The sequence below is a fragment of the Gallinula chloropus genome (assembly GCF_964237585.1).
Source record: "Gallinula chloropus genome assembly, chromosome: 4".
Lineage (NCBI taxonomy): Eukaryota > Metazoa > Chordata > Aves > Gruiformes > Rallidae > Gallinula > Gallinula chloropus.
Genome location: NC_140088.1, coordinates 71080650 through 71195954, shown reverse-complemented (window position 1 = coordinate 71195954; position 115305 = coordinate 71080650). Strand labels below are relative to the sequence as shown.

Sequence of the window (115305 nt, the reverse complement as noted above, 5' to 3'; positions counted from 1 at the left end):
CCTTCATGATACTCAAAGTAGCAATTGGATTGTGTATGTTCTAAAAGTTCCTTTGCCCTTCCTCTTGTATTTCATAGGGAACACTGCTCACGGGTGCTGTCCCAAATCTGCTGGAAGATCTTGTACTTGCATTTACTAGCAACTGTTGCAGAACTTCTAACTGGATGTTGGCACTTGGTATTTCAAGGCTTGTATGTAGGTGGGTTTGAGCCAGGAGAGAAGGGTTGGATTCCCAGATGCAGTTTGAAGAGAAAGACCAGGAAATGGAGTAGTTCCTTAGTGGATTTCCAGGTGTCTCAGTTAAAATACATCAAATATATTTGTAATAGGATGAATTTTTAAATAGAAAGGGTTGCTTAGAGACCTGAATATGTTCCTTTAGCTCTTCATGAAAATGAGGGTTTGTATCTTGCTTTCATAAAGAATAATGAAAAAAATTGGGGTTTTTAACCCTGCATAGGAAAAGCTTTTTTGTTATGCTGAGCGATGTGTATTCAACACAACTTTTATGGGAACTGTCATATGTCTGTTTCTGTATCTGTGTCACAGTGCTACTTAGTGTCTCAGTTCCAGGAGCAAGTGAGGTAAATGCTGCAGGATTGTTGTGAGAGAGAAGCTGCCTGGGCAGAGTCGCATCCAGACACCAGAAGTGTGCAAGGTGACTTGTATCCTAGGGGCACCTTGGGTCCCCTGCCAAACTGCTCATAATACTCTCAACTTGAATTGGGGATGGGGAGGGAGAAAGGAATCCATTTCTGCACGTGAGTGTTGTTCAAGCTGAACACATTAAATTCCCACTTCCAGGGCCTTGGGTGGGATCAGGATTTGTCCCTCTTCATTTTGCAGAACATACGCCTCACCCCGAGCGCCAGCATGCTCATATGTTCAGCCCATCTGCTGCTCCAAAGGAGGTTCCCAGGCACTGTGACTGCCTCTTGGGAGCTTCCTGCAGAGGCATTTCTGGCACTTCCCTCACCAGACCTAGCTCTCACACCCACAAGCCTCCCTTCAGTCATTTCTGTGCATCCTGATGGATTGTTACACTCCTTCCAACTTGTCCCAGCCAGCGGCAGATTATGCTTTACCCACCACAACTAAGACAGGTAGTTGAGAAAGCATTCCAGCTCTCTGCTTGTACTCCTGAGATACTCTTTTCACAGCCTGTGCTCCTTTTTTCATCCCAGATGCTCCAGGTTTGGTTCGGCTCTCAAGAACAGGCTCAAGCTGAGCACTGGAAAAGGATCTTGAGTCTTGCTGTCTGTGACCAGCGCTCAGTAATCCTTCTGTGATGAGAGAAGCATCTCTAAACATGAAAACATCTCAGACTTTCACAGGTAGGAGAAAGCTACAGCTTTTCTTAGCAATCCTGTGCATTAAATACATGTAAATGTGATTCATCCAGCTGTTCTCCATACCGTTTTTTCCATTCTCTACAATTAAGATTTAGTCTAAGATGCCTTATATATCCAATGTAATTGGGATTGCCTTACCTATCTGGAGAGTTTGCAGATTTTTTCAACTATTATTTTCTATGGATAAAAAAAAAAAGGAAGGTTTTATCTTTGTAGTGCCTGCATCTTCTGGGGCAATTCAAAAATAATGGCATGAGGAGGAGGAATAATCCAGAATTCTTACTGTGTTTTGATCAGCCCATCCTTCTTCCTCTCTATTACAGGAGATTTTTAATGGTGGCATACTCGGGAAAGACACTGAAGCAGTTTCCATTTGCAAGTGGAAGGCATATTTTCTTCCTAAGTGCTAATCAGAAAAATGTTGCCTATGCTATGGCATGTTAAGATAGATTCTTTTAATGCCTGGTGTTTTCCTTCATAAAATGTTCTCTCTAGCAGCAAAACTGACTCCCACAGGAAGGTTCAAGATACTAGCTGCCTCTGTCTGAATATGCATGCAGTTTTGCTTGCAAGAGTTCAGGAGTTTACTTGTGAGCTGTGCAGTTTACATTAGGTACCATGTATGAGGTGAACAAAGGCAGATAAAACTGGTCTTTCCTTTTAACTTATATTAGCTAACCCTACTAATGCAGTAGCTGAGACCTGATTCAGGTGTATCACAGTGTTTTTACATCTGCAACTCTGGCATGGGCTGACTGCTATCTCCTATTTATTGAGAATAAAATGACTTGTGCTGTACCTTTTATGCATGCTGTCTTTTCCTCCTAATAAGGCAAGTCTAGCTGGACTTCCTGGTATCACTGTATTAGCAGAATCTGCAATAGAGCTGCAATTCATATTGGCAAAAGGCTTTCTTCCACTGCAACTTTCCCAGCTTCCTAAATGAAATATAAAGTCTCCTTCTGTTGGTATAAAAATGTCAGTTAGGATTGTGCTTCTTTGAAGTATTATATCAGGAAGGATTTATAGCATAGACCTGGTCTTTTAAATTGAGTATTTAGCTTGAATATATAAGATAGGCACTGCTGAAAAGTAGAGTAGATTGAAGGGAACAGTTGCTTTCTGCTTTGAAGTTATAGTTAGGATGGAATTAACAACTGTATTTTCAGGAACGGAGGCTGTTCTACAGGATTGTTTAACTGAATTTGCACATCAGATTGATGAATCTAGTGTAGGGCAGAAAGAAGAAAAGCCCTTCTGAATTTTCAGAAACACTCCTCATATTTAGAAAAAATAACTGGAAAATAATCCTGTGATATTTCTACCCCCAAACCAAATTGCTCTGTGATTTACTAGAAAAGTAGTTACTTATCTTTCCTTATAAATTTTATAGTGTATGGTAATATTTTACTTCCACTTATATAGCTTTAAAATTTTTCATAGATGTCCAAATCCTGATACTCCTAGTAATGTGAAGCAGTAGGTCACTCTGGTTCCATGAGTGCTGCTTCTGGCCAGGCTAGGGCATGCTGGTGACATCTGGTCTAAGAGGAATGATCTAACACAAAGGTCTGTAAGGAAGGATATCGTGGATAGCGTATAAAGCTCTTTGCTGCCAGAAGAAGTATTGGGTTGTGGGTTTTTTTTTAAAAAAACAAAACAAAACCAAAAGGAAACATGTTTAAAAAAATAGATTTTTATTATTAGAATAATTTATAAGATTTTTTTTCACAATTTCTGAACAAACGATTTTGCAAGAGGAATTCTCAGTAATAGATCTACAGGCACAAGGATTGTCATGGCTGCATTTCCTATTGCAGGTGCCAGGTCCGCTTCACTTACCTGCATTTTTACAAGCCATCTTAAAATGATAGCAGAAGTATACTTTAGTATTTGAAGGAAGTAATTATTCAGTGAAGCTTCCTGAGATGAAAAGTCAGAATGAATAATTCTTCAATCTGCATTTGCACTGAAAAGGTGAATCCTTACTGAAGGTTCACTAGCACCATCCAAGCAGAGGGAAGATGGTGAAGCACACGGGTGCTAGAGGTCAGAGCCAGAGACTCTGAGCTGTTCGTTGGCTTGGACGTTTTTCTGGGTTCCAGGTTATCAATGGCAACACTTAAAATGGAGAAACACTTCAATTTGAATTGGCCTGGTCTTGGAACTACTTGTCTGTGCTTACCTGTCATAGCAGCTCCAGTAAAACACACATTTGAATAAATGCAAGATTGGTCCCTTAAACTGCAGCCTGTCCCTGCTTCAATCAAAATAAATCAGTGTTGTCATTAATCAGAGTAAGAAAATTCTCAGAATACTGTAACCTTCTCTACATTAAAAAATTAACTGCAGAAACATTGCATATTCTTAGGAATTTCTGGAACCCTAATATAGCTCAGGTTTTAGTATTTAACACGCTACCTTAACAAAAATATGTCCAAGCAAGTCTAATATGAATTGCTGTAAATCTTAATGTAGGAAGGCTTTATATTAATTTTCTGCAACTGTAATTTGCATTTGTCTTGTTTTAAATAAAAATAAAAGCTTGCAATATATCTGTAGAACCAACTGGCAACAGTTAAAACTTTTGATTTCTGAAACTAAGTAAACCAATCCACCTCAGTACCTAATAAAATACTTTCCTGGATCCCAACTTAAGAGACTATAATAAGGTCATATAAATTATCCCAAAATATAAAAAAATATTTTGGGTCCTAACCATGCACTGGGGTTTCATATGGCTTACTAGGAGTTCAGTCCCACAGAAGTTCAGTGGCCAGCTCCAGTATATTTCATCCTTCATTCTTTGTTACTTAGGTTACCAAGTGAACATTTCAGAGAGCAGCATTTGAGTACACTTTGAGACACCTTCACAGAGCCTGATTTTTCATTGGGAATATACCTACTACTAACACTCAAAATCAGAGCTCTCCCTATGACTCAAGCTGAGTTCTCTGGGGTAAAACTTCAGGAAATTTCACTATCTAAAATTCAAAACTTTAGCATTATGCTTACATGACTGCATTAAGCCTATTAAGTACAATTCAGTCATTTCTGAAACTCTTTCAACTATTGCAAAATACAGATCATCTCCAAATAAAAAATTCTAAATTGTAAAACATACTGAAAAGCTTCTTGTGTGCATCTTCCCCATAATCTTAAAATACAAAAGCCAAAGCAGCACAGGCTTTGTAGAGGAGAGTCTTTCAGTTCATTCTTCCAACCTTCCTCTCCAAAGCCTTATTTTCTTCATTTAACTAAAGACAAAGTTTTCTGTAAAAACAGCTACATCTCAATAAAATTAATGAGAACCTTTTTTGCTTGCTATGAAAACAGCAAGATTTAAGTGCACCAGGTGTTGTACAGTTAGGCAAAATAATGTATTGCTGCTCATCGGATTGCAGTAGTTCACAGAGTTTCACATACCAGTTTCTGGATATTCATCTCAGAGAACTCCAAGAGTTTCTCTATCATATGATTTAATCCAGCACAAATTTCAGGTTCTCATCTCTTTGATCCCACTGCATTCGTCTTCTGAGCAAGACTGAGAACTTTATTTACCTTTTTAGGAAAATAATATGAAAATTTGGGACACTAAATAAAATGAAAATAGGTTGATTAGTTTAGCAAAACCTAATGTTTGTATCGACTGCCCTAACTGTCTCATCCTTTCTTTGCTGATAGGTTATTTCCCATTATATCTCAATGAGGGTGTTGAATCGTTTCATCTTCATACCCCACACATCAACTACAGGAAGTAGAAACTTATACAAACATTGTTCTAAAGCTTTTGTATACCCTTGGTCAGCAACCTGCACACCCCTTTAATTTTAATAGGGGTGTCATGTTAATGGTCAGTCAGTAAAAACACCTGACAGGAGTTTTCCTTCACTGTTTCCTTTTTGCCATGCTTAGCATAAGCAGGTCATCATTTCAATACAACTTATTTGCACTGAAATAAATTGCAATCAGTGCTCAGATATCAACAGTAATAGCAATGAGATGTTGTTATAATGCCATTCAGCCTAGCTCAAGTGTACAGCAGTAGCCTGACCTAAGCATTGCTGTAGTCTATGTGAACTTCAAATCCTTCCTTGGGATACTTAGTTTTCTGTGCTCCCTGGGAATGCAATGTGAACTGTATTAACTTGTTAAAATAGTCTCTACTATTTTGGAGATACTTCAGTAAAATGCAGGGCTCTTGACTTGGAATTCTTCAAACAGCAAATCAACTCACTGACACATTCTTCACTGGTCAGTCTAGCATCAGACACTTTGATTTTTTGGTTTGGTTTGGTTTTTGTTTTCCTGGTAGAGAAATTTTGATGCCTCTTAAGTCCTAGCTTATTCACTAGACATTATGATCCCTGTATCTGCCATAGGGAATCAGATAAGGTAAATAGTCAAGCAATGCCTTCAATGAACTTTTTCTTCTTTCTTATTTTTTTTTAAATCTTAATAACTGTCCCAAGTCTATTAATACAGGTTTTGTTTCACTACACAAATCTTGCACTGTAAAGCAGTTAGAGTGGAGATGTATGTGGACCTGCAGCACTTTCACATTGCTACAATTTCCTAACATATGAAGTAGTTCTGTAATTCTCCTGAAAATGATAACTCTCTCTTTCACAGCATCTTTTTCTAGTGCCTCTTTCCCTCTTCCCATTTCCGTATTTAAATAAATACACCTTTTTCCTTGGGACCAGCTACTAGTATCACCATTTGGTATTTGCCCTGCAAAAATGAAACCCTTTTTCTTTTCCCACTCCAATAATCTCTACTGGTAAAAAGGTTCACTACAACAGTTGCTGAGGATAAAAGACAACCAAAAAGCTAGACATTTAAGATGTGCCTATGTTCTCTGAGATAGTTCAGGCTAAATTGTTCCTAAACGCCTATGGCATCTCTGAAGACTGAATTTGTCCTTTTTCAAGGGTCTCTTAATTTTCAATATTATTTCCTAAAAATCATTAAAGAAAAACACAATTTTATCTGTGATTTGTACTCATAAGTTGCCTTTTGACGTAGCACAGTTTTGACAAAATGAGCAAATGATGAGGTGCTAGAAAAGCAAGCTCCTTGGGAGGGTAACCAGAATCAGTCTTCCTGTTAGCTGTTTCCTCCCTCAGGCCTTGAGGAGCTGATGGCTTTTGGAGGCTAAAAGTTCTCAGTATCATCTGTGCTCTGTACCAGGTACCATGTCTTGTGTCAATCAGTTCTGAACTTGCCTTGCTTGTTGTAAACTGTAACAGGTGATTATTCAGTCTGCTTCAGAGAAACTGGCTCAGCGGGCCTTCCTGTTCCTAGGCGTATGTCATCTTCCCGAGGTAGTTAGATGGTACATATCCTCTCTGACCTTTGGCTTCTGCTAGCCACCACTCTTTATTGCCACTCAGGTCAGAGAACCGAAGTATCCTAACCTTCTGGTACTCCTGAAGGCTGAGCTCCTGATTGCTCCTTGCTTGAAATGCATAAACAGCGTAGAAGGTCTGAAAAAGGAAAGCCACAAAACCCAAAAGTCTGACTTCAGAAACGTTGCCACATCTTACCCAGTCACTGTGTGTTAGTATGAATTCTGTATACAGAAACTGAGTAACAACCTATGCAAACCAGCATGCAATCCTGTAGTCTGCAATTGCTGGACAGCCTACAATGAACAGGGACAAAATAAAAAGAAAGATTAAAGGACCCAGGGAATTTGGCACGTGGAAGGACAAACCAAGCTCCGAGACCTCATCACCTTAATATAAAGTGCCTGTTTCTGTCACACCAAGCAGCCTTGGGTTGGCACAGAAAATTTTCCAGGAAGATTTATTCAGGGAGAATCACCTTTCCTAAAGCTCCTGTACTCAAATGTGACACGTCTCTGCCTTGCTGATCAGCATTGACACAGCTTTCTTGTCAACAGTAAGCAGAAAAATCCCCCAAACTGAACTATTTTGCAGGTTCATGCTCCACAGGAGAACCTTGAGGCATTTCATGTGGGGTGAGGTAATTCAACGGTGTGTTTTCTGAGAGACAGGACTGCAATTCACAGTTTAATTGATTTTCTTTTCCTACCTCATAGCTATTTAAAGAAAGGCAAAGAACAGAGAACAACAAATTCCCATACTGACAGATTAGTGCCAGTCTCTTCCGGTGTAAAAGGAAACCATTTAAATTATAAGCACTGTAATTCTAGATTTGAAATAGGAAAAGCAAGGTGACAGGCACAGTGTGTGTCGTACATACATGCTGATCATCCGTATCCTGAAAAGCACCAGTCCCTGTGCCGTTCACTGTGGCATTTTCACAGCAGTGAGGAGATGAGCTGCTGTCACTCTTCTTGTGACCCAGACTTCTCATCCTGCTGTCATTGGAGGCCCGTGAAGAGACAAAGAGGCTGATATTATCAAAATCATCATCAACGAAGCTGTTTTCTGCTACGTCCTTCTGTGCTTTAGCTGGATTGTAAGGCCTCAGGAAGGAGGAATACACATACCCTTGAAGGACTAGAGGCCAGAATAAAAAGAGAGAAAACAAACAGCAAAATACTGCTAAAACCGTTTCAAACCCAACCGTCCTATGCAGCTGTCAGTATGACAGAGGCAAACAGATGGGGCCCGAATCAAAAGAAATCAATATCCCAAAGGGAAGCTGTTATTGGGATGTTTGTGTGGAGAACTTACTTCCTGTGTCAACAAGCCATCTGCTCGTGCTTCCGAAGGGGTCCTTTTGCTCCACAACAGCCACCAGTTCTCCTTCATGTAGATCGATATCGAATTCCTGCGTGGCATTGCACTTGCGCTTAGCTTGGAACAGCAGCTCCGAGCTGTACCTGGACAGCAGCCTGGACCTGTGGCCTTCGGTTTGACGTGGGGATTCGAGCTGAAAAGCAAAGGAAGTTACTCTCTGAGAATAATGCCAAGGACATTTCTAGAGCAACACAGATGTGTGAAAAACCTCTATGTTGCACGTGGCAGCTGACACTCATTTTTACACACAGCTCAAGGCACGAGTTACACAGCTGTATGTAACCAAACCTCCTTTGCATGTGCAGCAAGGACCTGTCCAACTGTGATATTAACAGGGGAGCAATAAAGGGCAAATTTTAAAGACGTGTAGGAATTTCACTAATTAAAGACCTCTTAGTCTGTCCTTTGCTCTCAAAGAGCTGGTGTTCTGTAGGTGAACTGTCCCTTGCTGAATTGTTTCTCTGTAGCAATGATCTTTGAATTCATATGTAGTATGGGGAGGGATGTGCTGCACAGCGACAGTCTTCATATACAATGGAAGCAAGAGCACGTGTCTTACTGATGCTAAAAGGAATCCTACTCTTTGCCTCAGCTGCCTCTATAAATCTGCACTTGGGTTTTTACTTTACTGTAAACAAGACTTCTGGGTGTGTCTGATAAGGTTGGGAACTGGGGGGGTGGTGGTGAATTTTCTGAATCTTCTGCTGTGGGAGTGTATGTGTATGTATGTAAGCACCAATACATGTAGCCACAACTGAGGATGAGAGGGAAAAAATGTTCTGAATTAGAAGATTAAGATACACTGCAAGAGTATTTAATGAAAGAAGTAATCAACGTTTGCAGATACAGCCTTAGATTTAATATGTACTTAAAGACCTAAGGGTAATTAGAGATAATTTCAAGTGGATTTTCAAGGTAATAACATGAAAACAGTGAAAAATCTTCAGAAGTCACTGGTCAATGGAACAGCTTCATTCCAACAACCTGATTCAGAGTCCCACTGAAGAGACCAAGCCCAAACCTCTAGATGGCACAAAAATGGATTTGTTTCCAAAGTGGTCAAAAGAAATGATGCTTCATACACCATTTGGATGTATGGTACTCACTGGAGCAGGGACAGGTTTCTTCTTTTCCAAGCTCAATTTTCTCTCAATAAAGGCTGCACTGCTGTTTTCTTTCACAAAACTCAGCTTGTGAACCTCCTCCATCAACTGATTCTGCACTTCACAGATGCTTGAGGAAGACAGCTGCAACCACAAAGGTGGTTAGATCTCATGAGTAAAATGGTAAGGAGATTTGAAAGAGCAGATTTGGTTTAATGGTGTTTTGGTTTGTCCCCAGCCAGCAGCTAAGTACTACACAGCTGCTCCCTCAGTCCTCCCTGCTGGGTGGGATAGGGAGGAGAATTGAAAGAAAATGGTAACACTCATGGTTTGGGATAGGGACAGTTTGCTAGGGCAGCAAAGGGAGAAGGAAATAAGAACATACAAAATTAGGAACATACAAAGCAGGTGATAATGCAATTTGCTCACTGCGCAGAACCTGATGTCCAGTCTGTCCCCAAGCAGCACCGCCTCCTTTCCAGCCAGCTCCCCAAGTATATCCTGAGCATGACATCATAGGGTAGGGAATATCCCTTTGGCTATTTGGCTGGGCTGTTCTGGCTGTATTCCCTCTGAGCTTCATGTGAAAATTAACTCTATCCCAGCCAAAACCCAGGAAAATGGGCTGACTGCTCGGACTCAGTACATCTGACAAGTTACTGCTATTTTCTGCAGAGCCCATAGCTTGCTGGGTACAAGGTGGAAAGAAAAGAAAGGTCCTTGCCTAAAGAAAGTTTCTAATGATTGCTATTAGATTTAAAAGCCATACTAATTTAAGTTAAATAATTTTAAAATATTCTAAACTGATGAAAATGAACAGCCCAGCATTTATGCTACTGAGCCACCTGCTTTCAGATGCAAATGTGCATCTCAGCAGCTTTCAGAGCAGCCAATGTGATGTAGGGCTTGGAGTAATTTACCCCATAGCTGTGTGTTTGGGCAACTGGGTGCTGCCTCTAGGTTAAAACTGGTTGGGTAAACTGAAGCTCTGTCTGTGTCATTGGATAAGTGCTTTTGGTCTGTGTTTAACCCCAAATGTATTTGCTGATGTAAACAGAAAAAAAAGAAAAAGAAGGTAATTTTGTAGGCTGAGCCTCACAGAAAACAATGCTCAGTACAACAGCTTTCAAACCATGAAATGGTCAAATTACAGGGATGCAATTTCTTCACGTGGGAAAAGCCTTCATTTTCCCATGAAACAGAACAGCTCTGTGTTTTGATCCTGACCTTGCTTGCTTAATTTTTCAGCTGCCCCTAGCTGTAAAGTGCTGTGTTCAAGCCTTGCTGGAAAGGAATACTCCAGAATTGCCTCACTGTGGTGTGTTTCCTATCTCGAGCCTTGCTGCAGTTCAGGTGAGTTTATTTGGGTGTGCGGAAGGCACAGCCGTGTTTGTTTCTTGGGGGTGGTGGTTCAAGTCCTCTCTACAACAAAAGTGAAACACTGTAGGATTTTCACACAAATTAAGAATAACTTCTCAACTTCAATCTTCGGGTAATGATCATAATGCCCAGAAAGATCATAGTGGGCTAGAGAAAATAATGTCTTTCTGCATAGCTCAGGCAGGCATCTCTGGTACTTTTGGCTACATAAATGATGTGATACAGGTAGGGATCTCCTGGAGAGAGTCCAGCAAAGGGCTACGAAGATGATTAAAGAAGTGGAGCATCTACCCTATGAGGAAAGGCTGAAAGAATTGGGGCTGTTCGGCCTTGAGAAAAAAAGACTGAGGGGGACCTTATTAATGTTTATAAATATATCAAGTGTGGGACACAGGGGGAAATCTTTTCAATGGGCTGTGGGGATAGGACAAGGGGCAATGGCTGCAAGTTGGGGCACAGGAAGTTCCGCACCAACATGCGGAAGAACTTTTTCACAGTGAGGGTGGCAGAGCCCTGGGACAGGCTGCCCAGGGAGGTGGTGGAGTCTCCATCTCTGGAGATATTCAAGGCCTGTCTGGATGCCTACCTGTGTGACCTGTCCTGGGGAACCTGCTCTGGCAGGGGGGTTGGACCCGATGATCTCTTGAGGTCCCTTTCAAATCACAGAATTGTAGGGGTTGGACTCTTTAAAAATACCAACACAGACAAAGCTGTTCCTTACTCCCTAGAGATGTCTGCAGGAGCTTCTGCAGTGTATTTGGGTTTAAAAGTAACTTTTTATAGAGATTATTTCATTAACTCTCCTAACCTTTTTCTTTTCTGCAGTCACCTGTGACTCTGCAGGTCCAGCAGCAACAGGGGCATTCATGTACTTCCTGGGAATTTCTCTTCCTCTGTTTTCTGGACTCCTCAGGGCAGACACTAAGAAACAAAGACTAAAATGCTAGCAGGTGCCTCCTTTCTGCCTTACTGTAACATTCTTGCCATTACTATCTCTCTAGCAGCTGGGATAGCTGCCTTAAGATTATTCTCAATGAAAAATCCAGCCCTAACAAAGCTTCAGCTCAGAACCTAACCTTTGCTGAGCTTGCAAGGAAGAGAAGAAAAAACCCAACCCAAACCTGACCTGCTGCACTGAGCAAACAAAATCAGTGCAGCGGCACAGCGTGTAGGTATGTGTCCTAGGTGGCTCTAGCCAAATCACACAGAAAGGAAAAAGACAAATAAAGGCAAAGCTACACCCATTTCTAATGTACTTACTGGAACGGGCACCACCACAGCAGAATTGGATTGAAGTGCTGCAGACATAATATTCCTGAAGAAGGTGATGAAGCAATGTAGGCAGTTCAACACAATCTTTTTGGCTGCTCTGTTGAACACCTGAAGTTCTTCCACTAGCTGTGCATTTAGAGCCTCATAGTCTTTCTTTGCCAGGTCCAGCTCTTCTCCTGTTGACCTCTGAAGGTAGCTGTTGTAGTCCAACAGCTTGTCATAGCGCTTCTGGATGAGCTTCTGTGGGCCTGAAAACAAGGCTTGTAGTGCTGAGAGAGGAGTCAGAACAAGCTTGTCCAGCTGAGCCATCTGCAAAGGTATAAACCAGACCTAATTAATACTTTATTCCTGCAGTTCTTCAGACACCATACCAGGGTAAGATTGATAGCAGTCTATCAAGCAATCTGTTAATTACTCTTCAACAATTGCTGTCAGAGGCAGCTTCAAGCAGGGTCTAGCATAAGTTAGACTCTCCTTCAGAGCATTGCAGAGGCTTTTCAGCCTGAAGTGTCTGGCGACGGTGCCGTGGAGCACGCGGCCCGCCGTACTGCCCGCAGCGTGCTACCGCTGAGGGAAAACTAGGCAAGGGTCATTGAAGTGGCCCAATAAAACTGTGATTGCCTTAATTGGAAGGCCTAATGCCAATGAACAGCCTAGAGGCAGTGAGGTCTTGCTGAATGGTAGGCTTGCAGTCTTGAATGCTATTGAAGCCCTTTTTTTTTTCCCCTGGAAACAGCTGTAACTCAATTCCTGTTTAAGCAAACACAAACAATCACTTGATTTGATTAAATTATGTTATGCTTGTTGGTTTTATCACTAGTAATCAACAAAATTAGACACCTGGTAAAAAAGCAGCCTTTCTCAGACTTTTCCATTAGTCTTTAATTGTCTCAAGGGATTAATACTGCATGAAATATTTTTTTTTTCTAAGTCACTTGTTCAAATACAGCAGAGGCTTGTAATGAGTGAAACTCACCACATTAAAGTTCTTGGACATTCTATGTGAATTAAGTTGTTGTGTGGAATGTGAGAATAAAAAAGCAGCTGTCCCTCCACCCTCCATGACAAACCACAGTTAACAACAGATACATTTTAGCACCAGAATTGTTCTCCCAGGGCCCAGATGATGTGCACTGGCTATATGGTTCCTACTTTATTTCCACCTGAAAAATGGGTCTGAATTTAGCAAATGAATTTTTGGTAGATTAAGAAAACAATTTTTCCAAACTTTTGGATCAGTTTTCTGGAGGAGAAGAGGTGATTGTGGATTTCTGCCCTAAAATATAATAAAGAAGTTATTCATTATTGACAAATGTGAGGGAGGAAAATAAAAAATTAACTTGAGCCAACTGCTGGGATGTCCAGTGATAATGGAGCCTTTCAGGATAATGTGAAGAAAACTGTGGGTTGTTCAGTGAGAACATCTACTCATTGTGCAATGTCAGGATGAAAGTGTTGGGGTTATATTTTTTAAAAGCTTATACATAAGGTAGAGAATCTTTGTAATCCTGTAAATCCAAGACACGGAAATAAATAGAAATTAACATGGTTAATGACAACGTCCATGGTTAAAACAAAGATGGGTTCTCTTTTTGGTTTGTTTTTTAAACTAAATGGACATTCAGAGTAGCTGGGTCATGAGCCAATGGGAGTCACACAATTTTTTTCTGAAAATAAGTTTTCTGTTTCATCTAATTTGGAATTGATTCAGCTTCTCTTTGATGTTTCTGAATGTGGGGGCATGTTGCATAGTGGACATCCTCACCACTGCGATGAGAGAAGGGTAATTTTTTTGTGCTTTAGGCACTGTATTCATTGTAAAGACATTGCAAATATCTTCCTGATTATTGAGATTAATTTTCAAGGTTCTTTTCCAATCTGGTGGAACTTCAAGCGAAAGGAAACACACCACCTTACACAACCTTACTCTGCCTGTTATTACTGGGAGGATGTGGTCTGTAAAAGATCCTTCTGTTTCTTGGCACACTCTGTGTTTCAGTGCTCTGGAAATGACTGATTGGCTAAATTTTAGTCAGCACAAGCCTAGGAAAGAATAGGAAAATCTCCACCTCTGAATTTTTCCAGCTTTAGCAGCTGCTTGAAGAAGCAACCTGTACATTTTACAGAGACATTTTAGTCTGTCATCCTAGAGCCAGGCATTAGTGTCCATTTGAATCCTAAAAGCAAGAGACCAGTGGAAAAATTATCACCTTCCTTTTAATTTGTTTATAATTCCTATGGGCTGTTCAGATTTGTCATGATTTCTCTATATGAAGGATAGTAACTTACTGGAAAAGGTAATAAAGCTGAGATTTTCACCCATCTGTGTTTCCAGGATGATAGTTCTAATAGTTCATGAGCACAGCAATGATCACAAAAGTCACTGTAAAACTGCAAGTGTTGGTAACAAAAGTAGCAAAGCAAAGATTCACTGCTGTTGTCTGAAGCTCAGGTGAAGTGTGTAAATTTAGCACAAAGATTCTAGTTTGGACCCGGGAATTAATCTTGAGAAGTTTTCTTTAGCTTTTCTAGGGAAAACACAGTGCACTTAAACTGAATTTTACCTTGGCTCTTACAGAAACCCAGCAAAAAACCCACTCATCTTCCCCAATGGATTCCTAAGGCTCTTGCCTCCCTTCTGTCCCAGTCTCTCTTTCATACACCTCTTTTGTCATGCATACAGGCAGCTGTGTAACACTGGACATTGCATAAACTTACAAGGTTTTTACAGAGATTTGCAGCGTTGTTCTGTTTCTCCAAACAATCGTGGAACTCATTGTCTTTGTCTTGCAAGATTTCCTGAAGCCCAATTATATTTTGTGCAGCCAGATGTATAGAATCCTAAATAAGAAGATGGTGAGAAGATGAAGCTGTATTACACTCTGTTCTAATAAATGGCACTTCCTCATGCAGATACTGCAATAACACCGATGGAATCTGAAATATTTTCCGTCTCTGACACCTGTGTGGTTTCTCTGCAGTTTCCAGTCATCATGGGGTTGTTTACTGTGGTAATATTTTCCTGGGTCTGGTCTATTTTCAATACAAACTATTTAAAAATCAGGTTGTTAATGTTCAACTGGAAAGAAAATATGCCCCAACCTAATGAATATTCCATTGGAAGTTAGCTACTGCTCAAGGAGCCAGCTCAAGATGCACGCACCCTCAGACACCTCTTTTGGAGGACTAAGTAGGAATACAGTGGTGTGATTCACTTACTCTGAATTTTAATATTAATGAAGTGTGCATCCATTTGGATAAGGAACCATCAGCACCTTTCCAGGCAACAACCCTTGTCTGCTGAGTTCACTGGCCTGCTGCTGTTTGCTAAACAAGGTGCATTTGTGGTAAGCTCTGGCCAGCTGGTTACCGATCTTACCTACTTCTCAGTCAACCTTCGCACCCAGTTCAGGCCCAGTTACACTCTGAAGGGCCTCGTGCCATCTAGAATTGGTAAGCTGTGCATGAGAGGGAAGAGTTGGTAAGTTACAAGCCAACCCACATCTTTGGAGAGGAGGATTAAAGCACAGATATTTACAGCCCTCGAGAACTCTGTACAGATAGTGCTAGCCCTCAATGCAACCTAGCAACAGGATAAAGGAAAGAAAGAGTCCTTGCATCCAAAATGCATATTTTAGGACATCTCCATTAATGTGGCTGCAACTCAGTTGTTCCATTTTTAACTCCACATGCAGATGTGCATGACCCATAGGATGGCTTCACATGGTGGTTGAAAGTCATTACTGTGCCACCAGATAGTAACTTCTTTTCTGCATTGTACCCATGGGTCTCCACAGAGCCTGCTTGTGTAAGGGTTAAAATGCAGAAATGTGGGCATCAAAACATTTTGGCCATGGGCTCAGTAATTCAGCAGCAGAGCTCATTTATTTAATACCGTGATGTGGACAGGCCTGCTAATAAATAATTTGGCAGTGGCAGAAATGCATGTTAACTGGTTATAAACATGGATTGTGCCCACAGGTTTCAAAAAGGCCTGTACCCACCTGGAGGTGCTGTGAGGAGAGCGAAATGTTCTTCACACACAACTTCACGGTCTTCTCTAAACTTCGAAACAACTTTTCCTCCTTATTAAAAGTTTGATCTTTCACCTAAAATAGAAGTTTTCACTGTTATTTTGGCAGCCCAAATGAGCCTGGCTAATGAAGGAAATGCCCAGACCACTGCTGGAAAATTCCCAAACCTTCCCTTTGAAAATAGAACAGGTTGGACCCCAATTGCCCCAAGCTCCTTTTTTAATCCAAGAAAAGTCAAAGACATAGGGCAACACACAGAGAATTTAACTTTTAACCCTTGTGGAAGTAGAGAATTGATTTATAACCTGTGTGTGCCAATAACACTCACACTTGTTGGTCTGCTTGAGGAAGCAACAGGCACTACTTCCCTGGATGCTTCTTTGTGGGTGATGGGGAGATGTCCCCCAGGCAGGCTGTAGATGGAGCTGTTACCTCTAGAGCAACGCCAGCTCTTCAGCTAGAAACCTCAGCAGCTGGGAATAGCCTTGTACTACTTTGTTATGCGAGCTCAAAAAAACCCCCTGAAGATACGTTTGGGTTTGCCTCTCTTTTACTTGAGGAATTCGGGAAACCTCGAGTCTCGTTTTCAGTGGTCTTGCTGTAAGGGTCACAGAGTGTTTCAGAGATGTAAATTGGGAACGTTCTTAGTCTAAATAAGCAGGGGGAGGGCTGAATCTTTTTAACAGATGCATCCTGATTCTGAAATGATTCTTAACTGTTTTCAGCTTAATTAAAAGAGACAAAACCAAAAAATATATGTGAAAATCTTCTAAAGAAAAACTCACGTCTCTTACTCAAATTCAATTCCCTCCTTTTTTTCTGATGATATAGCCTTGCTAGTGTCCCATTCTGAATACAAAAATTTCCACTGTACAAATAAATGAACAGAAGAAATAAATGTGGGTAATTTGCATCAGAGAAAGTGGGAAACCACTGATAAAAAACAAACCAGGAAAAAAACGGCATGTATCTTGTAAAGTCACATCTAGAAAGGCAAGTGACCTTGTATAATCGGCCATCTCGTGCAGTAAAGTGCACTGGATATAATTTTCAAGGTCAGTTGTAATTGATTTTCTTTGAGATTTAGCTTAAGCTTTCCTGAAAATGTTTATCCTGCTAAATTTTGAACTGCAACCCCAAAATTATGAAGGCGTGTTTTATTTTTGGCCACACAACACCCATCAGACTTATCACAGGGTTCTTTGCCTCTGGTAGGTTTGGCAGTTCCAGGTCCTTATGTAGAGGCAAACCCCGTGGCCTTTTCTAATCAGAAGCACTGCTTGTCTTCCTTGGTGGGTTCAGAACATGAATGTTATGATGCAGAGCAAGACATCCTCATCACCTACAGTAACTATTGCCAGTCTCCCTGCAAAGTGCGGAGTTTCACAAAATCACCAGTCACTTCCTCTCTGCTGAAGATCAGAAGTTTGAGAAACTCTTAAATAAAGAGGGAAAAGGTGGAGAACACATTACGTTATTTTCTATTTCAATCACAAAGATCTTTCCTGTCTTCTGTGACAGTCAGAAAATTACTTTATAAATGATGCAGAAAAAAAGCAACACCGCAAACTCCATTTGCCAGCATGTCTTAAAAAATGTCCAGTGCAAATGCAGAACTGAAGCTGTCAATGCAAATCTGCAGTTGGATGATAAGTACCTGAGGTTCTCCCCCCGTCAGTATTTTCAGATGGCTGGTGACCCTCTTGGATTTCTTGCTAATGGAGTGGATATTCAATCGGGAAAACTTTTCTTTAAGGGTTTCATCCTCATCGTTCCTCTTGTACTTCAGCACTGCAGACAGAGAATTTCATGACACTAATAATCTGTATTTGCGGGACTTCTCACAGGGATGGGCACACAAATATGAAACCATTTGAGAGCAGACACTTTGATGTCCCTTGCTGTAATCTTGTGTGAAAACGCCTGTGATGATGAAAACCCTGTTATCAATCAACAGTAGCCTTGGGAAGAGTGAAGTTAGGGCTTCAGTGTGGCGAGTCTATAAGCAATACTGCTATAGCTGCATCTTAATTATTATCAGTGTTTGCAACTGCATTACGGACAATGAGCTTGTATATAGCATGAATTCTTTCACATTTTCATATTTCTGGAGCCACCAGTCAGGTAACATATCTGGCTTAAGACAAGTGGCATTAAGGCATGTGTTACCTTTTGGAAACCCAGTGCATGACACAAGTTGGGTAGCCTCAGCCAAAACTGGTGTAGGGATACAGCTAGAGTTAAAACCTCTCTTGTAATTGTCAGCCCAAACTTACAAAGACAGAAGAACTCACTGTGCCTTTTTCTTACCTAAATCTTTCCTTCTTTTAAGTTCATTGATGTTCATGTTAATGTTTTTCATAGCCAGAAGGGCATCTTGTAGCACTTGGTGGTCAGGGTGACAAGCAGGAGTTGAATTCAAGAGCTCAGACAGTAACAAGGGGTATTTCATCACCCGTTGCACTGGTTTGATCATCAGGGATCCCATGTCCATTAGATTTGGCTTTCCCCTATAATTTATACCCAAAAAAATAAATGTCACATAAGGAGAACTCCTTTAAGACAAAAACTTCTTATTCCTGTCTAGTCATTGAAGCTGCTGCCTTTTATATCCTTCACTTTAGCTTTCAACTGCAGAAACTATCAAAACTAGAGCAGTGCTTTGGACTGACTCATAGAAGTGCAATTACCACGCAAGTCAAAAAATAAGACACATCTGTCAGGGAACAGGGGCTGTTGCAAGCAAAACCCTCCTCTCACCCCCTCAGTGAGAGCTGCACACTGGGCCCGAGATTGCTCTATTCTCAGCGACCTGCCAGACTGTTGCTTTAGACGTTACCTCTGAAACTGGCCCACTCTGTCTGAAGGTGTGCAGGGTACAACTCACACACCACAACAGCCAGGAAGGGAGATGTAGGTGGAAGAACAAGTAACAGGAAGTTTGAGGAACGCGTGTGAGCGGGGCTATTACATCCTGCTCTGGCCCCTCCGGCTTAAAGTTGCAACATCTTCCTACTGCCAGTAACAGTGATGCCTGTTCAGGGCAGCATCCCTTCTCACAGCATCTCACAACTCACCACAGCCACCTGTAAGCTTTACTGGCTTTTTCCTTGTGGTTTTTCTTTGCTGGGTGCTAGTAGGTTATTTCTAACAATGCCTGAGCTTCTGAAGGGTACCAGATCTGATCCGGGATAACACTGACCATACAGGACGTTCATCCAGGCTTGATCCAACCTACTGGATGTCCCCTTAACAAAGGCAAAGCGGGCAGCAGCCTAGGGTGGCAGAAGGATGAGGGTAAGGAAAGTCACAGCTTCCAGCGCAGGCACAGAGAGACACTGCGGCTCCATGATCGATGCCACTGGCTTAGCAGGGGCAGGGAGCAGCTTCCACAGGCACCCAAGTGGCTCAAGCCATCAAAGCCACATGAGCTCTCTGGCCCCCTGTGCAAGGAAGTTATGGACAGCTGAATTTGTGCTCCAGCCCTGCTCTTGCTCACACTTTCTGGGCTTGAAAAGGGAAGGTTGTGCAGTTTGCAGGACATCACAACAGCCTGGATGAAAACGTGAGGGCAGGACTGAGCCACACACGCCGCCTTTACCTTCCACGTAGCTGGTAGAAACATGGGGTCTCCCCAAAGTAGGGAACACCAGGTGGCCAAGCCCTAGGGCCAGGGCCAGCCAGCCAACCTCTACTGAGGCACCAGCAGCACGACACGTGTCCATTGTCTCTCCTCATCGCAGCACACTCCTGAGCAAGTCAGGCAACGCTCTAGCACCAGTGCTGGCATGAACTACTGTGACTTCCAGACCTGCCCCTTGAAACTTGAGTGTGAGCTGCTGGTAACAGTGTGAAAGCAGGTGAAGCAGGGCAGGCTTTGCATTTGTGTGCCTGAAAATGCTGCTTGAGAGGGGAAAAGGTTGTTTCACTAACTGTGCAAGAGTTAATAGTAGGTGAAGAAGAATTTCTGCATAGGGAAAGATGGAATAATACAATGTAGAAGGAAAGTACAAAAACCAGAGAACAGCAGCTTGGTTTTGCTGGCTGACATCTATTGTTTTGTGCAGCAGGAAGAGTAAAAGCAGGGGGGAGGGGGGCTTTCATTCCCACTTTTATATGTATAAAAAGTACAAGAGCCAATCCTTACTGCTGACTAATTAACAATTTGAATGCCTTTGAGAAGAGACATCTGCATATTTAAACCATCTCTCTTGCACAGGCGGTATCTGTAAAAAAGTTCTGCATGAAAAAAATTAACAGTAGATGCCTTTTAAGGCTTCTTGATGTCCCCAAACCTTCTCATCATTTCAATCCCCCTCATTTCCCCTGTATCCTACATTAAATATAGAGAGCTATTTTCCCTTCTTTCAGCTTCTGGCAGCAATAATGAAAAAAAAAAAAAATCTGAAATTGTTATTGTTTTCTCTGAAAAGCCCCATGAATGCAAATCTATAAAAGCTGCTTCATGAATGGAAAAATCTTCAAGTGTCTTCTCTCTATACAGTTGCACTTTGGACAGCTGCCCAAGTGATAAACAGCCCTCTGTTCGCATATCTGCATGACACAGTCTTGCAATATGGTTCGAGAGATAGTAGGTTTGTTATAAGATAATGACTCCCTGGGGCACTAAGTGCCACAAAGTTCAACTCATCTAATTCTCCCCAGCAAGATTAGTTGACGATAGCCACTCTCCCCAGACGAGCCCCGTTTGCAGTGCGCCCTGTTAGGAGGCACCCGGCCGCCAGGCAGGACACGGCCTTGCCACACGACTGAAACAGGCGAGGAACGGCTTGTGACATCTACTGTGCAGAAAATTAAGTTGATAATTCATTCGTGATGCTGCTTCAGCCTTTCACTCCACGTTGCTGTGAATTTAGCAAGCATTCTAGGTCATATGTAGCTGTACCAATCTCAGCGCAAATTGTTACCGTAGCTCTGCAGTAAATGCAGCTGAACTGCAGTGAGCTTCACTGCGTACCCTTCCTCCCTCCGCCCCACAAAAGAGAGTCACAAATGCAGAAAGAGTCCCACCCATTTAAGAAACACATGGTGGTGAGCTGTGCAAAGGCAGGCAATCTGGCATTTAGTTTGAATTGCCAGCAGCAAGGCCCAGCAGCAAGCACGAGAGCCAGGGTGGTACAGCAGAGCTGAGCCCTGTGTGGTGTTCAGCGTGGCAGGTTTGAAATGGTGTGTGTGCATCATGGGCTGCAGCACGACTTAAAGTCTCGGGCTTCATGGTTTAGGCTTCATGGTTTGCTGTGTGTGAGTGCGTTTTAGTACAAGACATGCAGGGCAAATAATTCACTGCACCTTAAGACTCCCATGCAAACCCAGGGAATTCACTGAGGCTGCACAGTCGTTTAAGCCGAGCAGAATTTAACCTATCGAGCTGCTAGCAAAGGGCAGCACTGTCTGGTATTTATGTAATTGTTTTCTTGATCATGCTTGAATGAAAAGCAATCTGAGAGCAGCAACATCACAGACCATTCGGGTGAGTTATGCTGTATTTTGCAGTTCAACGTTAACCATATTTTTGGGCACAGTCCTGCCCAAGGGCTGCCAAGACTCTGGAACCTCTACACTGAGTTGCAGGCAATGGCACTTCTGAGTACCATGCTGGTCAGCAGGGAAGGCAAATGCCACCACAACGTGCAAGGTAGCCAAGCTAAGGGATGGTCCTGCAGCTAAACCTGGCTCATCACACTCTGCTCAGCTTTGTACGAGCCAGTTTAAGCTCAGAGTATGAGTTATATCCCACACACCAATGGAAACTGTTTGAGGGAGAAACTTAGGCATTCATTTCTGATAGGGTTACAGTTACACAAGGCAGAGCAGCCAGGCCTGTACTATCTCTAGATGTGCTGCTGTCTCACCCGATCTTATTGTAACTCTCTGGATATTTTGTTCCTCTTGGAACCCTGCTCTGGGGATACAGGAGTACACAAGCATGCCCCTTAGCAGAACAAAATGCAGAAAAACTATTTCCTAGCATAGACTAAAGCCTGAAAAACTTCAACTGTAGAATTTCAACATGCAAATCTTTCAAAGTGCAATTTACACTGATCGTATTCATGATGTGCAATTGACTGTCTGATTAACAAATTCTCTGGCTTTGCAGGTGTTCCTCTCCTGCCAACGCAGAGCAGGCTTGCTCTTCTTTTCTCTGTTAACATTTCTGCTTGGGGTTGCAATCATTTTTTTCAGTTCAGCTAACCCCTCCTCTGACCTCTTCCTGCAGGTGACTTCAGGAGATGCTGCATTTCAATGATCCCAACCTGCTGGATGTCCAGAGACTGCAGCTGTGATAAACTCTTCTTTGCAGCTTTCTGAAGATGTCACATTTGGCACAGAAGTCCACAGGTTATTGGTGGCCAGCTGAGTATTGTGGCAAAGTGCCACAGTGACCTTGTTCTTTCCTAATGGTCTTCCAGACACTGTCAGAGGGAAGATCCTAAGGAAGACTTTTCATATAGGGCTACCAGGGCGGTTGTCACCTTAAAAATAGCTTTACTTGTGAACCTGTCCTGTATTGTAGCAGGTCTACAGAAGCCTATGCACAGTGCTTTCAGAGCACCTTAATTTCAAAGACTGGCACTATGCTGCTCCTGAGGACCTCAGAGCTCTCTTAAGCGAATCTGTAGGACATCAGGGGGATAAAGGGCTCCAAATGAATCAGCAACCAAATTAAGTAGCTTCATAAACCACAAGTTTTGAAAGGTATTGGAAAGGTAGTGCAGTGGTAATTAGAAAACTAGACAGGCTTAGGTAAATTAAAGCTGAGAGTCTTTATCACATATGTCTTGGAGAAATCTATGGGTTACACTGACACAAATGGTTTGTGTTCTTAAAATTTCCACAAGTAGTTTTAAGCATTCTGAAGAAAAATTAAAGGTATTTTAAATATTCTTTTACATGTAAGAAAGGTATAGTACTTACTCTTCCTCATATATCTTTCTGCAAAAGAGAAGAAAACAAAACATATATTAGATTCCTCCTAAAAGGATTTATACAGATCAGGGGCCAAATTCTCAGATATACTTCAGTGACACAGCGCAGCCATAACTGGCAGCTTATCTTAGGTTTATGGCTGCTGTGTGCCAGCAGGACTGCACAAAACAGCCAGAGGGTACTGGTGAATCTAGCCCTATATCATTTTGAAAGGACAGCCCCAAATGAGAAAGGATTGTCAGAAACCTGGCTTTGGCTATAAGACCCAGTCTGGTCCTAACACTGTTAGAGAAGGAAGTTTGGGTCACTGTACTAACAATGAATACCAATCCTTAACACAAAAAGTCAAATTAAGGATGTTATATTTACACTTTACATACATTCCCATCTACTCCGTTTAAATGCATTTCTAAATGAGAAAGAATATATTTCAGCCTTTTAGGATGTAGAATCAATGAAGCTGTTGTGGGTTTTGTAGGCTACACTTCAACTTCAGAGTAAGATGGTCTTGATACATGTGCTGCAAGCAGCCAGTACCTACAGTTGTGGTTTGGAAACATGCAAACATGAGCATAGCACATTTTTGTTAGGGTATGAATTCACTCAAATGCAAGGGAACCAAAACGTAGCTCCAACTCTGTGTTAGGTATTCCTGACAACCCCACCATCAGCCAGCACTTCCTGACTGCCTGCACTCATCTCCTTGCCCACCGGTGCCTAACTGAGCATCTGGAAGCTGGTGCTTTCATTGCTTCTGCCCTGTCAGCACTTTGCATGCTCATGCCAACCCTCTGTCCCTGTAACAGTTGACCAAGCTACTTCAGGCTGAAAGCAGAGCAGGTAGCTGCCAGCATCCTTTCAGTTTTGCCAGCTGCATTCCTTTGGCTAAGCTAGCACACAACAGCCCCAGTTTGCATAAGTGCTGATGAGACACAGGACTCTCAAAACATTTGGATTTGCACATCTCCAAGGCACACACCTACATTTTGGGGTGGAATTTCCCCTTGTCAGTCAACAGGAGTAATAGGAATCTCAGCATGGCTAATTAAATCTGATTTGTCTGTACAGATGTGCAGAGTGCCTCTCTCAGATTGCTCCTGATATCGAAGTTGTTTCTCACATGGCAGATATTTCTCAGCTGAGGAACTGAAGCCCCTAGTAATGTTTGCCCACTTTATTTTTTTATAAATGAAACAGCATTCTTTCCAAGGCAAAACCCAATTTTTTAAGAAGTAAACATTTTTCAAGAATAATTCTCATCTGCCCCTGTGTTTGTTACATCTCACAGTGGTCACAGCCTATAACTCATTTTGTGAAAATGCTGAATAATTTTCTTCCTAGGGCAAGTATTCTCCAGTCAGTAGTGACAGGTTCAGGTGACCACAGCTCTGCATTTGAGTCTGCACGTTCAGGTTTTATATTTGAATTGGCTGCAATCCTTAGGCAATGGGAAAAACCACACCGTAGTATGCATGAACCAGTGCTTTCCTTCACTGGTTCCTGTTCAAAGGCTAATCAGGGGAAGAACAGACAAAACAAAGCTTTGTTGTGAGGAAGGCTTTGTCTGTTACTTCCTGCTAGCAAAGGCTACAATGGCTCAGCACAAGGTATCTTTTCTCTTCACAAATCCCAGCTGTGATGTTGGACCAGGAGCTCCTCTTGCTGGCTCTGGAATTCAGGTGGTGGCATCCACCCTAGCATGTACGTGGACACTACCTTTTGTCTTTATTTCCTTCCATGTCCCTTTGCCTCAGCAGCAGGGACGAGTGAATGACAGTAGCGGCTTCTCTTGATTAGCCGGAAAAGAATATTGTAGGCATCAGCAAGAAAAACACCCCCTTAAGGGAGGTACTTGGCCATCCATTTGACTGAAAGCCTGAGATGATATGAAAATCTATTTCTGTCAACTTTCAGGGTAGCTAAAGCTACCCTGCACATACACTTAGTTACATATTTAATAACTGGACATGTTGCACAAAATAAGCCTTATTTTCAACATAACCTGTCTTCAAAGGGAACATTTCTCTTTTACTGTTGTTAATATTTTGTTCTACCACTCTTTCCAGATTTCACTTGGACACACTTCCCATTTCCTAAGTCTTAACACACCTCTGTGGACCGCTCATTAACTGGGGTGTGGTTGAAATATCTGTTGGTGCTGTACACTCCGTTATTTGTGACAGCCTTACATGTCTCCTACGCAGCATGAACCTTTCCCAGAGCTGGAGGTAGGCCTCTGATCTGGAAGACCATGGTCTGTTCCCTCCTTACAGCTCTGTGTGACCTTTCAGGAAAGGGAGGGGTCAAGAGGACTTATGAGTGGGAAGAGAAGGACTCTCCATGGAGTGGATAAGCTCATTCCTGCAACTGGCTGCTGGAGGAAGCCACGCTGGAGGAAAGATGTATCCATTATTCTACTGTATCCCCCAGTTTATGACATGTTTCCCTGAGGGGCTGGCACTGGAGGTGATGACACAAAGCACTTTCCACTGGTGAGACCTGACAGCTCACTCCAAGGCTGATAACTCTCAGACACCCCCATCATGGTGGGCCCAGCACCGCCCAGGTGCTGCAGATCTCTGAGGCTTTGCAAAAGGGGCCCAGTATGTGTGAATAATGCCATTACAGGCTATTTTAATTCAAGCAACAGAATTGCTGAAGAAGGGGGCAACATGTTTCCCAGGGCAAGGTGTTCCCAATAGCCCATGACATGATGCAGCATTTTTTTGCCAGTATGGGGCACTGAAGCTAAGGGAAGAGCAACCTTTCTTGCGCTATTTTTGGCCATCTTAGAGAGAAAGAAATCTAATCATGGCCCCTGGCTTGTCATCTTTTCATGAAAGCAGCATAAGCCAGAGCTCCCAGCAAGCCTCATAAAACTCCAGATTTACAGGGGACCTTTCATCTACATCCATTTAAAATGCTCCCTGCCAGGCAACTGACTATGGACGGAAATCATCATTTGAAAAGATCTTACTTTAAGGACTGTACACAGTGTCTTAAATGCTGCTTCAGTTCTTCATCCTTTTCATAGGATTCCAGCATGGTGTGTGCATCATCGTGGCGATAGCAGTAGATTTTATATGTGTCTTCTAGTGGGCCTTTAATCTGCAAGAACACTTCCCCTGTTAAGGAGAAAAACAAAGCATGTCAAGCCAGACAACGGCATCTCAGAAGGAGTTTTATTATTCCACCACATTAGCCGTGAGCTAAAAAGGCTGGCTTCTACTTTACTTCCCTCAGAAATGATCTTGCGTGTTTATGTGCATTATTTATTACATGTATTTCTCAGCTGCTCATCTTTGTCATACCCAGGCACCATTATATCAGTGTTAATGCACAAAAATTCCCTCAGGAAAAGGCATGAAATCTCTATGCCTCGCGCCCCTTCATGCACAATCCCCCTAATTCACTGCCCTAGCTTAATGCCCCTTCAGTGGAAACCTCACAGGAGAGCTTAACTGTTAAGGGGAGACCATTTTTGTGTCGTGGACTGGCAGGAGAGATGAATGTAAGCCTGTTAATTTTCCTTTTGCCCTTTTTTTTTTTTCCAACTGAATATGAACTTAAATGGGTTATAACAGGAATAACGACTCTATTTCCCATTAGCCATTTCACTTTTATCTGTTTTGCAAAATCCTGAAATGGCAATTGTTATGGCCTAGAATAGAGATTTTTCTTCGCATGACAGAAAAACAACCTCCACCCCTCCCCTAATTAAATAAAACCACTGTGTATTACAGCCATTTTTATATAGCATCTAGGTTTATCTACAACTGAAGGGGGAAAACACTTTGATTTCCAGTACTCCACACCACCATTTCCCCCACAAAGAACAGTTGGGAATTTTAGAGGCACTAATGTAGTCCTGCACCCATTTCCCAATTCATACTGCTGCCTAATTCTCTCAGCCTAAAACTCCTGTGTCAGTTTCTGTGTATGTAGGAAATACTATCTGAGTGGGGAAGGCACGCTTCATCTTTTCTGCCGAGATATTAATTGGGTTCTTACACCCCTTTGCAGCAGTGCCCTGATCAACCCCCTTGGAAGCGCACATAATAAACAACAGCAGCGGTGAAAACTCCTGTCTCAGGCATTTACTGAAAATTACCTCTATGTGGCAATCAGTCCAATGTTTTACAAACATTCCTGTTCAGTTACAGCAATGATTATTAAAGTTAAAAGCCAAACACCCCATTAATTGGGAGCTCTCTGTTCATTCACAGAGCGAGCGCCAAGCTGTCAGGCATCCGGCGTGTTTCATCCTGACCGGAGCGGGCTGTTTCATAATACATCGCATTGAACCGCTCCGTCTTAAAGTGAAAAACGATTCAGTTACCACAGTAACACAGCTCTGGGTTTTTTCCCCTAGCAGCGAAGGTTAACTGGGCTGTCTAATGCGGGTTGGTTTCAAGGTGCGAACAAGGGAATAGCAATGACGGAGCTAAGACCACGCGAGTTCATTTCAGTTACTGCGAGGCCACCGTCGGAAAGGCACCAGCATCCTGTGCTTAAATGCTCTTTAGCTGTCTGCCTGCTCTCTCTTGTGCTTAAAGCTAATGCTGATGGCAACCAACGCACACTGCATCCGGGCTTACCCATGAACTCTCTGTACAGGCCTTTATTAGCCAGCGGGGTAAGGGGAAAGCTTAACAAGCTTTCTTGTGATCCTGCTCCCTTGGCCCCTGATTCTCAGAGATGCTGAGCTCTCACAGTTTCCACTAAGTTTAAGCAGAGTTCCAGGTGCTTAGCATGGCCTGTACTATGCTAAGCCCTCAAATGAGGTGACGTTTTCAGTAGCAAAAATGCAAGCTGTAGACTGACAGCTCGTTTCAGTATCTACTAGAGGCTGGAAATTACCATTCCCTTCTCCAGAATGAAAAAGATGAGCAAGATTCGTTCACTGATGTATTGTGCCACAATGACAGATACTTCCGTTGATGCTCAATGATGAGAAAAATTATGTGCTGATTTCACGGGTAGGGCCTTTTAAAAGCAGACTGATTTCTTAAATCTAAAGCCCTTCTTGGTTCTGAGCCATATGGAATGAATCAGATGAGCTTCAGGCACATCACTGCAGGAGCTTGCTTTATGGACCAAAACCACATTGTATTTGGGCACAGCTTTAAAAATATGGAGTCTTTTGCACACTCTGTTAGAAGCAAATCTACCTGATATGTCTTAAGTGTGGTGGTGGTCAGTCTCTAAGAGCAAATCCTAGGAAGAAGGCTTGAGTGACAGAATTAGTTTCCCTGTGTGGCTGTTAGTGCTGCTTCCTGTGTGGACAGCAGTAAGAGAGAGAGGAAGGAAGGGGTCTAATAGCTAAAGCCAGGCTAAGGGTACTAAGTCTTCATATTCCTCCATACACAGTATCCAGAACAGAGAGGAGAAAAAATAAAGGAGAGAACTAGAAAGGTTATTTAACCTCAGTGGCATGTAGCATCAGATCAAGCACCACAAAAGGTCCTTCTACATGAGCATTTTAACTCAGGTTAGTTAGGAGAAGGGCTTTTGAAGCCAATCTCTCAGTAGTCCTCATCTCCCATTCCTTGCCTGTGTGGTGGAGCTGTCACAACACACAAACTGGATCTCTCTGCGGACGGTAATTACCGGAAGACACACTTCAAGGACACATCTTCTGCACTCCAGCTATAAAGGGCATCTCTCAGCGTACAGGAACAGGCTACAGTCAATCTGAAGTAAGACCTCTTGACAGGTAGTCTGGATCCCAGGTCTATAGCACCAACTGTTTCACTCTACAGGTTTGCTACAACTGGACATTAATACTTGTCAGTGGGAACATAGCATAAGGTATGGAGAACACAAGAAAAAACTAGAAGTGAATTCGAGCAACCACTTTGTTTTGGTTTCAAAACAAAGAATTAGCAGTTCTCCTCAACCTCACCATGACCGGGCTGCCTTCCCAAGTAAGATAATTCAATGAAAAACTATTAAATATCATAGACATGATAGAATGTGATCGGTGTGTCAAACGGATTCTCAGCTTGCTTTTTCTGTAGACTGGCTTTAACAACTTTTATACTGATTATGAAGTTCCTGAAGACAAAATTATCCCGTTGCTGTACTTTTAAAGGATGACAAGCTTACTAACTTTCTGCTTATAGTGATGCAATTATTCTCCTCTTGTCTCAGCCTTTGGAAGAACATCTCATACCTTACTTGCCAACTTATTCTCCAAAATGATTTAGTCAACTTTGTGATCCACCATCCCATACATTTTCATGGTTCTTTGTCTGATTCTGGAGAAATACACCCTAATAGATGGATGGAATTGTTTGTCTTTACTTCTGGATGTGGCAGGGAACTAAAAGGATGATTCTCTTGGCTGTGAGAAAGGCACTTCCTGCTAGAATAGAACATTGCTTATTAAGGGCATGACTCATCATGATGCACTTTTACTGAAACACTGCCAAACAACACAGTTGCATCAAACTACGTTAAGCTGTTGCCTTGGCAAACCAGATTAAGACGTGCTAGGATTAATACTTTTCCCAAGCCTCATATGCTTTAGTGTCATGTTTCTCAGTCAAATGGCACCTGGTAAGTTTTTACCCTGTTATTTGCAAGAAGAGGGATCCTTTCTATAACATGTCACCTGTGGAGTGGTCAGTTTAGGGAAGAAGGAATCTCTCTGACCTCTAAATCATGGCTGGAAGTTTTTTTAAACTAAGGTGGCTGACTTTGCACTGAAGCAAATGAAGAATTCTCACCTGATCCCTTAAGGGGAACTGAAGAAGCAGTTACAGGAGAGCAGATGAGTAGTAACTTGTTAAATCTCTATCTGTGCCAGAATGTCAGGTGAGCAGATCACAGTCTTAGCGTTCATGACCTGACCTGCAGAACGTGTGGCTGTTGTGACATACGTGGGGGCAATTCATTTGCTGAGAACAGCCACGATCCCTGCAGGCATTGCTGCACACAGTCCCACAAACAGCTTCTCAGGTACAGCTCTCTTGCCATTACACCCCACGTCCCTGTTAGGCCTCAGCCACCTCAGATTAATTGCATTGTCAGTAGAGATGTTTACAATGTTGGAGGGGGTAGGGGTGTTGGGCTGTTATTATTTCAGTAACTTTTAATGCTTTTTTTGAATGGTACAATTATGAGCATGCAAAATAAGAATCGGTGTAAGCCTGAGCAGTTAGGTAGGCAATGTCAAATAAGATGAAAAGGTTATTATAAGTATATGGCATAGCTCAGCACTGCAGTTTTTACTTATGTTAAACCTTCTTTTCCTCTCCTCTCTTCCCTCTCCTCTCTTCTCTCTCCTCTCCTCTTCTCTCCTTTTTTCCTTTCATTCCCTTCCTCCCTTCTTTCCCTTCCTTCCCTCCCCTTAACATCCACATAGATGGAAAAAGAGCATCATGATCATATAAGTACATCAGAGCAACTGGACAGTTTTCCCATGTTGTTCGTCCGGTGTCATTACAGACAGCTCATAGCACATTAGCCTCTGGGAGTGGTACCAGTTAAGTCTGATGGGGGTAGAGGACAGGAGAATGTTATGTTTATTCTTTCTTGTAGCTTTGCAGAACTCAAGAGGACAGTAAACATACCGATTATTTGCATGGGTGGTTCCACATCTGTCGTGGCTTCTTCCAACAATGACAGCAGTTTGGCCGATACTTGATGGACCAATTCAATGTTGCTAAACAAGCCATCCACGTCAAAGCGAGCAATCTAATGGAATACAAATATTAAGTGGCTACTGATGAAGGATAAAGAAGGACATTGTGTATTACAGACCTTCTCTTGCTATGGCCTGACTATTCAACACTCCAGGAAGCACCACTTTTGCAAAAGCTCATGTAAACATCCTCCTTGTGACTTCAAGGACGTATATACAGTTTTTAGGTTAGTATAATATGGTCAGTGCAGTTAACAAAGGGCTTGTTATCAAATGCTTTTAACCTTATTTTGAACTATTCCTAATCTGAAGGTGTTTACCTAAGAAGGAAATAAATATTATCATCTGAATAAAGAAAAGATCCTTAGCTGGCTTTAAAATGTTTGTTTACTTTCCCCCTGAGGAAAAGCGTAGTTGACAGTGGGTCTGATTCCCCCATTGCTAACAGAGGCTGCTACATAATCTGAGACCTTGGCGCTTTGGTTTCAGCATCCAGGTACAAAGACTTCCAGATGGTGGTACCATTGTAAATTAGTTGCTCTATAAATCAAAAAACCCCAATAAAGATCATATAATTTCCACTAAAACAAACACATTTACAATTCTGGGTATTACTATGACATAAGAGCTTCCTACAGAGCCTGGGTGCACAACATGGACTTCAGTGAACTGCATCAATTAACACCAACAGAAGATTTGGTTTTGTGTCCCTATTTATGTTAGAGCAAGGGAAAAATTTCTCAGACACTTTTCATGCAGCAGCTACTTATTTCCTTGCACAGCTGGGCAATAGTTAATATTCTGGGACAATTGGAGATAGCCAGTGGTAATGTGCTAATACTAAGAACAAAAGCAAGAATGATTTTGACATCCATATAGATGCCCTCTGAACATATCTCTCCATTAGAAGCAGAATTGCTGACTTACATAGCAGCTTACCAGATGCCAGAAGGATCAAACTGCATGCTATTGTAACAGAGTCAGGAATATATTTTAAGTACTAATGCAGTTAATTTCTTTGTAAGTGTTATAAGGGCTAAAACATGCTTTATCCTTTCGGAAATATGAACCAGATTCACTGCTAGGTCAGTTTTCAATACAGTAGTTTATCCAAGAACTAGCCTTAAAACCATATCACATTCTTGAAAGCCTTTCAAAAACGCAGAGGTTATTAAGACAGTTATAATATCTAAATTACTTTTCCTGTGTACTTCTAGCACAGGACTTTTGACCTAGGCTTCAGCACAATGCCTACATAGTGTTTGGAACTACGCTGTGCCTGGACACTTGCACACATTAATACAGTGACAAAGGGCAGAATCAAAATGTATGTTTTCATTTGGCTGGAAAAGAGCAGAGAAACACAGCACACTTGTCAAAAAATCTCAGCAAGCTCAGCCAGGGAATACTCTTGCTCAGTGCTGGCCAGGCTGAGGAGGAAGCCAAGTGGAGACTATTTCTAAGTGGATGTCAGTGAGAAGGAGGAGGAAGTCAAGAACTCCTTAAAGTTATGCCAGGAGATGCCAGCTTTTCGAAAACAGGTTGGAACAAACTCTGACAGAGTTTAAGAAAGAAAAAAGGTCTTGAGGGGCTGCAACAGCACAGGCTTCAGCTGGCCACAGAATTTCCCAAAGAGGCGGTGCCAATGTCATCTAACAACACTTTGACCCTTGCACCTGTATTTTGCCACCAGTTTCATAAGGAGCCCTACATACCAAATGCTGAGTTCAAGGTCTGTTTAAAATTAGGCTTTTTCCTGCATTAGCAGCAGATGTCATTTGTGCAGCATCTGTGAACGCTGTGTTGCAGGCCCCACAAATACGAATCTTTCTCTGGACAACCTCTTCTATTCTCAGCTTGTGGCTGCATAATTTTTCTACAAATTGAAATACTGTTAAGGAAATGGTGCTCTTTGAAGTCTCAGCTGAAAAAGAAAATGGGTATCATTGGCCTAATAAGATCTTTTGCCTGCAAGATGGTTTATGAGACTTCCTTCTTAAATTTACCTTTTCTGTATAGAATGCAAATTTCTGAAGTGCTCACTGGGCTGTCAGGCATGGTATTTCTCCACCACAGGTATATCTCTCCTGTCTAAATGGCTGGATTAAGTTATCTTTATGACAGAATTTAACCTTGATGTGGAAGTTTATGCCATTCCAGGTTGTTATCATGGAAAATACTTAGGTTTATTGGGTTTTATTGGCTTTTGGAGGCGCCAGTAAAGGTCTGTAGGGGCAAGTACCAGGGGTTATGATTACCAAGCAGTATGGAGAGGCGGGAGCTGCTGTTGCAGCCCACAAACAGGGATATAGCATCCCAATTTCCCTCTGGGCAAGTAGCTTGATGCAGGCTTTGTGCAAGTGCAGGAGCCTTTCTGACTTCACGCTCTGCTCACTAGAAACCTGGCATGGCCCTTTCAGGAAACCTGGCTCCAAACCCACTCCTGGCACCTCGACACTTCTGCTCATGTTATCTGCAAGGAGAAAGTGAGTTGAGACCTTGACTGTCACCGCTTGTCCTCTGCCCCCGGCGCTCACCTGCTTGTTTCTCAGGGGCTGAATCACTTCCTTGATGCAGAGATCCAGGTCGCTGATATAGTCTTTCTCTGTCTGCATGAGTTCCGTGATGATTTTCACCCTCTTGGCCATCATGCGCCTGCTGACTTGTTCTTCGTCCTCCTGTGGTGAAGCGGCAGGGGTTGAGGACCCCGCCTGTGGGGCCATTTTTTCTGTTTAAAAGAGGGAGAATTTTGAGGAGCATCGTGATCCCATGTGCTCACCCAGCTTGCCCTGCGTGATTGTGGGTGAACATTACCAGCAGTTGCTGGAAACTCCAAAATCACCTTGGGGAAGAGGAAAAGAAGCATAAGAAATGGCAATCCCAAATCAGACAGTGTGTCATCCCACCTCCCTCCTCCAAAAGTAGATGCAGGTTTGGCGAAGGAAACCATCTGTTTGGTAATAATGGAATAAACCATCACCACCTCCCCCAGCTTCGATGTGATGTATGTGGGCAGAAATTTTCCATGGAGCACAGGAGAGTCTGATCCTTGTCACACTGGAATTCAAGGGTAGCCGATGCCCTTCTACTCCTCTGAAAACACAGTCTCAGTCTGACATCTATTATGATTTGGAGTAAGGGAAAAAACATGTCGCTGGGGAAGACAAAGGCTGTGTTTACCATAAATAAGCTTCACCAGAATAACCTTTGCTCTGTACGATGATGTAATGTTGAGTTTGTTCAAGGGAGACTGAGAGCTGTAGGTACTAGAAGACAGACTCTCAAATGAAGGCAATATTACTAGTAATGACAATGAAATCTGTAATTCTGATTTAAAAGATTTCTCTGAAAGAGGCAAAGGAATTACAGGAGAACACAGGAAAGCCTTTAAGGATCAATAACAAATATTTCTTGCAACAAGAGAACACTGGGATCAAGGCCATCTTTAACATTTTCCTATACTTAAGACCTGAATATCTGTTTTGTTCCACATACATGGAAATACAAGCGAGTCTTCCACACACAGGAAATTTATGTATGTAACAGGGCTTGCACACAACCTACTTATCCTTAATGATGGTTTTCCCTTTCGCTGGTTCATAAGCCAGCCTCCAGACATCCATATCAGCTATACAAAGGGCACTACATTTTACCTGTGTACATTGACAACCTGTATTTTTTGTTAGGAAACACACACACACACAAAACTGTTTCAGAGGCTAGTCTGGTGTTTTTCTGCTAGCCACAAGATGGTGCAGAGCACCAACAAAGACGGACATGTCATTGCCGTACTCATCTCTGCATTACCCAGGTCGAGCTTTGACAGCACGAGCTGTTATTGCTCAGTGGCAAAGGACAGGGATCTCTGCTGAGGATCAGACCGCTGCGCCTCCGTGTCAGCTTCTTGTAGCGAGCGTGCTGTATAATGAGGCAAGAGCAAGCACTATCTGATGCTTTGCTCGCTGATAACCAATTTGGATCTGTTGCAGCTGTTTGAAGAGATTGTCAAGGGGGAAGTTGTGGGCACTCCAGTGGGCGTCGAGCAGCGTGCAGCTCACCCGTACAACAGCAGACAAGGCTGTAGATGATAACCTGGAGCTGGACTTGTGGGAGGACCAAGCAGCTTCCAGGAGAGAGGGCTCTGAGCCATCTTCTGCTAAGGGCTGTAAAATGTTGTAAATCCAATGTATCATCATCCCCAACCCCTTCTACAATTATGCTGACCACTGGTATTCAGAAAGGACAGTTTTGTTATTAATCCTTCTCCCCTCAGGTTTCCTAGTGACACTGATGTGACCGCAGTTATTGTTTTAAATAGCTGCTTGTGGGACTGCACCTCTGCCTCAGTGTCTCCTCTCCACAATACTTGGTCTATCCAAAGAACTTAAAGCTGAATCTTGCCCTAGTGGGTCCCTGCCAGTGTGAGAGCAGGGACTGCAGAGGGGCTCACACTGCTGCTGAGCCAGTCTGCCAATGGTGCTGTGTGCTGGACAAAACAGATTTTGCCCTTACTTCAGTGAGGAGGAGAGTTAAATTGGTACCAGTATCACTCCATGGCTCCCTCTGAGCAATCATGCTAGGGTTGCAGACTGAGGCTGCCTCGTGTGCTGTTTATGTGCTAAAACAGCAGGTACTGTTTGGTCTAAAAACTTAAGAGTATGTAACCACACTTAAATAGTCACACAGAGGCACATGAAAATTCCATTTCCGTTGCAGTTCTGTATAGAAATCAGCATTTTTCTTCAGACTGGGTGTGAAAATGTTTGCGTGCGTGTGACTATGTGAGAGTTCAGGGTGACTCCTGAGACAGCGAAGAGAGGACCAGACATCCTGGAAGATCTCAGAAGCATTGTTTTGTCTCAGATGCAGCACCCTTATGATACTAGGTGGAGCCTGAAAGTAAACAAAAGATGCTGTGGAAAAGAACTTTCTAATCTCTTATACTGGTGGCAGGGGGAGGGCATTACGTGAGCAAAGTAAAGCCACTGTATCCCACTTCAGGCTGGGAGCCACAATCCCTCGAGAGGCTGTTCTTTCAGCTTATGTCATTACATCGCCCTGATCAAATTTGATTCTTGAATTATGTCAGGGCTCATCTATTATCCTTATTGCATGATAGATAATAACGCCAGAACAGAACAACTATTCTCAACAGAAAGAAATAACCGTGAGAAATATCAGGTAGATGCTGTTTCCTTACAGAAAACATGTTTTTTAATAAATGTATCCTTTTGTTAAAAATAATATAATTTTTCATTTTCACTCAACACATTCACTTTTTCATTTCAGGCATGTCTGTCTCTATAGAATGCAACGGCAAGATCCTGAAGTGATGATTATAGCCAGAACCTGTGATTTCATGTTCAGCTGATTGCTTTTGACCAGTTTGAGAACAGTAGTAGCTTGCTGAAATCCTTGTGGAGTAAGTGAAAGTTTAAAGAATGCACAAACAACAAGTGCATATCTGAAATATAAGCAGACTCATTTCTACCTGGTAATGTGTACCAGCCCCAGAAGGGTGAGAGAGTATTAGCAAGAAGAGACATTGCTGAGGATTAGCCTTTAGAGTAAAGGATTTGGCTTGGAGTTGCCAGGTTTGGAAAAAAGAAGGAACTGTCTGTTGAATTGTTTATTATGGACAGTTGCATCTTAAGACCAGTTTACAAAAAAGTACTTTTAGAAGGAATACAAATGTAAAGGAGAAGGTAATGTTTGCAGTTGTTTCTTTGGGATGCCAGTTATCTGTAGGAAGACTTTGCTTTGGAGAGGAAGGTGATGACTTTGTTTTCCCAGATGTGCACTGAAGTACACAGCTCTAGTTGCACATAGGGTCACTATGGGATGACAGGGACAAAGTCTTACACAAAGTTTCTTGCAAGCCTGAAGCCTAACAATATCCCTCAGGTGGAGACATCCAGCAATGCAACAAGAGCACAGAGGAACAGAGCATGCAACATGCAAATGCAGCAGCTGTCCTCTAGGCCCAGGAGAGGTAGGTGCTGGGGGATCCACAGCAAGCCACCAAGGGGCAGCCATAGCAGGCTTGCAAGATCTCTGTGTGCAGATTTCCCTAGCTTGCCCACCTAGAGAGTGAGCAGCTCCAAGAGGTCTGCTACGTCCACCCTTACTCCCAGGCAAGATGCTCAGATTGGATATTGGGGGTGGAACCTTGGGGACAGGACCCAGGTTTCTGCCCATCTAACATTTTCCATCTGGAAATGAAGGCACAGAATACAGCAACAAGTACAGTTATGTCAGTGCACAGAGTGAGTAACAGGCAGCATTTGGGGAACACCAAAGGAACGCCAAGATCTGCGCTCACGCTGTGCACATAGGAGGATTTTGCCTGGCACAAGGGAGCAGCAAAGGCATAAGTTATCAAAGTATAACAAACAAATCACAGCATTACTGTGTTTTCAATTGTGAAACCTGAGCCTCATACCACCCTGGATAAAATTACTACTCTGTGAAAGCAAGTCCTCAGATAGCCTGTACCCTCAGATAACCTAGCTGTTACACACGGGAATGTACACGGCTTTTATCAGCTGGATTTGGGAACGAAACGCAGGCGGCCAAGTTCAGACACTGCTGCTGTGGCAGCTTTCCTCTTGCCCCTCACATCTCCCCTGGGACCGCGGCCTCAGCCCTGCCCGTTATGCTCCTGTTTCCACTGGGATCCTTGGGAGTGAGGGAGCCTGAAATGGGAAAGGATGGAGTGTCCCACTGTGTGCAGGAGAAGCACATCACACTTGAACTTACAAGGAGTTTTAGTCCTGATCCCCTTGAGAGGGAACACCTCACAGGGGTGTCTCTACAGTTTTGCACCAGAGTTATTGCAGTGCCACAATACAGTGCAACCATGGCAAGAGTCAGACCTGCTGACCTCTGCTTTGGGCATGAGACTACAAAAGGATTGGGAGAGGGTTGTGAAAAACACCTTTTTTTCTTTGACTGGCAGGGGCACGTAACAGCAGCATTGTTCAGGAGCGGGTTTCTCGCTTACAGCTCCAAGTCAGACAGGCAAAAAGCCTCTTTTGTGAGCACAGGAGAACACCACCGGCCAGAATGACCTTGCACCAGCCTTCCTGGGCAACAGGTTCGCTCATACGATCTCCATCAGGGACTTCCTTGCAATTAGGTCATTCAATCTTTGATCATTTTTCTGTTCCATAAAGTACAGAAAATATTTACATTCAACACGCAGGTTCTTTCTTCCATTCCTTGACAGCAGACTGCTTTAATTATACGTGTGCTGACAGGACTACAGAGAGATCCCATGTGACCACAGTGGAAAGGAAGAAAGCTTATCATCAGGTGACAGAAGAATGCCCTTATTGTTAGCGCCAATACTTACAAATAAACCTTTCAGTGTGTCATATACCGGTATAAATATACCACTCCAGTGGCACTGAGCTAATACGTTAATAAAGTAACCACGGAGGAAGGGTCGTATCTGAATCGCTTCCCCTGGGACACACGTGCCACAAGGTTGTCATGGATTAGCTGTACGAACTGTGAGCTGTGACCCACACCACCAGGTATCCCCATAATACGCTCAGAGAAGGATCCGTAAACCTCCTCGGGTCCTAGGCTTCCTTGGTTGCTTCGGCTGCCATTACTAGTCATGCAGCAGTGACTCCTGAGAGTCCTAAGCCACGCAGCAGGACTTGACTGTGCTAAGTGCTGTGCAAACATGGTGGCACAAAATGGATTCTGCTCCAAACAGATGAGCTCACTTGTCCCAACCTGGCTGCCACTGAATTAAGTCCCGGGAATTACTCCAGCATTATCACAGTGCAAGTTAACAGAATTAGATCCTGTGAACTTAAATTTGCACAGGAGAGAATAGGAGTATTTGTTAGGTTGTGATTTCTTGGTACAGAGCACGGGGCAGGTATTTCCACCAAGCCATCTCCTGCACTCCAGGAAATAAATGCGGACTTTTGCTCCTTACTGCACTTCAGCAAACCAGCCACTCCAAAGATCAATACATTTTGCAGTGAAATAGGATATTACCTGCATTGTAATCCATGGAAAGTTAATGAGTAAGTGCAGCGCAAAGCAAATAAGGAACTGGGGAGAGGCGCGGGGGATCTTTGCTCCTGGCGGGAGGTGCAGAGACGCTGTGTGCATGGGCAGCCCGGGCAGGCAGAGGCCGGGTGCTCTGTGGGCAGGGAAGAGGATGGGATGGAGGAAGGCACCCTGATTGTCACGGAGCGAAGGGGGATGAGTTGCCTCTGACTGGGCTTTTGTATAGGAAAGGATAGCAACTTTTCAGGAAGCTGTGTCATTTCGTAGGTTTCTGCATCAATTCTGGTGTTGGTTGTTTCTCATAACTACAGCAGACACAGAAAAAACGTGCAATTGGGGGTTCAGAGACGAGCTCTGAGGCAATAACTTTGCGGCTGCGGTGTGATCAGTCTCACTGTGTATTACAGGTATGACACCCCTGCATTTTAAACTGAAGCACAAGCAAATCATTTAACCACGCAACTGACCCATTCACAACCAACGTTACAAGGGAGATAATATGTAAGAGATTGGTATGACAAGGAGTGTTTTCAAAGCATGTGTTGTCTCGCTGAACGATGCAAATGCTATTTCTGATTCCTCCTTGAACCCCACCATTTTCTGCAGCTCATTTTTCACACCAAACACAAGTTTGGTGTATGATTATTATAAAAAAGAAAGCCAACAATCTGTCCAAAACCTGACAGTGAACTGTATTTTAATTTCCTCTCCGGGTCTGACCTTTCTGGTTGATAGCATCTATCCCCATGAAACATCGTATCTTAATCTGCCCTGATTTTGCAAACATCAAGCAAACTTTTCTCCTCAAAATACATAAGGCACCCGCAGAATGGAAGCTTTAGGTTAATTCAGAGGCTGATCCCGACACTAATGCAATACGTGGATATTAATACATTTACTTTTACAGGTGCAACTGACAGATTTTCACTGCAGAAGGGAGACCCAACTCCTACCAGCTAGACAGCTACAGATGATACGCTTGAAAATAGAGCTGCTAAATACCACCTTGTGCCTTTGCTTAATGATAGTAGGCAGTTCATTATTCCTCTTGGAAGGACATACGTGCACAATCTAATGAACATTGAGCAGAGCACTGTATAGAAATATCACTGGAGCCATGTTTTTGCTCTTACAGTGACCCCAATAGTATTTCTGCATCCACAAGTGCAAGTGAATGTATATTCCTTAAACCCATTCTTCCCTCTTTAGAAAAGCGATGCTTCTATCCAGATGATGGAGAAGTATGGAAAAAATATATATGGCTGGATTAAGGTATTTCTGAGCTGAGTTCTGGATGAATGCATGCTTGTACCATGAGCCTGACGTTTGATAGCAATCGCTTTATTTTCCCCTCCTGAAAAGGGGCTGCAGGCACTTGGTTATCTCCCAAGATGAGCTGAAATAGATGCACTAGTGCTTGCCAAGCTCTTTGAGAATATAATGGTTACTTTGCATCTTGTTTCCTTTCTTAAAAAGAGCAAAGCCAGGAGGTGTTACGTGGCCATTCACACCAGATAAGGTATTGAATAGATGTATCTCCTATAATAATTAACAATGAAAATGCTTTCTTGTGCTTTTAATGAATCCTTAATTTTAAAGTGAAAAACACTTGCAGAGGTTTGCACCCTTGACAATGCTATTGTGTTCATGTTTGTAGACTTACAGAGCAAACCACCTTGATTACCCTGGAGATCTGGGTGGCAGACTCCCTTTCTCACTCTTTATGGAAAATATTTTGGATTCTGTATAAAACAGCAAAACTTAAGAGAAATCCAAGGGCAGAAACTGAATTCTCAGGAGTTTTTATGCTTTTATGCCTGACTGCTTGCTGGCTTGTTTTGGGGTTCTGTTTGTTTATAGGCTTTTACTCCGGGAGTGATACTTCTAGCACACGCAGCTGTGCTTTCAGTGTATACTTCAGAGGTACTGGAAATGGCGGGGGAGGGGAGGGAGAGGAGTGGAAACTGCCTGGTATCTGCTCAGAGAACTATATAAAGTGCACAGAGGACTGGAAGGGCCCTCAAGAGATGTCTCACCCGTGCCTCCCCTTGCGCAAATGAGCTAGCACACTGAGGTAGGCACTGGTGTAAAGACATCTTGGTCCCTGTGCTTGCCTCGATTGCCTGCTGCTAGCAGTGATAGGGGTCCTGCAGCCTCTGACTCGGCTTCCCAGCCCCGCTCATGTCGGGGGGGTCCCTTCTGCAGGGTTTGTTCCTGTCCTACATGTCTTTCTCTGTGCTAATACCAACCACAGTTCTGCTGGCTGTCTGTTCGAAAACATTTTAGCAGGGTACTACAGAAAGGAGGGGCAACAAAACATAGAGCCTTTCTTATAATTCACATCGGAAGCAAGTGCAAATTATGACCGTTTGCCTGACCTGGTGATACATGACAGACCGTTTAGGTCACCAACAGATCTGGGTTTTCTTACCAAGAATGAAGAACTCAAAAGTTCTGTGCCAACAAAACCAGTTCCCTCACCCTGGAGTAAGCTGCTTCACATCCAAGCACCAGTGAGAGAAATGAAGGACATAAAAGCATACAATCATCGCACATCAGCAGCACATTAGGTCTGGGATCTGTATGTCATTATCCAGGCATATCTAGCTCACCAAAATTTGATCCAGATCAGGCCTTGGCACACAGAATCACAGAATGATAACCAACCATTTCTTTATCTTCAGACTGTAAATGCGCCACATAAGAATTTCTACTGATTTTGTATTTTCAGTGTGAGGACAGGCAATTTCTAATCCAACATAAAGCCTACAGGTACCTTGTACACCCTGGGGAGCAGGGAGCATGGGTGCTCACTCTAGCTGTCAGTACATGGGAGCAGAGGACTCCCATTCCCTTCTGTACCTCGAGGCTGCAGCCTGGAGGGTGTCAAGGTACCACCCTGTCCCAGAGCATCCCTGGCAGCGGAACACCAAGCAAGCTTTCCCGGTACCTTGTAACTTCTGGCTGTACTCTGTCCTGTCCGACTGACTCCTCCGCAAGGTGCTGTGGTCCCCGGCGGCAGTGGTGCTGTCCACCACAGGCTCTGTCCTCCTCCTCTCCCCCATGTACAGCTTGTTCCTCAGCAGAGCCAAATTCCTCCTCCTGCCTCCCACGCCTTCCTTCCCCGGACAGTCCGTGCTGGCCATGGCCAGTCTTGCTTGGTGGTGCTGGCCGCAGCAAGGGCAATAGCTTAATTTTTAGGGAGGTGAACTCGCTGTCCTGGTGAAGGCCGGTTGCTTTGGGCTTGGTTTTGGAGCAGTGCTCCCCAGGGCCTCGGGCTCAGTCACCTGTGCCGGAGCGGCTCCACCCCCGGGAAGCTGACGCCCCAGGCAGTGTTTGCATTCACCTGCCTTATGTGCAAGCACGCCTGGCTGGGCGGTTTCAGAGCCAGCCCCAGAGCGCAGCCATTCACGGCTCCTTTCCCTTCTCCAGGGTAGGATCCTCACCCCGCCGCGGGGTCGTGTATGTGGTACCCCGAAGCGGAGTCTCATCCTTCCAGCTTTGCTTGGGTCGTCCCTGCCCTGCGCTAGCAGAGAGATGCCTGAGTGCAGCAAGGCATGGACACACTTTCATCAGCCACCTTCCTCTCTGCACACCTTCCTCTCCGTACTGCCGGGGCAGTGGGAAGCAGAGAGCAAAGCAAACGGGAAGGGAAAGCCAGCCACCACCTTGATTCTTTCTCCTTTCCCAGGACTAGTGCCCAACCTGCAGCCTGCTCAGGACACCAGCTCCTAATGTATTGAATTGCATCTGCCAGGCTCCTCACCCCACCAAGAGGTGTAGCCTTCAGGCTGGAAACTCCTGATCTACAGGTTTGAAGGCAGCTGCATCCCCCAACACAGGAAAACGAGCTGGGAGGGAGATGGGAACCCCTCCAGGAGGTGGTAAGCAGCTTGGAGCTGATGTTTGTCTCAAACGAGTCCTGCTTTACACTACACACAAGAGAGGTGACACAAAAGCCTGCCAAGGACCCTCAGAGCCTTCCGTAACAAATCACACTGTGCTCTGATGCCTGATGAAGCAGACAGCAAAACTCGGCTCATCATACCTCTGGATTGGCCCCTGAAAGGGATCTTATTATCCTGTCTGTCAGCAATGGCCTCTGGCACACAGGCACTGTCTAGTGATCCTCCGTAGCGCCAGTCTAATCAAACTCATGTTAAAACAGCAGGAGCTGCTGGCATCTAAGCTTGGACCGGACTTATCCTGGGAAGAGCCCCAACATCCATCAGCAGCAATCACTGCCGCCGCTGTCATGCCCACCCCTGCAGCCCTGGCTGCCCTAGGAAACGCCTGGTGGGAGCCCCGTGGCGCAGCCTAATCGGTGTCGGCCTCACGCACGCTTACTGCCACAGCATCTGCCAGGGACACGACTAACGCTCCTCTGACACACGCTGGCGGAGTGTATTGCATTAGCACTGCCACGCTGCGTCCCCCAAGGACCACGTAGTCAAAAACAACAAGCAGGGATGCAATGGAATAGCGTAACCTCATTTCCAACTTTTTCTTTAAGAAGCTGGTCCTGTGACACAACCTCCTGATCAAAGCCCCTTGTATCGACCCAGCCGTGAAAGGAAAAGGTTATGAAACTGTTAAGCAATTTATTACGTCAAGTTGCAGCACCATGCCAGTGCTGCACAAAGTGTCCAGCCCAAACACAGCCTGGCAGAGGAATTAAGCAGTGAGGGGGATACTGGGAAGACTGTGCTCGCACACAGAAGCCATGTATTACGAAGGCAGTTCACGTTACGTCCCTCCTCCTCTTTGATAATCCCTAAGAAACTCTTTGTTTTGCAAGTTCAACCACAAAAGTTCCTTGAAAAGCAGCACAGTGGTGACATCGGGAGACAGACGGGTGACACCCTTGTGACAAGCATCAAACCCCAGCAACACGTAAACAGATTAAGGTGGGAGTTGAGGGAAATCAGTCACCCCATTTCCTTACACTGGGGACTTCCTGAGGGGTATTTTTTGAAGCAATGGCTTGGCACTCAGAGAGGGTGGTAAAACTGGTTTAAACAGTCACCACCCTGACTGCCCCCCTCCCCTGGATAATTCTGTTCCCACTGTTGCCGCAGGGTGTAAACATCCGCATTTGAAATGAGATGGAGGAACTGATCTGGCTGAAAACTCCCTCCCGCTCCCTTTCCCCTGGGCAATTTTCCACCTGGATCTGTGCTCCCGTTTAGTTCATCACCCAGCTACTCAAGCAGTGGTGGCAGCACGAGGCAGGGGATGATGCAGGAGCACATGGGAGCAGCTGAGGGTAGAGCTGACAGTCGCTTAAGCCAGGATTGCCCAGAGAAGGTATTTCCCCTGGCTAGGATATTACAGCATCATGCTTTTCAGAAGGCACAGGTCCCATCATTTATATGAGATTTCATTATATATATTCAAATTAAGATGGTTTGGGGGAGAATTAGGGAATATATTTTAGCTGGGTGGAGATGGAAGAACAAACTTTATAAAATTCTTGGCTTTGCGGGCTCTCTGCCACATATGCAGAGTTGCAGCCAAGGTAGGATATAGTAAAGTTTGCTCAGGTGTTTATTACGACAGCAATCTACCCACATGCAAAAGTTGTCTTCCTCTTCCTCCTTAACTCAGTTGCAGTGTGTGAAAAGGTATGTGTTCGTTCAGCAAGGGAAGGGTCGCAGGGAAAGCCTTTGTGCTTGCAATGGTTTATCTGTTTTCAGCTGGCAGTGCTGTTTCTGAGGCAGCCAGGAGCCCAGAGCTAACACACATCGCAGTTTGGAAATGTAGATGAGTTTTTTCCGCATCCTCTAAATATCTCTTCTGTGCCACTCAGCATGGAAAGGGCTGAAAATAGCATGTCTTCTGTAATGCTCCAAGTGAGGAGGGCACGTTCAGGACCTGTGGTTTCCCTTTCCCCTCTGGGGGATCCTGGTTTATTCATTGTCACATTAAATCCGATGATTGTTTTACACTAGTGGGCTGTGACAGTGCAGTAGGAGGAACACATAAAAACAATCAATGTGTATCTGAGTGAGAAACCCCTACAAAGTCTTCTTCCTGCTTACAGTACTCTACCTGGACTATAGCGAAATGCCACAGACAATGTGGCCAGAACCACACGTGAGGTACTCGACTTCAGCTGCCACTCACAATAGTGTGAGCAATCCTCTGAGTTTCCAAATTACTCCTGCACCCTTCTGGCCTCGGTAACAACTGATGGCCAGGCAGTAGCAAAGCCACTAATCTGTAAGACAAGAGGGAATATTTGGCTTCTATGCAGACAAAACGCTCTTTTTACAATTAACGTGAAAATCTCTTTAACCACTGTACATTGTGCTCATTTAATTCTCCTAAGCAAACTGGAATCCAGTTGATGTGAGCACTCACATAGTAGTTATTTACACGGAAGCCACCCTGCTTAAGAGACAGAACAGGTGCTGCTGTCAACATGGAAAATATTGGCATTGTGTTCCCGAGCAACTGTATTAGACACATAGAAGGGCTTCTTGTTGCATGGTCAATGAGAGCCTTTATCTCGGTCCTGAGCTATAAATGAACTGGGAACGCCATCAAAACCAATGGCCATTAGGTAAGCAAACAGTTATTTGTTTTCTTGTAATGCCTCCCAGCTGTTACAGAAGGTTTCTTTTCAACTTAGTATCCCAGAGCATAAATGAAAAATGCTGGTGTGGGTTTGACTACGGTGCCTGTTCCCCTCGAATGGAGGTGCAGGCCACTGCAGGAGCCCGGCCACAGTGGCATTGGACTGACATTTTCAAGTTTGTTTGTTGCAATGGCCAGCACAGCCACCAAGAGAGGAGCCTCAGTGCACATTTGCAGAGTGACCTCACCAGCCAGCACAACTTTTGCTCCTGGAAAGCGATTGCACGTGACAGGCAGCAGAGAAGCAGAAAGGTAGGATGGTACTGCTGCAGAAACATGTCCCACCCTCCTCACAGGTGGAGCAGGACAGCAAAGAGCGCTGACATCACCATAGCTCCATAGAAGGATGCCTAGGTGTACAAGCAAGCCGTTATCTCTTGTCACTCTGCCCGTATGTGCGAGTCATAGTAAAGATGTCTTCTGAGGGACGGGAAGTTGAGGCTTTGATGAGAAACAGCGCATGTAAGGCCCACTGAGGACTTGAAGTGCAGGGAAGTTGCTAGTACACACATCCTACCTGTTTGCAGCTATACTGGCAAGACAAGAATGGAGTGACAGGTGAGGATAAAAGCAATAAAACGGGAAGGCTTAAGGACAGGGAAAACTGGAGTCTGCACATTGATTTTTCACCATGAATGAATCAAAATTACTTTGAAATATACATAGAAAAAACCACTTCAAACACCTTTCAATAGTACAAAAAGAGAAAAAAGCCTGTCTTGTAGGTGAAAAGTTATTTAGTGTGGCAGTGTCACCTTCACTCCTGCTGTTGATCTTGCCAGACTGGTGATTCCTGTAGAGAAGCAGGTCTTTAGAAGTAGGTGCACAGCGGTAATTTCTTTCAGCCCTGTCTACAGTGTTTCTTGTCTAAATATTTGTAGGATAAATTAAGTAAGAATATGCCTGCCAGGCCTCTGGCTAAGCTGTGGATGTTTTTGAGAAGGGATGGCTCAACCTATCAGGCTGTGCAATCCATCTCCAACTGTTGTGATGCTTTCTTACCCTGGTACGTTTACACATACAGAAGGATAATGCGTTTTCTGCATCTGGACCCAGCTCTCCAACAAAATACCTGCCAGAGGGGGCGGGGCAGGGAAGGTGAAAGAAGGGTTGGCAGGGCTGAAATTGTGCTCACACAGCCAGTGGATCCATCACTGTCCAGCTGGGGCTTTGTGTCAGTCTGTGAAACAGGCTCAGAGCTGGGCCAGCTTCCAACAGCACACATCTCAGGGCAGTGCTGCTTTGAAAGGGCCAGGAGGTGTGGAGGAGAGGGGAACTTGCTAAGGCACCAAGCAGCTCGTTGATCTCTTTGGGATTGCAGCCATGCAGGTGTTTCTAAGGAAAATAACCTGACTCTGTTGATCAAGTAGATGGCACTGTAATATCAAAGCTAATGAGGAAAGACAAGCAAGTGTGCGAGGCACAGATAAAAGAGCAGAAAGATGAATCATTCTTGTTATGTTTCAATGTAAAAAGGGGGGAGGGGTGCATAGAAATTACCAAAGATAAGTATTTTCTGTGGGATCCTTTGAGAACCTTGTATTTGGCAATTCACAACTCAAGAGGGGAATGGAGCCTAAACACAACTTATCATGGCGAGATTTTCCTTCTAGGTCCCTATTTTGAGTGATTAAGGATTTGCCACTTCTCACTAAAACATTGTGTTTCCAGGCAGTATTTTTATACCTGAGCTGGAACCTTTTTTTCTTTCTTTCTTTTTGTGTATGTGTATGTATGTGAAAGAATGAATGAAAGAATGGACAGTAAAGACATATCTCATGACTTCTGGTCTGTGATGAGGAAGCTGCTTTGGACTAACAAAGATAAGAGCCATAAAAATGATTATGGTTTAGTTCACACTTGCAAACAAGTTTTGGTGAGAATTACAGTAAGCTGAAAATTCTTGGTTCACCGGGCTTAAAATGAACTCAGTACCAATACCCAGGAGGGAAGAAATGGGCATATTTTACAACGCTTGACTTGGCCACAGTGTCCTCGCTTCTTCGTAGGTAAATCACTTTCTAGGTAGAGGTCCAGAGAAGTTAATCTGGTGAGCAAATCCTAACAATACTTTATGGAGAACCTCATGAAAAGCATGGTTAAAAATGAACCTATCAGCTCAAAGAAACAATTTATTCAGAGAAAGACAGGGTGCAAACTTGACATCTCCCTATACAGAGCAATGAATGACTGAAACTGAACGCTGCATAAACACAGAGGATCAGTCTTTTTAAAGCAACAGAGTTTCTGAAGTGAGTTAACAGCTACTATAAAAAAAGGTTCACAGTCTGGCCAAGTTTCTTTGGGACAGGAGCCTCTGTCTTTTTGCTCATTGAGATGGAAAGCAATGTAGTCTAATAAACCTAATTCTAGTTACCGAAATACACGGTTTATTCCTTTCAATTTGGTGATTAAATCTTTTGCTGTGTGAGCAGGCTGTGCGCATGCTGTGTGTAGATATCCTGCCCCAAACCCAGCTGCGCCAATGGCACTGGTTGCTGACTCCAAGGACCCGTCACCCTCCTCCTGCTGCAGACTGTCAGTGCAAAGCTCTGCAGATAGCATGGGTCATGACCCTTAGCTTGCCTCCGTTGAAAAGCAGCCCGACTAACTCAGCCCACATCTCTAAACCATCTCTGCTTGCCTTGCTTGCCTTGATCTGAACTAGGGAGCATTGGTACAAGCTCATCCATCAGCACGTTGGTGAGACACTGATGGCTGAAGCAAGTGCGGGCAGTGACCTGTTCCACCGAGGTGGCTGAGTATGGGGGACAGCTGTCCATGGCTGCTGGTCTTTTGCACACAGGTAGCAGCAAAAGAGAAGGCTGGCAGGAATGGCTTCCCTCAGATTAATGGTTTTACAAGCCGTGGAGATGGAAGTTACATTACAGCAAAAGTTAATGATAATGATGTGATTGCCAGTGAAAGAGCAAATGCACTGAAATAGCACGTAGCGCTACTAATGAAATTCTTCAAAGCCTTATTAGCTGAAAAGATGAAAATTATTTTAATTCAGGAGGAAGGGAAACTGTTTTGGGGTTTTTAAAATCTTAATGCAGATGTTTTCTGCATTTAATTTGTACAGCATTTTCACGGGACAAACATTCTTCTTATGTATATGTGCAGAATATTCATTTGAGATACATGTGTGTGAGTGTAGGTGTGTGTGTAACTGTATATAAAACAAATGCAAATGTACACTGCAGAGTACAAACTTTTAAAGTAAGGATGTCCTTCAGGCTTAGGTGATTATACTGCTGCTGAGTTTCTGCTATACTCCAGTGGCATTCTGCTGGAATGAGATTCACCCCTGTGCAGAGGGCAGGCATAAAACCTAAGTACCATGTAAGTCCTACTTAAGTCTTAAGGACCTTAATTCCATTAAAATAAATAGCAATATTTTCATTGTCTCTCAGTGAGAGCTCTTTCAAGGTCAATAAATGTTACCAGTCCCATGCACACCTTTTGCTGGCCCAGTTGGAATGATACTCGAAGGAGCTGGATGTAAAATGCTTGGGAACGATCAGAGGTGATGTCATACTTTGGTAGTAAAAGCCTTTGTAATTCTACAGAATTTGCTTAATGTAGACATTAGGACCAAAACATTAATTTGCTTCAAAGATTCAAGAATGTTACAAAAATTTGTTCTATCCAGGAAGCTGACTTGAGGAGTACTGTGGGTACTTCTGCCAAGTTCTGCGTAATATAATGCATAATACTCAGAAATGCAGTTGAGTCTATTTAGAGCTTTATTATTTTTATTATTTCTGCAGCAGCAAGAGAATTTTGGATACCTTAAGAGAACTAGAGCATCCCATTTTGTGCTCTGGCAGCATTAACAGGGTTTCTGTGTGCTTTTCCGCTGCATCACCTACTCTTGCTAGGTAACATGACGGCGTCTATTTAATGCACCTAATAAGTGCCTGCACAGAAACTCGTTTATATTTCATAAATTCCAAGTGTTTCACAGCTGGTTTCCCACTGCAGATGAAAAAGCTTCAGATAAGACCATGTTCACAATACAAGGCAACAGAGAACCCTGCAGCCATGCTTCATGCATCATACAGGGACTCCTGGCCACAGCACTATATTTGACTTTCTAGCTTCTATAGGGAAATATATATATAGGGCTCCTTTTAGAATAACCTTACACCAACGTTGCAAGTGTAAAAATAAAGAGTGTGTCCTCAGTCAGTGATTTTTAAAGGCTCTGACCTTCCATAAATGAAATTCAGGCTCCTCAGAACTAAGCAGAGGTGGGAAGGCTAGGCCTACGGCACATGTCTGTTTCTAACCTTGCCTGTTTCAGCAGCAGCAGGACAACTTAAAGAAAGCACAGATGATTTTATAATAAAAAAAAATCTACTTAAAAACCCTATTATTCCACATGAAAAACAGGTGATTTGCCCCCTTAACAAACTTTAAAGAATAAGAACTTTGAACAGAGAGCATACATGAAGAATTTCATCCATCATGTGTCCAGTTGGAAGAGATTACCCCTGAAAATTTTTGAGTTCGGTGAATTCATGAGGAAAGATGCCAATTCCTTCCATGAAACACCCAATTACTATTTTGCAGCTTCTGTGCAGGTGGGTAATGTGCCTGCAAAACAGCCTCTCTCTTCTGCTGTCTGTTGAGACAAATGTAGCAAGCGGTGGCACAAATCAGAGGAGAGATCATAGCTGCTTTTTTTTTTCCCCTACAGACTTTATTGACATGGAAATTCCACACGTTATAAAACAGATCCCTCAAAGATCCAGAGTAGCAACTAACACATCAGAGGAGTACATGGGGGAACAGTGACCCGAGGTCATCAGGAAAATCCCTGGCTCTGGAATAAAACAATGCTGGGTCCGTAGTGCACACACCAAACAGAAAATCCTGACGATTTTGAAGCCCAATCTACCAAACAGGAGAGGGAACTAGAAAAGAGTAAGTTGTATATTATACTCTTTAAATCTGATGGAAGAGATTGACTTAGCCTTTCTGCTGCAAACAAAGCATTCCCCAAAATATTTAAAATAATGTACATAATAATCAGAGCAGTGTGGAGTTATCCTGCAGAAATCCTTCAGGATAATTCAAACCAGAGTTAAAATTCAAAGCTAATATTGACCACCTTTAGAGGTGAATACACAAGATGACTGGCTCAGGATTTAAGAGTGACAACAGCAGCAAAAGTTGTTCTGCTACAGTTTCTCCATCAATAAGATGTAAATAGTGGTATCTGCCCCCTTTCAGGAATTTTTGAAAGACCCACAAATAAGAAGCACTACTCTAAAAACGATCACCCGTATTGACAGATGAAATTCATTTATGTTCTCCTCAAGGATCAATGAAAGGAAATTCAGATCATACATAGGGGTAATAAACTTTAAAACCATCACAACCTGAATACAGATGAGAATCTAATTTAGGTATCAGCAGTGTTCAATATAAAAATGCCTTTACTTTTGGGCAAAGACCTCACTGGTAAATGGTGCAGACAATGAACACTTCCCTCCTATGGGAGCAACAGAAAAGGGTCCTCACACCGACACAGGCCTAAGGTAAGGATGACAACACTACTGCCTTGACACTACTGTGTTGCCAATTTCACCTTTGGCACTGCTGGTGGCCTGAAAGCCACTCAGTATGGATTCAGCTGGGATACCATCTGCCTCGAGGTCACCTGCCACCTCAAGTGGGGTTACTAATAATATTTCACCTTGGCAGAACCTTCCTTTGGGGCTGGGGCTGGCCCTGGCCTGAGCAGAGGGAAGCAGCCACCACCCAGGGCCCGCAGGGATTAATGAGGTTGCGTCTAGAGCCAGCAGCAGCCCCAGGGAAAACCCGCGGACACCAGCCTCTTCAACAGGGCCCGCGCGGCGCGACGCCGCCATTTTAGGCCTCTGGGGGCTAACGGTGATGCCTCTCAGGTGGCAGGTGAGGCTGGTTCTCCCTCTTGGCCGGTGAGGGAGCAAGAGACAGGGAGTAGCTGCCGGCCGCAGTTTTCGCTGCCGTGCGCGGTTCTCCGGCGGGGGCAGGCGGGGCAGAGTGCCGGCGCGGCGCTGAGCGGCGCAGGCCCGGCGGCCGCAGGAAGAGGAGGGAGGGCGGCTGTCGTCGCCGCCGCCATCATGCGCGCGCCGCTGGGGCTGGTGCGGCTGCTGGCGGCGCGGGGGTGGGGGCGGCCGCGGCGCCGCTGCCTCAGCGCCATGGCCCGCTACGGCACGGAACAGCGGGGGCGGCCCAACTCCCCCGATTACCGCCTCTACTTTAGTAAGTAGCAGCCCCTGGGCTCGATCAATCTCTACTTCCCCGCCTCGGGAGGGTGTACGGTGGGGAGAGGTGGCGGCGGCGGTTCCCCCCTGCTCAGGTCGCTCGGGCTGGCTGAGGTTTCCCCTCGAGTCTCCTCCTCGCTCCCCACTGCAGGGTGGTAGTTTTGTGTGGAGAGCGAGGGGATTTCCTGGCAGCTCCTCTTTTGGAGGGGATGCTAGGCCTGCTCACTCCTGGGGGCTGGTATGAGCGGCACAGCCGTGCCCATCCCCAGCCTCGTGAAGGCCTGTGGAGGGTGAAGCGCTGGCGCGGTAGTGTTGTGGCAGCCTGGGCGCAAAGGCCGCAGGGTGCCCAGGGAACCCAAGCACGGCCTTGGCTCTGGGAGCCGCATCTCGCCGCACCTCTGGGTGTTAACAGGCCGGGGGGAGCATGGCTGGTCTCTTGTGAAAAGGCCAGCCCTCCTTCCAGAAACGTCATGGTGAGGGGAGGTTGGTATCCAAAACGTGGGGCAGTGGCCCCCAGGGGCCAGCAGCAGTGAGTGGCAGTGGGGGGGGGCGGGGAGCCATGGGCAGCTCTCCAGGAGAATTTTCAAAACCCAGTGAGAGCCGGGTTGTGCTGGGTGTGTGCAATCTCAGTATTACGCATTTTAGTAACGGTGTTGTCTGTTTATATGCCACTTCTCTGGCAGTGGTCTTGTACATTTCTGGTCCATTGACTTGCAAGTGGTTAATTCTGACGTCTGCTGGTGTGAGAGAAGTGGAGGCGTTGTGTACCCTGTCATCAGTACCCTGTCATGACTCCCTTGTGCTCAGTCCCCAGGGGCTGCCAGCTCAGGACTTCATCTAGAGAAAGTCACTTCAGTTGGTGGGAATAAGCAGCCTACCAGTAAACTTTGTTTCATTTGGGAAGAGTGTCTGGGAGTCTTCCAGGAGTTGCAAAAACAACTGCCCTGTACTCCTCTTTGCTGAGGTAGTGAAAGTACAGTCCAAAGCTAGATGGAAGTCCCTTGTCTGCTTTTCCCTTTACTGTGAGTTAGGGGTGCTAGCAGAGGAGAAAGTCTGAGATTTGTGTTAACACGTTATATTGTTGTGATGTTTCTGTTTTGACACATTGCTTGGGCTTTTAGTATGTTGAAAAGTATGAGTAGTTTGAAAAGCTTAAACAGCCACTACAATGAATTTTGCCCCTTTTTACAGTGGGTGCAAGGCTGAGGTGCAGATCTGGCCTAGGTTAAGGTAATGTCAATTTCTGCTGGTTTTGAGGTGTGGCATTTCATTTCTAGGGCTTGAATAATTGTCAGTCCCTTGCTTATTCTCTTGGACAGGCTGTGGCCTATTATTGAGGAATTTTCTTTTTGTGGTCATGACAGTTTATTAGAAATACAGTGAAGTCACAGGGGCAGCATTGCTAGAGACCCGGATGAAATCACTAATCACTCATGGTAATGAGGTTCCCATAATTTGGTTTGGTGGGTTTTTTTCCCTCCATTAATAGTGTATTGCCAGGAAGAAGAGGATGAAAGGATCTTCTATTTCCACAGCTTGTATTTCTGTGTAGTCAGAAGGGAAGTATAGTAATGAATACTAAAACAATAATTTTGTCTCTTCATCAGGTGTTCCCTGTTCTTCTGTAGGTTCTTTTTTTGTAGTCCTTGGAATGAAGCTTTTCCTGATGTTTAACTGATGCATAATTGTGATGCATTACATAAGTGTATGATGTATAATAGTTATCAATACCAACATCTTATGGATTATCTTTAGATTTGTGATGCTACTTTTTGGGGGTTTGTTTTCTTTTTCAGAGAATGCAGATGGTAAATATATTTCCCCATTTCATGACATTCCACTGTTTGCTGGATCTAAAGAGGTATGTATTTATGCCTTGAAACACAATTAATTTCAAAATTAGAACAATTCTGTTTAGTATTTAGGCAAAAATAGACTTTTATTTTTTTAAAAGTGGTTAACAGGCAAATGCATAGCACCAGAAAGCGCCACGTTAACCCATGCTGATTCCTTACATAACACAGGCACGGTAACACTGCAGTTTTTCACTGCTGAGCTCAGTAACTTGCAGAGGAAACAATTACTGTGTTGACAAGCCTACGTGTCTCTTTAAGTCTCCAAGTGACTGAGGGTGGGAACCTTCACTGTATTGTGTTCTCTATATTTAAGGTTTATGTTTATGCTCTTGAATTAATGTTCTATTGCTTTTTTTTTTTAAGTGGTATTTTTCTACATCTGCAATTAAAAGTGTACATTTCCTTGCAGTAGGAGAGGTTCAGCACACACTTAGGTAACTTTGGGTGTATTTCTTTAATTCCCCAGAGGAGCATTCTAATTGGAAGCCAGCAATAATGCCCGAGAGAGAAGTAGTAATCGCACCTTTGGAGAATTACAAGGCGTGAGATGCAGCTGAGCACTTTCACGTCTTGTTAGCCACACTCCCTGGAGTTTCATTATAGCAATAATGAAACGCCTGTTTTATATGTCACTGGTGGGAACTGCCACTCTTTGGCTTAGACCTAGGTTTGCTTATTACGATATGCTTGTTAGTCAAACAGGTTGGGAGGGCTTTGGCTGTCGTCTTGATCTCTTGCTAGGTCTGTATGGATGATATGAAAGGTGTAGCTGTAACGTGTTCAGATTGAGACTTCTGAACTCTTGAATTATTTAAAATGAAAGGTGAAGAATGTTCATGAAACATTTTTGGTCAGACCCTAAATGTGCTAGTTGGTGGAAGAGGTAAGTCTCTTTCAGAGAGTCACAACTAAGATGCTGTGTTTGATGGGTGCTATTGCTGGAAAAAGCAGGGGACATTTTCATCACGTGTTCCCTAGGGGCCTTGCTGTCTCTGCATCTAGAGTTTAAAGTTTGGAGGGCTGGATTATAGCCTGTGGTTTTTCTGTAGATTAAGTTATAGTACCATGATGTCTCATCAATAGGGGGAGGCTTTCATTTAGGTCTGTGACCAAGGAAAGAACATTGCACAGGATGTAGGGACTTGAGGGGCTATCAAGAAACAGTTATGAAAGTCTCTTGATTTTGCAGTCTTTGCAATATGATAACACAAGGAGTTGTGTGTTAGATTCTTTCACTCCCCTGGTCTAAGACTTATAGACTTGATGATGGGTAATTCCAGCCTTATTTTCCATACTGGTTTTGTTTGGTGTTTTTTTAATCTTTTCCAATTGAACAGAAAGGGGACTGTGGCTTTTAATAAGTTGAGGAAAAGCCTAAATAACTCAGTACACTTTCTAGTAGCTGGGAGGAAGTGGATGTGTCTTTATACATTTTTACCCTCCCCTGTTAACATCTGGAAGGTTCTAATTTCACATTGAAATGGGACTGAGTACTTTTAAAAGTTACGTTTTGGGCCTTTGTGCTCCCGAATGGATGTTTCAGTTGCATTGAAAACTACTGTTGTCTGCATTTATTTGAATACAGTATTGCTGTCTAGTGTTCTTTATACACCACTTCACTTTTTCCCTACAGGAGAAAGAGATTCCTGCAAAGAGGTCAAAGACTACTGGAAGTGAGGTACTGCCAAGCATTTTCTTTTTGCTTGTTTTACTATTCCATCTATTTCCTTTCCAACATCACTTTGCTATTCTGCAAAGTGAACTTGCTCTCATTGAATATAGTTGACATATCTTCAGATGCAAGTCTTAAGAGGAGAAAGCTTAAAGGGATTCAATATTCTCCTCTTTGAATTGTCCAGAAATGTCAGTGTTCTCTTTTTTGTCAAGATATACCTATAGGCAGACACTTTTATACCACTCTTTGAAAGGACTGTCTCCTGTGGGTGCGACCCCATGCCAGAGCAGGGGTTGAGGAATGCCCCCCTCCCCATCTAAGAAGGAAAACAACCCATGAGGAACTGACTGAAACCCCCATTCTCCCAGTCCCTCCCCGTCTCCGTGCTGCAATTTGGGGTGGGGGGGAAGAAGGGAGTGAAGTCTGCTGAGAAGGGAGGGGTGGGGAGAGGTGCTTTAAGATCTGGTCGCACTTCTTACAATCTGACTCTGGTGTCTCTGGGTGTGCAGTGCAGTGTAATAAACTAGAGATTTTCTTTCCTTTATTCTGTCTTGTGTCTGTTTTGCCTGTGACACGAATTGTGGAATGATCTCCCCTGTCCTTATCTCCACTCCTAAGCCTCTAAATATATATGTTCTCCCTTGTCCAGCTGGAAAGGGGAGTGATAGAGTGACTTTGGTGGGCATCCAGCTTCCAGCCAGGGCCAAACCACCGCACACACCGAGTATTTTGCAACTGAACATGCCTGGTAACTAGTTTATCAGAGAATATGTCTGACACCACTTTTGGAATATCAGTGGGAAAAACTTACATAGTGTTCATGATTCCCGATTTCCTTTTCACTGTAACTGAGGGAAGTACCCTATGCAGAGGCTGCAGGCACTTTGCATTCATGCTGGGCACTGCATTCCTTTTTTGCTCTGTGACATGTTAATTTATATTGGAAAAGTTGCATTGACTTTCATTTAGATACAGTATATTTGGTTTCCAGATGTTGATGGCATCTGGTTTGCCGATTTCATTGGCAAATACCTTGTAGCAAGTGTTAAGCAGGGAATGCTTATAACATGGGTACTCATAACCAAACTCCATTTGTTTCTGGTTATATTTCATGACAGTCTTTATTTTCTTTTTTTCCCCCTTTTAAATGTCATCCTTTGTGCACATTGCTGCTGGACTGCACCTCATCTTTTTCATTCTCGTTAGTCCTCAGGTGCATGCTGCCATGTTCAGTTCATGGCTGATGAGGACCCTTGCAAGACTGCAAACCAGCAGACAGAAAACAAATGGAAATGATAGCTCTTTCTGCTTCTCTCTGCCTTGCAAGCTCAGGGTTTCTCAGTTAGGAAAGGTCAGTGGCCCCCAAATCTTGCCTCTAATGCTTTCAGATGGGGTGGGGTTTTTTTGAGCACACTGTTAAAAAGAGACTAAAGTAATTGTAAGCTTTAGCATATCTTTCTCCCTGTCATGTACAGGTGATGGTGAATGGCAGTTGGGCCTTAAAAAGTGGTGATGTTTGTAATTTTATGAGATTATACTGAGTTTGTGTTCCTCTCTCTGTCTCACTTTACCACTGTCCTTGTTCTGCATAGGTAGCTCCATTTCTGCTTCAATTAGTTGAACCTTCAGAGTTGAGCATTAAGTGTTGCGGCCCTTGGGCAAAATTATACCTATTCAAAACCTTCTTCTCCAGTGCATCAGCAAAGGAACTTGGGAAGCTGGGGGAAGGAGATAGTTAACAAGAAAGGGAAAGTTAGGTAGGGAAAAATTGTTTCCAAGAAGGGTGTATGGAAGTCCGGAAGGGCAGGTTGTAAAAATAGTGTCAGAAATGTGCTTTTTTATTATTATTGCTGTGATGTTCAGGTTTATAATAACAAACCCTGATCAAAATGAGTTATCTTCTATAAGAATCTGTACAGCCAGAGCTAGCAGTTATTTTTGACTATTGGCCTCAATGAAGAGAATGCTGACTCATGGATTAGCGGTGTTCAGCAGTCTGTATTTTCCTTGCTTTTCTCAACACTTGCAGTATGAAAATGTTGAAGTATATTTGTAGGTCTTTTTATCTTTCTGTGGTTTTCTCATTAAAAAAAACCCCAAAACTGCAAGAGACACATTTTTGCTTGTCTAAGCAAAAATGGTATCACGATACATTAAAAATTATGTACAACTGAAAGGGAATGCAGTACGTTGCCAAGCAGTGTTAAAGAAAACACCCTGATAAAGCAAACACTTTACATCCTACTTGAGTTCCCATGTAATGCACTTAGCACGTAGTTCTTAGGAAATAAAGGTTATCATTGAGACATAGTGTTTGTTCCTTCTGATGTAATTTTCTGCTGACTTTCATAGGCAGTTTTAGGAATTAGTAAATGCACTTTTGACTTTTCTGTGTTTAGCAAATGCTTCCCCCCTGCCAGTCATGGTCTACCTCTTTAAGGTATAATTGAGCATAAATAAAAATGTCAGTCTTGTGTTCACATTAGCCCGAAGTCAAAGAAGCTATGTAATGTCCTGGGTTGAAAGTCTGTCTGGGCTCTGTTAGGTCACTTCCCCTAGCAGATGGGTTGTGTTCCTTTTTCTGAATCTAGGAAACTGTTTCCACATCTCCTTGCTTGCTCCAGGAGACTGTCTGTCTGAAGAAGCTGTCAGCCAGCAGAGTTGGAGTGAGGCTAGCCTGTAGGAACTACTCTATCTGGCCTGTTGTACCATCTGCTATTGAGGAATCCCTTCTACTGTAGGTGCTTGCAGAGTTGGATTAAATCTGGACTGCAGCAAGCAGCAATCTCATAGGCAGACTGGTTGACTAAGGCAGTTAAATGGTAAACTTTCCAAAGCAATTTTTTTTTTTTATTTCATGAGAGGTCATCTTCCTTTTTCTGTCAGTGGAAGGTGTATCAAATGGGTTGTTGAAACAGTCTCACCATTGCTTGAAGAGGTAGAAGTGCTCATTTGGGGATTTGCTGAGCTTTTGGTTTACTGATTTAAAATAAAGATGAAAATACCAATTACCAGATGCATTCACCGTTCAGAACCACTGAGTGGCACGTGCAGATGGTGATCTGTGAATACAGGTGCTGTCTGACATTTGCATTTCTGCTTGCAGCTGAGGGGTGGGAAAGAACTTTCAACTGGTCAGAGGAAGAGGTGGGAAAATAAGAGTGATGGAAAAATTCCTGGGTGATATTTAGACAAGGAGGGGAAACAAGATAGGAAAGAGGAGGAAACACCACCCCCTCATAACAAACAAACCAAAAAACACCCCCAACAAAAAACTGAAGATGACAGGAGTATGCTACTTTTCTCTTTCTGTCTGTCAGTCTGTGTTCTCCTTTCCACACCAGTGAATCCTGTCTCATCACAGTGAAAATGTGATTGCCCTATAAATAAAACTTTTTATTTTTAAATGTAAGCACTGCATGAAGTTATTAATCTCTTGTAAGTGCTTGTGGCAGCTTAGCATTAGAGAGAGTACTTTTGAGGATATTTTTTTTTTGCATACAAATTAATCTGTCAGGCTGTCACGTTTAAGACTCCTGACAATTCACGTTTGACTGATACCACAAATTATGAAGGCCTGGTCTTAGAACGGAGTTAAATCCAAGTGGTTGTGGTTTGGTGTAAGGTTTGGGGTGGTTTTTTTTTTAATTATTTTCAGTCGAGTTGTTGTCTAGCCCTGGTTTTGTTTGAGACCTGGAGTAACTTGACCAATTAAAGCTCAAAACCAAGATTTACAGGTGTCGTGGTTTTACCCCGGCTGAGAGCCGAGATCCACGCAGCTGCCTGCTCCCTAAAGGAAAAGAGCAGGGGAAGAGGAAAGGGGGGGTGAGAGGCAAGGGAAGGGAAAAGGAAGGGGCAAATAACCCCAAAACCAAGAAACTAAAAGGCCCGTGGGTTGGGATAAGGATAGTTTACTAAGATAACAGAAAGATACAATATAACAATGCTAACAGGACTTTAGAGCAAAAATATATGCAGCTGTTGATACACAATGCAGTTTCTCACTGAACCCACAGCTCAGGCCGTGCCACCCAGAGCTGTCCTGGAACCCGACGGTCCCCCAAGAACCGCGCGTCCCGGACCCGCCCTCAGCCTTCCTCCCGTCAGCCCCCGATAGCCTGGGCAGGACGTAACTGGCGTGGAATACTCTCTTTGGTCAGTTTAGGTCACCTGTCCTGGCTTCGCCCCTCCTTTCTCATGAAGAGCTGAGAAAGTCCTTGACTGTCTGACAGCAACTAGAAACATCAGGGTGTTATCAGCACTGCTCCCATTTTAACTCTCAAACACAGCATTCCATCCGCTGCTACAAATGAAGTTAACTCCATCCTGACCAAAACCAGGACAACAGGCCACTGTTAGATGTGTTCAGGAAAATGTACAGTGGTGTCTAAATGACAAAAATACAGGATTGTGGTGGAGGGCAAGACACTGTGTGTAATTCCAGGAGTAGTTTGTAAGTTTTCTGTAGCTACTAGTCAGAATCATTCTTTGACCAGTTTGGCAGTTCACTGAGAGTTACTTGTCAGTACTGGCTTTCATGCTGTGCATTTCTTTTTTTTTTCCCCAAATATTTCCCAGATGGATGTGCAGACTTGATTTGGCCCTCTTCCAACCCTTCCCTTACCTGCTGCTGCATGTATCTTGCTTTCTTCTGTCTGCTTCCTTTCTGTTGGCATCTTTGAGCATTCTTTTTGATTATTTTATCCTTAATTACAACGTTGTTAAAGAGTCAGTTCAAGTCTTCAGTTGGTATTTAACTTTTTCCTACAAATTTCTGCCCAAACATTTTGTCCTTCCTTTACTGTTGCCATTTTAGATACCAATGCATGTTTTCTTTGGTTATGAAGAGATGTCAGAGGCAGTGTGATACTTTGTTGTTATTCTGGTAACATAGGAGAAAATAGGTTGTAGGCTTTGCTAGGTGGTTTGGTGTAGTTACCTATTTCAATTAATACTCCTTGGTGATGCTTAACTCTTGACAGCTTCAGAAGAAGATATCTTACAGCAGTTACACAGTTTTCCTTTTGGAAAATGGCACTTCAACCTCCTCAGTAAGAAGAGTGTAGATTACTACTTTTTCTTTGAAAGCCTGAAAGATTACATGGTTAAGGTTTATCCTCACCACACCCCCCTTCTTAAAACAACTTTCACTTTGTGTTTATTAAGGTGGCTAACGTCATGTTGAGGCATCTGTGTCCCTGTCCTTCCTCTGCCATCACTTTGGGATTCGTTTTCTCTCACCTCAACTTGATTTGACCAAGAATCAGAATTGTCAGTGGCTATTGTGTTTGCAACAAGGCAAAAGAGGAGGGGCTGAAGAAATTAATTATCAGGGGCAAACAACTGTCCTTTCCAGTGCTTGAGGGAAGTTCACTGTCCCATAGAAATATCCAGTCCTCTGGATACTAGAGTGATCCACTGTCTTGTGGCAAATCATTCCATGGACTTCCTAAACATTTTGTGAAAAGTAATGTTGATATAGAAGTAAAAATCCTGTGGGTTTCCACAACTTGTAGTTGGTCATATTCAGAAAGAGATGGGGAGAGGATGAACCAAGGAAGTTGAATATCATTGTCAGGATCTAAATGAATTGTATGCAACAGAAAAGTTGCTGGAACAGAGACATGTCATGGCTGCTGCCGCTTAGTACAGAGGAGAGATCTGATTTTGTTGTAAAATACTAAATTACCAAGTGGATTTTGTTTTCAGTTCTGTCTTTTGTTTTTATTTTTTGTTTTAGGCCCTGTTCAATATGATTGTAGAAGTGCCTCGTTGGACAAATGCAAAAATGGAGGTAATTAAGAAAAATACTTTGAATATATAGGTATTTATGAAAGTTATGACAATGAACTGGTTTAAAGTATTCAGTTTAATGAAAATGCAGATTGTTCCTTGCTCATAAAATTTTCTGTGTTAAAAAAAATTTAAAGCTGTGCCTGTAGACACTTTCCTGTGATTATAAAAAGGGTTGAGGTTCTAATTTTGATTCCATTGCACAGCTGAGCACTGCTTCTTGACAGTCCTTTGACTGCAGAGTGTGGCATACCCACAACAGAGTCCTACTAGGTTGCTGGACATTACCCAGCCTTTAGTTTTGCTGTTGCTTGCTTATTGAGCATTTTCTTCAGAGGATTTAATTCCTGTCACTTCCACTTGTTTTAATTTTAGGGATGCTTCATGGATGTTAAAGAAGTTCTGTGGTTGAGCTGTTAACTATTTCTATTATTAAAAACAACATCAAAGAATTTCCTTATTCTGTTAGCTCAGAATTTTGTTTTCCCCTTTCCCTGATGCTGGAAAATAATTTGAACTGTGTTTACCACCACAGTTGTTCTGCAAGCAGAGTTGCCTTGGATATTTACCTTGTATTTTAAGATAATGCTTTACTGTGGAAGCTGAGTTTTTTTTTGCAGAGTTTCACTTTGACAGTGCTGTTCGAATTAATTTGGTAAAGCTCAAATTGCTCTCCTTCCCCTTTTCTTGGCATATTATGTCAAGGGTAGAAAAGTTTGTGGTCCTCTGTAGTTCAGAAATCAGTGGGTTTAGACTTTTCTGGCTTGATGGAGGAGACTAGATGTAATTCTCTGATCAATAACTTGTAATGTACTTGAAATTTCCCACATTAATTGTTAAGTCTTGTCTTGTCATTCTGTCATGGCAGTCCTGCAGTCCAGACTGTACTAAGATGCTAATACCAGGTCTTCTCTGCATCTCCGTGCTGAGATTCCCTCGTGGAATGGAGACTGCAGGAAATTAAGCCTCACTTTAGAATGAGTGTTTCCCACTGTTATATACCCAGCACCAGCTCTCCTGCTCATTGGTTTGTTGTATTTTTGTTGTTCTTCCCATGAGTTTACTGAGTGTGCCTTTCATGAGACTTTTGTGTGCTGTTGTCAGTTACTCCTCTTTGTCTTGGTTTATGCCAAGAAAAAGCATTGCTGAGCTCTTCTGTCAAAGTCCCAGGCATCATATTAGAGATCTTCACTGATAAGTTATGACCAGATGCAGGTAGAATCAAATGTGAAACCAGAAACCTGTGAACTTTGATCTCAGCTCTTGGGAAGCGTTTAGTTGTGGAATAAGTGCTGTTTGCAGTTTGGTGGTGATGCTCTAGGTAAATTACAAGTATGTTCTAAGTTGAATGTGGACTGAGGGCTGTGTGGTTAGGCATGCAAGCTATGTACCTACCACCTAAGCTGCTGTGTGCACATAGCCTGTAATAAATATAATTCCATTCAGTTGAGTCTTTGTAAGCAAGAACCAGGCTGACATGGATTGGGTTGTGGTGTGGAGTGTCAAAAGGATGGTTACAGTGGATGAGCTGATGTGTAGTAGGTAATTTACATGGCAGTGGGTTTGTATTCAAGGTTTTGGTGAGGATGATGACAATAATAAACTGTTCAGCTATAATTACTTCAATCCCTCTGTGAGTGCCTCTTTGGGAATAAGAATGCCACCTTCTAGTGCTAGCTTTTAAGTTGTTCCAAGTCTGAGTGAAGTTGGCATTTGGTGACTTATGCAGAGCTTGTCCTTACTAAAAAGCATTTGTATGCTAAGAGGTGATGGACAGAAGTGATGTGTGCAATAGGAGAGCAGTGAACAAGGGGTGAGAAGATGGTGAAACATTTCTCCTCTTGCTGTCAAAGCCCCTGTTGAAAGAACTTGTGCCACCATTTGTATGTCTGTTGAACCAGTACTATAAAGTGCAAGAGCTTCTAACTTTTCAGTATTTATGTTTGACCATGACAGTCTCCTTATCAATTTATGACTTCCTCTTCTACATTCATTTTTGTTTCTTGCGTACTTCACAACATTATTTAAAACCTTAATAAGCTGGTTTTTGAACATGACCCTTGAGATTTAGAGTAAGGCCATCATACTTTTAATACTTCTCAAACCACAAACACATGCTCCCAGATGGAGCTTTCTAACTGGTTGGGTGCAGAATTAATTGCTTTCCATTTTACCATTCTCTTTCTCTCTCTGTCTCTGTTTCATGACCTGCTTAGATTGCCACTGAGGAGCCGTTGAATCCCATTAAACAAGATATAAAGAAAGGCAAGCTTCGATATGTGCCAAATATCTTTCCTCACAAGGGTTATATATGGAATTATGGTGCCCTCCCACAGGTAACATTTTTGTTATAATGGTGAAAGTTTTCTGTCTTCTTTGTAAATTGCCTTGTAAATCTTGGTACTGCCTGAATGCAAATCAGATGCAGGAGAGATGTTTCTCTTTGATACATTTGTAAATTATAATTTTTTTTTTTCATGTTGAGCTTTATTGTGTCCATAAATTTTGATCAGAATTTGAGTGTGGGTGTAAATATGTGCTGTGTTTCAGGAAGAAGTTAAATCAAAAAGAAATCTCAAATCTTTAGGCTGCATCTCTGTACTGTAGTGACAGAATTGAACTGTCATTGGTCTGCCATTCAAGAATACTTTGTCAAGTAGCCCTTTTCTGCTGAAACAAGTTATTTTCTAAGAAAAACTGATTTAGGATTTTCATGTATTGCAGCATAAATTTTAATTGGGATTTCTTAATCCTGTTAACAAAGGGGAACACAAGAGCTGTTCTTTTTTAGGTTAAACCTCAACTGCCTTAGTTAACTTTTCTCCGAACTTTGAACTGAGACTTTACTGATTGTGACACATTCAAAACTTTGAGCCTTGAAAAAGCCCAACTAATGACAGAAATTTTGGGCACAATGAAAGGTTTTAAACTTTTTTCATTTCTGTGAATATAACACACTGGAGTTAAATTAGTACTGAAGTACAGTACTAATGATGGAGCTAGAAAGAAAGAATAATTTATTTTCTTTAAACTTAACTTGATAAGCAATGAAACTTTACTCCTAAAGATCATCTTATGCATGTGATCCCTGAAGAGGAGATAGCAGGCAGGTACTTTAGTATAGCAATAGTTCTTACTCAGTCAGCAGTCTCAGTAGACAAAGTTTCCAAGTATGTTTAGCTGGGAACCAGCAGTTTCATTTACTGTTTTGAAATCTGTGTGTCCCTTAGTACAAAGCCAAAATTAAACATTTGACTATTCCTTCTCAAAGTGTGTTATTTTGGACTGGTGATGCTTTTCTGAGAAGAAATGTTCATCTACCCTTGTTACCTTGTGAGTCAGTAAGGGCTGGAGATAATTATAATTTTTATACTCCATAATAACTTTGAAATACCAGGCTGATCATTATACCTCCCAAGTGCTGAAGTCTAGATGATACTCCAGATTCCTACTAGCAGATGTAACAAACAAAATCCAATTCACTGTCTCCATTATCACAAGAGGACTTTTCATCAGGATAAGCAGTTGCCAGAAGTTCAGCCCTAGTATATGGCTTAAAGAGATGTATTAAAACCAGTGGCTGCTGGTTTGTGCTGTGGAACAGAAAAGAAAAAAAAAATGACAGTAGGACTATCGTTGCAGGAGTTGCTGTAGTATCCAGAGAACAATCCTAGCGAGCTTTTCTTCTAACCTACAGGTAGAAGAGTACAACTGGGGAGGAGAATAGTACAGCTTCTAATAAAAAGCACTTCGAAAGAGTATTGGAAAAATCAGTTTTAAGTTTAAATTCTCATTTGACTCCAGCAATTTTTCGGTAATGATTCTGCTGCCTAAATACCTGAGCATTTGCTTTTTGCAGTTTTGCCTTTTAGTGTCAACAAGAAGTTTGAGGTGGAGGTTTGACTGTGGACAGCAGGAGCTGGCAGCATAGCTCCTTGGAAAAAAATGTTTTTCAATATCTTCTCAACAAAAACTTCATTAGACTCAAAATTATTGCTAGGAAAAATTCTTAACTTTGAACTGAGTTACTCATTGCTAGCCAGTAAGAGACAACTACTGGTTTTGTATTGGTTTTGGTAAAAGGAAGTATGACTTGGCTATGATTCTTTGCTTGTACAAAGCTCAGAGCAAGGATTTGAACTTGTCTCCTGGAGAAGCTTCTTTGGTCTCAAGCTGCTGGGAATATATGCATCTTAAAATACTCAGAAATGTTTCATATCTAAATCTAGAAACTTAAAAAAGCTAATTGGGTGCTGAAAAATGCATACCTAGGAGCTTGATTAGGTCAAAGCCTAGTCTGTTTTTGAAAGCAACTTACATTAGTGCCAGTATTTAAAGAGTACAAGAAGAATGTTATGATAGGATGTTTGAGCTTAATTCCACAACCTCGAGTAATCCCGAAAATACATATTCAGGGTCCTCTGATGCCTTAATCACTGCAGTTTGATTAAGCATGTCCATTGAGTCACAGATGGAGTTAATACTTTTGTTACTATGTCCTCAATAATCCCCACATTACTTGTCCTGAGTATGAATTACTCAGTGTCAGTCCATTGGCTGTTTGTTTGTTTGGGGTTTTTTTTCTTTTCCTATTGAGCAAGTCTGTTCTCAGAAAGCTGATGTTTTTACTGTTGTGTTTACTACTCTTAGTAATTTAGTAGTTAGACAAATTGTAATAGCAGATCAGCTGGTAACTGATAATTCTTCCTCTTTTGACAGACTTGGGAAGATCCAAACCATACAGATAAGATTACAGGATGCTGTGGGGATAATGATCCTATTGATGTTTGTGAAATAGGTTCAAAGGTTTGTCTTTATCAGAATTAATTTGATTTATCAAGGTTAATTTAATAATTTGGTAGCAACTTGTGGAAGAGAATGGCAGATGGAAAGCAAGAAAGAAACCCAAGGTACAGCAAACACCATTAAGAGGTATAGGGAAAAGGTTAGACTCACTGAAAGAAAATTCTACATATCTGGAAGCAGCAGAGAAAGGAGCAGTCCTCAGTGATGTCAAAGATGGATGAGTTTGGAAGAGGGATGTCTTGGGATTTTTTTATGTAAGGAGAAATTTATTTGGTGACTCTTTAAGATGGCTTTATTTGAGGAAAGGAACCAAACTTCAAGGGATTCAGAAAGAGTTACAAAGATAATATTATCTGGTTGCAAGAAGGTTCCAAAGAAAATGAAAAAGAGTTGTGCTTTTATTTTTGCAGAGCATTCGTGTGTACATACGAGCCATGGGAAAGGAACAGCAAGATACAAAGACTGAGAGTTGAGAAAGTAGAGTTCAGAGGCAGGAGGGAGTTTGAAAAATGAGTATGAGATGCTGTTGCCTTGCAGTTTGGGGTGAAGATCAAGCACATGTGTGGGAAGTAGGGAAGAAGAGAAGGAGAAATTTTCTACCTAGTTTTGTCGACTCAAATGCTGACTGGAGAATTGAGGGTTGAAGAACAGCAATATTGGGAGAAGGGCTAATAACGTTAAATAGATATGTACTGGGTTTACAATCTGTAAACATCTGTCTTGCAATTCTATTAGCTGTTGGTCACAAATGTAGTAAAACTATTTTGCCTATAAGGTAAAAGAGAAATTCCACGTAGTGTTTTCCAAGTCTTTGAAATTATGTTTTGTTTCAGATTCGTTCTTCTGGTGAGATTGTTCAAGTGAAGGTCTTGGGTGTTTTAGCTCTTGTTGATGAGGGAGAGACAGATTGGAAGATAATTGCTATCGGTGTGGATGACCCAGAAGCTCAGGAAATCCACGGCAAGTATTTTAACATTTTCTTACTGCAAGTTCTGCCAGCAACTGATAAAGTAGAATGGTCCCTGAGTTTAGGCCACCCAGGACAAGAAGGGGCAGAGAACAAAATGGGAAGACTTTTTAGTTTAAATCAGGTGCTTCCTTCAAGAAGAGCATATGTACTTTCACAGTAAGCTTTTGAAAAGGTTCACTCAGATTTTCAAGAGAACCTGTCATGCAGAAAGTCTTTTGACTTCTGAAACACAACTGCCTTAGAAAGTGACCTCTTGAAATTACAGGCTTATCTCCTGTGTAATAGTGCATATTTACCCACTCATATTATGTAGCACACTATTACTTTCCTTGTTGGAAGTTTGTTCCATTTATATTTTCAGGCATTGTGCTGCATTCTGAAAGGGGCTGTCCATTTCCAGTTTTTTGTCACTTGTAAGGGGTATTTCCAGGGTTTCTTGCCTGGTGGGAATGGTTAGGTTTCACCATTTAGCTGGAAAATTTGCAACCTAAACTGCTGATGCAGCTCACCATAATACCAGCTTTGATGATGACTAGCAGGACGGGGGAAATACCCTGTCCAGACTTGTCTTCCTTGTGACCATGGTTCAGGTATCTAAATAGAATGGAAGTACTAAAATGCATCTGTGGGAGTAGCGTGTGAAGTATAATTCTGCTTGCAGACCCTTTGTTCAGATGATACGCACATGGTAAATCTGTAGGGAGTTAGGTTTTCCCAGCACAGGTAAAGGGCTGTTAAAGGGAGGTTCCCTTCTTCAAACACGTGCAATTTGGAATCATGAGAATTAGTTGAGGTTTGTCTGAAAGTTAGTGATTGTTATGAGAGCAAAAACCATATATACACATATATACACATATAGGTATGTATGATCAGAGCCTGCTTTTTGTTGTTAGGGAATACCAAGGCAGAGTGGCCTTTCTGTGGGAATAGGGTGGTCCAGTAGCTCCTTAATGAATTGTGCTGCTCAGCCATTGAGGCCTTTCCCAGGTTTCTAAATGTGAAGTAAGTTACCACAGGACTGGCCAGTGGTGACTTCATTCTCAGTTTTCCAGAAAACTTCATTCTCAGCTTCCTTCCAGGTTGCTTTCACATGCAACACTACTTGGCTTGTGGGGAAGGAAGGGGAGAAGATGAATCGAGGAAAAGGAAACTCTTGGGTTGATGCTGATTAAAGTTGTAACTATAAAACCATAGTGTTTGGGACTCTTGAACTACTTTGACTTAAAAATTAAGAAGTTCATCTTAAGGAAATAGTAAGCAATAGTTTGCTCTTAATGTCAATATCAATTCAAACCTCTGTAATGTGCAGTGAAATGCAATGTGTCAGTTGTTAAAGGACAAGTAATTACCACATTATTTCTATACACTGTTCAGTTGAACTCTTACCTTTTTTATGTAACAATTTATGAGAGAGTTTAATCAGAAATAGGTGTGAGAGAACTTAGAAGGAGCCTGGGCTGGTTTATGCCACCAGGTTAAGTAGCTCTATTTGAAAGCCCTCTGGTTTGGTTTGGTTTTTTCAGGTAATGATTTATTTGTCAGATGTGTGTGTTTAGGAGGGGAGTAAGAGTTTTAGTCTTGTTAAAAAAACAACCAAACAAAAAAAAAAGGAACCTGGGGGGGAAAAAAGTGCAAACATTTGCTTATATATAGTTGATTCCTGTATGCCTCCCTTCTTAATGGAGAATAGGTCCACAACCTCAAAAAGAGAAATGGCCTTCTGAGGTTCATTGAAGTGTCAAAATATTTATTTGATTTAATATGGTTTCCCCTTGGGATTGGAATTGCAGTCCAGGATTTACAAAAGGAAATAAAAAGGAAAAAACCCAACCAACCAAACAAAACAACCCAAAACCATCTGCTTTCACAAAACATGACTAGCTTGTAGTGTTTAACAGCAATCCTTTTGCAGTCAGAAAACAAACAAATCTGTTTGAGTAGGCAGTACAATATGTCCTTCTATACTTGTTTTTCCCCCTTCCCAAAGATGTTAATTATTTCAGCATAAAGGGATAGCAGCCACAGATAAAAGTGGCATCTCCCTCAATAATTGACATGCCGCTGTGTTACGGTGGTAGCCTCCTAGGGAAAGATGAGGCTAAGTGTTGCCTTCTAAGTCTGTCCAGTCATTTTTGTATCGTTTGCTAAACATTTTGAATTGGACTGAGAATCATCACATTTGCTTTCAGCTCAGTATGTGCACAGTCCCCAGTGAACATTTGGAAAAGATAATTCCGAGACACCAGAGTGGTGATTACTTGCAAACCCCATCCAGAGCCCGCGCAGTGTGTTAACTCCTCTTGCTGCTTTAAGCACCCCAGGTACTCTGTATATTCTCCTTCTGGGATTGTGATCATTCTCATAAGTGCAATTGATTTTTCTGAGACTTCACAGAACTTAAAACTGAGCAGTCCCAACTTCTGAGCAATTCTCATTGTTTATTCATAGCACTCCACTGTACTGTGTCCTGCAGGCATTTATTGATAAATACTGGTTTAAATTGGAAACCCTGCCTAGAACTCTCTTTCACACAGAGCAGTGAGAAACTCTAGTTTACAGTGACAATACCCAGGGATGATAAGCAGTGCTTAGCACCTATTCAAGTGGGAACTGTGTTATCAGTGGAAATGGCAGGGGTTTAGTGTCTTTTTGGACTGACTTTGGGAGGCAATCGGTTTGAAATTATAGTACTTAATACTGGTGGGCATGGGGACAACCTTACTCCAAATACAAGCCCTATGTCAAATGCAGGGATCAGTAAGAGAGTCTCTTTTAGATTATATTTAATATATTGGAATTCACATAGATATCTGTGTGCTTGACAAGATTGGAATCAGAAAGTATGAGCAATGTTTTTGAACTGTTATTTGGTCTAAATATATATGGCATCTTCATACTGGACAAGAGGTTTTGAAAATCACTGAAAGCTGAAGCAGGAAGTGTTTGAAGCAGCTTATGAAAATTCAGATTTTCAGAAGGTAGTCTTACCATCCCTAAGCAAGTTGAACATATCATGTATGCTGCATGGCATTTTGGAGGTGATTTACTGGCCTGGAATCTTGGCAGCTGTTTTTTTGCCATCACTCACTGGAAAGATGCCTGGATACATTCAGCAGCAGTTAGTGATTCCTGCCGGCTTTGTTGCACTACTGTTTGCTGGCGCTGGTGTTGTTACCTGTGCTGGGTTGCCATGCTGCTTTTCCAATATGCAACTCAAGATTGGTTTTTTGAGTTAAGTGATCAAACCCTAAATGGCAAAAGCAAAGCATATTGCATACTTTGCACCATATATTATTATAGGCCCTTGCATGTGAGTGTATGCAGAGCAGCAGCAGAGGCCCTGAAAACCTTTGTTGTGGATTTCTGTAAGCATTCAATATAAAGAAATTAATTATCTGTACTGAGGCTCCCCTCCTACCCCCTTGCACCATGCTGTGCAAAATATACCAAATGCCTTTATATGGAATGTAGCTGCTGCTTCCTGTAAATGTTTATAAGATGTTATTAAAAACATATGTCCTCTCTTCCCACAGACCTTGTTTAGAAAGCTTGCTGCAAGCATGTTGTTTTAGCTTTGCTTGCAAGAAGTGGCATCTGTTGTTCTAAAAATGGTAGTTTTGTAGAAATGCTGTTGCTCTTTCTAAAGCCGGATAGAATTGGGATCTGCACTTTCATTGGCTCACTCCCTCAACAGAGCTAGCAGCAATTGTTTGTGCCAACCTCTAGAGATTTTCCTTATTGAGACTTTACTGCAACTCTTGATGTGATTAGCCATCTCTTTTTAACCCGTGGTGTTATTCACTTTGGTGCCCAGAAAAATGGGACCTGTGCTCATAATAAACTTGCAGTAGCCTGACCTTTCTGCTGTCTCCCTCTGAGCAGGGTGCGCTTGCAGAGGTGAAGCCACTTCAGGCCAGGTAATGCTTGCTACTGCTGTACTTGCTCAGCCCCTTTTGAGGGGAAGGGCTCTAAGAGAAGGCAAGCAGTTAGAGTCAGAAAAGTGTTGTAACAGTGTCTGCTGCAGAAAAGACAGCTTAAGTATTTTTAAATTATAATACGCAGTTAGGCTCTAGATATTAGTGCAGTAAATAGCTGTTCTGCTTATCTTCATCTTTTTCTTTGCTGCTTCTGTTTTCTGAGCATAATTTTCTCCATGTGCCCCTGTAGTCCAAAGATGGTGTTTGGATTTCAAAGTGGAGGACAAGCTGCCTTTCAGGCTTTTCTATGGCACCTTTTAATGAACAGAAGAGGTAGCTGTTGAGTGATGTGAGAGCTGCAGTAGTTTTCACTATGTTTTGTGCTGTGTGCTGACTCCACAGCAACAGAATCGATTTTTTTTTTTGGTTGCACTTTTCCTGCTGGTTACTACCAACTCCCATAATAATACAGATGATTTGGTGGTGGTTTTTTTCTTTAACCATTTAAGCTTTATTTTGTGCCTAGTAGCTGTCCTTCATAACAAAGAACAGTGAAGTGAAGGATGGGTATGAAAGGGAATAACATGCAGGGAACCAAGGAGATACAAAAACAACCAGTCCCCCTTCTTAAGTCCTCAAAACCAGAACATAGAGTAGCCAGTACTTTAGGGGTTATATAATGCTGTAACCTGATTCTGTATTTTGCTTAGGCAAGGTATTTTCCAGTAGAGAGTGTGTGAAATTCAGAGATGGTCACCCCTATCTTAAGGGGGTAATAAAAGCCTACCCAAAAGTCTGTTCTAATACTGGATCCTTAAAAAAACCATAAACCTTATAAATAAGGAACAACAGATGAGTAAGGGCCCAAGTGTCAGTTAACAGACAATAAAGCACTTGGATAGTTTTTATGGGAATAGGAGGCAAATAACCAAGTAGGAGGAACAGAGAAGCCAAGTTAGGAAAGACGTTTGCTGGAACAGGAACCAGAAAAAAAGTAGCGTCAGTCTGAGAAAGTATGCGTGAGTTTAAGTAGTGTTTGGAGATGGAGACCTGGAGTTCATCCACTGCTGGGAGCCAAGGAAATCTCTGTAATGGCCTCGTTTGGTTTACAGACTTGAGGAGATACTGTCTCTTCAACAAGTACTAGATACTGTGAGTTCAAACTACAGAAGAGGAGATGACAAGGGCTCAAGACGGGAGGAGAGATGTTGGGGAGAGAACGGGATAATTCACTGGAGCCCTGATTTGAATTGGAGCTGCAGTTTTACGGCTGCCCAAATGAAGCATCGTGTCTCCAACTAAGACTGCACCCTTTTCTGATTCCTTCTTGGTTGGTCTCACCCACACCAGTGAAAGGCTCCTTGTACTCTTAAACATGTATTCCAGCCTGTAGTACAGCCTTGTGTGCCCTTGCTTTTTTTCTGGGATTCTGCCAATGAAACTCCCTAGTCTTCTACAGGCAGATGGCCAGCAGCCAAGTTCAAAATGTGTTTTACTCAGAGTCCATAAACACGTAGCCCTATTAAGTGCAGTCAGAAGCAAAAATTTACATGGGGTTCTTCAAAGTTTTCTGGTTTATTCTTCGGGTAGTATGTGGAATTTGGGAGTGGCACCTATTAGATGCCTATGAACGCTCAGTTCATCTTCTTGGATAGGTTTGGCCTCACAGTTCAGGCCACATGTCACCTCTTTTGATGGTCTACAGAGAATTGAAAGGTCTGTAGCACAAGCTCTTTTCCCTTCTCTTGCTACTCTCTTTAGAAATACTTGAACTTAGGTTCACAGACTAGATTTTAAAAAGACATTTAGGCACTTGTTGGAAAGAATGTGACTAGGTGTCAATTCCGTGGACTAAGCAACTTTGAAAATTTGTTGTACGGGACTGGATAGGCAGAAGAGCATCCATCAGGAATCACTGCCAACCAGGAAATGTCAGTGAGTGAGGCTCATCTATGCAAAAAGAGAGTGAAGTAGCCAAGCAGTATGGAGAGAGAGCAAAAGGCAATCAGAAAGGGAGAAATGAAAGACTTGCAAAACACCGGAGTAGGAGAGTGACATCAGGGAATGTGGCCTGGGCAGAATGAGGTTATGAAATAGCTGGGGACCACATACAAAGCACAGCAATAGAAAGTCAACTCCCATTTCCATCAGAAGTGACTGTAGGAGGCAACTAGATAGAAAGAGGATTACATCAGCTACAAAAAGTTACTTGGCTTCTGGAAAGGACAAAATCCATTATTATATCAAAATCAATTAAAGTTGTATTGAATGCTTTTCCATGTAAACATTGCCAGAGAGTTAATTTGCCAAGGGGCTGATAGGACCACCTCATTGCAAGTGACAAGAGTTGGTAGTCTCACAGGACAACCTGCTAAAATTTGATATGCACAGCAGAAGTAAATGTTTAAGATCATGAACCGCATCTTTGCTGTAGCGCTATAGCCCTCGAGCAGAATTACTATGTGACTGTTCAGTCTCTGTACCGACTGGGGCAGTGTTCATCTCTGCCTCCCAAGGGTGTCTGTGCTGTTCCATCTTTGCACAGTAGGATTATAGAGGTAAAGTTAGAATTGGCTTATCACTCTGAGTATCGTGGGGTTATCAGTGGAGTTAGTGTTTAGTGCTCCTGGCACATATCTGTCTTGTACCTAATGGGCTGAATTTGAGAGCAAAGGGATGCCTTTAATATAACTTTGAGAAGTCAAGCCTGTGTTTTGTTTTGAGGTGCTGGTTTAAAAATCCATGTGCTGAAATTGTTTTTATTAGCTATTATTTCATTATCAAAAAATGCCTGTAGTCCCTGCAGTTGCGGGGGGGGGGGGAAATTGCTTCATTGAATAATCTAAGTATTGCAAGAGGAACCTTCTGAGATGAAAGCCTGTAAATACGGAATTTTCTTCTTCTCCTGTCAGAACTGTGGCCCTTTTATTCATTGTTCCTTTGGGTCTTAATTAATGAAGGGCAGGAGGCAACTGGCTTACCTGTTTAGTGTGGTTGTGAAATCACAAGATATCAACTATGGGCAGCTAATGTAATAAAGTGAAGTTCCCCAATGACTGTGAAAGTGCTCAGTGAAATCAAATTGCTTGCAAATCCTTTATGAGACTTTAAAAAATGAAAATTACAAAAAGTGCAAGTAAAAATGACCAGTCTTTTTTTTTTTTTTTCTTTCTATTTAACCTACAGATATTGATGATGTCAAGAAGCACAAACCGGGTTACCTTGAGGCTACAGTTGACTGGTTCAAATTATATAAAGTCCCTGATGGTAAACCAGAAAATCAGTTTGCCTTTAATGGAGAATTTAAAGACAAGGTGAAGATAATGCAATGTTAAAGATGCATCATTCAGTCATGTTACCTCTTTAATATATCCTAGAATTTTTGGAATTGTGAAGGAGAAAGAATGTTTATGTGAGGGATCTTTGAATAAAATTTGTTAGGCTAGAAATATGTTTGCTATCTTCCATTTTATTCTGGGGAAAATGCAAAGGTGATTAAAGGGAGTCTGCAAAAAAAATTCAGTCTTAATCCTGATGAGACTTACACGTGCATCCATGTATTTGTAGGGTTTTTTCACAGCATTTTCATTCTCCTTGTCAGGACAATGAATGGATTGTCTTTTCAGGTATTTTTTCAGTCCTGATTGATAAATTTTACTGACATTTTTTAAAGGCTGTGCAGTTTATGACAGACAATGGATTGCAGATTTTTTTTTATTTGATATTTGCTCAAGTTACACTTTTTCTCGGTAATTCTGTGTAAAAACATTTGAGCTGCTTTTGGCTTGCAAGCTGAAAAAATATTTTTCCCTTTTTTAGAAAAAAATGAATGGTGTTTTAAAACACCAGTACAGTAAAAACAGCCAGTGTTTGAAAGGAGAGTGGACCTAGGAATAGACCTCACCGAAGAAAATATCCTGGATTTTTTCAGAGGAAACGGGGTGTGATTTGAGTGATTTTGCTTTGCAAATCGTGTGTTGCACACTCTCTGTGGTCTGCTTTTGGCAAAGAGGCACAGGTTCCTAATGAAAGATGTCCGTGTGTCAGCTAGTTCAGCCTTGCAGTGCTGCTATCAAAGTTTTAAAATCCCTTCTAACCAGCACAGGCAACTTTACATGTTTTGTCTGGTTAAGGAGATGTCCTGACTCCTCTCTGCACTAAACCTGTCTTTTAAATCAATCAAATGTAGAGTTGTAAGGTATGATAACCTGAGTTCTGCCCTGTTGTCCCAGGAGCTGCTTATAAGGGACGTTCCTCCTCTGTAAAGCTGAGCGTTGCTCTGTAGTGACACTTTAACAGTACATCCCTGTCAGGCCACTGGAGCTCAGGTTTGAGGCACTAAATGCCCCGAGATAGCTGGTTTGGAGCACTTGAATAATTCTCAAGCATTTCTAGAGACCCAGGATGTGGCAAGGCAGCCATGGCTGCACTCCAGCAGCTCTAGTGAAGTTCACAATGTTCTGTGGCATTTTGCCAAGTCACTCCTTGTTAGGAAATGTCAATATTCTGCTGGCAGCTTTATGCAAGCCAGTCTAGATACCATCATCTGGACACTGAGGGCTTGTTTTACTTTTTATTTCTTTTCTTTTTTCTTTTTTTAATAAAAAACCCAGAAATAAACCAAACAAAATTTGTTCATCCTCACCCTGCCCCCAGTATTACTTTAGTGTCAAACAAAAACTGTTAAGCAGCTGACATGTTACGTGGCTGCAGATGCTTAAGTGTATCATTGGGCAATCAATGAAGTAAATGCAAATTTTTCCACTAGAAGGGAAACCATAACTCTGACCCTTATGTGCACGTGTATCAGAGGAGTCATAGCTCTCACTCTTTGTCCCATTTAGGACCTTGTACAGTTTTCTGCAGCTGTAGGTGTCTGGCAGCCTTCATATTTTCTGGGTGCGGACTAAAAAATCAGTGTGTTGCCCGTGTATTTGACAGAGAGTGAAGTTTGTTTCTTTTCATAAAAAAGGTGTTATGTTTTCCAGAAATTTAATGAGGCCTCAAAGGAGGCCCCTTAAAATAACACATGAAACAGTATGTTTTAATAAACTAGTCCTGTGGATTTTTTTTCTGTTTAATAACATTTTAAATCATAAAACTTTTCCTTGATGTGAACTAGGATTTTGCTGTTGAAGTTATTAAATCCACCCATGAATACTGGAAAGCTTTGCTTCATAAAAAAGCTGATGGAGGTACTATTAAGTGGTAAGTATCCAGTCACATCTTTTCCTCTTTGTACTTTACTAGTACTGATTGTATTCAATATGTGGCAGCTGCACATGAAATGCTTAAATTTTTTATTTTATTGTAAAAGATGATGACAGGAATACTCGGATGACAGGAGAATATTCATAGTTTTGATTGATAATTAATTGATAATAGACTGTGATTAATTGTACCTTATAAAGCAATGAGTTACTGGTAAGTGGTTCCAAAAATATATTGATTATATAAAATGACACAAATTACTTCAGCATTTAAGAAATGGCCTCAGAGTGTTTGTTTGGGGTCATTTTGGGAGAATCTTGGTATCCTATATGTGAATCCTCTTGTCACTGTTCATTCTATCCTTCAGTGCTGCATTGATATGTTGCAAAGGTTTTCTGCAGTTTATTCCATATTTTTTAGTTGCTCTCTAGAATGAGAGAACCAGATTCCTGTTCTTCACTAGCCTTTGGCCTGATCTAAATAAAAACAGACTTTCTTAAGCACTCTGGACCAGTTGAATTGGCAGTTGTGGCCCTGCAGAGCAGGAAGGTGTCTTTGCCTAGTTCTTTCAAGGGGCTGTAGATTGCCATTAGCAAGTAGAGGGCAAAGGCTGTAGGGGAAGCTGGGCCCAGATAGTTGTGGTCATCTTATTGGGAAAATGTGACTTGCTTGAAAACCTTGGCAGCTTGGTAGTTCCACTTTAGCATGGCAGGAATGCTGCAGGATACCACTCAAGTTTTCATTTTGATCATTTTGGAGGCACTTTGAACTTCATTTTGATGAAATTAAAAAATAGTTAAAGTAGCAGTCTTGCTTTGAGGGACTGAATTTCTTCCATTTGCTGTGTAGAACCTTAAAAACTCATGACCCCTCAACCCCCCCCCCCCCTCAAACCCAAAGAAACAACACCCCTCCACACCCCTATTCCCTTCCAGCATTACTGGTTACTTTGTGGTTTTGACTTCCTCATTTCTTGTAGATACATGTTTGAGCTCTGTATGTGAAGATTTTTTTCCATAGGTACTTAATTGTGTGTGTGTGTGTCTCTTTCACTGATGGGTAAAACATGATTTTAATTCTATTTTAAAGCACAAATGTTCTGGTGAGTGGCAGCCCATTTTGTTGCAGTGAGGAGGATGCACTATCAATTGTGCAGTCGGTAAGGTTAATACTTTTTTTCCTCTTACCCCCACCCCCCTTTTTTTTTTTAAGTGATTAACAGGAAAAGAACATTCAGACTTCCAAAACTAAAATAAGTAGCTAAATTGAAATGGTTCTTAAACATAAAATGAAGGCAAAAGTAAAATGAAGAGCACAAAAGGTTGTGGAGGAAATGTAAGCATTCTAATATAAACCTTTCATTGCAGTGATCCAATTGTGCTTTCTGGCAGGTTCATTACTGTTCTGGTGGGGTTTTTGTTTTGTTGTGGGTTTGAGGTTTTTTTTTCCTCTCTCTGCAGTGCTGTTTCTTCTGATCCTGAATAGCAAGATGGACTGCTATTTGTATCTAGCCTGCTGTCTTCTCTGTCTCCCCTGTTGCCATGAGTTACCACCCAGTGTTAGAACTCATTGACTAGCTGACTGTAGTCCCTAATCACTAAAGGGATCCTTTGTTTGTCTACTTGCATAATTAAATGCATTGCTGTAAGAGAGGGGGGGATGCTTTGAATGTTTCTTAAAGAATGCTTGTCATACTCCGAAAAATTAACATAAAATTAAAACACGCAGGTTTCCTGTTCAGGCGAGAAAAATGTCCTGCAGGTCTGGTGCTTTCATGTGCAAATACTAGTGGAGGAGAATTTTCTTCCATTTTAAAATATGCTAGTTTGGATGCTAGAAATTAAGCAAAGTTACCAGAAATTACATGGAGAAAAGTACCCCCAAGTATTACATATTTTTATTTATTTTAACATATGCAGTAATTGAGCCTGTGCTCATGACCACACAGCAGGTATTGTGCACATGTGCTGGCGGTGTTTTGCCCCAGTAGTCTCAGTAATTACAGGAGTTCAGGTGTCAAAGGAGAAGCGATCTGCTGTCTGTGAAGTTAACATTCAAACAGCGTTTCGCCTAAGAATGTGTTGTCCTGGGTGGTGTTTTGTCACAAGCAAGCAAGACTGTCAGTTGCAAAGAAAAGTTGGTTTAAGTCATAAGAAGTGTCAAACCTAAGTATTTTTCCTATTCAGGCTGTCGTGCTTTCAGCACTTCTTGAAAAGTACCTTTATGGTTGCACTTGTGAATGTTGATTAATGGGACTGTAACTTCTAAATGAAAGAAAAACTCATTTTGAAATGCAAACTTTCTTAGACATGGCAGTCACAGCTATAAGCAGATATTTACCTCCTCTATACTTTCAAATTTACAGTAACTTTTAGTGAGTGTTTAAATGCAACTGAAATTTCAAGTTCAAACATATTTGTATGGTGACAAACCTGCAAAGGAATATTTCTTTTTGCAGTCTGTGCTGTTTGTACTTTGAAGCATGTAGAGTAAATCATTACCTGTTTAAATCAGTAGTAACCATTATTTTGTCTCTTAATAACAGCTCCTAATTTTTTCTGGGGTGTTTTTTTGGGGGGTAGTAAAACCAGTTTTTTAAAATAGTTACTTTGTATCAAACTTAAATGTCTTTTTTGTTATAAGCACTTGCCTTCTTATCAAATATCACTTCCTCCCTGTCTTGTGCCTCACACTGTTTTCTTTAAGTGATGCTGTTTTTGTGAAGTTGTCATCACATACTCCTTTCCACCATTCTGTTTCAGTGCAGTCTCAGTATTCTAATTGTAGGCTACTGTCAGACAGGGACAAGGTGCAATACTCTTTTAAATACCATTCATTCTGCATGCCATTTCCAATCTACAATAAGTAAAAAAACAAAATGCTCTTGAAATATGTATGGTGGACAGTTAAACTCTAAATGTAATCAGGGAGGTTGACTTGCACATTTTAAGCAGGTATCTTTGTGTCTAGAACACTATGCTGCCCACTTTGGTTGTCAGGCATTCATATCTCTCAAACTGAAGTGTTGGCTGCAGAATTTTAATGGCTGTGGTAATTTTAAATGAAAGCTGCCTGTGTCTGTGTGCCTGGGTTTTTTTTTTTTTGTTGATGGGGTTGTTTTTGTGTTTTAAACTAAAAGTAGATACATTTTCTTCTAATTTATGTCCATTTATTAACTGCTGGATAAAAACAGAAGGATGAAAGCTGAGATAAAGATTTTGTATGTAAGAACAATGAGCAACATATTTCAGTTACTGCAAAATCTCTGAGCTACTTGTTCAGTGAGAGCTGGTTCCCTATGGTTCTGTTGCCTGGGTCAGACTCCAGTTGTGGAATTAAGTGGATGATAAATACCTTAAATCAGGTATATAAGTTCTCAAAAAAGCCCCAAACAACCCATCCAGAAACCTCACCAAAAAGCAGTGCAAAAACCCAAACCCCAAAACTCACGAAGAGCCAAACAACCAAACAAAAGACCCAAAAGGCAACACTCAGTATTGTTACAAACCTTTTTTTTTTTTCTTGGTGAGCAAGAGAACTATAACTAAGAACCAAGTAGCAAACAAGCAGATCCTTACAAAATGCTTGCCAGACTGTGCACTGATCAGAATTCCCTATTTGACTGGCTAGTTCCCAAGATAGTCCTGTTGCTTTCAGTAGGATCTATTGTGCTGTTTGGCCCTTGGTTATTTTACAGGTGTGGGCCTAGAATGGCTTCACTGTGGTGGGGAATTTCCACTTCACCAAGTTAGTTTCTGGGTGGTGGACATGTGTACTGTCATCTGCATTGGTGGCAAGCTAGGAATGATTCTACAGCTGGTGAAGTTTTCATGTCCAGTCAATCCCAAAGAGATAGAAGATTTTGGGAACACAAACAGAATGTTTGAAACAGCCAAAATGATGCCAGCTCCCTGCAACTACAAATCTAGTTGGATTCTAACACTAGGTGGTGAAAATATCTAGTGTTCTCTAGCCCCTGAAAAATACTTCTTCTTTTTTGGCTCCAGTGTTAGTGTATGTTGAAAACTAAACCCAGGAGGAATAGAGCTTTGTAGCTGAATGTGTTAGTGCTAAGATGTACTGTTTATTTCAGACTTTTAAGTGTTGCCATCTGTAAAACTGACCAGGACAGCCAAACCTTTGTTTAACATTAATCCCAAGAACTGCTTGCTCTGTGAAGAAGCTGTTGAGGACTTTGCAAGTTGGAAAATCTCCAAGACAGTCTATATATAGTAGTAGAGCAGTGTTTCTCAGATTTAGCACGTAATTCTCTTATAGTACTGGAAAGTGAACTAGGAAAGCTTTGCTAGATGTGGTCTCTCTTGATAAAATGCAGAAAAATGTCTTAGGGGGGAAACATTTGGCTTTTCCTGATAACTTAAAAAAAATCTACAACAAAATTTTAATATGTACACTTCACTATGTTTCAAATATTCAGATCTAAGTAGAAAAGTCTGTTAACTGCCTTTGTCCCTACATTTTTTTCTGTGAGGACATTTCCTTTTGAGCCTTAGTAGAAGGGAATTTTCTGCTCAGTGACCAGTTTTCAAACAAAGGATTGGAGGAGGTTTGTTTGGTTTGTTGTTTGAGCTTTTTGGGGGGTGGTGTGTGGTTTTGTTTTTTCTAATTTATTTGGTTTGATTTTTTTAAACAATGTTCCAAATGAAAGGGTTGTGTAGTGAAGAGATTTCTGGTTCAGTGGGATGAGGTTTTGATCTGTTCCTGGTGAGAATGTACTGAGTCCTATCTCAGGCTTTCTGAGGAATTATCCCAGAAGTGGCAGGCATAGTGACTACTGGTTCTTCCTGCTTTATGAGGTAAAGCTTTGGTTTTATTGGAAAGAGAGAGGATTGTCTGGTATTAAGGCTTGGAAGATGCTTTCCATAGAGCACAAGAGCGCTTGATCGCCATGCCCAAGAAATCAGGAAAGTATGGCAAGAGCCTGGCATGGATGAGTGAAGACCTTCTGGTCAAAATAAAGGGCAAGAAGGAAACACACACAAACTGGAAGCAGGGACAGGTATCCTGGAAAGTATATGGGGACATTGCCCAGTTGTATAGGGAGGGGATCAGAAAGGCTAAGGCATGACTGGAGCTAAACTTGGCCAGGGATACAAAAGTAATAAGGGCTTCTACAAGTACATCAGCCAGAAAAGGAAGGTTGAAGGACCCCCGATGAACATGACTTGCAAACTGGTAACAACAGCTGAGAAGACTGAGGTACTCAACAACATTTTAACTCAGTCTTCATTGGCAGCTTCTCTTCCCACACCTCTAAAATGGATGGAGCAAAGATCAAGTTCGTGACCACCTGAGGAATTTGAACATATATAAGTCTGCAGGGCTTGATGACAGGCATCCTAGAATCCTGAAGGAATTGGCTAACGTGGTTACCAAGCTACTCTCTGTGATATTTGGGAAGTTCTGGCAGTCAAATGAAGTCCCCAGTGATTGGAAAAAGGGAGACATTGCACCCATTTTTAAAAAGGGTTAAAAGGAGGACCCTAGGAACTACCAACCTGTCAGCCTCACGTCTGCATGGGAAGATCGTGGAATAGATCCTCCTAGAAGCTGTGCTAAGTCACACAGAGGACAGGCGGATAATTTGAGGCAGCCAACATGGCTTCACCTAGGCTAAGTCTTGCCTCACCAACCTAGTGGCCTTCTATGATGGAGTGACTATAAAGTCGTTGTAGTGGACAGTAGAACTATGAATGTCATTTATCTGGACTCATGTAAGGCCTATGAATAGTAATGTAGTTGGAGTGGCATTTTTACTGCAAAGCCAGTTACCCTCAAAGTCAAGACATCAGAAAAATCCCCTTTAGGTTAGGTAAGATATCAACGTATGACTCATTATTAGTGTGTTTGTTCTGTCATTCATGAGCAACCAAGGAGGTTGTACAGTAGTTACAGCAGAGCAGAACAGAAAAGGGGGAGTCTGTAAGGGACACCATTGTCCTGTGGTGGCAATGGAAAGTTCTGGTTTTATTAATATCTCTTGACTTCATCCGTAAAACAGTTTAGAGTTTGGGTGCTACCTGTGAAACTTCAACTAAGCACTGATGGGTTTTATTTCTTTGTTTTGTTTTAGGCACCAGTGCCTGTGAATGGAGATTCTGGTTCTCCAGAAGGTAGGTTTTTCCCCAGATGCCATGCAATCTTTTTAATCGTGTGCTTTAAAAATTGTCGAAAAACTGTTGTGTTGCAAAAAGGCAGGTTTGTGCACGTGAGAATACAGTAGTTATGTTTGGTCAGACTGGAACATCTGTGCCCTGTTAAATAGAACATAGTCAGAAATTCATGGATGGTTCATGGGGGAAATTAGTTTGCAGCATAAGTGAACACTAGTCCGCATAAAAAGATGAGAAGACTGAATTGTTCTGTCCCTGATCATGGAAGGCCAATGCATGACACCCTTTTGAAAGAAGAAAAGTTGCTTTGCCTTATTTTTTGTCATTCCTCACAGTACCTAACTAATGAAATAACCAACCCCTCTTGCTAAAAGTGACTTAACTGTATTTAATTTTGAACTGTAAATTCTAAAGACAAAATTCTGTCTTTCACTGTTATGACTGTTTTTCATGTTAACAGACCATGTGTTTTTCATCAAGGAATAAGAATGCATCCTACGTTGTCAATTTTGTTGACTACTTTTTTTAAAAAGATTTTCCTACTGGCAGGAACTATAGAGAAGAGATATGTGCCTTTTTGAGGTGGAGGGAGTTAGAGTAACACTAAGAGAAAGTCACAAGTCAAGTTCCAGATTGTTTGCAAAGTAACATCTGTGTAGTCTGTGTCATGGGAAAGCAAGTTGCATTTCATTTGCTGTTATATGGCATGCCAATAAATAGCATTTATTTATTGAAGTACATCGTCTCAGACCACTGACAGACAGCTGAATATAATCTACCTGATCTTTGATGTTTTCCAGGGATGCTCACATCCATGTTGTAATTTGTTGCAGGATTCTTTCAGCCAAACTGTTACAGTGAACAGATACTATTTTGCAGCAGTGCTTCACATACACTGTGGATAGAGCTTATCCAGAAATTTATGGGCAGGGAGATGGTTAAAAGACTGTTGCTTTTTCAAGTGTGTGTGTCTGGCTGGTTGTATAGAGCTATTGTAACGCAGGATTTTTTGTTTGTTTGTTTGTTTTAGTTGATTCCTGGCACTTTTTCCCCAAGTGATCGTCCAAATGTTCTGAAGCCACATCATCAAATCTTAGTCATCTCTTTTTGAAGAAAGGCAAAAGCACTAATTGTTGGGTTTCTGTTTAAACAACTTTTTCACCTTGTGTAAGCCTTCTGTCATGTAAATAAACACAGATATTAAAAAAATCAATGTTTGCTTTCTATGTCTGTCTCTGTACAGGGTGGAACAGAGGGAAGAGGAGGACTTGCTTGCTTTTTTCTGAATCTCAGAACTCCAGAAATGCTCTTACCCACCCTCAAAGTGTAGTTTCACATGAGATGGGAGATAAGGTGTCTTCAGCCTTGTTCTCCAGGTTTTGGAATAATCCAGCAATCAGGTGCATAGAAGATTGTATTAGTATGTGTGTTGGAGCATGTTTGGCCACCCACACTCTGGTCCTTTTCAAGTAGACAATAATCTTCATGTAATAAGCTTAGCAGTTTGCAAGTTCTTTGATACACAGCACAGCACTTTTTCCTGTGTCAGAGTCACTTTTGTGCCCAGTTGTCTTTGTGTGCTTACTGGAGGTATGGGCAGAGCATACTTGCTTATAAAAAAACCAAACCAAAACAAAAATGTCACTCTAACGTATAACTCAGCTAGGAAGGGCTAATGCTGTTACAATTGAAGTAAGGATGCACACGTGCTCTCTGTACTACATCCTGTTTTGATCATGTGTGTGTTTCATCACACAGGAAGAACTTTCCTTATGGAAAGCTTCCATTTTTGGAATCGTGTTTGCCTGAAGACTTTTGATAGCTCCTCTTTCATTGAGACAAGATTAATAAAACGTGTAGAATTGTATTTTGTGCTTTCATGGTAAAAATATCTGCTACTTTTTTTCTACTGCAGGATTATCTCACCTGTCTGTACCCACAGTGTTCATTTAAAAGCAAAACTGAAAAAAGCCAGCTGTTAAGTAGAGAGGAAATGATAATATAGAGACAGCTTTATCCAGCTTTTTACTGAGACCAAAGGTGAGAGTCATCTGCTTTGTATGACTGAAACAAAAGGTTAATATTGATGACACATGATGGGAATGGAAAATAAAAAACTGAAAAAGCGAGACCGTGGCTTGCTGTAGCAGATGTAACTTTTCCTTTTCAAAAAAAAAAACTTATTGGTAAGAAAATTTTTGCCTGTAGGAATGTTTCTTTGGGTTTAGGAGATTATTTTCCTGGTTTAGAGACTTTCCAGTGTATAGGGACCAGTCACTTGGGAAATCTCCATGGGCCTCAGCACTTGGGAGCAGATGGAGTTCTCTTGTCTGTATAAAGTTCTGCATTGTTTTATACAGAGTTTGTGTGGTGTGGAAAACACAACATAAGCCTCAGATGTTAAGGATTATGTCTTTTTTCTTTTAGTTGAGATATGTTGCATCCAACATATATTTACAGTACTGATTTTCCTTACTTTATTTTACACTTAAGAATTCTAAGTTCATGCAGTATTACACTTACAGATATAATGGCCTTTTTTAAAAAAGAAAGTGAATGTTTCCCCAGTGTCTTGGGTTCATGTGCAGCCTCTCAGTATGAGATTACTCTGGTTAGAGATGAGTGCTTGTACAGTGCAGAAGAGCTGCTGTATTTGCCCATATGGTGGTACATCTAGGGGGCTTGCTGTTTTGTAAAGTGCTTAAGGAGAGCTGGAAGTGCACTGTGTAAAAGCAAATTATCTTCCATACACAGTGGTCACTGCTGTCACTGCTATCCTTTTTTTTACTTTTTTTTTTTTAAACCTAGAATGAAAAGCTGTACTCTTATGAAAAGCAAGTCTTGATTACAAACATACCCATGCTGATCTATCAAGAGTAGGTCAGAAGTTACTTCATTTTTACTTCAAATCATTTTAGTGATGTTTTAATTTATAACTCTATCGATGCTGTGTGATTAGGAATTCAGAAGGAGGTATAAATTTGTACATCTGATGAGACTTTGTGCAAGAAAATAAAAAATAGTACATGAGAAAGCAGAAAAGTGAAGTGATTGGAAATGGCCAATGTTAAAATACTTCTTATGTGTAGAGTATGTAAACAGGTGACCCTCAGACTACTTTCAACCTGTGTTTATATACATTCTCTTTTTTCCCAAGTGGGATTAAAAACTGCTTTTATGTGCAGCCTAGCTGCTGACATGTACTGAAAGCTACTGATGTGTGGGTTTCAGAAATGAAGTATAATGTAGTAGCTGTGGAGAGAATATTTGCTAATGAGAGGATTAGGGAGGTGGGACAGAAACTAGAACATACTTTCTTTTCAGATCTTGTCAAGAAAAACAAGTCCTGCAATAAACACTTTTTAATTTTAGCTTTTTTTTGCAGGCTGGATTTTCTGTTTGTATGTATGTATATGCCTATACTGCTGTATTTAAAATTGGTTTCATTGTAGCAGGAAGCTTAGTGTGGCAGTGTCTCCTTCTTGGTATCTTTTTCATACCTGATACTAATATCTCCTGGAAAGATGCCTCTAAGAGAAATAAGTATCTTCCCCCTCCCCCGGGAAATAAATCTATCTTAACTGTATTTTCTGTGTTGAATATAGAATCCACATATGTGTATATTTCTTTCAAGGATAACTTTGCATCTCAGTTTCCTTTTTTTGTCTGCTTTGGAAAGAAAGGAGAGGTTACTTCCCCCTCCCCCCTTTCTATTGTGATGGTGAAGGCAGTTCTTTACATATGTACATCATTAGCTGATGCTCAAAATAGTAGTTTTAGTGACATGGAGTCCACACATCAGGAACGCCCCCCCAGTCAAAAATGGGGTTTGAATTTTACTTAGGTGGAAATAATGTTGATTATTCCTGAAAGTGCAGAAATAAAAGGGTTGTGAAAATAGTATGCTGTTGTCACTGTTAGGATGTTATTTTCATGCTGTTAGTAACAAGAGACATCCTCTGAAAAACCCCAAAAGAATAGCAAGTAATTCTGAAATGTGTCTGGAAGAAGTCTTCTTAGACATTATGCAAGGTGAGTGCCTTACCATAACTTGCTGTGGTTGTTCACTTGTATTAATGTTTGAAAGCTGTGGTATGAAGCAGTCCTAAATTGACCAAAGTGTTATTTCACGCTTCTCTTTTTGTTTTTACAGGGATTCAATCTTTTTAAAAGGTCGTAGTTCAGTTTTACTCTAGTTAGAAGGCAAGTTTTTTTCCCCTGCCCTTGCTGAAAACTTTTAGGTGATTTCTTACCAGATTTGATAGCCTGGGTTCCACCCCCTGAAGACAAGAGAGATGAGATTCGGAGAACAAAGAGGTGAAAAGTTAGCTGGAAGAGAACAGAAAGAATGGAAAACCGATCTAGGAGGGTCAGGCAAATAAAATCAGTGGACACAACGCGGAATAGGAGTGACTGAACTTCTTTAAAACTATTTTGCTTAAATATTGCAGCAATCCATAACAATATTCTTTGGCAAATGCATCCTATTGGCCTCTCCAAGCCATGTGCCAAAGGACATTTACCTACCAGACTGAAGTTTGAATTGCATCCCCTCAGGTGCGTGGAAGTAATACGTTAATCTTTGGTCACCTGAGTGGTGGAAAACAATGGAGAACAGCAATTGTATTTATTGTTGTATTGACTTCCTGGGAGTCATCTGCAGAGATGACCTGGGTGTTCAGCAACGTGTGGATCAACTGACTGATCCACACGGAGTCTTTGATTTCTCACAGCTTGCTGTTCTGTGCAGCAGAATGCTGGTTAGAGGCAGTGCTGTTTTTCTGAACGTACAGATGGGGTGTTAGAAGGTAGACCAAAAAAAAAGCCAAGCTCACTGCAGTAGAGTGTCACTCTGTGATTATTTCTCGGTTTTGGCTAATTAATTAATTGCTTATTCTTGGGGCAGAGCTTGTATGTGTTCTGGAAATAGCAGCAGAAGTCAGATATTGCTGCGTGTTTTCTTATTCTTAATCTGGTAAATAACACTGAATCAGTCATTCAGTGAATCAGTGTGCTAAGGCAGAAGTAAGGTTTTTGTTAATGATTTCTTCTACTCTTAAGGGTCAAAAAAGGGGTTTCTCTTTGTAAGGGAAAATGCTGAAGCCGAAGGTAATTGCACTGCTCTGTGCTTGAAGAATATGTCTTAAGTGTCTGAACACTGCTGCCTGCTCATCTTCAGAAAGTTTCTAGATTCTTCACAGATGTCACCAAGTTTAATACTAATTTACTTGTTTCTTAATTTTGGAAGAATAATATTTGCATCACCCAGGTATTACAGCACATTTGCAAATTTGTGTCCAGCTGAACTCCTCCTGGTTTTCTTTCTGTTAATTAATGCTTGACTGGAAATGGAGATTTTTTCCAGACCTGAAGATCTGGGTTTGTGTCCAGTGTTCAGTGCTAACAGATCACTAAATGCTCCTATAAGCTTCTTTTTGAAGATGAAGAAAGGAAGTATAGTGACTGAAATGGTCGTGCTTTGTAGCAGATTTTCGCTTTGTGCTTATATATTGGTGTGTGTATGTAGACAGGAATATTGGAATGTTATTAAACTGGTTTGCCTACTCCATGTATCTGACTGCTGTCTTCTGCCATTATACCAACTACTGGTTTGGAGTTTTTCTTAAACATTTTGTATTTCAAATATGCTGAAGAGTAAACTTCTACCTGGTGTCAAAAGTCCTGGGTTGGAAAACAAGGAATTAACATTTAAGTTAAGCGTACCTTGTGGGCTCGGGCAGACCACGTATTCCTTATGCTACTCATGAAATGGGGAGAAAAGTTTCTTCTGTGAATGGTTGATTTCTAGCTGGGATCTGATACTTCCCCAACATTGAGAGGGGGAACTCCTGCCAGCACCGTGGGAAACGCAGGATAAGCTCAGCTTTGTTTACAGTGAGACGGTTATCTATGCTGACAGGCTTTCTGAAGGACTTGGCGGAAGATGCAGACCCATCTGCCTGGAGGTTGTTGATGGTGTAATTATATTTAAGAGTGGAAAGAGCATCAATAGTGGTGAAAGGTCAAGGTGTAAATTGGCATATTCCTTGTGAGTTCTGCAAGAAAGAAGACTCAATTCTTAAGCAGGGCTTCAAGTCCTCTAATGGTCATAGTGTGGTGTTTCTGGAGTGCCAAAAAGTCCACTGCAAAGTGTAACTTGTAACCACCTGGCATTTCTGAGCTTTTTAACTCTAAATCATAGGAGGCCTGGGAACAAACTGGTTTGAGAGTCTAAGTGAAAATATCCTGCTGGTTCCTGCTATTTAGAAGGCCTACTATGTGGTAAAAAAATAAAATGCTGTCTAGTTGAGTAGTCTTTGGCAGCTTGATCTCCCTGGAGACCTAGGATGAGAGGAAAGGCACAGTCAGATGAGGACAAACTTTCCCGACAAAGCTGTTCACTGAGATTTACTACTTGCCTTGTTATTACGTTGGTTTAACTAGATAACTTATTCCTTGTATGTGATAATTTGGGAATCAAAAATTTAGGAATTTCTAGGCTTTTACTTGGGCAGTTTTCCAACTCAGGGCATAAATATCTCTCTCTTTTTGTGTCTATAAATAGGGATGATATCTGTGTATGTTACAGTAATGTCATGGACATTAATTGCTTGAAAACTTTAAACATCAAGGGAGCCTTAATTACTAACAGATGTCTCTGACCCTTTAGGTTGGCAGCACAAAGCTTCTAAGCGTTCAGACAAGGAGGTTTGGAATCCTGTCAAAGTTTCTATAGTCATGTGTGTTGAAGGGAAGTCCTGCACGAGTAAAGGAGTCAGGGTAAGAGCAAGGCAGCTGTGCAAGGGTCATTGTGGAGTGCATATGAAAAGATGGTTGTAGCTTGTCCTGCAACTAACTGGGAGAACAGGAAGAGGGGACCTCAGTGAGGGAAAGGGAAATGGCATCTCTTACCCAGATATGGGAAGAGATTGGAGATTCACGTTTCTGTGGACCTATGTGTCATGAGAGCACTTCTGTCTGTTATCTACAAGTCATGTACAGGTGTTGCTCCCTGATTAATCTGCTTTGTAAAAGTAGCTCTCTGATTCATATCACTGTCTATCTTAAGATGGAATGGGATTTGGAACCTCCAACTGAAATGCAAATTAGTCTTAAATGTTTCTTTTCAATTCACACTTCTTGGAAAAAGCGACGCAATTCTTGAAAATATCATAATGATGTTTCTGTGACGTGCAAGCTCTTTATATGTAGCATAGCTAACCTGAATCATTCCCATACGCTCATGGTCTGCCTGAAAGTCTAATGTATGCAGGTTGCACAGCATGTGGTGTTTTTCATGGGATACATAACCTGGTGATCTCATGTGAAAACAAAAGTTACTTTTTTCGGAGAAGGGATTAAAACAGGGTGGGGAGAGGCCTTTACCAGGAAGGCACCAAGCAAGCTGGAGCAGTTAATAAACATACACCAGCTCCTAAAACTTCATTGGTTTTTTTTCCTTTTAACTTAAGAGCCTGATTCCTTTGCACATACAGGTTTGTTAAAGTATGTGTAGCAATAATTGTTTCTTTAGGATGATTAGTTGCACAGTGAATAGAGGTAGCTGACTCATTTCCAGTTCTCTTCTGTAATAATCAGTTTTTGCTTTCTGAATGTTAAATTTCTAAATTTTCCTATTTAAAAGTGCCTGGTTTTAAATACTTCATTTTGAAATAGTGTTGCACTGAAGACTTCTCACTGATCAAGTGGTACAGAGTATCCATAAAAATGGATGCTTGTTCCCTGTAACAACTGGGAAGCTATTTTTTCTGATTTAAAATACGCTGTTTTCCAGGATATGAATAATGAAAGAAAAAACAAACCAAATCCCCTAATTTTGCAGCCATAACCATTTTCTTCATTTATTAGTAATTGCTTAATCATGATTGGAGAGTATTGTAGGAGGTACATTGAAATATATGTAGCATCTCAAAAAGCTAACAATCAAAGTAGAAAAGACAGATGAGGGATTGGAGGAGAATTAAATGTTTTTCCTGTTTTTCAAGTTCAGAGAACTTGAGGATCAGTGGGCATTAGTGTGTTACTCAGGGGCAGTGGCTGATAAGTAAAGGAGGTGAATTCTACAGAGACTTATCCTGAACCTTCAACCTCTATACTGTAATAGTATGGTGTTATTTATTGTCTGACAGTTACATATTATGTGGAGTGAGAGCAGCTGTAACACAAAACAGTCATGTAAGCAGGACTAAAGTTCAAGTGATAAATTTGGCATACCCTAAATAGTAAAAAAATGTGGAATATTGGGAACTTAGATCATAGAATCACAGAATGGCTTGGGTTGGAGGGAGCCTCAAAGACCGTCTAGTTCCCACTGCCCTGCCACAGGCAGGGACACCCTCCACTAGACCAGGCTGCCCAAAGCCCCATCCAACCTGGCCTTGAACACTGCCAGGGAGGAGGCAGCCACAGCCTCTATGTGAAACCTGAGCCAGTGCCTCACCACCCTTGCAGGAAAGAATTTCTTAATTATATCTAGTGTAAATCTACTAGGTTTCAGTTTAAACCCATTACCCCTTGTCCTCTCACTACACTCCGTGATACAGAGTCCCTCTCCAGCTTTCCTGTAGGCCCACTTTAGGTAGTGGAAGGCTGCTGTAAGGTCTCCCCAGACCCTTCTCCAGGCTGAAGAAGCCCAACTCTCTCAGCTTTTCTTCATAGGAGAGATGCTCCAGCCCTCTGATCCTCTTCAGGGCCCTCCTGTGGACTCACTCCAACAACTCAATGTCTTCCTTGTACTGGGAACCCCAGAGCAGGACTCAATACTCCAGGTGGCGTCTCACAAGAGTAGAGTAGAGGGGCAGAATGACCTCCCTTGACCTGCTGGTCACACTGTTTTTTGAGGTAGTCCTGGACATGGTTGGCTTTCTGGGCTGCAAGTGCACATCACCAGCTCACGTTGAGCTTTACATCAATCAACACTACTATGTCCTTCTCAGATCTGCTTTCAATTCATTCTCCAACCAGCCTGTAGTTGTGCTTGGAACTGTGCCAACACCTGTGCAGGACCTTACACTTCGCCTTGTTGAACTTCATGTTCACATGTGCCCGCCTCTCAAGCCTGTCAGGGTCCCTCTGGACAGCCTCTCTTCCCTCCAGCATGTCAACTGCACCATGCATCTTGGTGTCTATCCATGCTACTGTATGTTAATGCCTTGATGGTCTACATACTGCATGTTGCTGAGGTGCCAGAAAAGGAAGTCTTGTGTTCACAAAGTGCCACTCGCCTTGAGGAAGTACTTCTCCCTGAACTAAAGCCTGTCTATTATTAGAAACTTCTAATTCAGGTCTACTGAGGTCTTGTCTTTCTGCTTACTTCCAGTCTTGTCATGTTGATGAAAGTGTAAACTAGAGGCAATCCCTTTGGCAGGGTGACTGGAAGTGTGTGTGTGATGGGACTAGAGCCATTTGAGTTGGAATATTCATACAGTCCTGTTAATTAACTATATTTGTTAGTAGTTTTCCATTAGTAAGAAATTCTGGTGTAGGAATCTGTGTATTTGGCTTGTTATTCAAGCTGATGTTTGTTTCAGTAAGTGTGGTGTTTCAGCCATATGCTCAAATGTTAACATGTTTAATGCCAGCAACAGAATATTTACATTAAAGGACACAGAGCCAAGTTAAACTCAATTGCAACTTTATTAACTGGATTACAGTATTATCAGCAAAAACCAGCTGTGATAATCAATTAAGTTATCTCTTCCTTTTTTCCTCTTGAATTTTCCAATCAGGCTCAGGCAGACCTGCCCTTGTTGGAAGTTGTGTTCTAACAACTGTCTGAAGTCCTAGTGCAGCAGGGTAGATGGCGTTCCAAGAGACGTTATGCTTGGACATGGAACACTTGAGATGGAGGGGCAGGAGGGTAAGCACATCCAGGATTTTATTCCATACTCCCTCCCTCTTGTCAGGGGACTAGAAAATGTTAGGTGCTTTCTTTTGACAATGCCTGAGTGAGCCATGTTAAATACAGCAGTAGTTCTGGAAGAGAGATTTTACAGGTAAGACTGAGACAGTTGAGTAGATAATCCCCCAAAGGCTGTAGAAGTGCAATATGTAACTGTAGCAAATGCCTCATGAGGTTTCTGCCTCTCAGATCACAGTTGCAAAGAGTTATGGCTGTGATTGTGTAACAACCAAGGCACTTTGATAGAAATGGCTAATGCAGAGACAACCAGGCTGAACGTGTCAGCGGATTTGAGGAAGTGGTAACTGAGCAAGGCATGGCATGAGTGGTGAGCGATGGACTTCTCTTCTGCTCTGTTGCAGCCAGGGGATATTCATGGTCTGTTTGTGGGTGGTGTCAGAACAGGGACTGCAGTGCAGGAATAAAATCCCTATCCTTTGTTTCAAACAGTATTGAGCAGGATGTTGCCTGGCAGAGTCACAGCTAGCGGTAAGATGATGTGACCTTGAAGCTAGGAATATGAATGAGCATTTAGCCTTCAAAATAAATAAAACAGCCCCCTAACAACAGCCTCAAACCCTGGATGTTCATCATGCCAGTTGGAAAGAGGATGAGAAGTCTTTTCATTTCACAGTTCCCCTTTCCCTCTGAAAAAGAGAACCATCTGAAGAGCACAGAAAGGAGAAGTTAAACGGCACTTTCATGGGTTTGTTGGCAAACACTAGGCCATTTTTGTTTGTGTTTTTTTTCTTTTTTTTTCTCTTTTTTTCCCTCCCTTTTCCCCTTCCAAAGTTGTTAGACCCATTCCAGATGATCTTGGAGAGTGCTAACAGGGAGTTAGCATCATAGTATGATCCAGCCACAAGTGATTTCTGCAGAAGGGACCTTTGTCATCCCATGTGTATGCAATACACATATGCAATCTGTCTGCCCTCAGAGGAGTTCTGCCTTTTCGTTGAGACAAGAAGGCAGCAGAAGGGGTACACAGTGGTGAATGAAAAGCTGAGGAATTTATACAGAGGAAAAATTGATCTGCCCTGTGGGATTAGGCAGCAATAGAGCTGTAGACAGTTTTCTCCCTGCACAGCTGATGTTTCTGAGGCTGGGGATGGTGGGTGTTCAGGCAAGTGAGGGCATGCACTCCCTTTTGGAGAACACAGATTTGTAGGAGAGTGTGTTGGAAATGGAGTTGTCTGGGTGCTCAAAGTGAGAAGAGGCGATACGCACTAGGAGGGAAATGAGACCACTGTGGAGGTGAAAGAAAGTGGATTTTTTTTCAGGGATTTCCCCCTCCCTCCCCCCCCGCATTGTGTTTTTATACTCCTGAGCAGGAGTAAATGAGAGAAACTCCTCTTTCCCTTGCTTGTTTCTCAGTGCCCATCAGCTTTTTTGTATCACTCTGCACAACGCTGTGACACACACTTTGACCACAGCAGCTCGTTTCTCATTCTGAGAATATGGTCAGACTGTGGTGATGCTTAGAAAGGAGTTATACAGATGGTAGCCTCAACTTCCCCAGTTACTTCAAGCTTCAACCACTTCTGAAAGGAGGATGAGCTTAGGGGGAACAGTTGATTCATACACTTGTTAAAGCCATCAACCTCTCAAGCTGTCTCATATTATTTTCCTAGTTACAGTGTCTTCTCAAGAAAAGATCCTGTATGCTGCAGGCACTGATCCAAGAAGGAAAACAGTAGTTAAGAAATGTCAGGAGGAACGGAAGGAGTACTTACATGTTTGCAGAAACTGTAACATTTGGTCATGTATTTACCATGGTTTTCTAAATATTTTTTTAGGTTTTTTCCCTGTATTCAGTGATTCTGTCCAACTTCTTGTGATGAGTTAGAACAATGCTCTTTATTCCCTTAAGATGTGGCAGTTGGTTGAAAAGCATAGTTTAGTGGTGCAGGCAAATGAAAAGAATCTCAAACCTTAAGAAAATACATTTTGGAGGAAGAGAGCTGCATAAAGATAACTTAAAATTAAAATATTATCCAAAACAAACACTGGGCTTAAGTCTGAGTTAATTTTTCCTCCTGAAGTAGTTGGAAAATTGTCTCTTGCATTCCAGATTGCAAGTTTGAAGTGCAGTCCTGCTTTGTGAAACCGAAGTGGTATTACAGATGTTGATTTCTCTGTGTGATTTAGCAGTTAGGGCAAGTGGCAGATTTACAGCATCAGGGCTTTAAAGTTTTATTGCAGACTGAGTCATTTAGTGACCTTTGGGTGACTCCTGATTAAACACCTACATACGGAGATTGATCTTGAGCAGTGAGAAATGGCTGCAGCTTCCTTGGGCTCCCCTTGAGCTTGGCCAAGCCCCACACAGAGGGGCAGGGCCGGCCGCCGCTGCGGGCTGCCCGGTAACGCCCGGCGCACCGCACTTCTGCCTGCCATCAGCAGGGGTTGCTAAGCTGCCTTCTCTGGCAGTCCTCTTGCTTCCTTTCCCGGCTCTTCCTTGCCTGGCAGAAGGGTCCGAGAGAGTAACCCCAGAGCTTGTCCCCCTCGCTGCCTGCGCTGGGACTGGGACAGGAAAGGGGAAGCGGTGTGGTGTGTCAGCCCAGAGTGCTGCTTTCCTGGAAGCGTGCTGCTTCCTATGGAGGTATCCATGGAAGTGGGAGTTACTGTTGTTGCTTTTTCTTCCCCCCACAACGATATAAGAGTGGTTGGATATTAAGTTGGATATCATGAAAATTTTCTTCACTGAAAGGGTTGTCAGATACTGGAACAGGCTGCCCAGGGAGGTGTTTGAGTTGCCATCGTTGGAGGTGTTTAAAAGATGAGAAGATGATGTACTTGGCGACATGGTCTATTGTTGGACTTAGTAAGGCTGGATAGCTGCCTGATCTTGAAGGTCTTTTCTAACCATAACCATTCTATGATTCTATGAATGTCCTGAAGTTTGCTTTCCTGCTGTTGAAATGAGTTTGACACACGTTTGTGCCCTGAGTGGGAAAATGCCATTTGAATCTCTAGGAGACTTGTGGGAGGGAAGAGAGAAAGTAAGAAAAGGAGAAATGACAGTTCCATACAGATTAGCTTCTGAGTTAATGCCACATGGTAGTCAGATGACTGAGCATGGCTGCATGGTCACATTATCCACATCCTCACTAAGCTGTTGGTCACTTAGGAAGGACAAGTCAGGGAAGGCAAAGAGAGACTGATGGGACCTGCTGTCATGTGACAGGGGACAGTCTCTGGTGCTGCACTTTGTGCTGGGACATGTGAAAATAGCAAACATTGAAATACCTTTGTGCACAGAGCCTGAATCTCTGAATAACCAGTCCTAGAGGGCAAAGCAGTTCAAAGAGTTCTTGTGCAGTTGAGTAAATGCTTAAAGATTGTGAACTTCCACCTTCAGCAGTGACTTTTTTCATACAAAGAGAGGTGGTGGCAGGACTGGGGCTGCTGGCAGGCACAGAAGAAGCAGTCAGCTGCAGTTGTTTCTCTGGCAAGTCTGATTTTAGCACATAGTCTCTTTGAACTAGCTTTGCACATCATACATGATGTGCAGACCACTGCTGGGGAAGTCCTGGTCTAGATGAAGGGAAGCCAGTGAATTACTGCTGTTTCAAGTTACAGGGTCTTAAGTGAATGCTGCCTCTAACAGGAGTTGTTACCAGGAAGGTGCAGCAAGCCATTGGTGGGGTTACTTATCTGATTACAAGCAGAAGTGCTGACTCAGACCTGCTGTTTGCCATCTCTAGTCCAACACTAAATGTTGAAAAAAAAAAAAAGGGTAAAGGAGAGGAAAGCAGACAGGGAGGTGGCTAAGTAGCTGTAATCCTTTGGCTTCATGGAACACATCAGAAAAGGAGGGGAGGGTCATGAGGGGCTGGATGTGGTAATGAAGCAACTCATGGAGAAAGCATGTGAATCTGAAAGCTGTGGAGTCAGTGAGACATCAGCTCTGCTTCCCATAATTACAAGGAAAGAGGAAACTGGAATAAGGATTCAGACACTGGCAATAGACGAGCTCATCTTCTGTGAGGCACAGGGTGTCCTAAAGGGACAATGAGACTGGGCCAGCAGTAGGGCAGGATGCTGCCCTGCTATGTCAGGGGTGGCCATGGCTGCTTCTTTGGAAGGGCAGGAGAGGCAAGAAGCTGTTTGCTACTGGCTATGTAATAGTTCTCTGCCATTCTGGAAATGCTCCAAGGCTTCTGTACCTTGTGCTGAATGTATATAAAACAGCCTTGGTTATTTTATGAGGCTATTTGCCACTAAGGATTATTCTGTGATTTGTCATTAAAGGCTGCAGTGTTTTGGTAAAAGAGGAGTAGAATTATATGAATTTGAGAGATCTCAAGGTGGTTGTGAGCTCTGCAGGTTTTTTTTTTTCCTTTCTTGCAAAAAAACCCCAACAATCCACCAAACAAGCTCCCCACCCCCACTCCCCCACACCCCCCTGCCTCTGAAAACAAAGGTTATTTTTTTTTCATTGGGGAATTTTGAAATGTTCAAACTAAGCAGCTGTTTTTTCAGCTGTTGCAGGTATTAAACAACAGCATGAAAAAATCTCTGCTCTGACCTGTGGCAGGAAATAATCCTTTCTTGGTCATGGTAGACAGCTGGGTTCATTGCCTGTCTTGCAATAGTAATTCTCAACTTCTCGACTTGTTACCTGCACGATGGCTCGTCAAAATTTTAAGCTAATGGTATTACAAAACCCCCCAAAACCAAATTGCAGATGTTTAAGTGCATTCTTGGGATTCATAAATTACAAGAGCTATGGTGAATTGCTGTTAGGAATAAATTAGGTGTTTGGAAGTGACCTACTTTGAAGATATTTTTCCTTTTTTAAAAATGCTAAATGCTTTTGACCTTTCTCCCTGTTGCAGTGCAAGTGACCACCTAATAACACCACTTTAATTTTCTTGCTTTTTTGTGGTAATAAGTAACATTTACTTTTCAGCGGTGATACTTGAATTATGCAAATCCAGTTCTCACTAATAGCTTTTTTTTTGGATCCCATAAATCTGCAGTATAATTTGTTCTTTAGTAAATAGGTCAGGGGAAATGCAACCGTGACAATGGTGGGCAGACACATTTTAGATTTGCTGTTTAACTACATCTATGCTGTGTAGACACTTAAAAAAACAATCACCAAAAAGCCCCCAAACCAGGTGGCCTCTATAAATATTAGGAAATGGAAAGCATGATTGGAATTGCTGTTATTGTTAATAAGGGGGCTGTTGCCAATTGATTTCACTAACAAGTATCAGTGGAACAATCCAGAAAAATGTTACTCTGAGAATATTCTGTAGGCTTCCTTCACTTGGAGACCAACACATTTATTTCTGACTTGAATCTGCTTATTGTTTAGATTAAAATCTGTTTTGCATGGTCAACATAGTTGAAAGCAAGCAGATTGCCTTCTGACTCCTACATTATCAACACAAGAATAATTGTAATCACAAGTAAAAAGGCAGGAAATAACATGCATTACTTGAAAAAAGAAGACATAACTTCCATGTTCACAGATTTTTAAAGCTAACTGTTGCTTTCCCTTCTCTTTCTCCCACTTTCAAATCAAAGCAGAACCCTGCCCCTGAAAAGCACCAAACCCTCTGGAACAAGCTGAGAAGCGGGCAGCTGTGATCTGTAATTGCTGGGACAAATAAAACGTGACTTCTGCTGTGTGATTTCTGGAATTGTATTTGAGATTGGCACTGTGATTGAATGGCGGCTGCAATACAGAAATGAAAGCGCAGGGACGTACTGAGGCAGCCTTGCCAGACCAGAAACCCCGTGTGCTGCAGATAGGTTTAAATTCCATATGTGGAATGCAAAGACATTTCTGGATGATGTCTCTACTGTCTTATGTACACCAGCCAAGGCCCTTGCAGCTGGCTGATTGCAAAGGATGGGGGTCTGGAAGGTAATACAAGGAGAAACAGAGACAGCAGAGTTGTGAAGAGGGGAATTTGAAGGACAGTAGTGCTTTGTACCACCCTGCATACATTGAGAGGGGTGTGATAGACCAGGTGCATTTTAACAGAGAAGATGAGATTATCTCCATGCCATGCTGGTCCCTTCCCTCTACTGTCATTTTGATATTGTAAGTTTTTATAAAGAACATTAGGGTGTAAGAGTCTGAGACTCCTTAAAGAATCAGTAGGTGAATGCCAGTGCTTTGAAGATAAGCACAGTCTGTCTCTGAGGCCTTGTTGATTATCCAACAGCAATTTGATCTCGTGCTCTGTTGGTTCAGTGATTTGACACACTGTGTTGGCATTGTTATTCGGGGCGTTTTATGTAAACCAGCATGAGCTGGTTTATCCTGTTTAGAGCATAAGCTGTTTCTCCCATTCCCACAACTGAGTCTAACAATTTCATTGCAGTGAATGCTTTCCTTATTTGTTTCTGTACTCTCAGCCATGTCACAAAACAGCTCTGACTTCTGTCTTTGGTGTGAGGTTATCAGATTTTTCTTAATAGAAGATGGGATGCTGCATTTCCTGGCTTTTAATAGTTTTTCTCCATAATCTTTGGAAATTAAATCTTTTTAAAAAGGATAGTGGTATCCAAAGAACTTTTGTTATTATCAGTGTTTCTCAGGCTGTGGTCCTGGATCGCTGGTCAGCCATAAAACATGGAACATTATTCCAGGGAGGAAAATAAAAACACTCAAACTGTACCACATGTGTGCTCTCACGTGTGTCAGCAAATCAACAAAGTGGAAGAAAGGGGCAAATAAAAATTGCAGAGATATAGAGTTTTAGCTTTTTTTTTTTTTTTGTTGGGAAATTTTAGTAAGCAACAGGGCAGCAAGCATGGCTTTGGATGTTGTTTAATTTCCTGCAGAGACAGATATGCCTTTGATTTATTTCTCGGCTGTTGGGAAGCATTGTGCTTAGGCTCTGCTCTGGAGGGTCTGGTTATTGCAGACAAGAGCTGCCATCTCTCTGGCCTGTGGTCTGGAGCAGTGCTGTTGCAGGTGCTGGTCTGCAGGAAGAACTAGTAGTACACCTCCCCTCACAGCAAGCTTATGATCTTCTAAACTTGGAAGCTATTTGATCCTGGTTTTCCACACTTACCTCCTCAGACAGGGACAGTGCTGCTATTGCTGTTCTCAGAAACACCTCCCTGTTGTTCTGGATGAAGTGGTGGTGCACATCTGTCTCACCTAAGCCACAGACAGGCAGCTCTCCCTGCAGTGCTCAATTCAGGCAGCTTTCAGAGCGGGCTTTACACGATGGCTCAAAGGTCAGAGTGTTCAGGTCTCCGGTTTCTGAGGAAATTCAGCCCTTGTGAAACTGAACAGATGGATCAGAGTCCCAGCAAGCAGACAGGGAACTATGTTTAATTCCCACATCCTGAATGAGTGCTCTAACTGCTAAGGAAGGGCAAGGAAACTGCTGCTTCCTCTGGCTGTGCTGCTGTGTGGTAAAGATGTTGCCCTTCCATGTGAGACCAAAGGGATAGGCAGGGCAAATGCAAAGAGCCTCATCTTGCCTTTTGTATGAAGAGCCTGAGCCCCCAGAAGAGGCGAGTTGAAGGTACTTCTCTTGCCTCTGTGCTCCTAGGTGCCAGCTGAACCAACTTACCCTGCAGTGAGTTGCTTTGCGTGGGTTGTGCTCTGAAGCACCAGACCCTCTGCTGTGCATTACACGGGGAACCTGCCTGCTGAAATCACAACTGTTGCTTCTGCTGCAAAAGCTAGAGAATAAAGTAGTTAAGTGCTTTTGTGTAGCACTGCTGTGCTGAAAGTCTGGGTCCACAAATAGATTAATAGTTTGTTCCTTAGGGGGCATTAACACCACGATACTCTTGAAGTATGTGTTTATACAGAAAAAAAAGTAGCATTTGGTACTCCTTTCTTCCCAAGCCCTCCCCCCCCCCCGCCCCCGAGTCTGCATACTAAATAGTCATTAACGCACCCCCCTTCTCCAATACCCATGCAGTTACAACAGTTGAAACAGAATTAGAGGAGCTTGCATAAAGCCAGACCCTGTGTCCCATCTGCACTGCAGGCTGCTGTCAGAGCACCTGTCAGTCATGATTTGCATCTGTGCGACAGTTTCTTTCCTGAAAAAAAGCAAAGCAAAAGGCAGGCTTCCTTCCAGCCTGCTACCCTGATAAAGCTTATCAGTCATAGCAACAGCCAATGGCTTATGATGCTTATAATGCTTTTGCATCACTTTGCTCTTAGAAGCATAGATGACACGGTGCTGAAAATCAATCAGGTCCTTGCATCTCATTGCATTTCTGTGGTGGGTGGGACTTCTACCACCAGTTACAAAAACACCCCAGCTGCAGCATATGCAGGGCCTGCCCTGATATTTCTGAGGACCTAATAGAAATACCAATTTCTCAGTGTCCTGCTTGTATATAAAACACAAAATATTTGTACAAAGAAAAAAAAACAACAGTCCAGTTTCTCTGGAAAGCTCTAGGCTGCCTGGGGCAGTCTAACGTGCGCAGTGCTGGTGATCTACATGTTACCATAATTCAGGAATGGATGGTATCTCTCCCTTGAATAAGCAGTGTGCTTAGGAGGAGGAATAAGCAAAACCCACCTTTCCAAATGGCTGGTGTAACGTGCCAGCATTTTCAAAGCTTCTTCTGGACTTTTCAGCATTTACTCTGGCAGTTCCCAGCTCTGCAATTTCAGTATATTACATTCATTGCTTTGGGTAGAGGCCTTCTTTCTTCCCAAGCACTGAGGCAATTGTAGTTTCGAGATAATAATGATAATAATTAGTTACATAAACTCAGGACTGCCATTTTTCTTAATGCATCTCTAACCCATTTGTTGCAAATCATGGCTTTCTGTGTTTGCACTGCTGTGACTATGCTGGTTCCTGATGTGGGTTCATTAATAGATTATTTCCTTGTTAGCTGTAGGTAAAGCTTTGACCTAGAGCTGATTAGGGAAAAGAACCTCTGTATCTATTATCTTTTCTCCCTCATAATTAGTATAATCATGCTTCTGGGCCCTAGACAGAAATCTCAGACAGTCTGCCGTGGAGCCACAGAAACCGTCTGGACTGCAGGAATGGGAATTAGCTGTTGAGCAAGGGGTGGCCAGGTTCTGAAGTGTCAGGCAAACAAGGAATTACAGAAAGCAACCAAACCAGCGGAGGGAGAGTTCTCTTCCTCCCCACCCAGTTAAATCCAATTAACCGGGAGGAATGCAAAGAGCAGGTTCTGTCATTTCCACTTCTTTTAAAACAAGCTGGCAAGCCTGTGGGAGAGAATCATTTAAGGGCACAGCACGGTATTTTGGTTTACAGGTGGAAATCAGAGGCAGTGTTGAGGGGGAAAGCATCCGAGTGAAACCGCTCTGTTTTGAGGCAATACCACGGCTTTTTGGTAACAAGCTCACCTGTGGTCTGATGAGTTGGGATGGGTGGGAGTGTCTACAACTCCACAGGGCAGGTGTGACTGGGATTAAGCCAGCACTGGGGTGGGGGGCTGCTCTCACAGGTGTGGGTAGGGTTCCCCTTCCCAGGATGCACTGGATGGCCTATGAACCTCCGTTACAAAGCAAAACAAAGTAGAGGAGGGAAGGTTTCTTTCTAAGGTTATAGCTAAACAGCCTTTAGGAGGAAACAAGTTCAGAAGGTGAGTTCAGTCTAGTATCTTTGGTTTTCATAAAGCTTCAGCGGGTTTTGAATGCCATGCTCTGTTTCTGAGATCTCAGATCAGCCTTGTTGAAGTTAAGACTTGCTTTAGAATGGGCATGGCTAAACTGCTGGTGTGCCTGGAAAGCACTCAGTGGCTTAACTGGCAAGAAGTCTTGAAGCTTAAGATTGAAGGACTTTAAGTGTATGCTGCACTTAACAGCACTAACAGCTGTTTTTTAGCCTCTAACCCCTTCCACTGTGTTTGCACCTCAGAGTATGTTTTGCCTATCCCTGTAGTACAGCTGGACTGGCAGGATTCAACAGGCTGTTCTTTACAGCCATCTCAGATACCATCCTTGTGCTAGTGTGGAAATGTAATTCTCTTCATAAAATGGCAGCTGTACCCCAGGAGGGCCGAGATGCAAAGCTCAGTAGGAGGAAGGAGATTATGGTAGTAGGTAATTGTGAGGGTGTAGCAAGTGTTATTTCTTCCTTGGGCTCAGGGGTTGAAGGTCCCTACCTCATGCCTTGCAATGGAGCTCTCCAGTGAGGTGGGAATGGGAGTTGTTGTTCAGAGGGAACAGCCTCATCCATCCTTTAGAATTAATTTCCCAACCTGGGTGGGGTTGCAGTCTGAGTGCCTGTATCTTAAGTGGAGAGAGAGGCTCTAGCGCTTTGTGCCCTTCTCCGTAGACCTACAAAGGCATGAGCAGCCCTTGGAAAAGAGGTAAAAGCTCAGGCTCTGGGGTACTGTTAGCTTAAGAGTTAGGATGCTTGCTTGGGAACTAAGAATCAGAAGTGTGGATTCCTTCCAGAAAAAGAGGGGCTTTAGACTTAATCTGTGCTACATCTCAGCTAAATGCTAAACTAGTTGTGGTCTGAAGGAAATAACTCCTGCTCTGAGAGCAGGGCTAGAGGTGCTTACTTTTAGTTGAAGGATGTGCATCGTGAACCAGTGATGCTGCTTATTATTAAGCCCTGGAAGGCCCCAGGCAGGCTGTAGGAGCTTCTGCCAGAGATCCAGGGCTGTGCCAGTTGTCTGGCCCTGCATCGCCTCTTGATGTACCTGATTGTCCCTGGGCTTTGGGTGAGCTCAGCAGTTGTGTTAATGCAGTCCCAAGTTGTGCTCAAGGATCCGCTGGATCCTGCAATGCGATGTGTGGAGCTGCTGGAGGTCCTGCCAGGAGAGAAATCACTGAAATGTGTGAAAATTCCCTGTGTGATAGAGCAGCTGGGAACTGGCAGGGGATAGTGTTTTTTTTTTTTGTTGTTGTTAGCTTGCTTGTTTCCACTATGTAACATCTAAAAAAAAGCCCCACCAGCTTAATAAATGAAACAGAGATCCAGCTACAAACAGCAAAAGCACTCTGGGTTGTGCTGCTGCATCCTGTGGTGTAGCTAGTCACGTTCTTTCTGTATTCCATGTGGGATAAAATTACACAGGAGAGAGTGGGGTGCCTGTAATCCCGTGTCCCTGGCTCCCTGCCCGGAGGTGTTCCATGAGTGAAACCAAAGATGAGCCGTGATCTGGGGTGTGTGATGCCATGTGGTTGGATGGGGCGAGGAAAAGAATGTGGGAGTGTGATTAAGGCCCTTGTGATGTGTCCTGTGAAAGTAAAAGGCTGCATGCTATCGGTGGAAACAGAAAAGGAGCTTTGTGATGTATGAAGGTGTCCACTCCTGTGTTGAACTGCTTTCCCGCTGTGATTAAATGCTCTTATAGCTAGTGACCGGCTGATCTATTTTGGTTTTAGTACAGCACTGATAGAACTGTTGTGTTAGTGTAACAATTAACACATTTTTGAAGTAAATACACAGTTGAACACAAGGGCTTGTATGTCTAAACTGGGTTAAATGGCTTGGAGCCCAAGGAAACAGGTAAAACTTCTTGTCAAGAAGAATTACATTGTTTAATCTGAGGTTACCAAAGAGAGATTCGAGATAGTAAGCAAAGGAGAAACTGCTTTCAGGCTTCAGCTAGATTTTTACTAATTTTAAGAGCCTGAGTTCCAGCTAAGAAGTGTGAATTGGTTTATTAACTGGCTGCTACTGCCCTTTCTCTCTGTTTACTTACGTTGCTAACGCTTTCTGTGCGTTACAGCAAGAAATCATACCTTATGCTTCTTCCTTCCTGTGGAGCTTGCAAGCGTGTACTTTGCAGTGTGAAACCTCTCCCTTCAGCTGATAAGGAGCAAGCTGCCTTAGAAGTGTACAAGTGTGGCTGTTCAAGCTCAGACACGGCTCCCAGTTGTGCTGGGCGGAGGCCTAGAAGCACTAATTAGCAATGGTTGGGTTGGTCCAGGGAACTGGTCTGGGGTAAGCAGGGCTGGTACAGAGCAGGTGGAGGAACTAGATGATCTTAACCTGTTTAGACAACTTACTGACCATTTACCAAGCAAATAGACTTGCATGCTGACTGTATCCAGAATGAGTCAGGTTATTTTACAAAATGTCTGTTTTGGTTAGGGAAGAGTATGTGTTTGCTTCTTGTGAAAGATACTGAAAAAGAGTGAGACTGGCTTTATTCTAATGCCCATGGAAGTTCTGGCATTCACTCCTGGGGGTTCCTTACCTCCTGTTTGCTTGCTACCTTATGGGGTATTACTCTTTTTTTTTTAGACTTTCTGAATAGAATTTTTTTTTCTTAGTGATTCTGTCATCATGCCATCTTCCAGCCTAAGGGAATTAGTCATCCCCAACTTTAATTTTCCCTTCTTATTTTCAAGGTGCTTTAAAATCAAATGTAAAACCCCACAGTTTGGGTGTGAATCCTGTGTGAGGGTGCTTGGATTGGTATGATGTTCATTGACTTTCTTTTGAAAGCATCCAAAGTAAGGGGCTTTGTGCATATTTTTGTGCTTCTCTTAAAATGAAAAAGGTGAAAGGGTCGCAGTGCATATCCAGGAATCTTGACTCCTGCATAGCATCTTGTTTTAGATCTTGTTCCTTGCTTCTCTGTGAGAAAAGCCTTTCTATTAGTTTTCTTAAAGGTTACAGCTATTCTCTTTATAATGTTGGCTTCTGTAGGTATGGCAAACTGGTCGTTGAGTTGCTGTGCAGAGAGGTAGAGAGGATTAAAAAAAATTAGAAATAGGAGGGGAATAAATGAGACCATAGGTATGGCTTCTGGCAATTTCAGTCACAAGCACAAAGGGCTGCATTTCAGTGGCAGCAGAACCTGGTAGGATGTTCCCTTCCAGAGTCAGGTGTGAGCTCCTGTTGATGGCAGGCAGCTTTTCATTTTTTTGAATTAGTATAGGTGGGCATAGCAATAAAGGTCTGTGGCAGGAAAACATCATGAAGGTATAAGCAAGTTTGGAGGGGTGTGGTGTGGGGGTGCTTTCTAGATTGATGAGGGTGGTGGACAGGAATACAGAGCGAGACTTCAAAACAATTTACTAAAGTAATCTGCTGTGAACAGAAATAACGTAATTAATTGTGGTTACCCAATAATTCTTACACCTTTTTGTTTCTTCTAATTTTCTTTGTCATCTGATGCTGTTGAGTGAGTCAGGGAGGTGAGCTTGTGAGCTTTGTGGAAGAGTGGAGAGCTTGGAAAGGGTCCTGTGGGTCCTGCAAAACTGCGGTCAGTGTATGATGAGGTCTGAAGTGCTGAGGCTGTTGAGGGATGAGGTGAGCATGATTTGTTAGTTGGAAGAAGGGGTCCTATTAGTGATGTAGGAAAGTTTGGGCCTGTAACAGCCTGGGTAATGGTGCTGGCTAAATTCTGGTTTTAACAAGCTGAGCAAATAGATACCTTCAGCACCTGTAAATGGGTGTAGAGAAGCAAATCTTCACACCCCTGAAGGAATTTAGAAGCTGCAGAAACCCATGTGGCCCCAAAGAGGATCCAGACATTTTGCAGCCATTATTGACATCTTGGTACTCCCATACCAGATCTGGTGCCTGCTCCAAAAACTGTATTCTGGCTGCCCACATGTATTTCTCTGCCAGTCCTGTGGATCCACTTTACACCTGACCTCCTTGTGCTTCATTCCCAGGGGTGTGCTTTGTAGGGAGTGCTATCAGCTTCTGGTTTGCATTCACATCCCAGTTTGTGGAGCCTCTTGGAACAAGGCCTATGTTACAGACAAGGAGCCAGACACTCGGTGCTGTTACCTTTGCTGTGTACATGATCCTCTTTGTCTCTGCCTTGCTTCCTGAAGCATTGCAACAGGCAACTGTAAAATCGCATCCATAGCAAGTGTTGCAACCTCTCTCTTCACACTGTCCTTCCTCCTCTCCCCCTCCTGTATTATGCCAGGGTTATGCTGATTTTCACTATTTCTGAGGTTTTTTCTTTTAAGGAGGAAATGGTATGAGATGAAACTTCCTCCTTTTTCTCTCTCAAGCCAGTTTTTACTCAGTCACACGCGATACATTCAGCAATCCGTAGTCCATGTCTTCCCATGAAGTGTAAGATGGTGCTTCTTGTTCAGTGTAGTTTATGTGCATCATGGAGTAAAATCTGTTGAGTCCAGCTGAGTTCTGCAGAAATTGCTCAGTGGTCCTTCTACTGATGAATTGCAAGGGCCAGTGCAGTTCACTTGCTTTTGTCATCTCTTACACCTTTGCAGCTATTCTGTAGCACCCTGCAGAATGGCTGCTGTGCTTTGCCTTGAACTTTCCCACAAACCCAATACCCAGAGAAATCTTAGTGTTTTACAACTTCGTGAATTACCTTTTGGGAAGGACCTTTGCAGAACAGAGCTGTTTTGAGGGTTCCTCACACCTTAGAAGGACGTGAGGGTCAGGGCAGCACTGTCTGAAATAGCTGTCACAGTTTGAGCTCAGCCTGGCAAGCAACTCTCTGAGAAAACCATGTGTTTCATACACCATCTCCCAGAATCTGTACTGCTTACAGCCCAGGTTTTGCAGTGTGCCATAGACTACTTTGTGAGCAATCAAATATTGTATAAACAAGATCTGCCTTTGTAAGCCCGTAATTGGAGGAAGAAAAAAAAAAAAAAGAAAAAGAAGATGCTTTAATGGAAATAGATGTTTATGTGGTCTGATCTACAGTTGGTCTGCACTCAAATACTTCTCCAAGTGGCTAGCTGAGTGTTGGATGGTTAATGTGAGATGTTAAAAAGAAGCTGAAGTGCCCGTCTATGTTCCAATAATCAGGTGGCTTTAAAAGGTTTCAAGCTGTGCACTCTGAAAACCTTGGAAGGCTCCAAGAGCTTGTAGTGTCTCTGGCCACACACTTTCTAGATTTCAAGACATTGCTTTGTTCTTTCCCTTAAACCTTTGGGATAATAGTGAGAGATGGGGGGTGTTTGCTTTCTACATAGGTGGGGTTGAACTAAAGGAAGAGAATTTAAGTATCTTCACCTCCAACTACCTTACCCCAATGGACTAGAGAGTGCATTTGAGTAAAAAAACACCCTTTGGGCCTTTTGCAGTGCACAGCAGCTCTTTAGAGGTGGCTGCTGGATCCTTGAGATGCCGGCCCTTCAGCCTGCAGAGCTGTGAACCAGTGGCATGATGGTGCGGTGCGCGACTTGGCTTTGTGGTTGGGGTGGTTCAGTGGAGGCAGCTGGGAAAAAGTCTGGCACAATGGGCTGTCTTGGGTAGTGCTTTGCAGTTATTTCTGAGCACGGCAAAGCAGCGCCTTTGCGCTGAACCTGCTGCCTGAGACAGCAAGCAGCATTGGTGCTCAAGCGTGTGGTGCTTCTCCAGCTCAAAATTGATTCTGACCAGTGGGATTTGGTTTTTTCCCCTTGCAGCTAGCCAGTACTTGATGTGGCATGATTAGAATCGGAAAATAAATTATTTTCTATGGATTTTTACTGGAAAAAAGCAGTCAGCAGATCTGCATCTCTGGGGGTTTTATTTTTTTTCCAGACGTGACAACATCTTTCCTGTCTCTTGATGATGCAAATAGGGTTTTATGGGTCATAACGAAATATTTTATCGATTGTGTTATGAAAAATCAATGAAAAAGTTGCCTGGCTGTCAATTCTGTGCTGCCTACTATATATGCAGTGACAGGTTTGACCGCTCGCCATTGTGGCCGAGAAGAGAATACCTCGGGGTGCCCAATTACAGCAGCAGTGAGAGGAAATTCAGAAGAGTAATTTTGGCTTCCCTCATTGCCTTTATGTTGGCCTCTGAACGAGTGGCCGTTCCACTCCTTTCAGATTTCACAGCAGCAAGAGCACTAATGGCAACTCTCTGCAATTTTGACTTCTTGTGTCCATGAGATTGAATCAATGCTTTTCCTTCCACATTTAGTAAAACAATTTTCCACGCACGCTGAGCAGCTATTCTTGTCTATACCTGCTTTGAGAAGGGCTAGATGGACTGGAAGATTTTATAGAAAGCTGTGTCTTTCATGCTTTCCCTCCCCCCCCCCCCTTCTTTTTTTTATAAACTGCAGATTGACAATGGAACAGCTCTCTAAAGGAGGTATTTTTGAGGCAAAGATGTGGAAAAGCCAAGTGTTTTAATAGGTCTTGTCTCAGAAGGGGTGGAAGTCTAAAGCAGGAAAAAAGAAAGTTAACGTAAACAGAAAAAAGCAGCTGAGCGCTCTCAGCTCAAGGATGCGGAATTCAGGTGCTGTTACCATAGTACCGAGCACTTAAATTGTTAATGTATTTATTGCTGTACTGTTCCCGTGTCTGTATGTTCCCTGTTCAGTCGCTACCTACCCCTGGAGGTGAGGCATCTCCCTGACATCTGCCAACAGCTGGATTTTGCTTTTATGCCCGCCCAGGACTGCTCAGAGTGGGAGCCCCACAACATAGCTCATGGGGAAGTGCGAGCTGACCCCAAAATTAAGTGTTCCTCTGCCTAAGTTCCGATCAAAGCGCAGTCGTTGCCCAGGGGAATGGGGCTCCCGACAAGCATCACGCCTCTGTTTTGCCCGCTTTCAAAGCTTAGCTGGGGAAGGAGAGTGCCTTCTGAGGAAGGTGCTTGCCTATGAAGAGGAAGGCAGGGGTCAAGTGCTATCTCGGAGCACTGTCTTTTAATGTGCTGTTTAATATTAACATCACGTCCGTAAGCAGAAATGAGAACAAGCAGCGGAGCTCTCCGCTCCAGTACTACAAAGTCACACTTCCCCTTGGGTGTAGTTTTCTCCCTCTGGCCCAGGAAATGCGTTATTATGATTTGGGTTAAGCAGCAGGAGGAATCTCCTTCCTCGAGGAGGGGCATGTCTTGGACTGACGCTCTCATACTCTGCCCTGTGCTGAAGGTGTGAGTCTCTTTGGGCAGTTTAGAAATGGTGACTGTGCTTCCTATAAGGAATACGGCAGTATTTTTGGAGTATGTTTGTAGGTGTGGTAGGCAAGAGATCCCTTCCCAACCTCTGTAGCAACAGTGTAATGTACAGTCTCGCTTCTTAACTGGAATTGACCCATCAGAGTTAACTGAACAGGCAAGAACTTTGCCAGGAGCTGATTGGGAATACTCCTTAGCAGCAGGCTTAGGGCCCTCCAGAGATCAAACAGCGTCTGCTCACTGCTTCGCCCATGCTGTAGAGGCCAGCAGGCAGACATCAGATATGCAGCAAATCCCTTTGGTTTGTTTCTTATCAGCACATGTCTAATGCCCCGTACTCCACCCGCTCCAAAAAAAAGAAAAAAAGAGGGCAGTAGGTTTCCTGGAGCAACCGTCCCTGTGTCATACTGTGGAGATCTACCTACAGAGAGCTGTAGCAGCCACGTGTAATTGGTGACTGTCAATTGGCAGTAAACTGCTTCCTTAGGAAGAGGAAGAAAACAGCTGCTTGTGTTCCTGGCTTGTCAAACACCAGCTCTACCCAACCACATGTGTACTGAGCTGTGTATCTGGGTAGTACTAGAGCGCCTTACTACTGGGGCACAAAGAGACCATGTAGGAATACTTGTTGGATTCACGGAAACTCGTCAGGTCCTCCGCAGCCTTTGGGAAGCTTCCTTTTTTCCCCTTCCACTTAAAATGTGGGATCTTGTGTAAGCAAGCTGCTGGGCTGCCTTTCCCAAGGAAGCAGCTGTTGCTGTGCAGCAATAGTGAACACGGAGGAGGAGGCAGCGCTGCTTTCTTCATATAACAGGCACGGCTGCAGGAGCTCTGAAACCTTGTGGCTACACTTGACCTGCTTTCCTTGACAAAAACGCATCTCATTTTCAATTGGATTTAACCTGGAAAACATGTTTGTGCTGAGGCTGGGAATCCTGAGTTGCAATTCCTTCTGTGAGACACCAGTGTGTTGCTGCTGGAGAAATTAACAAGGTGGCAGATCTGATCCGTTCCCCACATCCTCCCGGTAGTCCTGTGCCAGAGGCCCACATCTGTCTCGTTACCTTACACAACTGGGATCTGTGCCTGCTGCTTTGATTGCTGGGGGAGCTATCAGACCATGTTTTTCTCCTTGTACTGCTTCGGTTTGGGTGGTGTCACCTGGCACCTCCTCACAGTTTCATTGTCCTGATAGAGATGAGTTTCCTCTGTGCTACCCTTAGACCAGCTGGTGTTTGTAGCCTGGGGTTCTGGGTGTGAGTAGCCCAGGGTGTCCTCTGTGAGGTGCATGTGTTGTGCTACGGCCTTGGTTGCCGTCTTCCCCGGAGCAGCTCGGCTGTGGGGTGTCTGCAGCTTGCCTAAGGCAGCTGTGGGAGCCTGGATCAAGGTGGAAATAGGCTGCTCTTGTTTGCATCCTGTGCCAGAACCGTTGGAGGGATTTGGTCCAAGGGAGCAGTCATTTTCAGCTTAAGAGCTGGGGGAAAGAATGCTGCAAAGCGCAGCCCTCTGACGAAAGGCATGCTTGCTTCTGGTATGGCAAGTGTTAACGGCAAGGGGAGATTTGCCAGGGTTACCGACTGCAAGGCTGTATAAATTCTTGAAGAGCAGATGAGCCTGAGGCTTTAAAATTCTGCCTTATACGGTCCCTGCCAGTGTCCTGTCCTCTGGCCTTAGGAAGGCTGTGCTGATGCTGTGACGGTTCAGATGCAGACACGGTGTGCAGTCTGGTGTTTTACACTGAAGGGCTGTCATGCAAAACAAATGTGCTGGGGGTGGTGGTGGAGGAGGGAACAGCTAATAGATGTTTTCCCCTTGCTTGACATCTGTCACCTCCCCCCACGCCAACCCTTCCTCTGTTTATAGCAAACCATTTGCTCCCATTAATTAGAACTGGATTCCTGCCATCCAACCGGCTTTATGCTGGTACAAAAGTCAACAGAGCCAGGACTGCACAGGTGGGGAGAAGGGCTGTCAGGAGATGGGTTGTGTCTGTCTGGGGAGGAATAGATGGGGAAAAATGCCACCCCCTTTCCAAATCAGGCACGTTAGCTACAGCAAAAACAGGATGGCAGGCTGGGAGCCCTGGGATGCCACTTTCCCCATCCCTTTTCAGAGCAGACTGCACTTTAAGCCATCCCCTCCAGTTAAATCTCTTTACCGAAGTGGTCTGTATGAAGGCTTACATACAGGAAGATAATGGTGCTGTCATTTCTACAAATAATCACAACAGGAGCAGAAAAATAAGAGGAAGATGATTATGCCTGAAAATCCAATGAGGTTCCAGTTGCTAATGCAGTGGAAGCCGAAAGGAAGCTGAACCACAATCCCAAGCTGTTCCTGCCAGGCACCGGGCTGGCTTTTCTGCCGTGATTTAGGAGCGTACAGCTGTGTTGCCATGACATTAGAAGGAAATGTGCTTACCCTGGGCTGCTTTTCCTGGTGTAAAATACTAAGAAGACAAAGTATTTAATGTGCTAGTTGAAGCAAATCCCGTGTGGGAGAAACAGGTTAACCTTGATTAGCTTGTCTGGGTTGTAACAGACAGACCTGCAAGCCCTCATGGCCTTCTCAGCAGTGAGTGCTGTGTTTCTGCTGGGATGGGGAGTCAAGAGCGTGGCGCTGGCTTTACACTGAGGATTAAACCCCAGCTTGACAGGAAGTGGAACAGCAAGTTCTCCCCCCTCTCACTCCCGTGTATAATGATTGGGAGTATCTTTTTGTTGTGATGTGGAAAGGAGGGGAGTGATGTGATGTGCCTGTGTGTACCCCGGAGTGTTTTAAGCCTTTTGCCTCCTGTAAGGTGGTGCTCTGAATCTGTCCAGGCAGAGATTTGCAACCTGAATGACACGGCTGTGAGTACTCCAACCCCTGAGCTGATGGCAGAATGGTGGGGGGGACAGCAGTGCCCCGTGCCTGTGTCTGAAAGAAAACAGTTGTCGTGGTTTTACCCCGGCTGAGAGCCGAGATTCACGCAGCTGCCTGCTCCTTAAAGTAAAAGAGCAGGGGAAGAGGGAAGAGGGGGTGAGGGGAGAGGCAAGGGAAGGGAAAAGGAAAGGGGCAAATAATCCAAAAACCAAGAAACTAAAAGGCCCGTGGGTTGGGATAAGGATAGTTTACTAAGATAACAGAAAGATACAATGTAACAATGCTAACAGGACTTTAGAGCAAAAATATATGCAGCTGTTGATACACAGTGCAGTTTCTCACCGAACCCACAACTCAGGCCGTGCCACCCAGAGCCGTCCCATAACCCGACCATCCCCCAAGAACCGCGCGTCCTGGAGCCGCCCCTGCTCTACCTCCCATCAGCCCCCCGATATCCTGGGCAGGACGTAATATACTCTCTTTGGCCAGTTTGGGTCACCTGTCCTGGCTTCGCCCCTCCTTTCTCATAAATAGAGAAATACGAAGAGCTGAGAAAGTCCTTGACTGCTTGACCACAACTAGAAACATCAGGGTGTTATCAGCACTGCTTTCATTTTAACTCTCAAACACAGCATTCCATCCACTGCTACCAATGAAGTTAACTCCATCCTGACCGAAACCAGGACACCGGTGCAGGCTCCAAACCTGGAAGGCAAGTGACCATTTGAAGTAAAGAACAAGACTTCTAAACTGAAATGCCTTGGGTATGTTTTTATACTGTGGTGTAGGAAGTCTGTAATTCCCTTCCTCATGGCCTGGCACCTGGGGATCCCTCCCTTGTTTTCCACTGCGTGGGCAGGGGCCACCAGCACCCTGCTTTGCTTCAGCCTACAGGGAGTGTGGTGTCTGGGGCTCCACTGCCTGCGGCTGCAAGGTTACAAGTCAAGTGCACAGCTTCAAGCCCCTGTTTTCTCTGATGACTGCAAAAAGTAGACAGCCATAGATCTTTAATGGATCTTCTCCTCCTCCTTTCTTACTTTTTTTGCCCTGGTGCATGGCTTTTCTTCCCGCTAAACAGAAGGATTTGTTTTTTCCTTTAAATCAGCAACACTTTCTGCGCTAATTTCATGCACAATAGTTATTCCCTTTGCTGGGTAGAGGTGAGGCAAGTGACTTTATTTGTAAGTTCTGCAAGAATCTCTCCTTGTACAATTATTTGCCTTCATTAAACTAACTTAGGGAATCCTGTATGGGTCAAAGGAAAGGGATGTGCTTAATACATAAACACAGGTGAAGACTGAACTCTCACAGAGATTGATGGAGGGGGAGCTGTCATTGCAGCCTCTGGGGTGGTGGGAGTAAAACCACCAGTCCTCTGAGACAAAATCATCATTTACAAAGAGCCTCAAAATTATCAGTTGTGCCTGCATTAGGTAAACGACTATCAAGTGCAACAGAAATTTGACAGATGTATGTTTTTTGAGGAGAAAACCAATGTTACTGTGTCAGTTAAATAGCAGAGTACTAATCTGCTGCTGAGATGATGCTATCTACTAATTCTAATCTCAGTGCTGCTGGACTATCAGCAAGCTTCAGTGAGTTCAGCGTGACATTTGTCACGCCAGCGTCGTGGAGAGCCTTGCAGCTCCACTGGCCCGCACAGTGCTGTGCTCTTCTGAATGGCAAGAGGATGTGCATGACTACAAGCTCTGGTTTGCAGCAAGGTGTGAACTACAGGGTTCACCTTTAGATCCAAGGTCTTGTTCCCCTGTTTTGCGTTTAACTTGGGTGAAAAGACATGAGGTTTTAAATATTTCGTAAGTTATATTTGAGTAGTGGTGAAAATGTGCATATGGAGTAAACACCATTACCCATCACTTCTTAGTTCCTGCCTTCCACTGTAAGGTGCTTTGCTTCTCCAAAAGAAATCCTCTTGTTTAAATGTCTTGCCCTTTTTTCCCCCCTCTTCTGTGCTTGATACTTCTCTGCATCTCAGACCTGTTGCTCTTAAATTTTGCCTGGGATTTGTTCACCCTGGTTTGGCTTGTCATCACAGGCTTTTCAGTCATTCCCATAAAAAACCCTGTTTATCCTCTCTATGAGATGTCAAAAGGCAGAGAGGGCTGGGACAGATGGGTAAGAGAAGAGTAAAGACAAGGCAGAAGCCACCTCTGGGAACTGGATGCTCAGCTGGGCACCCGCTGTCGTGACTCGTTTATCAGGAGGAGCAGGCTGTGCTTTGGGTCCTGCCGGTAAGCGGTGCCTTGGTCATGGCCACCCGAGGCACACGAGCAAACTGCCCGTGGCTGCAGGAGAAGCATGGTCGGCACCTGCGGTTTGACTTCCCAGTGGCCTGGGCTGGGGGCGCGTGGTGCCAATGTCAGCGGCGCCGCTGAAGCGGAAGCACACTGAAGGAGGAGGGCGGGTGCGCTTATGCTAAGAGGCAGCCGGTGGGAATGTTCATTAGTGGCAGATTTTTTTTTCTGGGGAAGGCCAAAGGGGTGACAGACCTTTGTTAAAGCGAGTGCATCTGTCGGCTCCAGCTGTCTAATGCCTTGCAGTGCACCTGCGCACAGAAAAGAGCAGCTCTCGGCTGCTGCGGTGTGTTAGCCTGCCTCAAGTCGCTCCCATCTGGGAATACGCTCAGAGCCAGGGGAACATTATGGATTTTCCAGTTTTAAAACCCTGCTTCCCCAGGATATGTGGCCATATGGAAGTGCAGAGTTGGGGGGCTTCCCTGGGGGGTGTGGCGATGATGGGGTAACGAGGGTGGGTGACAAACTCGGGTCTTAAAAAGGGAAGGCTGAAAACCTTTCAAGTACCAATTGTCACAGAATGTTTTTGCAACTGTGGAGAGAGCAAGTTCTGTCTCTCCCTACAGAAGAGGCAGTATTTCAGGATTGAAATGTTTCAGTCCTGATATCCCTTGAGGTTAAAAGAAGGGGTGATGAAAATGAGCTTTTGGCTGGTGCCTGCGAGAATGGACGTCCTGATATCAATTCAGGTGCTCCTACTCTTCCTGCTTTTCTCTAGATTATGCATGATTTAGACTTTACATGATGGTTTAGGCTTTTATAATTTTATTTTTTGTTAATTTCAGAATCATTTAGGTTGGAAGAGACTTGTAAAGTCGTCAAGTCCAACAGTAAAGCCAGCACTACCAAGTCCAGTGTTAATCTATGCCTTAAGTGCTACATCTGCATGTTTTACACCCTTCCAGTGAAGAATTGTTTTCTAATATCCCATCTAAACATCCCTGGCACACTAATACAAATTGTTGGAGCATCCCAACAGTTGGGAGTAATTTGAAATCAACTGAAAAAAGCATGCAGAGGTAAATACCCCAAACCAATGAACCCCCAGAGTGCCCCCTTTGCCCTACCCCTGCCAGGTGTGCATTTGCAGCTGTTAGTCCAGCAGCGAGGAAATTTGAGCAGCAAATATGCCATATTCATCTGTGACTGCCAAATACCAGTGGGACACCAGCAGTGATGCTCTACACCCTCTTCCTGCCCATAAAAGTGCCTCCCCCCTCTGCTGTAAACACAGATTTTGTTGAGCAGGCAGCTACCGCGTTGGAGGCCAGAGTCAAAGCAGCCCTAGGAATAAACACGGTGTCTGGATCTCCGGTTTTGCAATCCCTGGTGATGCATTTTGTTGGGGTCAGGGAAGATGGAGGTGGGCTAAGCCCACATTGAGGTCTGCTTCACTGAAAGGTTGGGGTTGTCCTGGAACGTCACTTGCTACATTCCATTCTGAGGCCGCTGAAGTGTGTGTCTTCCTCTGTATCTCATATTGTGGGTTTCGATTTGGTTTCCCCGGGCTGGCCGCTTCCCAGCCCCGTGACCGCTGTCCGGTTCCCCTGGGGCTCTTGACCCATGTCTGGTACTAGGGGCCGTGTTTCACTGTGCTGGCATTGTTGTTGGCTGATACAAATGAGTGTGAAAGACAAGTTTCTG

At 42.9% G+C, this 115305-nt stretch overlaps 2 protein-coding genes across 2 annotated transcripts; one reads left to right on the top strand and one right to left on the bottom strand.

Moving 5' to 3' along the window:
- Positions 1-6655: 6655 nt before the first annotated feature.
- On the bottom strand, positions 6656-41648 carry ARHGEF38 (Rho guanine nucleotide exchange factor 38; the record flags this gene model as incomplete). Its single annotated transcript, XM_084263745.1, has 14 exons — positions 6656-6841; positions 7584-7843; positions 8021-8219; positions 9193-9333; positions 11830-12150; positions 14560-14682; positions 15846-15950; positions 17533-17666; positions 18186-18385; positions 22812-22829; positions 25801-25948; positions 30401-30524; positions 33009-33199; positions 41453-41648. 14 exons carry the CDS (start codon positions 41646-41648, stop codon positions 6656-6658), a joined length of 2346 nt encoding a protein of 781 aa, XP_084119871.1.
- A 9600-nt stretch (positions 41649-51248) lies between these two features.
- PPA2 (inorganic pyrophosphatase 2) lies at positions 51249-82976 on the top strand. The gene is made up of 12 exons (XM_084263716.1): positions 51249-51399; positions 53198-53262; positions 54891-54935; positions 60673-60726; positions 62942-63061; positions 65445-65531; positions 66365-66491; positions 73605-73732; positions 75541-75626; positions 76719-76788; positions 81724-81763; positions 82794-82976. The coding sequence occupies exons 1-12, from the start codon at positions 51258-51260 to the stop codon at positions 82820-82822; spliced, it is 993 nt and encodes a 330-aa protein (XP_084119842.1). The 5' UTR covers positions 51249-51257; the 3' UTR covers positions 82823-82976.
- The last annotated feature ends 32329 nt before the right edge of the window (positions 82977-115305 follow it).

Coding starts and splice junctions, on each gene's coding strand:
- PPA2 (XM_084263716.1), top strand. CDS start 51,258: ATGCGCGCGCCGCTGGGGCTGGTGCGGCTGCTGGCGGCGCGGGGGTGG. Junction 51,400..53,197: donor CGATTACCGCCTCTACTTTA/GTAAGTAGCAGC, acceptor TTTCTTTTTCAG/AGAATGCAGATGGTAAATAT. Junction 63,062..65,444: donor ATTATGGTGCCCTCCCACAG/GTAACATTTTTG, acceptor CTCTTTTGACAG/ACTTGGGAAGATCCAAACCA.